Genomic DNA, 134,233 nt, shown 5'->3' on the forward strand with positions numbered 1-134,233 from the left:
CTTCTTAGGACATATGAGAAGCTTCAATGTAAAGGAGAAACCATATCGGTTCAGCGGTTAGCGAGAACCTTCGTAACAAACAGACAAACACACATAGAGTTATCATACAGTTATACAGCCTGTTATCTTTACAGATAATGCTTTGTTTATTTTAATGTTATATTTTAACTCACAGTATGAGATAAACCTTATATACATTACCTTGACAAATTATCAGCATGCTTTATGTGTATTTTATACACAAGAATATAAGACAAGGAGAAAGGTAGGGTAACAATTATGTATAAATTTAAAAAAAAGATCATAAAAAGATAATATGTAAAGTGTGGACATTTTAATAGCGCGGCCACTCTGTAATTAAGTCTTTCTTTTTGTCAATTTTCTTTAGGAATAGCAGCAGTATAGCAAATATTTTGTTCGTCTGTTAAGATATCGCTGCGTACTGAACCGATTTTTCTATATTTTAGGATAGCTTGGCGTTAGTTCTATAATGGTTTAGGCTATTTTACATTCTATTCTCCCCTTCGACTACAGAATCGTTAGATGCTACTGGCAAAACCCCTGGTAAGTTAAATATAGGATTATTAAAATACTTAAATTTGTCATTTAATTCAAAAAGATAATTAGCAACATCAAAAGAACTTAGACAGAACTTTTTTGTTTTCAAAGTATTTTTGTTGGTATTTATGTAGCCCAATCCTTAGTTAAGACACAACCTAAGACTGCACAATGTTAACATTTTTAAGGCTTAGGGCAAAACAATTTAACCGCCTTTTGATAATGTTTTCTTTACATGACCATATTTTCTTCTTTTTGATACCATCTCCACAAAGAGGCTAGCTTGTAATTTCATTACTTCTTTTGTTTGCAGCGCAGCTACTCTTTAACTTAATGTAAGTACATTGAAGTCAAATCTTAACTGAAGTAAAGCGTCTCTAGTTTCCATATTAACTATCGAATCTTAGAATTCACAAAACAAAAGATATAGGGTTTTTAAAAATTAAGGTTGCATACACGGACATCTCTTATTGGTCAGTTCGTTCATCTAGTAGAAGGAGAGGTAATGGAGTAAAGGGGTTAGATGGGGGGAGGGAATGATCGTTATTTTAGTCCGCTACAAGTTTAACTTTATTAGAGTACATGATAATCTGGTGTGAGATCAAGGTAATAATAAATCCATTCGAATACCCATTATATTTTTAATTGGATGCGATTTTCATAATTTAGTTTTTCTTTAATTAAGCTTGTTTTTAACATTACTGCACCACTTTTGTACAAAATCGAACTTGTATTATATTATGTTACATTAGTCATGAAAATGCTAATGTTTTTTTTCTTTTTAAGATTTAAGAATATAAATATGGGTTAAAATATCATCTTTAAAAGAGATGTTTAAAATATTTTATGAAACGTTTATTTTTTTATATAAAAATATATTACAATCATTTATAGGTAATGATAATTTATATAAAATGTCAGAACTGAATAAACAGAATATAAATGTATAAGTCTGAACAAAATTGTAATTAAATTTTTGCAAAACTACTTAATTACAGGATACTGATTAAGGACTTGATTACAGAGATGCTTCGCTTATGATATTGTACCTTGTTGTAATAGGAATCAGTGTTCCAAAAATCAGATGAATAGTATAATTATTCAAATTAAAAATTTGTTGTTACGCTTCCAAAACTGTACCTAATTGTTATAGAAATCATCATACAAAGTTTACAATCGATAGGACAATTCTAACATGTTTTAATTAAAAAAAAGAACAATCTGTTACGGACGTACAAACGGACCGATTCTATTTAAAGAAAAACTTCGCTTGAAAAAACAACAACAAATTATTGAAATATTATCCTTTTTTATTTTTACCATATACTGAGTTACGTTCGTTATTCAATTTATCATTTTTACAAAAAAAAACTAAAATTATGTGTTTTATAATTCATATAATATGTATTAAAATATAGTGTTTATTTCATTTATTATGCACGGCAAATATAAAAGAACAAGAACACTCATGTCCATATCTATAGAATCGGTAACAAATTTACAAGAAAGGTAGAGAGGGAGAGAGAGAGAGGTAGAGAAAGAGAGAGAGAAAAGATAGATAGATAGATAGATAGATAGATAGATAGATAGATAGATAGATAGATAGAGAGAGAGAGAGAGTGAGAGAGAGAGAAAGAGAGAGAAAGAGAGAGAAAGAGAGAGAGAAAAAAAGATAGATATATGTATATATATAGAGAGAGAGAAAAAAGATAGATATATGTATATATATAGAGAGAGAGAAAAAAGAGAGATAGTAAAGATAGAAAGAGGGAGAAAATAAGAGAGAAAGAGAGAAAGAGAGATTCTGAGAGAGAGTGCGAGAGATTGCGAGAGGGAAAGAGGGAGAAAGAGATAGACAGAGAGAGAGATATGATATAATTTCACACAGACAATTTAAAATATTAGGAAATATTTTTTTTTTAAGCGGTAGCTGCGTTAAATGAAAGGACAAAGGAAAATCTCTAGTTATATAGCATCTGCGCTACTATGTAAAAAGCACAGAGAAAACACACCGCATAACAAACCATAAAGCATACATACATACATTTCCAGAGTTTAAGAGATAATAAGAATGGCATTTAATCCGAATTAAGTATTATCTTAAATATTAACTTTGAAACAATTATTAAAAAAATATTCTTTTCTACTTTGTCTGATGTTTGATATGATTTCTAAGAATATGAAGAATGTCTTGGCATTCATGCATGCGCAAAAAAAATGCACCTTAAAGACTTCTAGATAAATGTAGCAAAATTAAAGAGATAAGTAGCATATCTGCCCTTACCTCTGTGGGGGATATTTAATGTTACGCATTTTTTTCACTGCACATGATTTTCTCTTTATCCTTAGACATTTCCCATTTCTCACTCTATAAAATTATGTTTTAAAGGTAGAAATTATACCAATATTTTGGAGGAAAAAACCTATAAAATTCATCCCAACCTGTAATTTTGGATAATATCTCAATTTCTAGCGGACAACCCGGGAGAAAGAAAAAAAACTAGGATGATTATTTCCAAAACTTAGGGTAGTGTGTTAAAATTAGAAAATTTAACATTTAAAAAAAAAGCTTAGACGTCCTTGCCTCTATGATATAAAGATTACCGCCCAAAAAAAAAAAAAAAAAAATCCCCAAAATCTTTAATTTGAATTTGCATCTTCCCCCCCCCCCCAAAAAAAAAAAAAAGCTTGGACGTCCTTGGTTATGGCCTCATATATATCATTCTCATGTTGCAATTATCTATTAACAGGGTCCAAATGAATACAACATTTTTTAAACTTTATTTTAAATTTTAATTTTTTTAAAAGTAAATAATAAATTTTGTGATGGTTTCGTTCTTTTTACAGATTCGATTTTCTTAGGAGGGTGGTGGTATTGTCTCCCAAAATAGTTATAAACCCTCCCTGTACCTATCAGAAGTTATATTGTAAAGGAGAACCATATCGGCTCTGCGGTTAGCGAGATCCTTTGCTATACACAGACACACATACAGAGGCAAACAACCTGGTACTTGTATATAAGGATACATTTTTTTGTATACGTAATTAAAGCTTCATACATTGTGTTAATTATAGAGTAGCCACCCTACTCTAAAAGAGGAAAAAAGCAAAAAGGTGTTTAAGCACATTTTTATTTAAGCCTAGAGAAGGGTAATGAAATGGGATGGTATCAAAGATCAGGGAGAGGTAGTTATTAGTTTGTTTGTTTGTTACTTTCTTTAGGGTTAGGTTAGGTAATGTTTGGTTCTATGTTTCCCCACAGTGTTAGGGCTCCCCTTTTGGTTAGATAAGGGAGGGGAAATTTCATTGCTCAATAGGCACTTTAAGGCAAAGTACAATTTATTTTAATCCTAAAATAAACTTGATTCAGTCTTATACAAATGTAATTATAATCATATAAATTAAAGACTCCTTATTATTAATAGTTAATTAAATAGTTAATTTAATACTAACTATTATCTATAATACAAAGTAGCTTGATGTCTGTCCGTCTGTCCGTCTGTCTGTCCCTTAAGATCTTGGTAACCGCTGAACCGATTGGATTCTACTCTTCAGGGTATATACCTATTGGTCCTGTGGTGGTTTTAAGCTATTTTCTTGGGGGTGGGACACCCCCAACCCCCCCAAAAACAAAAGAAATCCCCCCCATTTTTTTTTTTTTTTCTTTTTTTTTTTTGTAGAAGAATTCTTTTGTAGAAATATTCTTTTGTAGAAGAATTCTTTTGTAGAAGATTTCTTTTGTAGAAAATTTCTTTTGTAGAAGATTTCTTTAGTTCTTCTTGTTTTTTTTTTATTTTTTTTGTTGTCATCTCTTGGGGCAAAGCCCCTAGAGGCTAGGGGCGAAGCCGCTAGTTTAATATATTTTTCATATTAATATACAGAAAAAAATAAAGTTGCAACAACGCAGGAGAAGCATAGTAACGAATGTACAGACATGACAGAGCTATAGAGTGGCTGCACTTCAAATAATTAGAACATCTTAGGGTAAAATAAATTAATGATTCACATCCCCAATCCCTGGGTTCTTTGGGAAGATATTGGTCTTTTGTAAAATGAAAATTAAAGGGTTGATGTGAAACAATGCCTCGAGGTTTTGCTTAAAATAACATTATAATCAAGGAAGTGGATGTGTATAAAATAGTAGAAATAATAAAACTGAAGATTATGCTTCTTTTTTCTCCAGAATCATTCTTGTAGCATAGCCACACTGTAATTTAGAGTTTCCGTCTGCCTCCTGTATGTCAACCAGTTAAAAACGTGATTACTCGGCTGCTATTCAAAATGAGCATCTGAAACTTTTTGTGAATATTCCTATTATAAATTTTTCTAAGAAAGGTTATTTTTTTTCTAGGGGCGATTTCTTTTTTGGAGGGTGAAGAGAAGAACATTCTCTTAAAATAATAAAATATTCCCTAGGCCTGTAAAGGAAAAAGCTTAATATACAAACCATAAAAGCAGAATAGAGGCAGGATAAAAATATATTCCCTTTTTCTTGTTAAAATTATTTGATTAAATATCAAAATAATTATATGTATATATTATTTATGTTTAATTAAAAATATTGATTTTTATCTTACGGAGTTATATTAATATTCTATTATTTATTCTACTTTTAAATAATACATAAATTGAAAGATTTTTCAAAATTTTGTGGAAGATTTTTAAACTGGTCAAATGTCTTTCTTTTTCTCTCACTTTTAACTCCTTTCTTTCTTTCTCTCTTTCTCTTTCTCCCCTTGTAAAAGTATAAAGTTCCATCTTAATGATGAGTATCAATAATAGATTATCGGCCAGGCAAACCAAAACTGTCCCCCCCTTTCAAAATAGTGTTGGTTTTGTACAGCAAAATAATTTATTAGAGTTTAGCACTTCTTTATATTTCAGTTATCTTTGAAAAAGCTATAAAAAAATAACAATTGAAATAGAGAATACGTTTAAACTGAAAGCTATAGTTTGTATAGTTTGTATTTCACAAAATTATTTAAGTGTCAAAATATTTACTTAAAAAAATATGCCTGTATTGAATTTGCCGTATTATTCCCAAAATATTCTCCGATACAGTTCTTCTCATAGACGAAGGAAAGTCTTCGAGAGGCAAAATCTTGTTTTATTGGATTTCTGGCACATATGTCTAAATGAATAAGTAAAATTCATATTTTTGTTTGTGAGTTAACCTCTTTTATGACAAATGTTTTGTATAGAGATATAAATATAAGTTTCTTTCTTGAATAGAAAAACTTACCTGTTGTAATGGTTTTAAACTAATACAAACCTTTTATCTTCCTTATTGGCTTTTAAGTTACCAAATATTGCATTTTGCTTGTTGCAATTCTGCCAGTCACCAACTTAACTCCCTGTACAACTAACTATCTCCTCTCTATAGTTCCTTTCCTATGCACTGTAAAAAAAGATTCTACAAAATATAATACCTAACTCACTTCCCTTTACTGAAATAAGATAAAGTTTAGTAAAACAAACCGTAAAATCTTTTATATCTATTTAAAAATCTACTAAATCTAATTTATATTAGAAGGACATAAACGAATAAAACTTGAAAAAATCAGGTTATCATCTATATTTATTTAATTGACAGTATTATTATTTAATATAATTAGATACTTTTTAGAGTGCATTTGAAGTTCATCAATATTTGATTATCTCGTGAATTGAGTATCCGATATCAGGTTAAATGATACTGATACCCCGGGTCCCTTCCATCGTGTCAGCTACTGGCCTTTTATTCCCCCCCTCCCCGTCCCATTAGTTATTACAGTTTAGACCATTTGGCTTTAAGAGACATTGATTCATTTCCTAAACATTAATAATAAGGAGACCATAGAAACCAATCATATTATTGTATCTGTTTAAATTAAACATTTGATAAAAATTAAATTTTATTGTTCTTATTTTGATCATCTGTATATGGTATATCAAATTACGTTTGTTTTAATGAAATCATTTTTGAAAATCTTGGAGATATAGAAAAAAGAAAAAAAGGAAGGATACATATAAATAAAGAGAGAGAGAGAGAAAGAGAGAGAGAAAGAGTGAGAAAAAGAAAAGAAAGAAAGAAAAAGAGAAAACCTAATATAAAGATGTATTACAGGTTAAAGAAAGAATAGACAAACATATAAGAAAACCTTGTTACTAAAATTCTTAAATTATCAAACATATTTTAGATTGTCTGTATGTGTTGGCTACTAGTCTTATCTCTCTTTAAAGAGAGGGGAAGGAGGGAATTTTGCATCTATTTATCTCATGACAATATAACCAAAACAAAATAATATACTTAATAGGATGCTCCAAATATTTATATAAAAAATTTACATCCACATATCTCATAAAAAATGACCAAAACTAAATAATCTTCTTAAAAGGGTTCTCCAAAAATTTTTATTGGCATTTAACTTTAGTCAAACAGAATAGATATGCATTACTAAGGAAACATTTACAATATAGTTTATATGGAGACTATTTTATAAAGTACTAGCGGCTTCGCCCCTAGCCTCTAGGGGCTTTGCCCCAAGAGGTGATAAAAAATTAAGGCGAAATTCGTTAAAGGACCAAGGAAATCTTAAGCAAAAAAAGAAAAAAAAGAAAAATGGGGGGAGGGGATTTTTTTGTTTTTGGGGGGTTGGGGGTGTCCCACCCCCCAAGAAAATAGCTTAAAACCACCACAGGACCAATAGGTATATACCCTGAAGAGTAGAATCCGATCGGTTCAGTGGTTACCGAGATCTTAAGGGACAGACAGACGGACAGACAGACATCGTTCTACTTTGTATTATAGATATCTTGTATAGCAGTCAAGATGTCATTCCAACAGATAAACTGAAGGTAATTGAGTCATGGGATAAGGCACCTATTAAAAAATTGCTCCTCCTGTTATATTCAATCAGTTGGTTTGTTTTGTTGGACACCCTATTATATGACATTACTAAACCAGGAATGGTATTCACAATTAGAAGTATAGATACGACCATTACCTGATTAACAAAAGGGAAATAACTTGGTGGGAGTTTTTAAACATTTTCCTCATAACATGCATGTTTACAACTAAATGTTAAAAGTTTTAGAAGAAAAGCATTTTATACCTCTTCCTTTTCCTTAGATTAAAAGATTTCCTTAGTTAAAGGTCTATAATTTCTGTAATTATTACTAATAATAATATAATATACTACCTGGATTTTTTCAAACATGCATGTTCTTGGATTTAAAAAACCTGATTTGAGGGAGGTATATAAGAATGATGCTTGGCAATTATGTTTACTTAAACATATCTTTGTAAAATTAGGTATGTTCTTAAGGGACTACTTACACCCCCCTCCCCCTCCCCAAGTATCTTATATTTTATACTTACAAAAGAACCTCAAGTTGGAGATAGGAGTCTTAATTACAACACAGTTCCAAAAGTTTTATGAACCAGTTTTCTTATTCCTTGGCTGAAAAAATTTGGGTACTTGAATTTTCATTGGTTAGTTTCAAATTAGCAGTGTTCAAATTTGTCAACCAATAATTTAAATCTCAAAATGTAATAAGATTTTCTATCTAAATAGAGGTTATTGGGGAGTGGGGATTTAAATGTCCACTAACGCAATAAAAGATTCTGGGGATTGGATACTATAGAGTTTATCATGCAATTATCATATAAACTAAATTGATTTTATGTACATACATTTATCCTTTATTTTTTTAGGTCAAATTGATAACCCTGATATGTAAATTTAACATTACAGCTGGTTTAACCAATTTTAAACTAGATTATGATGTGATTAGCCTTCCACTTTTTTTTGTTAATTTAATGGCAAAAAGATTATAAGGCTGTTAAATATCCTAAATCATCCACTGACCTATATAAAGCTTTTTTTAAAAAAAGAACTAAATATGTTCAGTTATTGACGAGATCTTAACAGACAACAAATCTTTACTACTCATATTACAACATGATTGGTAAACTATCTTTTTTGTGTGTTAAACAAACTTCATTGTTCACTTAATTATTCAATTTAGCATTAAAAAGTTGAATGGTTTAAAAAGCGTATTTTCCAATGTTGCAACCTATCATTGAACAAAAATACATTAAAGTGAATCTAATCCAAATTCAAAGAATTTATTCAGACTCTTTTTTTTTCATGACAATATCCATGTAGTTTAGAAAAAGATACTTTTTTTAACCACTCAAATGTAGGGGTATAATTTCATAACTTTAATCGCTCTAAAAAAAGTGCTTTAGGTTGGATAAAACGGTGGATATAATACAGGATTAAAAGAAGCTTACCTGAAGCTATTAACTCTATATCGTACCAGCCATTTCAGAGATATCTTGCTGCAGACACAAACCCTTACCGTCAAATAGAAGCTTCATTGAAAAGTGGGAAAACTTTTGGTCTTTTTAAGATTAAAGTAAATATGTTTTTTTTTTCATTTTTATTCAGTAAAGAGTACAAGAATGCAACCCAATGAAAAAGGTTAGACAAAAGTGTTTAATACAAAATCATTATTAAATTTAAACGCATTCCTTGTTTAGGTTACATTATTAAGTACTCTTAAGCTTCTGCAAGTTAGCCGCCGAATCTTGATACATGTTACCAAGATATAGAATAAAACAATTAGCCGGTAGCCAACTGCCATTTAGAACTATATTTGCAGCTGCAGTCTTCTCAAAGCAGTATTCATTTTACCGGCCAGGGATCCTTTTCCGTTAATCCGCAGCTGTCAGTCGGCTATCTTAAAGTATATTAAGAAATTATGCGAAATTATTCTGCAACTTGAATAGAGTTACTTTTTATTTGCTTGCAAATAAATGCATTCCTATTCTAACTGAAAAAGAATTTTCAGGTTTTCAATTGAGCCAGGACTTTGAAAGAATTTAATTCATATAAGGGATCTAATTATTAGATATATTGTGGAAAGATTCAGTAACTATACACAAGCGAACTTTTGTTTAGGTTAAATAAAGGTTAAATCTTTAAGGGAGGGGGGGGGGGTGGAAGAGATCTTAATGAATAAGAAAATATAAAATGGACGGTGTACATTCCCAATGATGATGAACATTATCCCTTCTGTAGTTTGAATTATCTATTAAATTAGGTTTGGACAGTTTTAAAATTGAACCAACCAAAGAAAATTCAAGAAAAGTACCCAAAGTTTTTAAGCCAATGAATAAGAATAAGCCAAAGGGTATCTGTGATAGCTATTGTTTCCTATCTTACAGGGTTCGTGTTCAAGAAATAGGTTTTAATCAAAGCAATCTTTTTTTTTGTTTAAATTAACAATAGTTCTTTATATATACCAACTAATATGTATATATTGGAGTATATATAATATCCCTAAGAAATAGTTTAAATGCTTTGATGCCTTTAAATGCTTTACTCTATCTTTCTTTCCTTCTCTCTTTCTTTCTCCCTCTTACTCTCTCTTTCTCTCTTTCTCTCTCTCTTCTCTCTCTCTCTCTCTCTCTCTCTCTCTCTCTCTCTCTCTCTCTCTCTCTCTCTCTCTCTCTCTCTCTCTCTCTTTCTTTCTCTCTCGTTGTAAAAATATTTCTTACCATTTATGTAATCATCAATAAAGGGTATCTAATTTTAAAAGGTTAACTAAATCCCAGGGACTGTAAGGTATAAGCCAAAGGGTTGTTAAATTGATGTAAAATTACTAAAATGAAACGTATTTATAAAGGATATAGACTGACTTAATCAAAACACTAAGATATACTTTATTAGTGCAAAACAATTTGTCATTAAGGTGTCAATATCAATTTTAGGTTCCAGGTATGATTCTTCAGGTCTCCAGCAAACTTTGAATGGCTCATGTGATATGAATTTTATAATTACATACTTCAAATGTCTACATGACTTATGAAAATCCATAGTCCCCAACGCCCAAATTTATGTCAACATTTATCATTTTTAATCTTTTCTTATTTAAAAAGATACATAACATAAACTCAAGTATTGAGAATATGAAGTGCTAAGTATATATATTGTTTTCAGTTAAAAAGTTTATTTTTATAGGTGAAGGAAAAGTTTGGCGTGCAATCAATTCCGTAAAATTTTTAGATTATACTAAGTTTCTGAGTACGACTAAATTTTGGTGCTTAAATCATTTAAGCAAAATAACAGAGGGAGAGGGCGTTGAATAACCGTATGTTACCACCCCTTGGACCCTGTTCCGACTTTCAATTGGGTTTTTGAATATCAGCAAATATCGTCGGAAATATACAAACACTGGATTCATTAAGTTATCTGGATTATACAGCTATTGCTATACTTATACATTTATTCTTAATTCACTTTGGAATACCAAAACTACAAAGACCCCTTTAAAAAAAAAAAAATATATATTTTCATTTCTGCACCTTCAGTGTGCTCCAAAAGTTTAGGGTCTAATTCTATGGAATTTTAACATATTTTTTGCTGATTTTAAGACAACTGTTACAATGATAACACACCAAAAAAAGATCCTTATCCAATAAAATTTCCAATAATAACTGAACACTTTGATCAAGTTTTTACTCAACTATACTTTAACACTAAACAGGAAATATTTCAGGGAGCTACTACATTTTCTTATCAACATTTTTTCTAATAGAGCAGTTTTATTACTTTTTTAAAATACAAGTGACTTCATACTTAGACTCTAAGGCTTGGTCACAGAGGTTTTAGGATGGACGGGCCCTAAATATAGAATAGCCTTGCTCTCAGAGAATTCATCGAGTGTTATACAAGTATACAATATACAAAAAGTAATTTCTTAAGTTTTCAATATTAGTATATTTGCATCGGCATATTTATAAGTTCAACATAATTTTACTAATATATATAAAGAGAAATATAAATAACAATATTGATATATAATAGATAGTTTAGATAAGATAAGATAAGATTTATTTTCCTCAAAGGTACAACATATTTTATTAGATATATATTATAAATTATGTTACTATGCTTGATTTGTTTGATTCATCTGGTTTGTTGTGTTTGGTGCAGGTTAGATAATAATATACATAATAACAATTATTAAGTACCTAGCATGGAATTGGCCGAACTTCATCTCCACCTAGTTACCAGGCCAGTTTAAATTGAATGGAGACAATATTTTACAATAAAAATTCCATGCAACATTGTACCAGATAGTTGGCATAACCCTTTAAGGGTTGTGGAGCCACTGGTGTACTTTGACGCTTGCCAAGCCGATACAATGTTATATGTGCAAATAAATAATAATCTTAACAATGAAACAATATCTTGCTGTGTATTTCAGACATCCTCCTACTATCAGTTGCAACTTCTCCAAGCGTGAATTCGGAACAATTAAGGAACCAAAACCTCCATAAGGAGTCGCTATTCCCGTTGAGATCCCTTTTCAGCTCCAAATAGACAGTTTCCTTTATATCAAATTATTTTCATTATAGAGTGGAGTTTTGTCCGGGTTTTAAGGACATCTCCACACCAATAATTACAGGATAACGGCAAATTTCGCGATAACACTTGGTCCAATCCAAAAAATCCAAAAAAAAACCAAAGAAAAGTCCAAAAAAGGACAAGAATACCCTAATAATAATCATATCGTGTACTTAAGTGAACAAGGTGTAATGGTTGGTTTCGATTCCTACGGAATCTGATTTTTATTTTTGAGAATGGATATAAAAAATCCTAAGAATAGGTCATATGCGATTCCTACGGAATCTGATTTTGGTATTTTGATAATGGGAGTGTGTCCCTAAATATGTATGGTTCGATTCCTCCGGAATCTGATTTTTGTGTTTTGAGAACTGGTCACAGCATGGCTGTGAATGGGGCAACAAAATGGGAGAGGAAGAGGGGGGGGGGGAGGGGGTTTTAAGGGAAGGCGAAAACGTATCATTAATCCATTGATTCCACCCCTTTTTGAAGGTAAAAGGGTGAAAGTGGGTCATGTTAAAAAAGACTGTGGCGTGCTATTGCGCGCGTAATTTGGTTATAGCTTTGCTTTAGTGAGGTTTAAATCTTACTATTGTTTAGACACGAAATGTTCGGAGAGGAAGAATACCAACAAATGTGGCAGCCGCTACGCAATAGATTGACAATAACATATGAACGACTTCTCAATATAGTTAATGGTGACAATGTCAGTGACGAAGTACGTCGTGAGGTAGCCCGTCTTCTATACCAACAGGGTTATTTAGAAACCGAGTTGGCCCTCACACTATACAACCCAAACAAGGACATGGAGTTTCATGAAGCTAAATTGGGTGAAATTGCTGAGCGGATAACTGCTCAAGAGGGGGCCTGTCTCCAGCTATAGTTCCAGAAGTTGGCCATTTCCGGTTTGAACCAGTTACGGTCAAGTTCTCTACGACTTTATATACAAGATATCCGCAAAAATATCCGCAAAAACACCCGCGGAAATGTCCACATGATGTTCACAAAAATCAACAAAAATCAACAATGAATCAACAGAAAAAAACTGCAAAAAGTTACTGATATGGCTATTGAAATATAAAATTGTTTTTGAAGAATAATACAGTTTAGTTTTATCCAAAAAAGTAAAAGTATTAAAATATCATAAATTATCATAAATTCATTGATTTGTTTAATAAATCCTAGATATCTTGCTATGAACTTTTATTTTTTATGAAGGATGTATAGAGTAATAGGATGTCTGTTAATATTTCGCTATGGATTAATTTTCATTAGCATAAAAAAAAGTGAAGTGAGAAACTGGTTAAAATAAGGGAGATGGGTCAGGGAATTCAACAGGTTAGGGGGAGGAGGGGGGGAAAAAACTAGAAGGGGAGTGGTGGGTGGTTTGTGCGCGGCCGTGACTTCCAGCTAGACAGACGGAGCGGCGCCTATCGTTTGGTATATACTGGGGGGGAGAAAAATAGGGGGAGGGGGGAAGAGTGGTTTTCCGGTAAAGCACGGCAGAATAAAGCAAAAGAATAAAGCAAAAGAGGGGGCGGGGGGGAGACAATTGGTTGTAAAGCATAGGGGGAATACGCGGGAAATCGGAAGTAGGGAAAGTTATTTATTAATTAATAAGTTAAATTAAGATTGAATAATGTATGGTATTAAGACACAAGGGGGGTATAAATATGGGGGTGGGTAGGGTCAAAGTTCAATTGTCTCAGAAATGTCAGATCAAGAAGAGGAAGTTGGACAAGGCCAAGGTGCTTTACCGGATGGGGCGCCGGAAGTTCCGGAGGAGGCTGGAGGAGAAGAAGATGTTCCCCTCCAAGACCAGGTGCAGGAGCTCATCGCCATGTTGAACTCAAGCGATGAAATCGATGATCCTGCACCCGTGCACGGCGTCCAGCAGCTGCTGAACCTCGCGGCAGTGCCTGATCTACTCCCATTTCCGGGGGTAGACAGGCGCTGTCTGGACCTCTGGTTTATGGTCAAGAGGAGGTTAATGGGCGTCGTGTACGAGGGCGACAGACTTATGTGGAGGAGATTCCGCCAAGATGCCATCGATGAGGAGATCCTCCGCATGATGTACTCCAACTATGGGTTAGTCGTGAGGCTAATTTCAGTAATGCCCACGTACGCCCGCTCCTTCCAGGCCAACATGGATTCCATCGCCACCATGGACCGCTTGGTCACCGTCCAGCAGGACCTTGTGGAGGAGCTCCTCCAACAGGAACCCGACGACGTCGATGACTCCAGCGACTACGACGAGTAGATGGCTATGCCCACTACATGAGCTTAACCAGTCCAGTCAGCGATAGTCATATATTAAACAAAATTTTCGATATCTAAATTTGAATAAATAAATATATTTTTGGTCAAAATTATGAAAAAACTTTGTTATTTTTTTATTAGATAAAATAGAGGTAGAGGTTGCGCGATTCGTTAGTTGCTTGATAAAAAATATATAATATAATAGAAGAAGTCAAAGTCAAAATATAAAATGTAAAATGAATAAAGTGGATAAGAAACAAACTATGCTAAAGCTACTCTATACATAGGTATGTATGTCGGTTCCTACGGAACCTACTCGTTGAGATTTGAGGTTAAAGAAATGCTGTTTTATTATTTTTTTGGTATAGAAATTAAGTGCTTACAAAAAGTCGAGGGCTAAAGATACGAATAGAAACTTAGTTAGAACAAAAAATTGTTAAATAGAGGAAGAGAAAAAATAAAGTATTTGCTTTTTTTTTAAGAAAGTAAGTAATAAGTAAGTAAAATATCTTTCTTGAGAATAATTTTATTATCAATCAGTTTAATTTCAAAAATAAAATATTTGCTTTTTTAAAATATTTGCTTTTTTAAAACTCAATCTTGTTTAGGTAATAAGTAAAACATTTTTTCTTAAAAATATTTTTATTATCAATTAGTTTAATTTCAAGTGGAAGGTTGTTGAATATAGTTGGGAAAGAGTTAAGAGGGGCGTGCAGGAGAAAGTTTCTATTGGTGCCCGGTTCGTAAGCAAAGTTGTTCCTGTTCCTAGTGCCATACGTATGTCTGTCTTGAACAAAATTCCAGGTGTTTTCGAAAATTTTGGGAAAATTGCCTAATTTATAGGCGTGCATAAATTTACAAACATTGAATTCAATTAACAGGTTAAATGGAAGTATGCCATTAGATTTAAAGAATTCAGCTGTGTGAGCTCTGCTAGGTAAATTTTCGATTATTCTAATGGCTTGCTTCTGCAACTTAATGATTGGTGCTAACAGATACATAGGACAGGCAGTGAACAGGAGACAACAATATTCGATATTCGACTTAATATAAGAAGAATAGAGTAGCTTTAAGTGTTTCTTGTCCAACAAATGACGCATTACTTTCATACTATAAATTATTTTAGAGACTTTGCTATAGACTTTTTCAAGATGATAAGAAAACTTCATTTTCTCGTCCAATTGAATTCCCAAGTGTTTGATACTACCCTCATTGGTACCGCTCACAAGATCCAACTTAGTGATTTTTGACTCATCATTTTCGTTATGATTATTCATGTTTACATAGACTTCAAAGTTGGTCTTAGCGGCGAGCTCAGCGGGGGTGAGTATCTCACGGGGGGAGGAAAAGACCATACATTTGGTCTTGCGGGGGTGAATAAGAAGTTTATTGGCATTGTACCATTGGGTCAGTCTGGGGACAAGCTCCTTTGCAAGGTTGATCAATTGTATAATATTCTGCTTTTCAATGAAGCCCACTGCGTCATCAGCAAAGAGATTGATTAGGATCTCTTCACTGCATGAAACAAGGTCATTGATAAAAATCAAAAAAAGAATTGGTCCCAGGACTGACCCCTGAAGTACGCCAATGATAATGAATTCAATTGTGGAGGAGAAAAGGCCCTTAAAATATACACGCTGTTTCCTATTTGCATAATAACTACGGAACCAATCAAGTGCAACCCCCCTTATCCCTGAATTCTCCAGTTTGCTAAAAAGGATGTCCCTATTTATCATGTCGAAACACTTCCTTATGTCCAAAAATATGGCCATACAGGAAGTGTCTCGACTGAGTGCTTGGGTGATCAATGTGCTTAAGTTCAATACATTGTGAAAGGTTGAGATTCCTTTCATGAAGCCAAACTGGCGGTTGCTAAAAAAAGACCGATCTTCCAAGAACTTAACCAGCGTTTCACAGACATATTTTTCAATGGGCTTGGAAAAGTTGTCAATGAGTGAAATTCCTCGATGATTATCTGCCTCGCTGAGTGAACCTGATTTGTGAAGGACAACTATTTTGGAAGTTTTCATTTTTTCAGGAAAAGTGCCATTTTGAAGTGATAAATTATAAACATGTGTTAAGGGAGTGGCAATGGTATCAGCACAGCGAGACAGAACATACATCGAGACATCATTTATGTCTGTGGAACGCTTAGGTTTAATACTACGAATGATATTAATAACCTTGAAGGGGTACAATGGCTCAAAGAAGAGGGAATCTTGACATGGGGGTGGTAAATATTCAAAGAAATTTTTGGGGGTGGAAGGAATTTCAGGCCTTAGGGAAGACCCAATCTGACTAAAATAACGATTAAATTCATTAGCTATTTCTTGGTCATTTTCAATTTTGTTTGGGCCTACTTGAAGGTATGTGCACTCAGGGGAAGATTTACTAAACCCAATGACTTCCTTTAGGGTTTTCCAGAGTTTTTTCCCATCCCCGTTTGCATCTCTTATTTGTTGTCTGTAATATTCAATCTTTGCTCTTCTCACTTGCCTATTGTAATTATTCCTATAGACATTGTAAATACTTTCATTTTCAATTGTTTTGTCTTTTAAAAAGTTGCTGTACAAAATATCTCTATGCAATCTACAACGCAATAAAAAGTCTGACATGAAAGGCTGCTGAGGCTGGGTACGTTTGTTTTTTCGTTTTTTTCTAACTGGACACTTTTCATTATAAAGTCTCAAAAAGGTTGAAATAAAGTTATCATAAGCAATGTTTGTGTTGTCTTGGTTTAAAACGTGATTCCAGTTAGTGTGGTAGAGTGCATAGTTTAAGGCATCAAAGTTTTCATCATTCAATTCTCTTTTTTCAAAGAAATCTGGAGGTTTGGGTTTATTTACTCTGTCTATTCGGAATGAATTAATAATTGGCAAGTGATCGGAGATTTTTGAAGTTAAGACAAAGGAAGACATTAGGTTTTGAATAAAGTTACCTACCCCGAATAAATCAAGAAGGGTTGCAGTGGTTCTAGTTACTCTAGTAGCTCTGGTAACGGTATTTATGATACCGTTAAAGGAAAAAGACTCAATAATTCTCATGGAGTTGCTATTTATATTATTTATTTTGAAAAGATCAAAATTGAAATCTCCTACAATGAAGTATGGTATGCTTAAAGCTGCTATTCTATCAATCAGGTCCAAAAAAAGTTCAAAAAATTCTTCTATTTCAGCACTACTCTGATTGGGTGGCCGATAACAGTTTAGTAAGCAAAACTTTAGTCCATTGTGGGAAATTTTTAAGCAAATAGATTCAAGAATATTTTCTTTAAATGAAAATTTATCAAATAGTTTATCTACTTTATAATATTTGCTTACTAGAATACCCACCCCTCCCCCCCTACTTTTTGTGCGGAGTTTAACATGCCAATCGTAATTATTAATTCCATAGCAATCCATATTTACATCCTTATTCAGCCATAATTCTTGAAAACACAGAACATTTAAGTGGATATCATGTTGTCTAAAGAAGTCTACAGTGGAGACAATATCATTGTATTTAGAATGTAATGACTGACAATTAATACTAAAAATATTGAGAAGGTTTTCATTGAATGTTTTCAGTTTCTGTACGATACCTTGTTCACTTGAAAAAACGCAATTTATTCCGAATTCGTTCTCAAAATCGTTAAAGTAGTCGCCGTAAATCGGATTCATAAGATTTAGACCAATGTTATCGTTTAAGTTACCGTAATCCTGGTTAATCTGATCATTAGGGAGGTTTGTCATAGCAGAGCTGGTCCAGGAGCACCGCAGGAGGAATCGTCTTAACATCAAGTATGGACATCTGAAACACAGTAGATATTAGTGGACAAATAAAAATAGGTAATATACAATATATTATCGTTAAAGCGAAAAAAATTACCATATTTACTATGGTTATTCCGATAGCGTTTAGTTTATGTGTGTGTTGGGGGTGGCAACACATTTCAAGCTAGTTTAGTTCCCCCTACTCATTTTCATACAAGTTCCAAGTATTTTATATGCTAATCAGCAGAAAAATAAGAAAAATAGATTGAAATTAATATGCTATGTTGGCGTTCTAACAAGTTGGGTAATATTTAATATTAATATTATAATAATATAGAGTTTACGTGGATATAAACATTAAGTTTTTCGAAATAAATCACTTTGTAAATGAATTTAAAAATGATGATAATAATTTTGTTAAGTACCTTTTTTTCCGACGTATAAGATACTTAACCTCATGATGTGATTACCGCCTTTGTAGCTTTGCTTTGCTTAGCTTTGTTGGCGGTGTCTCTAGCTTTGGCCCTCGTGGCCACAGGATCAGAAGGTGCTGAGTCAACGACAGGGGCAACAGGTACAGAAGGTGCTGAGTCAACGACAGGGGCAACAGGTACGGAAGGTGCTGAGTCAACGACAGGTGTAGATGCGGCAGATGCGGCAGACGTGGCGGCAAGTGCGGCGGTGTGTGTGGCGGTAGGTACGGCAATAGATGCCGCAGGTACGGCGACAGACACGGCGGCAAGTGCGGCAGACGTGGCGGCAGATGCGGCGGCGGTCACGGCGGCAGGTGCGGCGGTGAGCGCGGCGGCAGGTGCGGCAGTGAAATCAGCTGTAGCGGCGGCTGCGGATGCGACGGCGGCAGGTACTGACTGTGTGGGCTGTGCGGCTGGTGCAACGGCTGTATGTGCGGCGGTTGCGACGGTTGCGGCAGAGTCTATGGGAGGGAACACAGCTAGGTCCCCAAGAGCTGGGGCAGGGGCAGACGTTAAATTATGTTGAATCGTGCTGGAAGGGTGGGCTGTGATCGTACTAAACTGTCTTGGGAAGTCATCCTCTGTTAAGTCAGCCTGATTAGAGAAGAATGTTTTCCTTTCCTCAGGCGCTAGCTTGTTGAAACAAAGGATAGGCGGTGCCTCTGACAGAAAAAAATCCTCGCTTCCAGGTATGGGTTGGGCCATTTCCTTCAGGTCTTTGCCAAACGGGTTAAGGCAGCGTATCCAGCGGCTGCCGTTCTTGAGCTGAAATTGGACATGTTGGCCAGCGACTTTGGCCCTCGAAATCTGGTTTGTGGCATACACAAAGGTCATGGTCTTCCTGTTGAGGTCGGACATATCTTGCTTCGCCTGGACTAACCTATTGGGGAAGAACGGGACCGGTGACGCGTTGTTCCTGGGATTGAACCTCTTGATCTCGGCGTTGTAACGGTCAAGCACAGCCTTCTTATTGTTCATCCACGCGTCGAGGTAGGATCTAGACATAAAACGAAAAATAAAAACGGGGATCTGGCCCTTTGTATATGGGAGCATATGGGCACGCTCGACGATATCACAAAAATGTGAGGGAATATATTCTAATTCTCCACGTTTAAGAGCGGCTTCAAGGGTGGGCCTTATAATGTTTCTAAATATGATAAACTCTGTAATATTTTCACGGCTCCACGGCTGCTGAAAATTCACTATTCTACAACTCCAATCGCGGCACCTTTGCTCTCTTATCGAGTTTTGTAGAAGTTGAAATTTGACGAAATTTTCTCTCGACGATTCAATAGAGTTTAAATAGTCTTTTTGTTGTGTAATCGTGGTCCTAATCGCTTTTTGTTCACTTGCAACAGATTTAGCATCTACGAAATTTTCTATACCTTCGATAGATTGAATTTTAACATTTAAATCTGAGACTCTCAATTTAATATCGTTTATTTCGGTTTTATGACTGGCAAAAGTACTATGAATAAGCTCATCCCTTACCTTAGCTATATTCGCATCGTATTCTTTAAACTTAACATCCAAAGCAGCGTCCAAATTTGTTTTAAACTTTGACCAATATTCTGGGTTGTCACACGTACTACAGGCCATGATGAAGTGAAGATGGCGGAACCGAGGGTGCTGAGTGAGTGTGGGTCAGCTGACCAATGGTGGGACGCGAAAAAATGTTAGCCAATGGGAGAGCTTATTTGTCGGGAGTACTTTGCGCCGGTAAAAATGTTGCCAGACCGATAAATTATCATAAAATTATCAAAAAAAAATTTGAGAGTGTTTTCACCAAAAATTGTTCATTAAGTTAAAGCGATTAGGTTACACATAAGTTAAAAAAAAACTTTTAATTCATTAATGTTTTATTTTCACTTTTTTTGTGTTAACAATTGACCGATACGTTAACACATACACATTGCCAGGCCTAAATACGAGGTGCCCTCTGGCTACAGTGTCTTCCCTTTCCTCCAACTGCGGAGTGACCACGGGCAGTGGGGAGAGGGGAACTAGTTGAGAGAGAGGGGGAAGGTAGAACTGAGCTTAACACATGGGGTAGGGCGGGGGAGAGCTTGCTAAATGCGTGTGCTCAGCCCGACTCTCTGACCTTCTGAGAAAAATGGTGTTATGACCGTTTGACCGCTCCCTGACCGACTTTATGACCGATTTTTGTCCGGCTTTTACTACAGACATATATCATGAATATCATGGCTTCTATTACAGCTAGAGACCTATAATTTTTTTTGGTAAATCCTTGAGCAACAATAAACAGATAAATTATTAATTGGCGCCGCCAACCGCCGTTTTACCGCCGTAACCGCCGAAAATGGCGGTTTCCGTTATTTGCCGTTTTTCGGCGATGATCAGAAAAAGTAATTTTTTTGTTATGAAAATTAAAAGTTCGTCCTAAAATTTGGTCATCCTAGCTGCAAAATTGGCCGCTCTACAGCTGTTTTAATATTTAGCGGCTGGCTGCTAAAAAGCGGCTAAGGAGCGGTCTGGCTGCTATGACTAGAAAAAGTAATTTTCTCTAAAAATACACATGAACCACCAGAAAAAAATTTTACGTCTTTATCTGTAACAGGAGCCGAGATAGAGGGGGGGGTCAATATGACCCCCCCCCCCCGATCTATTAAGGTGGGAATAGGGGCCCGATCTGTAAGGGTTAATAGATTGACTGAACTATCTTTATCCTTCTATTTCTATTCAAATTAAACCTGAAAGGGTCGATGACAAATTAATGCCACGCTGTATCACGGGATGGGGGCGTGATTGAAATATGTAGTATACTCCTTTGATTAAACTCAATTTACGGGTTTTTATATAATTGCAACGTAGTTATAAGACTTTTGGTAGCAATAAATTGAGACGTTGGGTATCCCTCTAACTGAACCGATTTTTGATTAGTCAACGGTCTAAATTTGTCTCGGCCAGGATATGATTAAAAGCCTAAATCGGCCAAGGAATAGCCGAGTACAATATTTTTAAACTTAAAAAATTAAAAATAAAGAGCTAAATGATTTATTGTGTCTTTCTCTTTTTATCGACAGACGCACTTGGATATATTATTTTCATAATTAATTATATGTATTTCCCATGTTAACGTCACCTTATGTGTAAATTTGGTGAGCCACAGTATTGAGTAGCGTTGTTAAGTTAGGATGGAAGAATTTTGTAATGAAAGTAAAAGTGGGGTAGAGGATAAGGGATGGGGTAAAACGGGTTATCATAATGTTTTATTTTCTTGACTTTAAGTTAAACTCTATCCCTGAAAGAAAGATTTTGAAGGGGGGGGGGGGTTAAATCTTTCTTTGGATAATTTTGCTAGAAAGTTCTCATCAACCTGTTCTTTTTCCTGGTGTTCTCACAATTAAACCAATCATTTTCTATGAATGTTTGCAAATCAGGCGTGAGGATTCTTGCAACAAAAAGGTAACAGTAATTTGTATTTTTATTTAATTTGGTTCAAAATGATATTTTTAGCTTAATTTAGGAAATGGCGATTTCTTGGACAACTGGGAACAATGTCAAATGAATGTCTATGTTAGCGATGTTACATCAGATTTATACTATGTTCAATATTATAAAAACAATGTAAAAATTCCCTTCATGGAATTTGTCATCCTTGATACAAAAAAGATTTACTACATTGTAATTGCTTTTTAAAAGCAAAGCTTTTCTATAATTAGGGTTGGTCCGTCCGTAACGTAGCAACTCTATAATCGTTACCAAAAAGTCCGTACGTCCATTTAAAACAAGCTGATATTTTTACTTTATTGACAACAAATTTTGTATGTTAAAATTATCCTATTCATCTGATTTTTTTAATACTGATTCCTATTACAACAAGGTTCAATGTTATAAGCGAAGCATCTCTATAATTAAGTCTTAAAAACATCAGTATGTCCTTAAACAGTATTGCGTATTTAATGGTGTATTTGATAAAATTTACTTTAATTTTATATAGACATAATATTAAGTTTATTCAGTTCTGACATTCTACAAGTGTTCATGTTCGTTTTTTCTTCCATTTCAGAGCTTCGCTTTTATGGAAGTTTTCATCCTTGGTTTATATTGATTAATTTTAAGTATTTTTTTCTCGTTGAAAAAATTTGATGAAAAAAATAAACACCGCTTATCCATCTTTTCTTTCCAAAGTGACCCCAAAAAAGATTTAATTTTTGAGGAGGGCGGGGAAGGGGGGAGGGAGGTAAAATCTTTCTTTTGATAAATTGACCGCCCTAGCTTCATAGCACAATTACTAACAGGTAAGAAATTATGAACGAGCTATTTTAAGTTGTGCTTTCAAGAAAGCTTTCACTGTTTCTTTGGGTTGTTTTTTATTAATAATCCTTTCCTCTTATTATGAAACATTTAAAAGCTAGGGTCTCAGCTAGAAATAATGTCTGTTTATCTGTCCCTTCGTCTAAAGTAAAAAAAAAGATATCAGCAACTATTGGACCGATAGTGTCATGGACGGAAGAACGGACATAATCTATAATACAAAGTTGTCTGATGTATGTCCGCCCATCCGTCCGTCTGACAATCTTTTCTACTCTTAATGTACCTATTTTTTTAAAATTAAATATTGGGGCAAAGCCCCTAGAGTCTAGGGGCAAATCTGCTAGTGAATTATAAAGTAGATAAATATTTTTTTTATAAAATTTCACATTTTTATCTCTAATAACAGCTGAGTAAATCACATTTCATACACGTCTCTCTTAAAATATCCCATGGACTAAAAAATACATGGTATTATATAGTAGATTCACTTTAGATTAGAAAAATCTTCACAAAGAATTTCAGCTGTCTATCTTCAAAAACATCTAAGAAAATTAAACATCTCCTAAAATATCAAAACTAACGTAAGTGATATGGATTTGCGTACGAAAAGACGGACAACGTAAGTTGCAGAGTAGCTACAAAATAAAATCTCTCAAAATTAGCCCTAAATTGTCAACAAATGAGTATCGTTGTCCTTGGTTTAAATAAATCATTTCAAATAATTATCTTTAGAAATTTTCCTAGAATTTTGAATAAAATTGGACTTAAGGCTAAACCTGAGACCTAATTATAAACCATAGTCTATTTTTATTAGTAGCGAAGCTACTCTATAATTCACAATGTCCGTTCGTCCGTCCGTTTGTCCATCCGTCCGTCTGTCCGTCCGTCCTTCCGTCCGTCCGTAATTAATGAATTAGGGAAAACGTGATTTTCTCGGCTCCTATAAAAGATAGAGAGCTGAAATTTTTTGACAACATTCCCATCATTAAGGAGCACAATTAACTATAAAACATCAATGGCGGTCGGACTTTAGCAGGTTTTAGGCTATTTTTATATTTTCCAAATTTTCCCCATATCTTTGGTGTTTATGGTTCGATTGTCAAAATTTTGCATACAGATTTTGCATAGCTAGTCAATTGTACTCAGGTATATGCAATGGACAATAAATTTAATATAGAATTCGTGGATATTGTGACAAAGGTTTTTTGTCGTCAATTTAGGTTGCTAATAATGTCATCAGATATTGTTCAATACGTTTCTCCATGGTCAGTCAGGGAAAGAGGTAAAGTCATGTGGAGGGAGGGGGGGGGGGGGAGACACTGTTGTTAAAACCAACCAATCAAGTTTTTAGAAATGTACCAAATTTTTTTTATCAACGAATAAGAGACCGTGTATTTTTTTAAAATTTTTAAAAGTCGAATGTTTTATCCCTCCTAATCGCGCAGCAGATAAAAGTACGTCCCTATCTCGAGTAGAAGCACAGCTATTCTATATTATGAATTTCTCAGTATGCTAGTTATTCCCTTCACAAGATGTACTGAATTTTAGTTTCCGAAAGTGTACCTAGCAACCGCGTCTTATCTCAATATTTACCACAAGCTAAAAAAGCTTAAAACTTCCATAAAAAATCAAAATTTAAGAATTAAAATTTTGAATGTATAATGTATAAATCGTTTATACAATATATCGTTTTTTCCATTGACCGGAGTAGCTGAAAATAGCGTTTGCAATAATTGGGTTATCTGTTGTACACATTTGGAAATTATTGAAGAAATAGGCAATCCATTTTCCGCACATCCTTCACAAGTTGTCTCTTTCATTTCAGCAGTACATATTTGTTAACAACTGAGAATAGTTATTTCTCGTATCGTATTATAAACGGCTTTCCGCGGATATAGAAAGTACAATTATGAGATTAAAACTAGTTATTTTAGCCCCGAGGTGCCAAAGGCACCGGCTAAAAAAACTGGTTTTAATCTTATGATTGTACATTTCTATATTCGTAGAAAGCTGGATATAATACGATGCTAGACATAGTTTTTTCGTATGCATGAGAACCGGTTCCTATCCACCGGATTCGAATGAATACGAGAAAATCACTTATTTCCTGTGTATAAAATTTATGTATTTCCAAAGCACTATAGTTGGATTGACGGACAAAGGAATTTATAGAGTATATTTGCATTGAACGGCAAAATCTTAACCAAAATATTCAGCCTTTTATCTTAAATAGCAAACGACAGAAAAAAAACATATTTCACCTATTGAAATTTGTTCATGAAAATCTTTCTATGAAATATAAAACATCTATCTTTAATAGTCGCTGAGAACAATGATATTTCTCCAACTAAATGTCCATCTTAACAGACATACAGACGGATAAAGTAAGTTGTTTAGAAGTACTGAGGGGCTAAGACACCCAAGATGGAGATAAAGAGGTGTTTAAACCCCCTACCCATACGAGTATGGAAGTTCTGTGATTATTTTTTCAATTTCTTTCATTCTTTCCGATTACTTATCGCTACTTCACATTTTAAGTAATTAACTGAGAATAAGAACACACACCTACAACATATTTATATAAAAAAAACTCTGCTTTAAAAACTCTAGGATTGTCAAAAGAAAGCTAAAGATATAAAAGATAAAGGGTTGTATTTTCTTTTATTGTTTTATGGCTGACTTTCATTGTTTTTATGCAACAATTTCTACAAAATATAAACAAGGATGACAGCATCCATAAAAGCGAAGCTCTGAAATCAAACAGTAGGACAAAGAACATGAACACTAAGATATATAAGTTTTCCGGAATTTTAAAGTTAGAGGGATATTTGAAATCTGCATCAAATTTTCAGGATTTTTTATAAAATTCGTTTTTTCTATAATTCTTAATCTAAAAGCGGAAATGCAATTTAAGTTAATTAATTTTGGCATCTGTGATTGGTGGATTTAAAAAATCTGCGCTCTGATTGGATGGCGTACATCATTCAACCAATTATAGCGCAGGTAGTTTAAAATCCACCTATCCTATTGGTCAAAATTAATTAACTTAAAATGCATTTCCGCTTTTAGATAAAGAATTATACAAAAAACGAATTTTATAAAAAAAATCCTTAAAATTTGATGCAGATTTCAAATCTCCCCCTAACATTAAAATTCCGGAAAACTTATATATCTTAATGAACACTTTGCCTAATACAGTACCTATTCTGTATAAGGACTTACCTACATTTTTGACCTTGATTATAGAGATGCTTCGTTTAAAATATTGTACTATGTATGATCCAAAAATCAGATGAATAGGATAATTACAAAAAGATGTTGTCAAAAAGTTAAAAATCAGCATGTTGTATATTTTTACTTTCTAGTTTATTATAGAGTTGCTACGCTGTCTAACCTTGAAAAAGTTTAAAATCGATTGGACAATTCTAGCATGCCTAACTTAACGAAAAGAGCTGAACGTTAAGCACGAACGGACCTGTACGAAGCTTCACTGTAAAGCAGAACTATATCGGCCAAGCAGTTAGTGAGATCTAAAACTTTCTAGACAAATGAATTAAAATCTTATTTAAGCTTATATATATTTTGATTAAAAAAAGATTCTTAAGAGAAATAAGCAAAATCACTTTATAACTTACATTGAAATAATATATACTAGCGGCTTCGTCCCTAGCCTCTAGGGGCTTTGCCCCAAGAGGTGATAAAAAAATTAAGGCGAAATTCGTTAAAGGACCAAGGAAATCTTCTACAAAACATAAAGGACCAAGGAAATCTTCAGCAAAAAAAAAAAATGGGGGGAGGGATTTTTTTGTTTTGGGGGGGGGGGTTAGGGGTCCCACCCACCAAGAAAATAGCTTAAAACCACCACAGGACCAATATAAGGTATATACCCTGAAGAGTAGAATCCGATCGGTTCAGTGGTTACCAAGATCTAAAGCTTCAGACGGACGGACGGACAGACAGACATCAAACTACTTTGTATTATAGATATATAAAGATTTATTAGATTTCTAGGCTTCGCTAATTGTACAAAATTGCCATCGATGTTTTATATGCCTTTATAAAATTTTCTATACAATTTTTATGTCAAAATAAAAAGAACAGTGAAGTTAAGCATAGAAACTTTTTATGCATTATTTATCGTTATTTTATTGTCATTATATAATTATCATTCTAAATAAATTATTATAATGCTTGGGGCTTCTATAGGGATAGGTATCATTATTGTGAAAAATAAATGAAAATTTTTGTTAATAATTATTTTTGAAGAAGAGCTTAGTAAATGTCAAAAGTAAAACACACAACCTTTTCCATTTGTCCTGAATCATTTGTTTTTCATAATAAATGTCCATGCCTTTGAAATTTTATGCTTGAAGCTTTAACTTGAACAACTTTTCAATAGTCTAGACTAGTCGTGTTTTTCGTACTTTTTTCAGCTAACTTTCCTGGATTTTTTTCTATAAAAATGAGTTATCTTTTATTACCCCCATGCTAAATGCTGAGCAAATAAAATGTGTGAGAAAATCATATGTTAGTAATAATTCTTTTCGGTGAAATGCAAATATGAAAAAAAAATTCCGAAACAAATATGTTGCCAACTTCACATAAGATATTTTTAATATTTTAGTAAAGGAAGTAATGAAGAATAAATGTAATCAATAAAAGCAAGGACATCCAAGCTTTTCATCTTGAGAGGGGGGGGGGGTAGTGGGTAAGATGGTCTAAATTTTTATGCCCTGTGGGTACAATTCATATGGGGGAAGGGGGAATACCCAAAAAGTTTTGGTGGGGGAAAAACACATTTTTAGTGTGAAATGTAAAAAGTTTACCTGATTAAAAATTTTTTTTTGAGGCCCTAGAGTTGTTAGTTGTAACTTGGTATAAAATATGTATTTGGGTGTGGTAAATGCCCCCACTTTATTGGACTGAACAGTAAACTTGTCAATTCAGAGACTAGACTCTTGGTCCTTTGCCTGATACCTGTGGTACAGTTCATAGCAGATATCCAACCCTTTGATTGAACAATCCTGCTCTGGAGATCCTTAAATGCATAGAAATGAATTAAATTTTAATTTGGACTTGAGGGGACTTTAAACTGCTACCTAGGGTGGAAAGTTAAAATTGTATTTTTGTAAGTGACAATGTTCTCACAACTATGTGTTATTTCCCACCTTATAGAGAGACTCACTACATACAGATATTAGCCCTTTACACAATAAAACAACATTATCTAAAAAGACTGTATGTCATTTTATACACTTAATCATCCTGTTACTTTTCTATACCCTTCTTATGTTTCAGCCAATACTAAATCTTCAGCTTCAAACAAGAAACACAACCATGCAAAGCAAGTCAATCAACTTATATTGTACAAAACTTAAACAAAACAATAATAAATTGTAAAAATATGTATATTCTTTTGTATATTTTCTTATATAAATCATAACATTTTTGTATAAAAACATGTATTTTATGTATAAAATTTGGTTTTTGTTATATGAAATGAACACTCATAGAGGCAAGGAGAACCATTTGAAAATAATATACAGGCAGTCAGTGACGCACCTTTATTATGTGATGATAAAACTGTATAATGTAGTTGAAGCAGCACAATAAAAACTCTTTTTTTTTCATGTATGACCCAGAAATGGGACGTACGACTTAGTCACGTTTTACAAAATTTATAAGTTGAACAATATACTTTTTCTTGAAATGAATTCAAATGTTGATAACCCATATAATTAAGGCCCAGCATAAGGGTTGTTTACTCTTCTTTTCCTCCTTTTAGTTCTTTATTTAAATAATTTATGAATGCAACCAAAACATATAACATTATTATGAAATCCCAGAAACTTTTCAAGCACACCCAAAAATTTTGAAACCTTTCTGAATTCAAACAAAAATGGTGGTGTTTTAAGTCAACAAGAGAGTATTAGATAAAAACAGAGGTGTTAGATACATTTACTGAACACCAAATCATGAAAGGATTTATTTAGACAGAAATACAGTTTTGGGATAAATGGGATATATAAACTAATATTAATGTCAGAGATTTTTTAGATGGAACACACAATAACATTTGTTTTTGCATAGGGTTGGGGTGGATTACACTAAATGTCCCTTGTATTTGCATGCCACTGAAAGGGACTTTAAACTCCTAAGCCATATCTGCAAGAAGGTATATTTTAAAATTTCTGTAGTTGGGGGTAAATTTTTCATGGTAGCCCTGCAGGTTTATGCTCCAGTGGTAAATGGGTTTTATAGGGTAGGTTAGGTTATATTAGGTACAGGGAAGCTCTGCAGGGTTAGGGCACCACAGGCATAGGACTTGCAATGTTCCAGAATCCTCAGTGGTTATAAAAATAGAGAATAAAATGTTGGCTAGTCTCTAATATTTTAAATAAAATAAATTACCCCTCCCTCTACATGATCATAAAAGAATCCAAAATATTCAGGTTCTTCCATGTCATGTCTTTGGGATGTCTACATCTATCTAAATTATTATATAGGCTAGGTGGGGGAGGAATTTCTAGCTAGGGAGATAACTTTACTTATCAACTGGAAGAGCCTTACCCTGGGGGGCCTAAACCTGTCATGCCTTAAACCCTTAAAGGATTTTTTTTGATTTTTTTTGGGGAGGTATTTTATTTTAAGATTAGAGGGGGGGTGGGTTACTTTGAATTCGCAAATGGAATAGTACCAAAAACCATGAAAAGAAAGCTTAAAAAATTTAACTATTTAACATCTAAATAAAAATTATACTACTATTACAAAAATGTTATTATACAAACAGCTTCCAAGAAAGCGAGGGTTGGCAACATGTATAATAAAATTCCTTACCCTTTTTTCCTCTCCAAACCTCATCCCCACACAAAATTCTTCAACAAGTTGCCGAATGAAAAAAAAAATTTAAAATGTATATTTTCATTTTATCAAAAAAATATTTTTTATATATTATGATAGCCAAAAGAAAGAGTATTTCGTCAGTATAAAATTAAAATTTAAAGTTTTTTTTAGCGATGTAAGTTGGTTCAAAGTTGGCAACCTGTGCCCAGCCTCCCTCGTGCAAATGTGGTGACTGTTTTAACTTTACCGGCACAAGGCATTCCGTTTAATTATTAATTAGTCCATCATCTACTAATATATTATACTTGATTAATTGTGACTTGCTTCAATATCGGTTTCATTTAGTTTTTAAAACCAATTTAATTATGTTTTAAGTTTAATATAAATGTAAATATTCGATTATTTTCATTGAAATTGTTGGTTATGTAATCGAGAGATAGGAGGGGCAGTTTTCCGGTATTTTTCAGTTTTAAATTGAAATTATGATCTAATGATTTAAATTAATTGTTGTAGTTTAATTTATGCTGTTGAATGTTTATACTGTAGTTATTTATTGTTTAAAGTAAAGCTTCTCTGTTAAATGGTTTGTCTGTCGGCCTTTTTAATGAAAAAGTTTCCATCTCCTATTTAACTCTAGAAATGATAGCCCCTAGATGTTAGGGACGCATCCGCTAGTATCCTATTTTGTATTATAGCTTTCTTCTTGTGTTGTCGATCCACCGAACCGATTGGATTTTCATATAGGAAAATTTTAGGCTATTTTGAAATTTGTTTTAAACTTTAGCTTAGCTGCATAGGTATTTTGTCAGTTTTGTTTATTTATAATATTAGAAGTACTAGAGGTTATTTTAAAAAATTAGATTAAGTACTACTGGTGCTGCTAGTAGTTTTTATGTGAACTAACTTGCCTAGCTATAAACAAAAATAATGGGGATGTTTTTGTTTTTGGGGGGTTGGGGTCCCAGTCTTCAAGAAAATAGCTTAAAACCACCACAGGACCAATAGGTATATACCCTGAAGTGTAGAATCCGAACGGTTCAGTGGTTACTGAGATCTTAAGGGTCGGACGGACAGAGACAGACATCAAGCTTTTTTATTTTGTATATCAAGAACGATTTTTTTAAAAGATTGCTCTGTCCAAAGTATTATTTACTCTCTAATCAATTTTGGTGCTTCACTACTTATGAATGTTGTCACCATTGTAATTTTCTGTTTGATATATGCTTAAAGGGCAAGATCGATGTTTAATGAATAATTGAGTTTACATTAAGATAAATTCTACATGAGAAAGCCCTATCATGTTCTATCTATTTTATCTTGTGTTGCAATCAACGGGTTTGGTATTTCTAAATTGAATTCTCTTAATTGTATTTTACTACTAAAGACAAATGACTCTAATTCTTCTACCAAAATTATCTATTTTGGTTTTAAAAATCTTTTTTTTGTACTTTTATTCATTTACTTAAATACTGCTTGTTGCTTTGCCCTTTGCCTGGAGATTTTTTGCTGAACCACTTTGTTAAGAAAATACTGTTTTTCAGACTAAATGGGGAAGAAAAAAGATCTTGAGGAAGGCGAAAAGAGTCAAATTAATAAACTATTTTCACAGGGACTCAATACTTTGGAAATTTCCAAAAGATTGGGTAGAGATCACCGCACAATTCAACGATATATTAAAGAGGGGATAGTAAAGCGGAAAGTTTGCACAAAGCCAGGTTCATTAAAGGTTTCATCTCGTGATTTGAACAAAATCAAGCTTGTGTTGGCAAGGAGCCCACATCTTACCAGTGCCGAAGTATTTGAAGAGGCTGGAGTAGAAAATATACCTAAAACAACGAGAAATCGTATTATAAAAAGGCTGGGTACTGTCAAATCTCGCCCTCTGACCCCTGATCCATTGTTTATCCCAGAAAATTAAACCATTGCATTGTGTACTGTACGTACTAAAACAGACCCTAAAATTGCATACTTTGTTTTCTTAATCGATTTAACTTGTATAATTTCAGACTCTAAAATGACCACCCGTGTGTACTTTGATCTCACCGCCGATGGAGCCCCTCTTGGCAGGTATTGTCCTTAAACTTTTTGGGGATTCTGATGGTGAATCGTGAAAACCTGCGTCTTTAACACTACAATACTCCAACTATCAAATCTGTGGATAAAATGCAATATTTTATGATTTAATTGTCAAATCAATTTGTCAATTTTAATACCTAGTCAATGAATAAAGATTTTACTAAATGTATTATGCGAAGTATCTCAATATTCTTGAAGAAAGTGTCCTTAAGAAATGTTTAGAATCTTTAACATTGGCTCTGATTAATGTTTTTGATTTTTTCTCTTTTAAACCTTTTGCTATTTATTGAGTTTCTTTGATTATGCAACATTGAAACTTGTTTAAAATTGAAAAATTGGAGTTCCATTTTTTATGGATATTTTTTATAAATTGAAATTTGGTTTTGTGTGTACTTGCTCTTACCAATAGATAATGCTCATTACTTGGAAACAAAGATAACCACATTCATTAAAGCAGATCATGCAAAGTTTAAAATCTATAGGATAATTGAATTCCTATATAAAGTTATCAAAGTTGATGTAAAAAGCTAACCGTTACATGCTTTAATTGGGCGTACAAGCATTCTGGTAACTATTAGTCACTACGCTTTCTAATTCGTTATTGTTTAAGTAATCACAATGCCTAGTTTGAAATCGATAGGACAATTATAACAAGTCTAAATTAACGAATAGAGCTTACCGCTACGGACGGACCGATCGACCCTAATTATAGAAAAGCTTTGATTAAAAAAAGATTGGATAAATATTTTAATACCATGTTCTAATTAGAGTGACTATGGAGTTGAGGCCTGACGTCGTGCCGAAGACGGCCGAAAACTTCCGTGCTTTGTGCACCGGCGAGAAGGGATTCGGCTACAAGGGATCCACCTTCCACAGGGTTATCCCCGGTTTCATGTGCCAGGTATGTAGATCCGCAGGGTTTGGATTCATTGTATTTTGCAGGCTGCATTTGATGACACTTAATTTAGGTTAGGGTTGGATAGGTTTGCTCAGGCCAGGTATGTGGTCCTATAGGGTATAACCTAGAATTGTTAAACCTTCCCTTTTGGGTATTAATTTGAATTTAGTTTATCATTTTTATCTATCTAAACTAGTGATGAGAATCCGGATCCGGAATCCGAATCCGGAATCCGGCCAATTTTCGGCCAATTTATGAATCCGAATCCGTATCCGGAATCCGTTTTTTATAGCGGATTCCGGATTCTAAATTGGTAGGCTAAAATTACTGTCTTGAGTTTTTTCTTACAACTCCTTCATTTTGAAGGCAAAGATCACCCCCCCCCCCCCAACACACCACCCTCCCCCCACCCCCACCCCATTTCTTCCCACAAAAACCACGAAGTTGAAATGTTTTATTTATGCTGGAAGTCAACACTTTAAACAAATCAAGGCTTCAACCAAGTAACATAGTGATAAATTAACGAAAAAAGCTATCACTCTGCGACGGACGGCCTTTTGAAATACTGCTAGAATCCGGAATCCGAATCCGAAATCCACCAAAAATAAGAATCCGGAATCCGCAAGAATCCGTCACTTTTTTTTGACGGATTCCTTCAGAATCCGGAATCCGAATCCGGCCCAAAAATTCGACGGATTCCCATTCCTAATCTAAACTACCACGTCATTTGGTTACTTAATATTCAAGTCTGCGTGTTGTATTTCATCCCTTTTCATGTAGTAATTTTAATTTAGGGTGGTGACTTCACCAACCACAACGGAACTGGTGGCAAGTCCATCTATGGCAATAAGTTCGAGGACGAGAACTTTAGCTTGAAGCACACCGGTGCAGGTAAACAGATTCTTAAGTTTGTTAGGTAACCTCGTCGCCCTATCTTTATTAATATTCAAATCGTTGTTTCAAGCTTAACAAATTTTCCTCTTCGAAATAGGCTTAATATTAACCAATAGTAAGCCGCTTTTCTAATAATTAAAGACTGATTATTTTAAGTGCTTTAAGAGATCCTATATTATTGGACAGACAAGCAAACATACTTCTATCTGAGAATATTATCCATCTATTGAATTTATTTCACACACCAAGTGACCAAAAGTTTATTACAAGTATATACAATGTTCAAGCATTTATATCCTGCTCTATTGATTGTCTTAAAGTAAAACACCTGTCATAATCAACTAGGAAACTAGAAAGTTTGATACGGCTCTGTTTTATTCTTTCATACAACATGTTATGAATTCAGGTTATGTACTTCAGTGGATATTAGATTCTCGCATACCCCGATAAAATGTTTCTCCCAACTGGCTAATATAACTATGCACATCCCCCCCGCTTATGGCTTAAACGCATCACTTCCCCCCGACCAAGGAAGAACGTATTGACCAATATCTGAGGATCAGCAACCTGAATTGACGACAAAATTCCCCTTTTACAATATCTACGTATTCTTCATACATTTGTCAACTTTATATCTCCTCCCTCTACATTAAAACTGAAGTCAAAACAACCACTGATAGTTATTAATTATAGGTATCCTGTCCATGGCCAACGCTGGACCCAACACCAACGGTTCCCAGTTCTTTATCTGCACAGCCAAGACCAGCTGGTTGGACGGCAAGCACGTTGTCTTCGGACAGGTCGTTGAGGGCATGGATATTATTAAGAAGGTATGTTCTAGCTTTAGAATTGGTATTTACAAGGCGACAAGATCTGACTAAAGATAGTTTTATCTTACGTAGCATAGCTTTATAAAAGGGTTGTGAACTTTAGGTAGGTATTGTACTTAATTAACATAAGTTCATAACTTTCATTTCGATATTTGCCTACAAACCCTTAGCTTTAAAAAGAATGGGGACTTTTCAGGCTGGGAGTTGCAATTTGCTGTGACTTAAACTTTAATTTAAAAAAATATAATAATTCTGTCTTATTCGTTGGATTAAAAACTTTGGGCACTGTTATTGATTTGTGAAGAGTTCCTAAAAAGTAGTGTCCTTTTCTACCATGATTTTAATTTAACAGAAGGGTCAATTAAATTTACAAAAATTATCGTCAAATGTCATTTTCTTTAAGACATCTGGACATAAACTATAAGCTCAATTTTCAATTAAAATTGTTATTTTTTTAGACTGAATCCTATGGATCCCAGAGCGGCAAGACCAGCAAGAAGATTGTTGTCGCCGATTGCGGACAGTGCTAAGCATTTATCTATAGAGCAGCTTCGCTCCCAAACTTAATAATTTCAGCCTCTTATCTATCCACCTTTTAGACGATTTATCAAAGCTTATGTAATAACATTTATTAATAATAACTCAATCCCCCGTTATGATTTGTAATAAAAATGGATAATTTTTCATAAAGGGTTTTAATTTTCATAATAATTTAGGTTATGTTAGCCTTTTAGATAGAAAAGTACTTGATAAAAACATCTTTATTTATAAATTATCACCCCAGTAATTAACCCTTTATGGAAGATTTCCTATTTTTAAGCTTTCTGAAATGTTCTGAAAAGTTTGATGTGCTTAAAATGATATAAAATATATTAAATGGCATTTACTCCTTTTCTTTTAAACTTTAAATATATAATTATCTTTTTATATTTGTTGTACTGTTTAAGCATTGTTACTCTATAATTTTACTTTGTCAGACTGTTTAGTTTTTACGAGAGTTTTCATGGGAGCTATTTCTTTGTTTTACTTCTTTATTTTTTTCTTTTCATTCTTTAAATTACTTGCTTGGAGGTAGGGGACATTAATTTTAAGTTTTTCTGGTGCCCGAAGTTTTAAAAATATATATACGAAATAACTGAATAATTTTATATATTTTGATTGGTCAGTTAAACCTTTTCATGTAAATTTTTAATCCTTAAAATGGATTATGTAATAAATGGAAATAATAAACATTACCATCATTGTCTTATCCCCTGTGGTGGGGGGGAACAATACTTTAGGTATAAAGCTAAGACTACTGTTTTTGGTTTTGCAAAGATTGCACTTTATGTTGTAATGTTTGGGTAGACATATCATACAATTAAAATCTGATCTGTTGTGATAATAAATTGTTCATTATTTTACAGATTATTTTCTCGACAAAGACGACATTTTGTTTCGTCAATGAAATTCCCCTTAGATTCTATACCCCCTTTCCCTAATATCAATCTCCCTATTTACATTCAAGGGAGGTAGGTAGAGGTACGCATTATGGGAACAAAGGAGAGAGGGGAATATTTGAATTTCAAAATGGCGGGCCCAAGCTTGGTTGACAAGGGTTGCCGAAAATTTTATCAATTCCTTTTTATCTAAAGCTATAAATTAGTAATAATTTCTGTGTTAATTCCCCTGAATTTATGTATATATGCTAAAGGATAAAAAATTAAATTTGAATTTATAATAATTTGGCAACCATAATTTCTACTATAAACAAAGCGCCCCTATACGGGCGTATCTTCAACTAGAATTAAATGTCCCAGTCGGACCAATCACAGCCAAGGTAGAAAAAATCCGCCAATAGTATTCAACCTAAACAAACAGCTGACCAATGAGCGCTCACCACCAGAAAATGCGCCAATAAAATTAAAGTTTTCCTTTAGTTGAGTAGCGTCTCTTTTGAAGGTGAAGTCGAGTTGGTGCAAAATTTTGCAGTTTTTTGCGTGAATTTCTGGTTATTTTTGACAGGTAGGTGAAATTGTGACATTTTTGCTTATTTTTTACCATATTTAGTAAGTTAAAGTCATTAACTACTTGCTTTAAAGCTTATTAATCTCGAAAATTTACTATTTTAGTTTGAATTTTGCCGGTTAATGACCCGTTTACTTTTAATTATTTATATGATAAACCAATTAAAAAGGACATGAAAAACATCTTTGTTTTATTTTGTAATGTGATATTCCAATTATTTTCATTATTATTAAATTAATAATTAGTTGCCAAAATAAAGCAGAATTTCCAATAGCGATTTTGTCCGGCCCTAAAATAGCCTTAAACCAGCGCGCTAAAAATTTCTGTAAAGCTTCTTATAACGCTAAATTAACGTAGGTTAATTGTTACAGAGATCTATTTGCTGATAATTTAGATTATTTTTCTATTGAATTTTAAAGTGGTTAGCATCGTATTGTAGACAATTTTACGTGGTGGATGTTATAAAATGATACTATAGGACCTAAATTTGCCCCGAGAATATTGAAGATCTGAGCCAACACAATAGGGATACACGATAATTCAGAATGGCTTACAACCGGTTAATAATCAGATTCGAAGCACGCGCGTCTTACTTAAATTATTAGTTTAAGAAATATTTAAATAAATGTCTATCACCGAACCTTAGATTATATTAATGAATATGAAATTCATAATTTCTTTTTTAAGATGTTGTCAATTCTTAATGATTTTTTTTCTCATAATTTCTTGTACCTCGTGTTTTTTTTATTTCACTTTTTTCAAATTTTTTTCTTTCGCAAGAAAAGTTTGCTTTCTCCTATATTTTTGGTAGAAACTAATTGTACTTTTTAATTATATGTCTTTCGTTTACGGAAATATATGCTGTTATTGATGTCAAAAAAGTAACACATTATTGAAAAGGCCGTTCAATTTCGGCTTTTAATCCGGTCCTCTTCGATTCGTTTGGAAAAGAAACTTTTAAGTATTCTATTTAAGAAATCAAATGCAAAAAATATTAATTTGAAAGCATTTAGCTTGCCAGGTCAAATTAAAAGGATTTAAGCCTATTATTTTTCATGTACGTATCCGTGGATAATTGTATTACATAATAAGAGCCCAATATAGAGAATTATTTGTTAATCTTTTTATCCTAACATTCTAGAAAACATTTAAAGATATCAAAACAATTTTCCGGTTATTAGTTAAATATTTAAAGAAATCGATTAAGTGTTATTATTCTTAAAATAACACATCTGTTTACTACAAATATAATCAATTTGTGGTTATGATTCATCAAAATATAACCAGCCCTTTAATTTTTTTCAATGTTTTATATTGACAGTAGCTGTTTTGCTTATTATAGCTGCATTTTTTACTGTATAAATGATGTATCGTATAGACTTCAGGCACCACGTATAGTGTAATCAAACTATAATTGCTTTCTCTAAACCACCGCAAAAAAATCATTTGATTTGTATATTTTGTAGGTTTTTTGGCCCTTTAATGTGATCAATATCGTGCACTAAAAGTTTGTAGCTTTTCTTGTAATAAACTTAATATTTTTTTTAACAATATAACCTACACGTATATTTTCATAAACTTATTCTCTCTTGACAACTGTTAAAAGCAGCGCATTTTTACACTCTGAAACATAAATTGTCAAAGAAACAACCATCAACTTTGGTGTATAAAACAATACTGTTTTATATTACTGTTATTGGTTTTATCATACTTTGAAATTTTGAATAAATTATTAGTTCCTAGTATTGGACATCTTTTTTTACCATGTAATTTGGTTGTGAACTTGTGTGTATTCATGTGTGTTAAAAAACAACCTGCCTTTTTGTCACCGTGTGGGTGTGCGTTTTTGCGTCTGCGCGTACGAGAAAAATCTACCAACGCCCTTTGCGCGCACCGTGCATATCTTCCTTTTTTGCACAAAGAATAGATTCTTTAGAATAGACAGACAACTAAACGGAATATTAATAGGATGGAAAGCATAAACGTCCATGGGTGGTTATTTACCCTCCTCATTATAACCCACTCAAAGTTTTAAAAAATATATGGGACTACACCCCTTAAAACCTTTGAAACTCTCAATTTACAACGCTAAAAATAAAAATCTTGGACCTGATCGAACTTCTTCTAGTTATAAACCTACTAATTTAATTTGAAATGATCACCCTTACCTTTAGAGTTAACTCTTTGACCCGTACATTTAGGACTTGCAGACAAAGGCCGTCAAATTAAAGTGTGTGTTGTGTAAAAGATATCTTTTCTGTTTTTCAATTGTTTACGCAGAATTTTGCATGTTAAAATGCATCCCATCTTGTTATATTTTATTCGCAACTATTTGGCGAACTTTCAACAAAAATTTTGACCTAAAATTAAATTTCTGAAATTTTAAACATGCTTTCAATATTGTTGGGGTTTGTTACAAAAGAATGACAGTATGGAAACAGTCCAAAAAAGTACTCTACTGTGATATTTAATTTACCTTTTTTTCGCGCATTTATTTCCACCCCTTTTCTCATATTTTAAATTAGGCGAATAAGTATTCATACTAATTAAGCTTAACTTACCAATTAAAGAAATCTAGCAAAGATTTAAGCTTATGCATTTACATACGCATATATACCAAATCGTTTGAGCTGCTTATTATTTTTAAAAACATTTTTACTTGGTACTTTATTGTTTTGGTGACTATGAAACATTGAAGTTAGTTGTGTATTTTTTAATTTTCTGTACTCTATAAATTGTCTGATGATTTTTTATACAGTTCTCCATTAGCTAATTTTTAAGGACTTAATTCAATAAACATTTTGCTGTTGTGAATAATATCAATAGCATTAAGATTTTTTATTGTTTATATTTTTGTACCTACCAATAAAAATGTATTTTATAACTTTTTTATAACATAAATATTTTACGCATTAGAAGCACAGCTACTCTTTAACCAAAGAATATAAGTCTTTGTGGGTAGATTACTAAAATAAGTCATAGCTTAGCATTAGTTACAATAGACGCACATTTGTTTATGTATGTATTTCATGCACGCTTCGCAACTTATGAACGAAATTCTCCTTGTTTATGATTTTCTAACATGATTTATTTAAAGGGGACTAGAAAGTTTTATCAAACATTAACTTAAATCATGCAACATTAGGGGGTGCATTCTTAATGATAATAATTTCAGGGATATTTATTTGCATCTAACTTTTCTGCCTGTCAAAATAACATATTCAAATGGACTGATTGTTGTTTTAAATAAGGTTTAGCAGTAAAGATTTAAAAAAATTATATTTTTAAAAGCATATGTTTTATATCTATTAATCCTAGGAATATTTTTAGGCAAAATATTATTTTTTCTTCAGTTGCATTATCTATCCCTTTTCCATTTAAAATTATTCCCCCTACAAATTTTGTCGCGTACTTAAAAAATTTTAGGGTTGATAACGTGGCTTTCGTTTGCAAGAGACATGGACAAAGTTATTTAAAATCCGCCAATGAACAAGATAAAATACTTGTAAGCTTATCATTTTTTCTGCTTTTGGCGAAATTTTGAAAACTAACTAACTTTTAAAATGTTAATTTTAATCTATCAAATATGTCATTTAGAAAATAAGTTACAATCCTTTGACTTTCCCAATATTTGACAAAAATAGCGTGCATGCACTTCCGCATATGTACAATGTATCACAAAATCAAATTACCAGATAAGAAAATTTTTACACTAGCACAATTTGTTCATTTTCATTTGCTTTACTCTAATTAATCATTAAAAATTACTTATATGCTAATGTGACTTTGTTTTGCGTCTATGAAAGATTAACAATAAGATAATATGGGGAAGTGTAGGTAACCTAACTGAAATATATGTGGTTAAATAAACACTTTCGAGGGATTATAAAGATTATTTGAACATTTGTTTAGAGCATTTTTAGAATTGTTTTACTTCATTCAAACTAGGATGACAACATCCAAAAAAAATTAAGAGGAAAAAATTTTATAAGATAAAATTTATCCAATGACAATTTTTATTTTTTGCTGATAAAATAACTGCATAAAAAAGTTTAATATTTATTTTGCCTGAGAAATCACTAATGCCTAATAAGGAAAGAGCTTTTCATTGTCTAATGACGCCGCATAGACCTTAATTTTTAAAAGCTTTGCTGTATAAAAGGTGGGGGTCGAAAGAGATTTAAAATGTAAAGCAGCAAGGGGTCAACATTTGAGAAAAATTAGTGCATTACTTTTCTAAAGAATTTTTGCTTTTGAATTCCACCGTTTTGGCTTGCTAGTCTAAGTCAAGAAATAGAGTGTAGTAAGGGGTGTAGAAAGGGTTCAACACCCCCCATTGAATTGAAATAGGGGCTTGTCTACCTTATTTACCCTATAAGTTTTTACCCCTTTCCCCGGTGAATTGTTGGTTATTTTACAAATGCTTAAATCTGTATTTGCCATTTTAGAGCTTTACAATTTTCATGATAAATAAATTATAATAAAATGAAATATTCAAAATTTGTTTGTTTGATTAGCCATAGTTTCTTAGGGTTTGGACCTAAGGCTCCTGGAGTATGTTGAGACACTTTTGTTTTGCCACCAGGGCCAGCTTAAGCTCCACGTTCAAGTATGACTTGACACGCTGTCTCATGAGAGCTCCTCGTTATTACCTCACCCTCGCCGGTTTTGAGTATGGCAGGTGTCCCAGATTAAGTCACCGTAATGAATGACACTCTCCTCAGAGGAGCCTGGGATTAAGGGAAGTGATGGTATTATACACTTGATTATTAGGCATTAAGATATATAAGTTTTCCGGAATTTTAATGTTAGGGGGAGATTTGAAATCTGCATCAAATTTTAAGGATTTTTTTTTTATAAAATTCGTTTTTTGTATAATTCTTTATCTAAAAGCGGAAATGCATTTTAAGTTAATTAATTTTGACCAATAGGATAGGTGGATTTTAAACTACCTGCGCTCTAATTGGTTGAATGATGTACGCCATCTAATCAGAGTGCAGATTTTTTAAATCCACCAATCACAGATGCCAAAATTAATTAACTTAAATTGCATTTCCGCTTTTAGATAAAGAATTATAGAAAAAACGAATTTTATAAAAAATCCTCAACATTTGATGCAGATCTCAAATCTCCCCCTAACTTTAAAATTCCGGAAAACTTATATATCTTATTAGGCATCCAAACTACCTAACAATCTCCCTTCCAATGCAACTTGGGGAGGTTGCATGAATACACATTAGAGAATTCGAGACAACATGTTGTGATAGCAACATGCATGGGTTTGAACTCGAATTCTCATCACCGTAACTCAGTGCGGTACCATAGAGCTACGGCGCCCCCTATTCAAAATTTATAGGTAGTTATAAAAAATCCTGGAATCTTTTGTAAAAATCATCTAAAATACCTTATTTGTTTGAGGATTTTCCAACTACATACATGTGCTTTGTTGATTTCTAAGAATATAGAATAACGATATTAGAACATCATAATTTTAGGCTATCATTGCCAGAAATTTTGATGTTATTTTAGTATGTAAAAGAAGCTAAAGAAACAATGTCTTGCTTCATACCTATGCGAGAATTGTAGATAAATGGGCCTTTTGTTTTTAATTACCCACTTATTCTGTCTTTAAAAACTTGCTCTTTATCATTAAACATCTAATTTACTGTATTTTCTTTTTTAACATAATTTTTATTTACATTTTTACCTAGTCATATATTAAAAATTTTAATCCTTTTAGTAAAAACGTAATTTAATCTCTTAAATATCTTGCAATTTTAGTTAATAAAAGTAAAAATGTTAAATATGTATTAAATAAAAAAATATGAATCTCGCTATATATAGAAACATTATATTTCAAAATATTTAGAGATAAAATTTTCAAATATTTTCCTATAAAATATTTACATAGATGTTGGCATACATTGGGCTTATAATCTTGGTTTTTTTTCTAAAGATTATTAGGAGTTTAGCTACTATATTTTATCATAATTTCTTTACTGTAGTAAAGTAATACATGCCTTTCTAAACCTATGCTGTTTTATATTTTACTGTTATTTCCTCTTTAAAATAGACTTGATTTATGATCTTAAAGAAAATAAATATTATGATAATGATTTAATAGAAATTTAAGATATATTAATGATATATAAAAGCCAATAATTTGATAATAATGAATTGCGATTTTGGTACGTCAAATATTTAGACACCTTTCATTTATGGATTTATTTAAAGGAGATTTAATGTAGCGAGGTTATTCTAAAAATTGTATTAATTCTTTTAAAATTGATATAAATTCCCAATGATAGACAAAATTACATTACCCCCTTTGTAGATTAAAACTATTGGTTTAAATATTTGGACACTTACATTTTGAAACTAGCAAATCATAATTTAATAAAAAAGTACCCTAAGTTTGTAAGCCAACGAATGAGATTATGTTGTATTAAACTTTAGGTTACGGGTACCAGTGTAATTTACATTCGAATATCCCCTCCCTCCCTAACTTTTAATGACTGATGTTTGTAAACCCAAGAGTTGAGCTTATCAGGTGAAAATTAGGATAATTAAGGACGATTCCAAGAAAGATTAGGTATTGGAGAATAACATCTAAGTCGCAGGCTATGTTAAAGTAAAACTTACCCGTCATACTACTATTTGAAACAACTATAGAATTGACCCTTCAAGATAATTGGGATGCGAGAAATTCTTGCCCCATAGCGCTCATTCATAGGATTAGGACTATTCAGCAATTTTTTTTGTTTTTGTGAATTTATTTAGTTTTTAGGCCACTTTCTTTAAGAAATGAAACATAAATTTTTGAAGGGCTTTAGAACATCTATTCTATTCAAACAGACGAAAGTACCGTCCAACTACAAATGTTTAGTATCGTCGCTACTAAAAAATCACTTTATAGATATTGCAAGAACGCTTTATTCATAGTCTTGCTCATAGCATTTGGGTGTCAAGTAAATATTTAATTGGGTGGTTTCTAAAATTTACAGTTTAAGTAAACATAACATTAACAACAGACCAGGGCTCGGCATCCGTGCGTCAGCCACCTGTAATACTCAACGAGATCAACATTTTACATTTGAAAAAAAAACAACTGAAAATATAACCTGACTGGAATATGGCAACCCCACTTTTCAGGAAATGTTTCAAAACATTCAAACGGGTTTTAATTTGAGGCTCAATCACGGCTGCCGAGCCCTACAACAAACTAACAGTAATGTAAATGAATCAACTTTCTTCATATATGACTTTGACTTTGTTGATTGGCGTATTTTGAAAATCCTAAAGCATTTTTTTCCATGGTAAAAGTTAGTTGTCTTTTTTGATGTTGCTTAATTTTGAAAACACTTTACTTTATTTCAAGAATGATATGATGAAACAAATGTACACACAATTTGAAGCAGAACGGGAACTAAATTTCATGCCTAATTTTCTTAATTTTCTCAGCTCTAATTACAAATCTGCTAAGGAAATATAATTTTTCTCGTACAAAGCAACAAAAGCCTAAGAAGTATTTTTTCTGGTTAAGATATTTGAAGCAGTGTTTTTTAAACTGTTTTTATTTGTAGAATATGATATTCTAGCAGCTTCACACACAGAGGCCTCTAGGGACACTCTTAGTGCCTAAAAATCAAAATGTATTTTATAGAATTATCCCTTTAAAATTAAAGAATTGTGTGTATATTCTTGCTTCAAAATTAAGTTAATTATTCTATTTTAAATGAGATAGGATTGAAAATTGATTTTAAATTCAGGACTTGAAGGCACGAAATGATAATTTGTAGCATTCATTAAATTCCTTTCACAACAAGTTTGGAAATGGTTTCTAAAACGAATTAATGTTAGGTGTTACAGTTTAATCTTGACATACTATTGTGGTCTATTTTTGCTGTGTCTATAGTTTTTTCTTACTTTTTCAATTACTTTCAAAGTTGTTTAATTACTTTAATTGGTGTCGCATAATTATTTAATTAAATGTACTAAAAGTGAAATAACAGAGAAAGGTTAAATCTAATTTCAAAAAGAAGGTCAAGTGAATTATAGAGTAGTTTTTCATTGGCCAAAACCAATTTCATTAATGGAGTAACGGTTGGACAAACTGAAGGAAAATTGACACACGGACAAACGGACACTGTATATGCTATAAAGTTGATGTGCTTAAAAAAACATGTCAATATTGTGGGAGTAACCACAACAAAAAAGTTAAAGAAAGAAATGTTTGAGTAAGAACATAAAAAGGAAATTGATTTAAACCCTATAAACGGAGGAAGATCTCTCAATTCAAAGAAGGTGTATTAACTTTTATTTTTATAGCTAGCCGGTGCTTTTAGTAAGTAGCAGATGTAAAATTTTTCATAGAATTCAGATATGCAATCGGTTTTTTTTGTAGACCTCTTATTTTTTAAGTAATAAACCTTCTTTAAAAAAATAACTAACAAGTACGATATATCCATAAACAGACAGACTTACAAACGGACAGACTTCTATAAAAGAATATCAGCGATACTAAAATTATCTAAAAATGCTCTTTTTACAAATGATCTTAATGTCAAAGAAAACGAAAAATTTATAAACTTTTCCTATTACGATTTAAAAATAAGTTCCTTTAATTAAAGGTTCATAAGTTTTTTTGAAATAAGTCAACAAATTTGAGAATTTTAAAAAGTCTAAACAAATCTTTTACTTTAATATTTGGCTGCCATATTCTACAATTAAATTTTTGACTGTCTATCCTTATCTTTTTTTAAACACAACGAGAAACAGACAAAAAGAAAAGAGATAAAAGTTATTTTCACTGAGGAAATGTAGAAAATGAAAAGCTTATTTATTACATATTCAAGCAAGCGTACTTTTTTACATAGTTGTGTGTTGTATAACTTGCAGGGACGAGGAGGGAAGGGACATTGGACTCTAAATTATATTGGCACCCAAAGAATATAAAAATTATATCTCATTCGTTGGCATAAAAACTTTTGCACAAACCTTTATTGTCCATACTTTTCCACCAATGACTTAAATCTACAGAAGGAGTAGTTTTGATATCTTATTTGGGGATTTACATTAATTTATAGACCATGCCTTATACCTAAAAATTCCTAGTAACTTGTCATAATAAGGAGCCTAATGATTATATTTCACATGTCAGCTTCTTATTACCTACCTACCTAAAAGAAATGTATTTTTCTGTATATTTGGGTCTCTGTTAAAAGGCGTATTTACTATTATACTAGTACCCAAAGTTTTAAAACTCTGTTACCTTATTCGTTGTCCATAAAACTGTATCTATTGAATTTTGAATGATTACTTCAAAACTAGTGGTGCCTAAACTTTTCAACTAACAGTTTTGACATACAGGAAGATTTTTTGTTTATTATCATTGGAGCTGTATTTTAATTTATCGTTAATTGTCTTTTCCCTTAAGATCACTGCCTATAATAATTTCTAATGCATAAGTTTAAATGAAAACTTATGTTTTAGTTTTATATTACTTAAAAGCTATAAGTTACAAGATACATATTTTCACAAGTTTAGCTAATATCTTTCCAATATTTACTTTCCTCATTTATGGGTTCGCCTTCATTTCCGCTATATGTATCAGATTATGAAAATCTATAAACCGCAAATTGTTGTTGGGCACAAACTGTTTTTTTTCATTACAACATCTAATTTTGGATATTGTGTATTTATCCGGATATTAAACACTTAATTGAAATAATTAACGCGGATGTAATGAAACACCCATGGATAACATTTATAAAGTCAATATTATTCTTACAACGTTAGGTTAGGTAAGAGAAAATTTCATTTATCTAAAGAAATACAAGACTTAGATATTATATAAAGTAAAAAGCATTTTTAAGTGCCCGAAACCTTACTTTTCATATTTACAAGACAAAATATTTTGTGGTTAATCCTAAAGTCCATGAGTCACATTTGTATGACAGCAGGCAGCAGGCTTGGTTAGACTTAAAATCTATAGTGATTCTATAATTTCAAATAACTCTAGAAATTATATTTGAAAATCTAAACAGGTGTGACAATGACAAGCTTATGAAAGCTATTTTGGAAGATTCCCCCCCCCCCCTCCCCCCATAAATACGAAATAGGGATAAGCTTCCAGAAAATTGAATTTAGAAAATTATAATACTTTAAAGTAAGGGTCGAATGGAAATTTTTGTAAAGTGTGAAAAAACAACCTACATAAGTGATAAAACGATACATATATTAGAAATAGAAATCTAGTTTTTTAAGCAGCCTATGGTGACTAATAAAAATGACGTCATATAACTATAATTGACTAATGGTAAAATGTATACTGGCCTATCATTAGTCACTTCAATTGTATGACGTAAATGTTTTTATTTGGCACTATAAGCTGCTTCTATTTTTAATGATATCAAATAATACGAGTAGAATCTTTTTGAGAGAAAACTGAAAAGTCCCTTGTTTAATTTTAAGTTACTTTTCGTGTCTTTTGAAGTGTCCAAAAATATACAAAGTTTTGGACATGTGTGTGTATTTTTAAAGTTCTTTTAAAAATACACCTTTAAACTAAATGCCTCTTTTTCTTAACTTCTTCCTATCTCATATTGCCTTAAAATATTCAAAAATTGTTCAATTTGTTTGTAATTTTAGTTTTTAAACAAGGATAACTATGTCCAAAAATAGTGTAGCATAAACTATTTAATAAAACATTTTGAAAAAGAACAGTAAACTATAATGCATAATCAGTAAATGTTTACAGCACTTTAATTTTAAGAAAATTAAATTCTCTGCTACAAGCACCATTTTGGTCAAACGGAAGTACGTTCATGTCTTTATCATAGAAAAGTTACGTTAAGATAATAAGCCCTTAAAACCTCAGAGCTCTATTGAATTGTCATTTAAAGCCCTACGGCAAATAAATGCTTATATTTACTCTATAAGAGGATTTATTGTGGATTAGTAAGAAAATTAAACATATGTATTTATATACAATCTACATATGTTTAAATTGGTAAATTGAAATATAATCCACTTAAGTGTAAACAAAGCAAAATTATTTCAAATAAAAGTATAAATCCTGTAAAACTTGTATTTTGTTGACATTCAATATTAATGGTTTATGTCGACTATAAGTAGGGATCTTAAGGGATAAGCCAATGGACGATAAAATGCTGAACATCCCATATAATGAAAAACACAAATTCTCCTTTTTTATATCAAATTTTTTTGTTGAAAAGTTTGGACATTACTACTTTGGACAAACCAATCATAATTCAATTTAAATAGTAAAAGTTTTTATTCCAAGAAATAAGACTGATAACCTATTTATAAAACTTTGGGTACCACCGTAATTAAAATTCCAATCCCCCTCCCTTTCTTTTCATACCTATTGAAAGAATAAGAACACAAAAATATATAGAAAAATGTTGCATAAAAATGTACATAAATTTAGTGCCTGCCTAAAAACACAGTAGGAAGTGATTTAAATCTATAGCTTTGACCATAGAAACAAAGACATTCATGTCCATCAATAGCGTAGCATTCATATTAATTTAGAAAATAAAACAGTATTGAAGTTTAGCAAGAATGACAACATCTATAAATAGCAAAGCACAAAAGAATCGTCAACTGATAAATTAAGTTGTAGATAAGAGGGATATCCTCGCCAAAAAAACAGTATATCTTCCTTAACAGCCAAGAAAATCACCCCCACCCCCTAATAGCATAACGGACTAACAGACATTCAGTAGTTCTGCTAAAAAAGGAAATTCAAAAGCGTTGGGGATGGCTTAGTTTAGCTAGGATATCTAGTAATAATGACAGCGTTTGATGTTTGGATTTAACACCTAACATAAATAATATATACTTGAAGTTTTAGCTACCTTAATTATAGAGCAGCTACTCTGAGCTGCTAAAAACAACAAAAACCAAGCTTTCTTTCAAATATTTTAAAATCAAGTTAAAAGAAAAAGTTTCTCGCCATAGGGCAACAAATCAAAATTTTTGGTCTTAGGATTGTTTGCTTGTGAATAATAACAATTGAATTTCAGTCTCCTCGTGCATGGAAGCGTTGTGTTATGCTTAACATATTTAATGATTTTAGAAACGTACCATTTTTAAAAAGATGCTTCATGGATAAGTTCGTTGAAAACAGATAGGGAGGGAACATTGGAGTACAAATTATAACAGTCCCCAAAGTTTTTATAAACACTTTGTTTGATTCGTTGGTTACTTTATATAAAAATATTCAAACTAGCACTGTTAAAAGTTTTTAAAATTAATATTTAGTCTAGGTACATAATCTGTCATCATTGGGGATGCACATTCATTTATCGTCCATTGTCTTATCCCTTAAGATCCCAGAGATTTAAAATTTTTACAAAATGCCCAAATCGAATAGTTTCCCTTTCTGTAAAGATAAAAAGAAGCTAAATCATTTTATAGTGTGCGTGTTTATATTCTAATATGATGAATTAAAGGTTGGGTCTCAAAGTCAATACAGTTACAGTTTTATGACAGCGAATAGATAGGCTAGCAAAAGTAGAAAATGATAATCCGCTGGATTACAACCGGCTCTGGGCAATACTTAAAAATCATGTATTGCATCGTATTATAGACAATTTTTGCGAATAATAAAATAAAGATCATGATATAAATACCAGTTTTGTTAGGCTGAGCCTTTGGCTCCTCGGGGTAAACAAAACGGGATTTTATCTCATTATAATTCATTTTACTATTTGCGGAAAGATGTCTATAAAACTATATGATATATACTATAACTAAATTATCTGGAAATCAAAATATGATTAATAATAGACTTTGGTAGTTAGAAAAAGATAAATAAAATTTACCATAAGCATCCAAAAAATAGTACCTTGGCATAAAAATGTCTGAATTTTATGAAAGCATGCTTGATTAGTTTAAACTATTTCACTAAAAATTTTAATCTACGGAAGTGTTAATTTTGTGAATTAAATTGTGTTGTATAATTGTCTTATCCCTTAAGATCCCTGGCTATCAATCAACATTTTTTTTCTACAAAAAGAAAATCAATAATGCCATTAAACTACAGGGGGAAAAAGTGACAGGTCATTTTTGAAAGCAAAATATTGCATGTAGTACATGTCAAAAAAGGATGACAACACAACATCCATAAGAATCTAAGCACTCACAAAAAACATGGAATTGACAAACGGACATAGTGAGTTATAGAGGATTTGTCTTTTGGCTCATGACCGACAGACAGACGGACGAAACATGTGTAAACTAGATGCACAAATGTTATGCGTTACGGACATGAAGACAAAAGGAGCTTCGCTTCTAAAAAAATTAATACATAAAAAAAGTATTTTAAAATATAACCTAAAAGTTTGTTTAAAGAGTTCAGTACTAAATAGAGTATTAGAATAGATAATCTAAATAGGTAGTTTTGGGATAAAGCTTTTAGAGAGGGTAGGGCAGCAAAACATTCTAACATTTGAAGAAAAATTAGGGATCTTGCAGGATAAGACAATGGACGATAAATTAATGTCGCTAGTTTGGAACCAACCAATTACAACTCAATAAATGTACCCACATTTTTTGAGCTAACAAATAAGATAACGTGGTTATAAAACTTTGAGTACCTGTATGATTTTAAGGCTAATGTCTCCTCCCTAATAGAGATTACTACTCTAATCTAAAGCTCTTTTTAAGCCATACTAGCTAGCCATGTCTAAATAATCAATAGCCCACATAAAATCATTTAATATCCACCTACGTGAAAACACAAATATAGATAAAACACCCATTACATGCCAAAAATTCTAACATTTCACATAAATCAAAGAAATATCAAATAAAAGGACTTAAAATTGGTCAAATTTATACAAAATTAGATAACAATTCTCACGATCAGACCTTTATTTTACGATTTCAAGTTATTTTAGATTTAAATTGCTTTTGTAATTTTATCTAAGTGAGAAATACAGAGTTTAGGCTAGTTTTCATTCGCCTAGTCTCATTAATGAAAAAAAGGTTATTTCTTAGAAATTACTCTTTTTGGTATATAACCTCCTTCCCCGTCCCTTCAATTTTTGTAAAAATATTTTCTTTTTTTTATGCCCTATTTGTGGTTTGGCCATACAAATGTAACTTTCCCCTATTTCATGTTTAATTTTAGCAATAATCTTTCAAACACAAATTCTAAGATTAAATCTGACCCTAATGCGGGCAGAAATTTGTTTGCTTAAATATAATTGGCAGAATTATTTGTTTTACACTTTACCTAATCCTAATTTAAAGTAGCTGAAGTACAACATTCTGCCTTTCTGTTAAATAAGTTCTCGTAAACAACTGGAAATTTTTGTTTTTGGAAGGAAAAATACTACTCCCCAAAATGTTTTTTTAGGTCTAACCCTTCTCCCCCCCCCCTTGTCTATCTCGTGTGGAGAAGCCCTAAGAGGTTAAGGGTAGAATACCAACATATTTTGATTTTCTGGGAATCTTTGGATTTTTTGTATTGTTTAATGCTTTTTTGGAATATTTATCCTCCCCTAAATGTTTCTAGCTTTTAGGATATCAGTTACCGCAATCACGAAACGTTATCCCCACCCCAAATGTGGGATTGGGGTGCATATGTATGTATGTACGTACATATGTTGCGTTTTAGCGTAGCTACTTTATAATACACCCATTTTTAGGGATATTAAGGGATAAGACAATCTATAATACAAATTAGCTTGATATCTGTCTGTCCGTCTGTCCCTTAAGATCTCGGCTACTGAACCGATCGGGTTCTACTCTTCAGGGAATATACCCACTGGTCCTGTGGTTGTTTTAGGATCCAAATTTTTTTTTTTGATTATGCAGATGATGAAGATGATGATCCACCACATGTACTACAAATTACCTCTTGGGGCAAAACCCCTAGAGGCTAGGGGCGAAGTCGCTAGTGGACAATAAATAGATACAAATCCACAATGAGGATAAATAAATTAACCAATCCAAATTTATTAATAGTAACCAATGTTTTTGAGTCAACGAATAAGATAACGTGGTTATAAAACTTTGGGTACCAGTGTATTTAACAGTCCAATGGAAAAATGTTCTTCTTTAATTATAGTCTGGATCTATCACCTAATAGTAATCATGTATAATAGTATACTATTCTTTTTCGGTCTATTTTGTTTGGAAATATACATTTTTATTCTGCTTATTCAGTTGAAATGTTCGTTAGTCCAACAATTTCAGACATTCGCTTTATGGATGTTAACATTCTTGTAAGTATATGAATAGCCACTTTGCTGTTTGATTACAAAGTCTGATAACTTCAGGAAACTTCAGTTTCTAGAAGTTATAAAAGCAACAAAACAAACTTAAATAGCGCAGTAATGAAATAGTAATTTGGAATTAAGTAAAAATTTGTGTTATTTTTAGGTATGCTTCATAAAGGTCCTGGGATGGTTTCAGGCTATTTCATTTTAGGATTATCTGAAGCTATTTTCTGTATCTTCTATACCAGTTTGAATACATATCTCTAGACGCTAAGGTCGCAGCAACTTGTATTTATAAAGTAGTAAGGTCTTGAAATGGTTTTAGGCTCTTTTTTTTAGGTTTATGTCTTGGGATGGTTTTAACTTTTCTGCCCTTCCCTAACCATTCGAATACAAAGACCTTAGAGGCTAGGGGCACAGCTGCTAGTGATGTCATAATAATAAAGCATGTCTGTAATATTTCGTCCATAATCACTTAAATTCCATATGAGAGATATGAGATATGGAATTTAATATACCCTGCATTGGCCTATCCTTGTTTCTATATTGCAACAAACTTTTAGTCAACTCATCAAATATTTAGCCAATACAGATGCTAGCCACGGATGTAAAGGGATAAGAAATCCCCCATGATGATAAACAAAATTACCCCTTCTGTACATAACGATTAGTGGTTGAAACGTTTGAACACTCAACTTAATGAAACAGCCAATCACAATTCAATAGAAGTCCCAAAAGTTGTTAAGCCGACAAATAAGAAAACGTTATTATAAATCCTTGGGGACTAGAATAATAAACAGCCCATGTCCCCGCCCTCTGTGGATGCTAGTGGTTTAATAGGGGTTCCTATAATAAGTCAGTAACAATGATATCACAGTTTTTTTAAAATGTTATAACAGGCGAAATCATAGTGTCATACCATATCATGCAAAACTAACATAATCGCCTTTAGAAAGCTTTAACAATCTCAGTTTAACCTGATTAAAAATTTAACTGTTTTTCATGAAATTGCAATTTGCGAATTCATATTTTATCATACTTTCAAAATATGATACTTTTATGTTTCAATATTATGTAAACTTAACGAAAAAAAGCACATAATGTTACGCAAAATCTAGGTAGAGGTTTTTGTATATTGTTAATGTTTTAATTTATGTGGCATAATAAAAAGATAAAAACAACAACAAAAAAAGCCGAATTGTTAATTTATTTTTGAATGATAAGACTTAATTAATTATGATAGCGTTTGTATAATAAGGAATGTTTCATTTAAGAAAAGTTGTAACTTTTTTGTTTCTTGATTTTTTATAAGAAAATCATATGATTAATATTATTTCATTTTTTGCAGGTATGTTTCATTAAACTACAGATTAACAGATAAAGTGAGAGGTAGAGTTATAAATTGGCTGATCTACCAAGGTATCTTTGTGAGACTAAAGGTTTTCTTTAATTTGCTACTTTTGTCATAAAAATTTGATGGAACTCAAAATAATGCTAGGGGGCTGTATTAAGCACACCCTAAAATTTTGATACCTCCCTCAAACCAAATCTTTTTCACATCCCTATACTCTACACTTCTGGATAGAATGGCAGTGAATTTAATCTACAATTAGATCCTCCTTAAAGTTTACACAACAGGGGAAAGATTAGTTTTTTAAGCTATTGATTATCCCTGTTACCCTAGATGGTTGCAATCAATTAAGTTAATGATTATATACAGGGTGCGCCACATAAAACCGGACTTTTTTAAAACGGTCATAGCGTCAAAACTACTTGACCAATCAGGATGTTTGACCCCACTATAAAAAGCTTAGGTAATGACCTTTTAGCACAAAAAAAATTTTGGACAAAGATGGGCTCGTACTCCGAGCTGACCGCGCTTATGTTCAACAAGGCAGATTCGAAATGCGCTGGTGATGTAATCTGGATTCTCGACTAGGGCCCACTAAATCGGACCTCAGCCCATCTGTAGATGAGGTAGAGTTATGCAACTTGCTGGGGATACTCTTAGATACATGAGTAAGACACTAGAAAAGACCAGAGCACTCTATCTAAAATGGCTTGGCTGTAGTACTCCGGCAAAGTGAAACATGGCAGATTTAGAGACGTCAAAAACGTCAAAAATCGTGTAAAATCGTGAAAATTTCTCGGTTCTCGACGTTAGAGACCCCTATGGAACTTAAAAACTCATTTTAGACTATGGGTTGCGCTGACAACCCTAGCTGAATCTTCATGCCATTTCCAAAAAGGTATAGCACGTCGTTCTAGCTCAACTGTGATCCAAATAAAGGCCTCCGTGTCAAAGGGTAGCTTGAAAGTTGGGTTAATTTGGATCCTGCGGTTACTCACAATCCTAAGGAAATGTGGCCTCCCAGCAGCCAGATCTTAATTCAATGGACTTTTGGGCCTGGAGCTACTTTGAAGCAGGTACCAATAGACGTGCTCATACTACAAAGACCTCCCTCATTGCCACTATCAAGGAGAACTTCGCCAGCTTGGACAGGTACATTTTGACCTGGGACTGCCGGCGGTTGAGGAGGCGGGTAGAGGCGGTGATTGATGCTGGCGGCGATTTTATTCAATGATCTAATAGTCATATACCTAGTTTGCTTCCCAGTTTTTAAAATTTAATTAAATCTTTAAAATTGACGATTTTATGTTAATTTGTTTACAATTTAGAAAAAGTCCGGTTTTATGTGGCGCACCCTGTATTTGTCACCATTTCCACACCAGATTTTAGTGCCTTAGGTCTTTCTGAGGGAGAGAGGGATGGTTTTTAAATACACTGTCAAATTTTAGTTCTTTTTTATATCAACATATTAAAGTACGTCTCCTTTATGACATTATAAAAACAATTTATGTCTTATACCTATTTGATTTTTTTAATTCAGAAATGGTAGTTTTTTATTATGTTAAAAATACTGTATTGCTTTCATCTAAGAATAAGAATAGTTTGAAGCAATTGTGGCATTTAGAGGCAATAAAGTTTTCCTAAAATGTAATATCCTTTTCTGTTTTTAAATATAAAGTATTAGCTTTTTGTTCTTGCACAATTCTTCTTGCCCTACCCTTTTTTCATTCCATCTGTTGAATTGCTGTGCACGCCACTGGTTAAGTTTATGTACAGTTTTCATATTTGAAATTGTCAACCCTTTACCCCTCCCCAAACTATAGAAAAATTCAAATTGTGGCTGTTCCTATCTTATGAAAATCAAATCAACCTATAAACAATTTAGATTAGATTAAACCTTGTTAAGCAAATAAAGTCATTAAGTGTTAAATTATCCTAAATTAACTTTTAAATGCTCTAATAGTTTTACTCAGACCAATGGGTATATTATTACTTGGATCTTACACCAGACTTTTATGTTCTCAAGTAAAGTGAAACACGTAGCGGGCTAAAATAACGATTCCCCCTTCAACCCTAATTACCCCTCCCCTCCTACTGGTTGAACGAACTGACTTATAAATAAGTCCCATGTTAGAAAGCTAAATTGACGACTATTTTTTCCCCTGTCATAATATCCATGTATATTCTACATTCATTCTCGTGTCAATTTAACAAGAATTTATAAAGGCAAATTTGAGTTTAAATTCTACTGTCAGTAAAATATGCATTTTATGTATAGATACTACGCTCAAAAAATTGATAATTTAATTATCAGAAACTGAAAGAGACCATTTTCTATGAATTTTGCTAATTAACACTTGGGGCAATACATTTTTGGCAAGGTATCTCAAACAACGGACATGAAATATATTTCGAAAGAAAATTGAAATCAAATCTAATGTAAGAAAATACATCTTTATGATGATTTTGATGAATGACATATAGTAGCTGTGGCGGAACTTGATTAAGATAGCGGCTGTCGAGCCTTGATTTTTTGTGCATTTTTTATTGTTTATATTCAACATTGCCATTCTTTTGGTTTCACATTGTCTCAATTTTTTTGGACACTAGAGCGTTTATTTCCAGGAAATCTTTATGCTTAAAAGATTTTTAAAAATTCATTAATAAATGTTTTAAGTATAGATTTAAAACCGAGACAACTACATGGTTCCAGTGATTGGGGCCTTTTTTGTCTGTTATCAAATTGCTTTCTGCTCTTTTGTGGCTGTGATAATATTTCTGACGCTATTAGTTGATATTCAAATACCCAATTGAAAGACGGTACAGGGTCCCCACCCCGTGGACATACAGTTCACTTATTTAGCCCTCTATTCTTTTACTTTTATATATTAAAAGTTCTCCCCCTTTAGACGCTAATATATTTAGGACAAAAAGTTAATACCTAGGTATGTATTTATTTATTACTTCGTACTAAAGACGATTTACAAATGTACATATAGCTGTGTTACTTCTAGATGTTATCATCCTTGTTTAGACATTTTTTACACCTAGTTTAAATCATCCTCCCACGTTTTTCAACACAGTTGTAAATTATTTTTTAAGAATTCCGCTTTCCATACCTATTTGGGAATGACAACTAGAACTAATTTGAAGGGAAAATAGCTCTACTTGCAAGAAAGTATGTAAAAATCCCCCCCTCAGTAAAAAATCTATTAGTTCAATTATTGGTTAATTTAATTTGTAATTTAGGAGGGAGGGGGCTAAAAATAATTTTTGAAATCGTAAAGTTTTCCATGCCCGTAAATTTTTCAGATTTGTCCGTAAAACTGTCACGTCATGTGCGTTTAATTGAAAGATTATGAAAAAAATTGCATGAAAATCACATTAGACAAGCTCATCTTTTACAAAACAAGGATGGCAGCAACCACACTTCACAAATGAGACCGATTTATATATTTACTTTATGCAACTTTAAAACTTTAAAAAACCCGCAATTTATTTACCTTCTGTAAAGTTAAAACTAATATGAAACTGCTTAAATAAAAAATTTTGCCGTTTAGGCGAAAGGACAGACAGACGGACACTAGATACATAAAAGCTTCGCTTTCAAATTAGATGATTTTGCAAAACTCAAGATTTATCAGGGAATGAGGGGATATTGGACTGTTAATTACACTTTTACCCAAAATTTAATTACATTATCTCATTCGTGTACGTTTATTGATTTTGACTAGAAGTGCCTTATCTTTTCAAACAATAATTTTCATGCACAGAAGGCATAATTTTGTTTATCATCATTGGTGATGAACGTCATTTTATCGTTCATTGTCTTATCCCTTAGGTTCCCTGGGGATTGCAAACGGAAATCCTGAAAAACTAAATACATAGGAAATGTTTAATTGAAAAGGGTTACCAAAAGGTTATAAGAAAACGCGGTAAAAAGTTGAAATATTTAAAATTATATCAATAGAGGGGGCACGAGCTATATCTAACACATCCTACAGGATTAAAGCACTGCACTGTCCTAATTTTGTATTGGGTCTTGCAAATCAGCTGATAGCTTGGGAAATAAAACAATGGATATAGAATATAAGTGGATATTATGACAGATGCTAACATAGTCAGTTCGTTCATCAAGTAAGAGGGTAGAAGATTTTAAAATTGTTGCTACTTTTGGAACTCATCGTCTTTGCTTTAATATATTATCATGAAGATAATAAAAATGTCTAAATTAAAACTAAAAATGCTATGCCATCTAATATTTAATCTAAGAACAAGTATGTAGATAAATGTTAGGGCCAAAAAAGTTTCGCCGCGAGTGACAAAATTTCACAAATCTTGCATTTTCTTTTTGACCATTACAATTTAACTAGAAGGGAGAGGAAAATTGCGGTGAAATTAATTTGCACCCCCTTCTATCTATCTCTGATAAAAATACAATCTACTAAAAGCATTTTAAACTGGGAGGTAATCAAATTTACCGTCAATGGTCCATTCCATGTATCCATGCAATTTACAGGTTTTAGATTATAGCATTCCTTAAAGATAGAAATATTTTTCTAAATAGTTAACATTAGAAGAAATATGATTTATTTTGCCTTAGCTTTTCCACCAGTTAAATTGATTGAAATTTGGGACAGAATATTTTATTTAATAGCATGCAATAATTTCGATATGCCTTAATAGACTAGAATTTGCTTTTTATTATATTTTAGTATTTACATTATGACGACTTCAGTCTGTAGAATGTTTTTCTTTACTTGAATACAGTTTTTTTAAGGGTTCTATATCTATATAGAATATTTTCTTATTTGTAATTTAATTTGTTTTTACTGTAATGTAACAATATTTTGATTTTTTCTAAATAAAAGGGAAGTGCGATAATTGTATGTTTTACCTAAAACGTTTCCTTTCAAATATTATAATGGATTTTTAATATAAAACATTAAAGATCTTTAAAAAATGAAAAAATTATAGAAAATCTTTGTTAATATACACATATTAAAATTTTGAATCTATACATGATCTATTAAAAATGGCGGGTTTTTCAAAATGTAATGCATTGTTTTAATATTTAGCATTGTCATGAGTTTTCAGGTTTTGACGTGGTACACGAACCTTAGTCTTGATAAAATAACAGCACTTTAGGATCCTGTTCAAAGCCTAAATCATGCTGTTATGATAGGGTTCTCGTCAATTTTAAACCCCAAATAACAGGCCGAAAATAGGTATTAGTCAGTCAGTTGTGTATAGAAATTTTGTAGGGTGGAGAGGGGGTAAAAAGTTGGGTAGGTGGGCAGGGGATTAGTTCAGTAAAAATTGGAATAGGGGTAATAGTTAAATTGTATTTAAAAATATGAACTGTCATACTTGTATTTTGTTATTATACCGTATTTACCATGTCAAATTTTAGTCAGCCATAACCCCTTGTATTTGATGCTTATTAATTGACCTTAGTAATGGCTATCGAATAAGAGTATTTCGATTTTAAATAAATAATGGCAATTCATATTTTAGGTTTTTTTTGGGCACAATTTGTCAATAAATTGACGAATTTCTCTACTCAAATATGTAAACTTAATGATTCCCCGGCTAATTAGGCACGATATAGTAGCTCTACTTTTTGTGAATGTTCGTTTGGTCGTTTAATTTGCTAAGCTTCACCTTTTTGTTTGATGTCATCCTTGTTTCTCGAATAATAAAGCAAATCTGTGAAAATCTTTCAGGTTTTTATTGAATTTTTTTTATCCATTTATCCATCCTTAAATCCTTGGAGAGTAGAGTATATTTAGACGCAGGGGGTAATAAAATCATCATACACATAGAAAAAAGTGGGGAGGGGGTGTAATAATAGGGCAGGTATAAAATTGGCTTGTCAATGGGAGGAGTTATTCCACCTGTGTGTGAGGGATGGGGACGAGAAATCCCCCACCCCCTTCAAGCAACCCCCCACTAAGTTAGAGTTAGAAATAAAGCCATTTAGGGGAAGGTTAACATTAGGGCGCCGGTCTTAATGTTATTGTTATAGGGGGTGGGTATAGGGGGTGGTGGGGGGTGGTTATAAGTCGCCGGTAGCTTAATGCATATACATATACTTCGTATATTAATATTGTTATTAAACCTGACTCAACCTAACCTAATATTTATTAAATAAGGGTTAATTTAGTTATCAAATGGTTACGCTAAGGGTTAAGTGCTCTTAAAGCATTCATTTTCTTTCAAACCGGTGATTTTGTAACTATAAGCCAGTGATATTGTTACAAATTATAGTAGCTTCGCTATTTTATAGACTTTGATAAATAATATATTTGTTAGAAGAAACTACAAAACACAGAATCAAAACATATAAAGATAACTGTCTTTTAATTGTATAAATAATTAGGTAATACTTTTATTTTTATGTTAAAACCTTTTCAATTTTTTAAATATGTATATATGAAAATATAGGTAACAATTTTCATTTAGAATAGCATAAAAGTATCAAATAAGATATACTTCTAGTTTTAGTCAAAGCTTACTGATTATTAAACTAACTAAATTATTAACTAAATTACATTATTGTCAAAATTCTTATTATTTTCAATTGCGGTTTACAAAATTTCTTACATATACATACCACTAAATTATGCTTATTTTAGTGAAACAAATTATAATCTACATGAAACTTTCTTTTGAAAAACAGAGGGAAGTCAATTTTTCTCAATCATATTTAAGTTGTTTCCCAATAAATAAGTTTTTCTAGTGAAATAATATTTTTTAGTACATTACTTATTAACACATTTATTTCTGTTTCTGACATATATCCAGTTTTTGTGTTGAAAATAAAATAGTTTTCTATTAAATAGATTAAATACTGGGTATTGTTTGGATTCCAAAGAATCAAGGACCATCATGCCAATACGTAGCGCACCAATGATTAGCTAACAACATTTTTACCTACATACAAACCCCAATTATAGGCTAGCTTTGCTACTGTAAAAAGGACATACTATTGTCATAAACACAGTTATTTGATGTCATAAACACATGGTACATTACAAAATTATTGTTGTGTAGATTAATTTAACTATAAGCATTAATAGTTATAAGTTATTACAACTTGGTTAAAATACTTATAATAATGTAAAAATATTTAGGTGTATTTTTATCATCAAAACTGTTAATTTGACAGCTAATTGAATTTCGTGGGTGTGAAAATGACAATAAAACTGTGTTTATGACAGTAGTAAAGGTGTAATTTTGACAGTGGATAAAAAAATATTGCCAAAAACACAGCTAAATCGAAATTGACAAAAACACACCCACTTTTTGCTAGTGGTAAAAGTGGCAGCACCCCATGTAAGGTAGCCCTACAAATAGTGAAATTAATGACATAAAATTAAAATTGATAGGTTTAAATAACCCAAAGGTATTTTGCTCCCCATAAGACTAGAAAAATTGTTGACATTTTTAAATTTCACCCCCCACCTGAGTTTTTGTTAATAAACTTTAAGGTCCAATTTATCTAAAATGGGTAAACATTTTTTTATGATTAACAATTTAGTCAAATTTAAGGCACATAAATGTAATGCAAAAAAGATATTAGATCAATTGACATTTAACAGACACGGATGTACTGACAAGTCATAGTTATACAGTAGCCTTGCTACCTTTCTAAAAAAGTGGTAGTCTCAAAGTTCAGTAACCAATGACTTTTTGCACCCAGGCCTATAATTTTTACAGACATTTGTTGTTATCCTCCCTTTAATTTGCCAGAAATGCCCATATATGAGCACAAAATCTTCAGGCATTTTGCAATTATTTGATTCTTGTTGAAATATTTGAGTTACAGGGGAAGGATAATGGCTATTGAATTAATGTTTTTGGATGGGGGACATTTTTCTATTTTCTTATCTCATAAAGATGTATGTATACTAATGTTGTTGATCAAATTATGACAGGGTTTACATGGGGATTCCCATAAAAATTTGCATTGTTATTATTTAAATTTGTATGTACAATCACTGTATGTATACAAAATGTATGCATTATTTTCCGCAAATGTGTGCAACATTATTAAAATACCAGAACCGCAAAGATTATGTCCTATAATAAAAAGTAATAAAGTTTTTGTTTGACCAAAGCTAAAATGGCTGGTCCGCATGGTCAGTACATTTCAGGGAAGTTCTAAAATTGGAATGTATTTTGGTTACTTTCATCACCATCGCCGCACTCTCCTAGAGCCTAGTATAGGGGAGACGCAATTAGTATATATTGCTTTACATACCCTTTAGTTTGTTATGAATTGTACATATGCAAATATAAAAGAATATGTATATTCAATATTGGCAAGTGATTACACACTCTTAAGACTCATGCTAAGAATTTTGACACTTTGAAGCACACTTATTTTGAATATTATTAAAATTTATGCATGTACTTACAATATTTACTTTGTAGGTTACTCAATATTTTAATATTTAACAAGTTTCACAAATTTTTACCTACTAACAATAATCACGTAAATTAGAGTTTTTCTTGGTTCTTGGTTGTAAGCATAAAAAGTAAAAAATCATTAAAACGAATTCAATCAACTCGAAATTCTTTCAGACCTTGAAAGGTTACACTTAAGTCTCTTAATAAGAAGATAGTAAAAGTGGCTGACTCAGATTATGACGTCAAAAAAAATTAACCAATGAGAGGCCACTATAAATTTTACCATTGGTCAATTACAGTGTATACTGGCCTCTCATTGGTTAAATTTTTTGACGTCATAATCGAGTCAGCCACTTTTATTAGCTTCCTTAATAATAACTCTTTTTGAGAAAGAAAACTAAAATTTCCCAAAATTTGTTCATAGTGAATGTATAAAAGCTGTGTGGTCCTAATTAGAGTTTTCATTATTGAAAAAAATAATTTCAATTTCAAGATTTAATTTCTTGCTAAATGCTAACACAGGTTCATGGGAAAAATCGTATTTAATATTTTGTTAATTCTGCTCTTTCTATACAAAATCAACTTAAATAAAAAATTTAATAATGATAACAAGGACAAAATAAGCGATGTGTAAACGTTCTAATCTACTGTGTATAGTTTAGACTATGTGGATTGTGTGTGGGTGGATTGCGGATTCTAGCAATATTTTTAAACTTTTATTAAATAAAAAAAAAAATTCAAATTTTGCTACAAAAATGATAGAAATTAACAATGCGAATCCGCAATTTTAATTCCGGCTTCGGATTCTGGGTCCAAATATTGTCCAATAATTAGGCGGATTTCGGATTCGGATTGCCAACCCTGGTTTAGACTTTACAATTTCATAACTCACTCTGAAGAATTGACGTTGGGACATACTTAAATATCCTAGTTATAGAGTGGCTGCTATTTGAAATACCAAATAAATTTTATTTATTTTACTAAACATTAGAATTATTGAGTTCTATTGTAACAATAATAATAGGTGTACTTTAGGGTGGGTCGATTTTGGACATTTTTTTTCTGAGGCCAAAGCGGGGATCTGCACTCAATTTATATAGATATAATACACCTCTGGATGATTTAAAATTTATCCTAAGTCTTAAAACCGCTGACGACCAGACATTCAATTGTAAAGCTATTTGTAAATGGGAGTCAAAAATTTATTGCTTCATGGTGCTCCCTGGAAAGGCCTTGAGGAGCTGAGTCAGGAACTTTTGTCCGTTTCAAAAAATCTCGTTCCTAGCCTGAGAAAATCTAAAAAACCTCTACAAATTGGACAATTCTCAATAAACCTTAAAAAAATTTGTTTTTTTTTAGTAATTTCTAAGGCTAGGAAAGAGATATTTTGAAACGGACAAAAGTTCCTGATTCAGCTTCTCAAGGCCTTTCCAGGGAGCACCGTGAAGGCTTAGTTCTGATTCAAAATTTTTTTTGAATGTCGTCTTTGCATACTAATAAGTAACGAATTATATTTTTAAGTGGTCGTGTTCTAAAACTCAATTTTTTAAAATTCTTTTTCGGTCAGAAATGTTTTTAAGGTTATATTTATCTGTTGCATATCCCCGCTTTGTCTAATTCCGATATGAACCCGCCCTAGTGTACTTATACATCCACATGTTGATTACATTGGGCTGTTTATAAAACTAGTTCCCGAAGTTTTTCTTACTTCTTGACTTACAACAATGGGGACTATTGTTGAATTTTAATTGATTGGTCCATTAGATTGAGCGTCCAGCCACTAATTGTAATCTACAGTAGGGGCGGGGGGTAATTATGTGTATCATTATTGGTGATGTACATCATTTTATCGGTCAATGTCCTATCCCTTTAGATCCCTGACAAACTGTCTCTTTTTGGGGAAACCGTGTGAGGATGTAAAAAAATGCGGTAGTGATTGCACATCTAAATTGTATGGTCATCCTGTTCTTAAGAAAAATTAAATTACCAAAATCTTCAAAATCTCAATCCATCTTTCCTATTAAATAGGGAGGAGGTGTGTACTGAAAAGACTTAACCTTTAAGTCCATTTACCCTATTGTGTTAAGCTTACACTGATTATTTTACTTACAAAAATGTTTCATTACAACTCTTACTAAGATCTTGTAGCAGCGTATCTACTCTATAAAAAAAACATGTTTATACATTTTACATTTAAAACACAAATATTATAAGATGGTACCTAAACTTTTAACCAGGGTGCCGGAGCCGTATAATTTTGATGCGGCCCCGGCTCCAGCTCCGCGGAGCCGTATTTGGAATTACGGCTCCGGCTCCTACCTTAAAATTAATATATCAATTTTTTTTCATTATTGAATTTGATAAAATAAAATAAATAATATAAAATATTTTGCTTTTATTTGATTAAAGCTATATAAAAGTAGGATGTGTGTCTATTTGTTAAGTAACAATAGTTTTTCAGTTTATTATATGGAAATAGACCGTTGCCAAATTATAATATTACTAATCATTTTTAGCTAGTCCGGAGCCGGAGCCGTTTTTACCTAAAAATAAGGCTCCGGATCCGGCTCCGGCTCCACCAAAAATGTTGCTGCTCCCGGTTCCGGCTCCGGAACACTGCTTTTAACGATTTATTGATATTATCTGCCAAAATTTTACTAATACTATCTTTTTATTTTAGTGTTGAATCAATATGCCGAGACGTTCTACCCGTTCCCGCTCTAGGGCCCGCACCGCCCCCGCCAAGGAGGCCCCAAAGTCCCCAGAGACCCCCAAAGTTTCAAAAAAGAAGGTAGGTTTATTTTAACTTTTGACTGGTATAGGTAGCTTTTTTCAATGCCCTAGGAAAATGGGAATAGATGTCACCGCTTTTTGCACACCAATTCTATTTAGAGGTAAAGGGAAGGGGGAAAGAAAAGAGATGCAGTATAGGGTATTTCCTGACGTGACGTCAATAGAATAGGTAGACCAAAACAGTGACATCTTTCCTCATTTTGCTAGGGCACTAAAGACAGATACCTGGTAGAGGACATTGAATAGTAGTTTGTCCCCCTAAATAGTTATAAACCTTTCCTGAACCTATGAGAAGCGTTACCATAGAGAAGAATCATATTGGTTTAGCGAGATCCTTCGGCACAGACACATAGACGGACATACATCCTGTTATTTATATGATTTATCTTTGATATTTATGAGCAAAAGCTTAACCAAAATTGTATTAACAACGCAACCTGAAAAAAACCTTATATTATTATTATTTAGGCCGCAACTGAAGAGTTTGACATGCAGTTTAGCGAGGGAGCCGCAGTCATGGCTAAATGGCCAGGATCTTCTCTTTTCTTCAAGGTAACATTGTACAGATAATCAGTTTTTTGTTATTTGTATTGTCCAAAGGACCTCTAAAACAAAGGTCTAGTAAAAGTATTTATGTGACGTATTTAAAATTTTGGTAAATCTCAGCCAATTTTTATCGGATTTCAAGGTGTTTTTTTTTGGCTGAGTAATGGGGGGGATTTTTTTTCTTTTTTGATTTTTTGTTTGTGTCAATTTTCGTTGTATGTCAATTATTTTGTTGAAATAATTTCTAGACGTTCTATTGGGTTTGTTTATCTCTAGACGATAGGACTTTATTTTTTTTACATATTTTATTTAGAGGGAAAACTTTTCCATGAAAACTGATATTGTTGAATTAACGTTATTTTTCTTTTTAGGCTACAGTAAGATATGTTAGAGATGATGATAACGAATATGACGTCGAGTATGAGAACGGAACCGTTTACACAATTAAGGTAATCTAAAATTCAGCTTTGTCAAACCTTTTCGAAGATTATTATTTGTTATGCCCTAACTTTTTCTTACCTACCTAATATTATTTTCAAAATGTTTCATACGTAAATGAGAGATAAATTTTCCGAAAATTTTTTGTTTAGTTTTTGAAAGACTGAATTCACACATTTGATTGGGACGATGATTAATTTTCTTGCTGTGTAATCCACCCGCTCACCTTATTTTCGCAAGAGGTCTATAACCTTAATGATTCTTAAACTTAGTGTAGCTTTTCTGATAACAAAATAAATAATCTTATTTTATTATAGGCCAAGGACGTGTATAGCCAAGACAGCAGTGTCCTGAAAAAATCCACACAAAGAGCCAGATCCAGGTAATTATTGGGGGAAAGAAAGGTTTGTTGATTAAGGTTATTGGAATTCTGTGTTATTTTTAAAATGTTATCAGCTTTTATTGAAACTAATCTTGTTCCCCTTTCTAATATGAATGCATTCGTCTTTACATTACCTATGGAAAGACATTTCCAGTATGGCGTCGAAACCGATTTATATCCTATGGACTAGAACCGGTTCTTAGCCATACTGAAAACCATGTATAGCATCTAATTACAGACAATTTTTCACGAATTATTAAAATAAAAATCATAAAATTAATACCAGTTTTGTTAGGCCCGAGGGTTTTAACCTTTCAATTTGTGTTTAGGTCACGTGGAAGAAGCCCCGGCAGGGCTAAGGCCGCCGTCAAGACAAAGGCAGAGGAGCCCGCCAAGAAGGCGGAAGATGCTACAGATGCTCCCGCCAAAAAGGCAGAGAAACCCGCCCCCAAGGCAGTTGAAAAACCAAAATTGAAGGTATACTATTACTGCATTACATATAACTGTGTTCTTAGTTATAAATACCTAAATAAATAATATGTTTCTCTTAGTCCTTTTAGAACATGGACTGCGCAATAAAAACATTTTGGAAAAGTATATGGTGTGAATTCAATTCCGCAATAATATTCACAGGAATGGCGACATTGGACTGTATATTATTCTGGTCCATTAAGATTTCAATAAGTATAAGACACAAAAATAATAAATAAGAGAGATTGGTTAAAATTTTATGTGGCATTTTGTAATGATCTGAAATTGTTATGAATCTGCGGCAATGAATGCACACCTGATTAGCAATTACAGCACATACATTAATTAATAGGTTACCATCAACACTTTATATAAACATCTTTATTACGTTTGTAGTCTAAACATACAGAGATGGGATAATGGACGAGAAATTAATCTCCTCTACTAGAAATGGTCTTATTCCTCTGCAAGCAGAGAGAAATATAAATTAGACTGGTACCAAAAGTTATATAAATAGCTCAGTCTATTGTCCAAACTTTTCACAAATACATAAGGGATACTATTGTGTATCATCATTGTCTTATCTCTTAAGGTCCTTAAAGGAATCATTTGTTATTGTAAAAAGTATTTTTTTACGTAAATTTATGTATTGCATAAACCTAATAAGTAACCTTAATAAGTAAGAAATTCTCTTATACAGTACAAATGAAGTTCTCAAGGTTTTAAGCTGGAAAAGCCTCACAACTTGGTTCAAGTTTTCATACCTAGCCGTTTCAGAGATCTTTTTTTTTGTAGGTTGAGACCCCCACCCGCATGTCTGCTCGTATTGCCGCCAAAGTGACCGATGCATACAGTGACGATGAATCTGAAAAGGTAATTTTTAACGGCCGAAAATCAGTTTAAAAAATCAAAAAAATCTGAATTTCATAAAAGGGGTAGTTTCACGAAATGCATTATAACTTAATTTAGTGAACCGCATATTTTATCCTGGTTAAATGGTTAAGCTACATTTATATGGCATATATTTGAAAGAATTTCAATTTTCTACCACGTAGTTTCTAAAATATCAAGACTTGAAAATCGTCTTTTTAAATTCAATATATCACAATTTTTAAGTCTTGATATTTTGAAAACTACGTGGTAGAAAATTGAATTTATTTCAAATATATGCTATATAGATGTAGTTTAACCCATTAACTAGGAAGAAATATGCGGTTCACTAAATTAAGTTCAAATGCATTTCGTGAAACTACCCCTTTGATTTATTCTTCAATAAGGAATTAATGTCCCTTTTCAATTGACGTATCCTAAATGCCTTTACTGTGTTAGATTTAATTCTTTAGTACATGTGACACTCACCATAAACAAGAATTGGGTAATACTGTAGGTATTAATGATGTTAGGAACTTGGAAGAGGGGTTGATGTTAGTGCGTTGATCTGATACAAAAAATTCATTAATTACCATTTGTTGTAGAATTTAGAACTTGTGGATATTGTTGTCGTCAATTTAGGTTGCTAACAATGTATCCACATATTTTATATTAATTGTTGTATCTTATTCTCATACTCAAGTTAACACAAAAATAACAGATAAAATTTTAGGTAAAGCTGGCCCCTAACCCTGAATTACCTGACGCTCGTGGCCGCAAGAAGGGCTGGAACCTGGAGTGGGTGTACGCCATCCTGTTCATGGTTATCCCCCCAGCATTGCTGGTCACCTTGCACACACTCTGCAACAAAGGTATAGTTTCCCTATAAGCAAGTTTGTCTTTTATTCAAATAAGATATCCCTCACCGTTCAATGTATACAATTTTCAAATAATAAGACATTGAACTAATATTATATATAAAGTAAATGCAAAGCAAGAATAAGGTATAACCAATAAGCTATTGGGAGAGGTCGTCAATTCTACTATGTCACGTGTTGCCCCCCAACGACAGCTGAAAATACGTAAAGGTTTTGTGATATTGTGAATTGTTGTTGGTATAAGCTGGTTGCAAAGCCTGAAATTTTAGTGATTTCTTAATATCTTAATGAACAAATTATCTCAGGGTGCAAGCTGGAGATGCCCGTATTCTCCAAGAACGTGTCAACCTACTGGGACCCCACCTCGTTCCTGTTGACCCTCGGATTCTGCACTGCCGTCGATGTCCTTAGTTTCCTGCCCGTTGGCAAGGTTGTGAACGGCCGTCGCATGAACGGTATCGTCAGCCTGGTTCTCATGATGGCCGCTGTACCTGCCCTTATCCACTTTAAGGTAACATTTTTTCCAGTGTGACTTCTAATCCGTTTGATATCCGCTGGATTAGAACCAGTTCTCAGCCACACTAAAAAATCATTTATATCACCGTAATACTGACAATTTTCCATGAATATTTAAACAAAAAATCACAAAACTAATACCAATTTTGTTAACCCGGGCATATCATTGAAAATCCACCATTAAATGCTAGAAATTAAAATTTACGTTTTATTGTTGCGCTAATTGTCTTTTAAAAATATTTTTGTCAATTAAAAATAACAGGATCTTAAAATATTTGGAACAAAGTTAATTAGATTTTTATAAAAAAAATCTTTTTTACCACATTTATTAATGGTAAGAGGTCAGGTAAAAAGTCTAATGATTTGATTAGACTTGTCAATTTTAAATTTTTTATTTTGCTGGAAACGCACACATACATTCGATTACTTTAGTAGATACTGTACAGGATTTAAATCTTAAAATTTTGTCTATCCTTATTTTTTATACGTTTCTCAAGATCTTATTAAAAAGTTGCTATTGTTATTAGAGAGAGGGATAAATCAATGGGAAATAAGATATTCTTCGATTTTAAAAACTGTTAGGTACCTAAATGCTGTTTTTTCATAGTTCATTATGTAGCTCTAATACGGAATATAATTACTTGACATAGTGGTTTATTATTACTTGGATCCAACGTCAGATTATCACAAACTCTAAAAAAGTTTATCTTTTAGCTGGCTAAAATAACGATCCCCCATCCACCCCCTTTACCCCATCCCCTTCCTTCCTACTGAATGAACAAACGAACTGACCATTAAGGGATGTCCATGTTAGTAACATAAATTGACCAATAGGATAGGTGGATTAGAAACTACCTGCTCTCTAATTGGGTGAAGGATGTACGACATTTAAGCTTCTCCAATCAGAGCGCAGATAGTTTTCAATCCACCAATCACAGATGTCAAAATTAATTAACTTAAATTGTATTTCCGCTTTTAGATAAACAATTATACAAAAAACGAATTTTATAAAAAAAATCCTTAAAATTTGATGCAGATTTCAAATCTCCCCCTAACATTAAAATTCCTTCCAACTTATATATCTAAATACACGTATATTCTATATCCATCTAATGGTCTAAGAAAGACTGTTTACAATGTAAATTTTTTTTTACAAATGGGGAGAATAATAATGTATCCCTCTATCCGCGAATCCTTAAATCCCTGCCATATTTGTGAGATAGAACAATAGATTCTAAATACTCTACCAGATAAAAAAAAAAGACAATTAAAACTCGATTGAAAATTATTTTATTATTTTTTTTTTGCCTCACTTGTTAAAATCTCAATATTTTTGTTTTATAAACAAGTACGAAAACTTCTAACAGTGGAGTTAAGATTGTAAGTATTATTTCAAAGGAGTAATTTTAATATTTAAAGCAGTATTTTTATTATTGTTATTCGCCCGACATAGTGACTAGATTGTCTAATTTCAGGTTCCCATCAGTATTGTGAATGAGAAGTACTTCACCCTGATGACCTCCTCTATCCTGATGACCGCCTTGGGCTCCGTATTTACCTACATTGTTGCCAAGTAAGTTGTTGCGCCATTTTTTGTTGTGTTTGTCCTTGTTTTTAGTTTTTTTTATGGAGCGAAGCTACCTACTCTACCGTCCTTCTGTATGTAATGATACTCTTAAAAAAAATACTAACAAAAGATTAAGTCAAAATTTATTGAAATAAATTAATAAACAATTTTCTCTCTCTTTCTATCTCTTCCTTTTTTCTTTCTATCTTTCTCTTACTATCTTGCAGAACTGAAGCAAAAAAAATAATACTTTTTTTTAAATCCTCTAAAAACTATAATGTACAAATGTTTAGATGGAAGGGTAAGCACAACCTGAACCCGAAGGGTAACACTGGCAACCCCCTGGTGGACATGTTCAACGGTGTTGAGATGAACCCCACCCACATGAAGATGGACTGGAAGCTGAACACCCTGAGGTGCAGCATGCTCATGTTGGCCATGCTGAACGTGCTCATGGTTGCCGACAATATTGTTGCCTCTGGTGGCAAGGTTGCTCCTCAACTGATCCTTGCCGCTGCCTTCCAGGTAGGATTTTTAACGGTTAGCTTTAGTGTCTAGAATGAGACGTGATAAAATTGTCTTATTCAATTTAAACTGGAGTGTTAAGGGAAAGAAATTTTTTTTTAATGTTCTGACATCTTGATAATTCTTGATGCCCTATGTACAGTTTTTATCCAGGGATTGCAACCCGAATCCGCATCTGAATCTTTTCCAGATTATTCTGGAATCCGCATCTGTTTCGGAAAAATCCGCCAAATTTATAAAAATTCGCTAGGTATAGACATCATAAACACAGGGAAGTGATTATTTTAAGATCAACAAATAAGATATTTACACGATACAAATTCACGTTGACTAACTTGCTTTTGTCCAGATAAAACCTTTATTAAATATCTGACATTTATTTAAGATCATGTTCGCCGCTGACGCTCTGTTCTTCGAGGAATACTTCAGCCTGTCCCACGACGCTATGAACACCGGATTCGGGTGGTCCCTCATCTCCTCCTACTCAACCTTCCCCTTCCTGCCCACCCTGGTGACCCGCTACCTGTTGACCGCCACCACTCCCATGGCCTGGTACTATCTGGTCGCTATTGGCCTCTTGAACGCTGCTGGTTATATCATCTATAGGTAACCTACCTTACTATCAAGGACGTCCAAGTTTTTTTTTCGAAGGGGGTAAAATATGGGGCTTCAAAGGTTATCTTACTTTTTTTTATAAATGGAGGGGGAAAATTGAGTGGTTTTAAAGGTTTAGGTGGGTAAACAAACACCCCTTACAACCCCACCTTTGGAAATCTATCCTTGGTTATATTTTATACTATTCCATTGGCAGCATGCTAAAATGTTTAATGTTCGTTTTTCCTTGTTCTATGCGTGTAATGTGTATGCATGTAACTTACGTAGGTATTAAAGTTTGCATTGAAGGTTTTACCTCATGAATTTTTATAAGCGTTTCCCCTTGGATTTAAAAAATATTAACAAAATGCACGAATATTGAATTAAAGGGTGAGCAAAAAAAATGCGTACCTTTTTAAAATTGAAATTGCGCGGCTTGTGTTAATAGTAGGAAAATACTACGCATACCGTTAGAACCGCTAAGAAGTCTATTTTTAGGAAATATGAAAACGATTCCTAGTTTAGGAGCTACGTGTTAAAATGTACCAACTGACTTAAAACTTGACTTGCGAGTAAATTTTGGGACATTTTACCATCTGGCTCCTAGATTATTTGTAGCACAGGAACCGTGCTTATATTTCCAAATAATACAGTTCATACCGGTTCTAACGATATGCGTAACATTTTTCTACTATTAACACATGCCGCGCAATTTGAAATTAAAAAATGTAGGCATCTCTTTTTGCAAAATATCTTCTCTAATTTTTAGTTATATTTTAAAATTTACTCGCAAGTCAAGTTTTACATCAGTTGGGACATTTTAACATGTAGCTCCTAAACTATGCGTAGCACAGGAATCGTTCTTATATTTCCAAAAAAATAGACTTCTTAGCGGTTATAACGGTATGCGTAGTATTTTTCTACTATTAACACAAGCCGCGCAATTTGAATTTTAAAAAGGTACGCATTTTTTTTGCTCACCCTTTAGGTACAAAATAATATATTGAAAATTTACTTCAAAATGGTATTTGATTAAGATAGAGTAAAGTTAGGTTTTGGGACAATGTAATTGTACAATAAATGTATGTACACCCCTATTATAATAAACAAAAATACCCCTTTTTGTAGAATAAAATTATTTATGGAACGGATTGGACACTGCTTATTTTGTACCAAATAATCAAAATAGTCCTTGTTAGGTCTAGTTAAATAAAAGATATTGATCCAATTTGACTTTTCTTCTAAAATTGCATTTATTTCAGATCTAGCGAGACACAGAGGTGCGAATTCGCCAAGAACCCCTCCAACCCTGCTCTTGCCCACCTGGAGACTCTCGTCGGCGGCGGTAACAGAAAGCTGGTCGTGTCCGGCTGGGCCGGTCTGGTCCGTCATCCCAACTACCTGGGAGAAATCCTCATCTCCTGGTCCTGGGTTATGCCTGCAGGTATTGTCATATAATATTAAGCGCAGCTATTTAAAAGAAGTTTGTCTGTTAAGAAGAAAAAAGTTTTCCAGGGGTGTATATTCTGCACATGATTCCTTATTTTCCCCGGCTGAAAATATTTCATTTAGGTCTTTCTTTCTGTAATCACGGATCTTGCTAACCGCTGAACCGACATGGTTTTCCTTTACAGTGTAGATTTTCATATTTACTGGGAAGGTTCATAATTAATTGGTCGCATGTTAAAATTCTTTATTCTTGTATTTCTCTACTGTGATTATACCTAAATGCTTCAGCTTTTAAGGAAACTAATCTTATTTATTATATATTCAGCTTGCAGCCTTGGCTTGAGCGCCTTGGTGCCGTACTACCTGCCCACCGTCACCACCATCCTTCTCTTGGTCAGGGCACACCAGATCAACCTTAAGAACAAGAGGTAAGAGTTCACCACGACCTTTTAAAACTGAGGGTATTCTTTCGTCATTCAAATGATACGACTTTTAATAAGAAGTCACAGTGACATATTGATGGATATAGTTTAGGTATATACATGGATATTATGGGAAGGGGAAAATGTCAATTTAGGTTACTCACATGGACATAATTTTAGTCAGTTAGTTCATCCAGTAGGAGATGATGGGGTGGGTGGGAGGAACGTTGTTTTAACCAGCTTCAAGTTTCACTAGCTACAAGTTTCACTGGTGTAAGATCCAAGGAATTAATAAATCCATTGGAATATCGAAAGAACGATTTGATAAAGACACCATTGACTATAAGCACAATCCTAAATAAAATTTACATAAGACTGCTAAATTTTTTACGTAGTGTAATATAAATATTTGACTACAAGCCTTCCTTGGGCTATATAACAGAGAATTTGCCAAATTTTTTACGATATATTTTATTTTTTAGGAAATACGGTGCCGCTTGGACCACCTACACCGAGAAAGTGAAGTATAACATTGTCCCCTATGTCTACTAGAAACCTAAATCTACTACTCCCAACAACAAAATCAACAGTCCAAGACCCAACAACAACAAAATAGTTACAAAATTATGGCTTAGTTTCATAAAAACTTGTTTTTTTCTCTTCTCGCGAACAAGTCTTTTTAATCGCGATTATTTTTAGTATTTTCACATATTCCTGAAAAAAAAGTACCTAGACAAAAATTAACTGTTGATTAAACTTTAAAAACATTACATGTACCTGTTAATATCTGAAATAACATTTAAATTTATAGGTATACCTATCCTTAAAACGGTAGATATACTTTATTTTTATGTGATTTCACTAAATGTAACTGAATATGGTTTAAGAAAGGTTCTATCTATCTATCTATAGCCTAAAAAAACATAAAGTATATTTTAGTATTTAAATTAAGGAGAAATGTTCATTAAAATTTGACAAATATTTTTACTGTTTGTCGATTTATTTTTGACATAATATTACTAATTTATTTGTATTTATATCAAGCAATTAAATGACTGAAATTTAGTAAATTTAAACTGCCATTTTTTTTTAAAAAATCTCTTTTTTCTTCCTATTACAAAATCAAAACTTCCAATTATTTTTATAACAATTAATTTAAACGCCATAAACTTGTTTTTCAAAAATTAGAATTTAAGGTTTTTAGTTTAAGACCAAGTCGCTTTCCTTTTTAAATTTAATAAAAATTTCCATAGCATAAAAAATGTATTTACATCTATTGAATTTTTATTTTTTTTAAAACTTTTTCTCTCGAAATAAGCTCAATTCTAAAAGTACAAAGTTTTTAAACTTATCTTCAAGCCTTTATTACTCTTAATTGGACATGGAAATATTCTAGAAAAACTGCTGTTTGTTTGAAGAATATTTTCTACGTTCCAAAAAGTCTTTTTGTGTGTGTTAGTTTAAAAATCATTGTTACGCGAATGTGAACGAATTATTGATATGTTTTTTCATCATATTTACATGTTATTGAGACCTTTTTTTTCATCAAAAATATTGTATCATAATTCGTTAAGATTGAATGACCTTTTTTTCATCTCTTTTTTTTGTATGTATGGTATTTTATACAATTTTTTTTGTGGTTATTATTAAGTTATTTTTTTTGTAAATATAAACTTGTAAATTATTATATGAATTATTATTGTAGTGTTTATGAATAAACCACCGGTATTTAGTTTGGATTTATTCTAGAGTAGCTTCGCTCCGGCTGTATGATTAACTTTGTCTGTCCGTCAAAAACGAGCAAGAATAAAATTAACATCATGGCTGAAAAATATTTCTGGGACTTTCCCTCAAAGTTTCTATCGAGCACTGACCCCACCACCCTTTTTTTAAAAATAAATTGAAAAGAAGGGGGGAGGGTGGTTTTTTTCCTATGCGGTGGTGTCATAACCCACCAGGGCTACCCAGTACCCTATGTTATTAAACTTGACCTTACATGAAATAGAAGCAAAAGTTACCAAAGGGAGAATTTCAAAAAATAATTGAATTGTCATGTACACTGATTATATCTCTTCCTTTATGAGCGAGGCTTCACTGTAATTGTAAGTCCGTGACAGAATTGGAGAAATTTGATTTCTAAGATGCTATTCAAGATAAACGGCTAAATTTTCAAGAGGAAACTTAGATTTACTTGGCTCTCATGAGAGATAGATAGCTAATATTTTTTGTACAAATATTGTTAACCATGCACTTACTCTTTTATATATATTTTGTCGGTCTGTATGTAATGCTTTCAGAATCGTAATATTTCTAGGCCATCAACAAAAGATAGATGGTTAAAATTTGGTGTGAAAATTAGGCTAACTAACCAATGATATACTCGAAAACTTCCTTATGTACATCCGTCAGTTAAATGCGTTGGTAAATCATGAAATTATTTCTAAGCTTCGCTTTAATGGATGTTGTCATACTACTGCTTGCAGGGTTTTGGCAATGAACGATAAACCAAAATACATTCCCAGTCATAATCAACAAAATAACCCATTCTGTATGTTAAAATAATTTTTTGAAAATTTGGGACGTTACTAGTTTGGCCCAAACCAACCAAAATTTATTAGTAGTTTATGAGCCAAAAAATAAAATAACGTGGTTACAAAACTCTGGGAACCAGAACTGGAATTGTATCAAATGCTATGTTCAAGTCTAAAGTACAGAAATTTAAGATATTTTTGTTCAAATCGTTTTAACTTTTGTTTCTAACCAACGTGTGTAAAAAATCATAAAATGTTATTTATGCAAACAAAATGTACATAAAGTGATTGAAGAAATTTTAATATATTTTCATTTCGAATAAATATAACAAAAGAATATAAGAAGCTTAACCTAAAGAGAAAACTAGGAAATTTTTTTAAAAAAAGACGTCAATAAGAGATTTTTTTTATCTAGTACACGATTTTAATTTTATTTTATTAATATATTTACTGGACGCGTGGGTGTCTGACTCTGCACTCTCATGTAAAATTGTGAAGGCCTTTTCATACCCACAAAACTAAAATCGTTAGGTGTATCACATAATTTTAATTTTACCGCTCGATGAAAAAAATAACAGTGAACTGTTATTGATTAATAAAAGAAGATACTCTCTAACTCTCTAGCTTGTATAGTACACAGACCAGAAACGGCTGGAGACTTTGGAAACAGCTGTCCTTTTGTATAATTTAGGATTACACATTTATAGGGGGATGCTAGATAATTAAGAAGAACGTAGCTTGTCTGTCAGGACCTCAGTACTACACTTGTTCTAGTAACTGACTAATAAGCAACCAAGACGCGAAAAGAAGCTATTTTTTTTTACAAAAATGAATATTTCATAAACAGAATAATTAATGTCCTAAGAACAAGATCCACAATTAGCGGGGCACAAAATAAAATCATGGGTGGACAAACGGATAAAATAAGTTGTAGAGCAAATATTGTTTTGTCATGAAAAGGAAAAGAAACTTTTGAAAATAAGTATTTTGTCTTTTAAGACTGAATGACAAAAAGCCGGTAAAAAAACAATAGACTTTAGAAATCTTTAGTTTTATATAAATAGCAGCCGAAAAAATTTCCGCATAGCATTACGGATTGACTGCCGTAAGGACAGCCACAATGAATTATAAAGTAGCTACGCTAGAGTTGTCTGATTCTGAGCATTTTAATAACTACTGAACCGAGCGAGTTCTATGTCTTAGGGATCTTTGCATAGGTTCCGGGATGGTTTTAGGCTATTATTCAAATACAGAGCCTCTACGAGTCTACATGCTAGGAGCACAGCCACTAGTAGATAAAGTCTGTAAGTTTTTATGTTCAAGATTACAAGTATTTGGCCATACTTCTATCAAAAAGGCTTTCAAAACAGACCTTTTTCGACCCAAGGTACTGAAACAGTTTATTTGTAAGCCCAAGTAATCAGTTTTGGAAAATCTTTCTATTTCATGGGAAACTAATGAAAATACTAAAAAATATGCAAAATTGGTTGTAAGTTTTTATATGTACGGGAACCATGAAATCAATAGAAAAATCTCTTTTTAAAACTTCTCTCATTTTAAAGTTTGATTCTGTTCAATAAACTTATTTTAAAGAAAATTGAAATTTCTATATGAATTTTTTTACCATATGCAAAAACTTTTTATTTATCTTTTTAAGCCAATTATTATCTCTCACGAGTATTTAACTACATCCAGAAAACTGGAGGTTGGCAGCTGTCCTCTAAAGTGATAGAGGTCGAATTTCTTATTTTATTAATTTTCTTTCTTTGAAATACCATTAATATCAACCTAAAATTATTTTATATAGTACTCAATGCACAAATCCATTTAAAATATGTTTGTTAAATTCGAATAAAACTTAAAAAATTAAAGAAAAGTTTCAAAAGGAGATTTTTCTATTGATTTTTTGGTTCCCGTACATATAAAAACTTACACCTGCATATTTTTTAGTATATTTATTAGTTTTCCATGAAATAGAAATATTTTTCAAAACTGATTACTTGGGCTTACAAATAAACTGTTTCAGTATCTTGGGTCCAAAAACGTCTGTGTTGAAAGCATTTTCGACAGAGTTATGGCCAAATACTTGTAATCTTATGATCGAACATATAAAAACTTACAGACTTTATATAATCTATCTCAACCTGATTAACCCCTACAAAATAATAATTGAATTATAATTTCCTAGAAAAGATGAAAGAAAGATAATTATTAATTGATCATAATCTATTAATTTCTATTGATGTCTATCTGTACTGTATTATACTTATATAAAAGGATGTGTGTATGTACCTTAAGATCTCTCTAACTACTTAACTAATGGTTCTCCTTTATATTGTTTTTCTCATAAGTTCTGGGATGGTTTATAACTATCTTTCGGCCGGTAGGGTACCACAATTACCCCAAAAGAAATCAACTCTGGAAATAAATGACCCCTAACCCAGGAAAATTATCTTTTACAAACTTTGTATACGTGTAATTATTAATGAAATTTTATTATATTTATTTCAAAATAGACTTAATTATGTATATATTTTTAAATATTAGAAATTAGAAATATTATTTTTTTATGGAATAAATAACAAAATATTTTTTATATTATTATAATACATTATGTAATATTTATACAAATTAAATAAATTGTGAAAATGATTTTTAATAAAGTAAAACTTTCAAGGACTAAAAGGATTCTAGGCCGGATTATCAAGCAACTCAACAAAAAAATTACTTGTACTTAGTCCGAGAATAGTTTTAAATTGATGCATGCTTTTTTAATGTAAAAAAATTAGCTAGATATTTCTAGTTGTCCAGTTCCTTCAAGTGCTTACAAGTTTTACTTTATTATCAGGATATGCTAGAATTTCCCACAATATCCATTTATTCTATATCCATTATCCCGTTTTATTGTCTAAGCAGTCGCCTCTTCATTTGTTTCTTTGAAGAACTCTTCCATCTCGTTGGTAGCCTGTGCATCACACAGAATAAATAGTTATAGAATTAATATTAGGTAGCAATAAATACATATATTACAACAGTGTATTAGAATAGTCGACAGGTATTAACATAATATGTTTACTTTGCACTTGTATTTCTTTCTAATGATGTACTGAAAATATAAACGGAATTTTTGGGTATAGTCCCTTTCGTGGCAATGCCCCTTAAGGGGCGATTCGTTGTATATTCATAATGGCTTTTGATAGGTTATTTTAGGTTAAGTTAGGTTATATTGGATTAGGTGATTGCCCTGCAGGGTTAGGCAATTGGCCTCGCAGAATTAGAGACCCCTGCAGGAGCTAGAAATAGGAGAAAAGCTATTGTGAAAATACGAAGAATCAAAAGAGACTATATCCAAAATTTTAAATAGAATGATCTACAGGTATAAATAGAAAATTTTGAGAGTTATGTATTTTACATCAAAACTTTAATTACATATAGAAAAATCAGTGAAAGAATAAAATTTTGTTTCTTCAACTTGTACGTACACTAGTCTCTATGCACCTGCCATCTAGGGGCGTTGAATATATTCGAAGTGAAAGGTAGAGGACAGAAAAATAGACTAAAACCCACCCAATACTTTTTTTTAGAAAAAATTGCCTAAGCAATCGCTTAAGCATGAGAATCTTCCATAAAATGGAGAAATCAATTTGTTCGGTGTTCAGAAAAAGTTTGACGATATTTTATGTTTATTCTGTGCCTGCTCAAAGTTTTCAGCTCTCATCTTGGCTTTAGCAAGTATCTCTCTCAGCTCACTACTCTTTCCCTAAAGTAAATTAAATTAGAATTGAAATTACCTAATTATTATCCTTTGTTTTCCTACCTTATGTACAAACCTATATAATTTTTTTCTATGATTTGCTACCTGGGTGTAATGGCTCTTATTTCTAAAAGTGTAATTTGACTTTCAATTTAAAGACCTTCCATAATACCTGTCTGAAATTCTATGAGTTTTTAAAAAATGTTTTCTTACCTACTGTAGAACTCTAAATATTACTTTTCTATGATTTGCTACCTAGGTGTAATGACTCTTATTCCTTAAAAGGGTAATCTGGCTATCCAGTTAGAAGTGCCATAGTACCTCTTTGAACATCTATGAGTTTTTTGTTATGTTTTTCTACCTGATGAAGAAATCAATTTAATGTTTTTTAATGATTAGCTACCTGGGTGTAATGGCTCTTATTCCTTGAAAGGGTAATCTGGCTATCCAGACGTAGACCCTCTTCACCAAAGAATTTCATTAAATCATTCCTGAACAGAATAGACAAAATTTTAACCAATGCCAAGCCAAGCAATAATCATTCGTACTATGTAAATAATTTCCATAAACTTCAATTGGTGTGAGTTGAGAGGGAGGGGGAGGGGGGGGGGGGGGAATCAACCCTTTTAAGTTGCATATATGTATTCAGTAAGGTTTCGTAAATGACAATATAATTTATAGAATAGCTGTGGTATTTATGAGGTTATAGGTAAGAAAGGCACTTGAATATTGGCCTCCATTCTTAGAGGCAAAATAAAGGTTGAATTAAATGCTTCCAGACATAGAAGTTGAAGGGGGAGGGGGGTTAAAGGTATGTTTTTTTCAAACTTTGAAACTCCTCTCTTTCAACTCTTCAAATAAAAAAAAATACATTAGATAAACCCCTGAAACATATAAAAACCTCGTTTTACCCCCCTTAAAAAGCTTGGACGTCCATGCTCAAGATTAAAGAAATTTCAACTAGCATGTTGTCATTATCTTATGTGGTTATTACTGATATTTCATAGATTTGTATTATAAGAGCTGTTTTGTCTGTTATACTTAGGCTAACTTTTTGACCAACATTAAGCATTAATGTTCTATTACAAGTTATTACAGGATGTACGAATATTTAGTGCTTGTTTTATATCCTTTCTATAAATATGTGTACTTTGAATTTTCACTACATCTTAGTAGAATTGTAATTTTATAGATAAAAAAGTATGTAATTATTTAGTTCGTAGATTCTCTAAAACAAATCACATTAAACTTTTGACACTTTGCAATTACATTTAAAATGTGCTTTAATTAGTATTTGATGATATAAATATTTTTCCAGTATGGCTTCGAAACCGAATGATATCCTCTGGATTATAACCAGTTCTCAGCCATACTGAAAAATCATGAATAGCATTTTTCACGAATAATGAAATAAAAATCATAAGATTATTGCCAAACTTGTCATCCCGTGCCTTTGGCTCATCGGGAATAACAAACTGGTTTTCATTTTAATATCCGCAGAAAGCTGTCTGTAATACGATGCGATCCATGACTATTCCATATTTCAAATTACTTTTTTTTATAAATAATAGTTTGATATGAAGAAAACATAAACCATAGTACCTAGTATTTTTTAAAATCACAAAGTACGTAAAAAACATTTTTATTGTTGAATTTTTTTTTAAATATTTATCACGTACTGGTACTTTTAAAAACTTTTTTAGAATATACGTAAAAAAAATGAATTTAAATAAAAAAGGAAATAAATACTATTGATCTTATTCCTCTAAACATAAATTTCTTAAAACCTAAATACAATAATCTTCGTAGTTGAAAATGAGATATGCATTATTTGATTTTTTTTCAATCATTTCAAAATGTACTTTGTAGGTATAAATGACTAAGACAGCCATACAGACATATTATCACAGTTATAGAATAGATATGCTACTACTTAAAACTTTAGAGTTGAAAAGGTATTTTTTGTTTTGTTTAAGGGGTTAAGTGACACCCACTTACACCCCCTACTTATAAGCTACTGTTTAAATTACTCTGTATCATAAAATAACTTTTAAAAATCTATTCTTTATAAACATTTTTATTTGTCATTCTTGTATTTCAATAAAAACTCTAGAATTCGTTTGGTAATGTACTTGAACACGAACAATATTCTCCATTAGTTGCGCATCATTAACATGCTTAAAACATAACAGTAAACTGAAATGCAGTAATAATACAGAATATAGTCAAAAAGTATTGAAACGATAACCAAAGTTGATATTCTAGAGCACCTTTGAAGCAAGTGTTTTTTTTAAAAGTTTTGTTCCAAAAGAGGCTGTAATGCATAGAATGAATTGCGTAGGAGCTGTATAATTTTGCGCAAAAATTATTCTTAACATTAGCTGAGGCAAGGACTTCTAAGTTTGTTTTTTTTTGAGGGGGGGGGCAAAAAGTTAAAAATCAAAACGGCACCTCCGTTTCATATATAGGGGGGGGGGGAGGGTAATCTGTATATCATATAGGCAAGGACGTCCAAGCTTTTTCATATGGGTGGAAGGGGATGGGGTTGTAATAACGCACGGACAAAGCTTTATTATCGGGTAGCGTCCTTACTCAAAGGAACTCGCTTACCAGCTAATATCATTTTTTACGAGAAATATTTATATTAAAAAAAATATTGACGTTGTGATAAAATGAAACCTAGTACAAGAGTTTATGTAAAATCCGGAAGGGCTCCATTAAATTCTTATTTTTTTTTTGGGGGGGGGACTAACTAACCCCCCCCCCCTGCTACCTCTGAACACCAAGAAGATATCAAAACAACGTAAATTACGTACATAGTTGCGTATTGAATCTTCACAAAAAATCAGCCGTCTATCTTTAATAAAAGCTGAGAAAGTCATATTTCCCCTATAGCGTTACGGACAAATTGAATGACTGACAGACGGACATAATGAAATAGTGAACACTTTCTAACCAATACTATACCAATCGAACGCTGTTCTCCCATTGGCCTATTTAATAGAGTGGGTATCTAGACTTTCTATCTCTATTGCACTTACTTTCTAAGAGTGAGTATTTGTTTCCCATCATAACCTTCCAGAGAATTTCTTATGTTCGCATCGAAATCCTTCAGCTTCAACCAATTGCGCACTTCACTAAATAAGCAGAATAATGACCTCTTGATTGCACGACTTTTATCTGAATACCGTTAGCACTAGATTGTAATCTAGAACTATATCATAAAAACTAGCGGCTACGCCCCTAGAGGCCTCTAGTTGCACTTTAATGTTTTTATTTTTTTTATTTCAAATATAATATATTTTTAAATATCTATTTTGCGTTCAAGTCTCTACGCCAAAATTGTTTTTCTCGATTTTTTTCTGATTTCTCTTGGGATGGTTGTGGTACCCTCCCCCAAAATAGTTATAAACCTTCACGGGACCTATAAGAAGCTACCCTGTTAAGGGGAACCCAATCGGGGCAGCGGTTACTGAGATCCATCAGTACAAACACACAGACACACGGACAAACAGACAGACATCCTGTTACTTTATTATAAGGATTATGTTAAAGTAAAATAGTGTCTCTCTGTCTGTCTGTATCTTAAGATCTCGCTAATCGCAGGACCGATATGGTTCTCCTTTACGGTGAAACTTCGTAGGCTCAGGGTAGGTTCATAACTATTTTGGGGAAAAGTATTTTCACCAAATTAAGAGGTTAGCCCCCCCCCCCCCCAAATAATTTAGGGGTGCCTTTTGAGAATGGTCGCTACTCAATATCTAAGGTTTGTATATGAACGAGATAAATAATAAAAGATCACACCCCCCCTTCATCCAACCCAACCCAACCCATCAAAATTGTTTAGGAATATGATGACACATATCTAACCTCATTAACTTTCTTTCTCAGAAAGCTTTGCTGCTATTGGACATAATCACCCGTGTTTAAATAATATGGTATACCTCACAGTAGACCTTGAATCAATAAACACATCTGGTGTCTTGTGGATATCAAAATTCTTTTCCTGTATTCAAAATACTTTTCTTGCCTTTGTGAATCCTCTTTTTCAAAGACCCAATACAACAGCGGGACATGGTGCCCGCGCTGTGAGCAGAGTTACATATAACTCTTTCCCCCTCTATTCTATTCCTTTAAACTAATCTTTTAATACCCATGGATAAGACAATGGGCGAATAATTGATTTTCATCCCTAATTAAGATATAAAAAATACCACTTTCACGTAATACAATTATTCTTTAAAAGTTTGATTCTAAAGTAGTAGATTAAAAACTTTTTTTCCAATAACTTTAATCTATAGAAGGAGTAATGTTGTTTATTATCATTTTGGATTTACATCAATTTAGCATCCTGTATTTTTTGCACATTTTAAACCATGACAGTTCAAAAATGATAATATTTAAACTAATATTAGAAAATTACATTTAAAATACTAAATTCAACCATTGGAATTAAAGTTTTATAATAAATTATTTAAAAAATTACAGTATATACTTTATAGATTGCATAAAGCTGGAAGGTAAATACGGAGAAACGGACGGACAAAATGTGAGAAAGAGCAGAGGCACAATGTTCAGGAGAATCAACACAAGAAATTCCAGACTCTCAAGAAATATAGAAATTCCATTTAGAAATTTCATTGCCTAATCATAAGTTACAATCGATATATTATGACTTGGATAATGCACCAGGTTTCATGTATTATAATAAAGTGATGCCCACAGCTAGTTAAATAACAAAATCACATATCCACCCCTTTTACCAGATTCCCATCACCTCCTAAATACTAAATGAGGTCCATATTAGCAACCTAATTTGACAGCAAATTTTCCACTGCCAATATATCCACGTATGTATACTTTATCGATTAGTTACAGAGAAGCTTAACTTTTAATTAACAATGACGAAATGAAAAAAAAACTTACATAAACTTATCTTTTTGAGATATCTTATAAGAAATATTTCTATTATAGATCTTTTGTATGTACTTTTTATTAATGAGTTTCATAATATGTATTATTTATGAAAACAAGGATAACAACTTCCACGAATGTAAAAATAAGGAAAGCAATAAAACGAAAGGATAAAGTCTGCATAACAGACAGACTGACGGACCAAGTGTGTAGATGCTCAAAAATAAAGAAAATCTTTATCCGAAAAATTAGCTGTCTATTTCGAATATCATCCATCATCAAACTTTTTCGATTTAAAACAAATAGCCGTCAGAGCATTGTCGACAGACTGACGGTCAAACTAAATTATGAACTGGACGCTCATTGGTATAAAGAATCTTTAAAAATATATTCAGCCGTCTATCTTGAATAGCGGCCGAGAAATTCACGTTCCCCCCTAACGGTTTCTTACTGATAAACGGTCAGACGGACGAAAATAGAGTAGCTTCGCTAAACTAAAAAAATATTAATTCCTATCTAGGTCATCTTTTAGAGGAAAATAAACCAATATATTTACATGAATATTAAAAAGCAAGAAAATATTCCTTCGCATTTTTGAGTGTTAGGACCATTTGTAGTTCATCTTGCATGGAGCGATTTGATCGCAAACTATCCATTCCGTTCACTAAAAAAATAATGATGGCGGTTTCCCTTAAAGTGTATTGTTGAGCACAGAAACCCCCCTCACCATTTCTTTTGAAATAAATCAAATATACTGTGGGTATTTTTTTTCTTTCTGCCAAAATTCTGCGGGTGCCCTAACCCATCGGGGCGTATATCTGCAGTGCCATTACCCAGCACGGCTAACCTGTTCCCAATAATACCTAACTTTAACTGGCCTGAAGTAAAACATAACACTAAAAACTGCTCCTACTGTTATTTTCTATTGATTTTAACATAAAAGGTAGGAGGGGGTCGAGGGTACTTTACTCGACTTGCATTTTGTGGGAAACTGCCAAAGATAAATCAATTAAAAGAGTGGTAAAAAAGGTTTAAAAAACTTACTCATTTTAGGTTTGAATTTCTTGGGCATAATCAGGGGCGTTGTTGGGATGCTTGGCGGCTCACTAATGGGCACTGGTGGGGGCACAGGCGGGGGCAGGCTTGGGGTGGGCGAGTCCTCCCTTGGGGGCTGTGGCACAGGGGAATATCTTCTGGGTGGGGGTAGAGGCTTGGGTTTAAATATGGTAGGGGAAATGGGCACCTCTTTAGCCTGATCTGCCATTTGCCTGAAAAAAAGTTAATATTCATAGAGGAAAAAAATATAAATTGGAACAAGGACAATTATGTCTAAAAGTAGCAAAGAAAATTTTAAAAATTGTTACGAAAAGGAAGATAAAAAAGGAAAAAAGGAAAAAATGGAAGAGGATACAATAGTCCAAACATTAAAACATACATTATGTATATTTGGCTCCTCAAAACCCGTTTAACACATATTCACCTAGATGCTGGTGCTTTGAGGGTATCCAACGTGATTTTTGTTTGTTTTTCATTTCAAGTTTATGTTGATTAGTTGATTGAAGGATTAGTAAAATCGAGAAAGACTAAACTACATAACTTTTGTGTCACTTTTGAGGAAGACGATTCCTGTGACGTCATATACATTTCGGAAAAGAAAAAGGGAAAGGGGGAAGAAAATCTCTTCAAAAGAGATGGGAGAAAAGGGAATCGTCTTTCTCAAAAGTGACACAAAAGTTATGTAGTTTAGTCTTTCTCCTAAAATCGGACAACTGACAGACAAACATACAGAAGGACAGACAAAAAGAACTTAGCATTAAAAAATGGATTGTTTCCTCATATATTCCAATATGGCTTCGAAACTGATTAATAGCCGCTGTATTAGAACCGGTTCTCTACCATACTGAAAAATCATGTATAGCATTTTATTACAGACAATATTTCACGAATATCAAAATAAAAATAACATATCTAGTTTAAATCCTATAATTTTTCATTTTAATATCTGTGGAAAGCTGTCTGTAATATGATGCGATAAATAACTATTATTGCCTGGCTTTTTCAATCTGTTCATTTTGCCAAACACTGGTAGCCTTGACCAAGGTGGTGAGGATACTACAGGGCAGAAATCCAGTCTAAACACACATACAAAACAAATCAGAGGTGAATTCTTAAAAAAAACTTTTTTGGCTCATTGCTCACTAAAATAGCGAGGCAAAATCATCCCATCTAAATTTTTAGCGAGCCTCGCTGATTTTAGTGAGTTAAAAGTTTTTAAAGAATCCACCTCAGTACAATAAATGTATTAAGTATATGTATATGTATAACCCAGACAACTACCTGGATCAAGAGTTGGGGACCTTTTTCGTCTGTTAGCAAATTGCTTTCTGCTCTATTGTAGCGGCTTGGCTGTGTTAATAATACAAAATTATTGGCTTATATTTAAAGACCTAGTTGAAAGTAGAAACAGGGTCCGCTAGTTGGTGACATACAGCTAGTATTTAACCCCTTTCCCTCTATTGTTTTACTTTAATATTAGTACATAGCCAGGGGTAGCTATTCTAACCAACAATTCTACAAAAAATCACAAAACCTTATTAAGTATCTGGTGGTATATTTTGTTTTTGGCATGTAAGTGAAGAGGGGTGGGAAAGAAGGGGAGGAAAAGGGAAGTTGGTTGTGGGGAAATTTTCCTTTAGAGTTGTTTGTCAGAATATCATTCCCTTGTCCCTGGTACATAGCAAGTGTCTTAAGGGATAGCGTGATGGGCGATAAATAAATGGACAGCTCCAATGATGATAAGCACAATTCCCCTATCTATAGAGTACAATCATTGGTTGTAAATGAAATTTTTTACTAACCAATCAAATTTAATAAAAGATTTTAATGAAATTTAAAAAAGTTTCTAATCAAATTAAAGAAGTCTTTTTTTATAAAATACTTTGGGTACCCGTGTAATTTACAGTCCAATATCCCCTCCCTCCCCCGGCAACTAGGCAAAATATTGACAATTGATAGTTATACAGCAAAATTTGATTCTAACTTTATTGTAACATACACCATCTATTCTTACCTCATCATGGATAGTTCTACACCTCCACCATTGTTTGTTTGTCTCCAAGGCCTCCAAATATTCTCCTTTCTGCACCTCCAACTCTTTCCTAAATGTTAAAGGGAAAGGGATGATTATAATAAAAATGACAGGAAAAAATCACGCAGCCTAAAAAGATAAAATATTCATATTTTGCTTTCGATTATGATGCTTTTACAAACAGTGACGTGTGATTCAGCAGGATTTGTGAATCCCTAATGGATAAAAGGCGTGAAAAGGGGGGAATACAGGCAATCAAAATTTTAATTTAAATGGGGGCATTGAAAACCTCATACCCCACACCAATGTTTAAAAAGATATTAATATTTATAATCTATATTTAAATTCTCAAGTATAACTTAAAGTTTCCGCTTATCATTGGGTTCTAATTTTGGCACAACCAGCATCATAACTAATGACATTCAAAAGGATACCTATTGGTGCTTTGTCAGATATGCTATAAAAAAAGCAAAAAAGTTTAAATTTCTTAATCCTAAATAGATACTCGTTAGGACTTCCAGACAAAGTTCATGAAAAGTGATATAATAATGTTATTTTTTAAATTGTATTATTGCTTATAGTTGCATTTTCAATAAAGATAATATTATTCTAATGTATGCTTTAAATTTTAATCAATTAAATTTTTTCCTAGAAAAGATATTTTTATAATTGTCTGTAAATTAACTCAGCATTTTGAGAAAGTAAGGAAAATGCATAATAAGCTTTATGGAAATTTATATTTTGTAATACCTTTTTTTCAATAAAAAAAAACATTTAACAAAACTCTTTTAAGAAATACTAATACAAAAGAACATTTGTCTGTTTCTGATGTATTTCTTTTTCTTTTCTCATGAGAATAAAGAAAATATTTTTCTTCTTTTAACAATATGAATATATACTTTTTGCTTGAGCTCATCAATTCATATAAGTTGTACAATTATGAAACCAATTAACATCCAGCAGATTAGAACAGGTTCTCTGCTACAATAAAAAATCATGTATAGCATCGAATTGTAGATAATTTTCCACAAATATTAAAATAATAATCATAAAATCAATACCAGTTTTGCTAACCCAGGCCATATGAAAAACTGCCCAATAAAAAACTATTATCGCATTGTATGATAGACATATTTTTATCGATAGTAAAATGTGAGATTGTTATAAACCAACAAGAACTTAAAAATTTAATCTTATTCATGGCATAATATGTTTTATTTCCAATATGGCTCTTGAACTGTTCGTTTTAACTGGATGAAAATTGGTTGTTAGCAGTGTTTGAATCTCATATTTTGTTTTGTTTAAGGATATGTCGCTTTCTTGTTGACCTGGGTCCAACAAAACAGGAATTTATCTAATAATTTTTATTTTTCAACCTTTTAATTACTGTCCAATATCCCAAAAACTTCCATCCAAAGTCATAATTAAGTAGGTGTAAGGAAATGTGTGTTAAAAATTTTATGTAGATAATGAATAGTCCAACTATACTTGATAAACTATGATAAATCTAGTCTTGTCAAGCTTTGAGACTCAAAATGTTTATATTCTGTTTTTATGAGGGAAAAAGATTTAAGTATAAAGTGTACAGCTTGTTTTTCTTCTAAAATAATGTAAACATTATACCTTCATACAAAATTTTCCATAATAAAGGCTTACTTTAAAGTATTTTTTTTGTGTATTAATTTTATGTATACGACTTTTAAAAGCGAAGCTTTTCTAGAATTATGGCTGTCCGTCCGAATATAACGATTGGCTTTTTTTGTTAATTTAGGCATGTTATAATTGTCCTTTCAATTTCAACCTTTGCATGATAATTCCTGTAACAGTTAGGTACGATTTAGAAAGCAAAGCAACTCTACAAACGTTGACAGAAAGCATGCTAACGCTTACCTTTTTTATCGACAACTTTTTATGATATAATTATCCTATTCAGGCTTCCGTATTTACGCAATGTTGCAACGACATTATTTCAATTTTGGTTTATACTCTTAAATTGATATTCTGCTGATTAAGTTTTGACACTCTTTAAATGTCAATGTTAGTTTGTTCTGATTTTAGAGCTTCACTTTTATGTATGTTGTCATCCCACTTTAAAAAAAAATATTATCAAAAAAGTGTTTTATGAAGTAGAGATTAAACACTTATAAGCTGACATAAATGTCTAATTGAATGTACAAGAGGTACTTAAAACTTAATCAGGAAATTATAGGATTAAAAAGTGTAAAATGGATAAAATTAATATTATTATAAGTACTTCTTTTTAAGATTTTTCTTTAAAGTACTATTGCTTTATATAATGAAAATAAATAACGTTTATTTTCTCGGCTTCTAATAAAGACAGAAAATTGAAATTTTTAATGAAGATTCCTATGACATATGCTCATCTAATCTATACATTGTTTTGTTCATCTTTCTCTTAGTTGGGGTGCTAGATCGATTCCAAGATTTTTACGTTTTTGTAAATTTCCTTTTCAAATGAAATCGGATTCTACATATTTTTACGAAGTTTCATTAAGATTTGTATATTCATTGGGGTGCTTGTTCGATTCCTGGATTTTTAAGTTTTCATGATTTTTTCGAAGCCTTTTCAAGATAGACGGCTGAAATTTTCAGGGATTGAATAAGTTTGCACTCTACATATTTCCATAAAGTTTTATTAAGATATGCTTTTGGTTTGGGTGCTTCATCGATTCCTATTTTTTCAAGTTTTCGAGATCCCTGATAAAACCTTAACACAAGACATGTGTTAGTAATTTCCATCACAAAATACCTCTAGATTTTGGTTTAAGAAGACTGTCAAAATTTTTGGATGAGCTTCGACAACCCTCATTTAAAACCCTGTGCATGCTACTGGTAATGCCTATTTCTGAATGAAATCCTACCTGGATCTTGGAAGCCAAGGATACAAAGCCATGACCACTGTGGCATTTGCTTCAAGTAGTTCATCACGGAAGGCATCGTTAGCTTCTGTCTCATAATCTAAAATTAATATGAATTGTCTTCAGGTATTTCATCAATTTAGCGCTTTGGGAACTTTGTTGATTATGTAGGGGGTGGACATTGTACACCCTCTAACAAGACAAAAAAAATACACCCTCAGGCAAAACCCTATAAATAAATTTTTCCTCTAGATACTAAGATAATGAGGGGGGGGGGGGGGAGTACGTTGCAGGGGTTCTGAAATAGGCTTCAGTGAAAGCACCAAAAGAAAATAGTAAAAATTAGTTAATAACCACAAAGAACTTTGAAATTCCTTTGAACATTTCTTTTTAATAAATAATTACTTACGTTCATTTCAAGAGGCGTATAAAAGGGGGGGGGGGGGGTGTATCCATCCCCTTGGTAAAATTAAGGGGGGTACACTAACATTTTTAATACTAAATATTTAATAAAAATTTAAAACAAAATTTACCCCTGCCAACAGATTTCAGGGGGAGTAATTACCCCCCCCCCCCCAAGCAAATTTTACCCCCGGGGAAAAATTTTTTTTTTTTTTTTTTGGGGGGGGGGTTAAATTTTTTTTGCCATTTTACCCCCCTAAAAACGAATTACCCCCCCCCCCCTTAAAATTTTTACCCCCCCCCCAAAAAAAAAGCTTGGACGCCCCTGTGAACTAAGCATTTCACCCTAACTCAAATTTTCAGATTAAAGAGCGCCTACATAGAAAATGAATAAATAATAGTTATTATATATTATAATTATAATTGTTTGACGTTGTTATTTACTAAGTATATTTGTGATAACTTTTATTTAATGAAATCTTCCAATTTTTAACATGTACAAAACGGCCTGCTTAATTGCTTCAAGATCCATGTCAGATCTATATAGGAAATAAATGTCTATAAACGAGCTCAAGTTTTCCAAGGAATATTTGTTTAAAACTCATAGTGCTCCAATAATCCATAATAAACTCTCATTGCCCAGGACGATAAGACCCATTATTTTACTTTATTAAAAATAAATTCCTTTTTTTAATTTCATGTTGCCATTTACCTTATATCAATATATTTAATTTCTAATCATAAAAAAGAAAATTTAAATTTATAATATAATAAATTTAAGAAAACTCTGTTTTAAAAGAATTCGATTGTGGCGACACTTTGTGTGTTCAAATATTAAACTAAAATTGTAATCATCATCATTAACCCTTTGGTGATGGTAATGTAAAGAAAAAAATATAATTTAAAAAATCTTTTTAAAATTATTTAGATTATTAAATATTTACTTTCTTTTAGATAGTAATGCCGGGTGAGGAAAATAGATTTATTGAGAAATAGATATGCATATAGAAAACTAGCCAATAGGGAGATAATTATATCGAGCCAACTCTAGTATATTATAACAACGTCAAACAATACAAATGTCCAAAGACAAGCCAGTATACATTGTAATTGACCAATGGTAAAATGTATAATGGCCTACCATTGATCATTTGTAATGTATGACGTCATTTTTTATTAGGCACTATCCACTGCTTCACAAAACAGGTATTGATTTTATAATTTTTCCGTATTGCTTGGAGCCGGTTCTAATCCAACGGATATCAATCGGTTTTGAAGCAAATAATTTCTTGGGCATTTTAAAAATTGTCGTCTCTGCGAATCATCTTCTAGTTTATGTTTTGACTAGCGGCTTCGCCCCTTAAGTACCTATGGTGCTGCCACCACTAATTTCAAATTGATTTAAAAAAAAACTTGAGGAGGATTTATTTTTTGGGGTTGGAGGTGTCCCCCCCCCCCCAAGAAAATAGCCTAAAACCACCACAGGACAAGTTTCAAAAAAGTGTATTTGTTGAATTTTATCTTTTTCTACAAAAATTTAACCATACTCTCATTTTATATTGGTTGCAAACAGATTTTCAGCTTTCTCTTTTGAAGTTTGAATAAATCAAACTTTTTAGTATATTCTATACCTATATGAGCAACTACTTTTTCTGTTTTTTACCTTATGAATTATTTCGACAGATTTTTTATAAAACAGCTTGCTTTATTGCATCAAGATCCATGACAGATCTATATAGGAAATAAATGTCTATAAATGAGCTCGAGTCTTCCAATAGTAGAGTGTTTAATACTCATAGTGCTCCAATAATCCATAATAAACTCTCATTGACCAGAACGATAAGACCCATTATTTTAATCTATGAAGAATAAATTATTTTTTTTTATTTCATGTTGTTATTTGAATTATACTAGAGTATTAAATTTTTATTCATAAAATAGAAAATTTAAATTTTTAAAATAGAAAATCAGAGAAACTTATTTTTAAAATAATTTGATACTAGCGACGCGTCTGTAATGTGATCAGATATTGAACTAAAAATTAACATTTAACTAAACATTTTAACCCTATCAGGACGATAATTTGAAACAAAAAATACTAGGATCCTAAAATATTTTAAAGAAAGAGAGAAAAAATTATAAATATGGTTTTAAATAAAAATAATGAAATTTAAAAAAGACGGAAGGAAAGGGAAGTGAGAGAGAGGGACATTTAATCTTTAAAAAGTGATGAAAAAACGAAACTAAAGTTATAGTAATCTTTATTTGTAGTAACTTTTTTGTAGTTGGGTTGATATTCAGGTATTAGACAATGGAAGAAAAAGATTAATATTCAGGGATAGGACAATGGAAGAAAAAGATTAATATTCAGAGATAGTCCAATGAAAGAAAAAGATTAATATTCAATCTAGCCAATAGCGAGATAATTTAAGAACGCCGCCTCTAGTATATACATAAGTGTGAGTTACTGAATGTTTGAAGATTTATCCTTCAATCTCTACTTGTAGCGAAGCTACTTTGTAATTGGGTATGTCAGTCCACCATCCATGTAAAGCAACTTAAAAGTATTTTTTTTCAGTAATCCTATTATATAAAGTAGTAAGCGTTTTTTGTCTGTCCCGAAGGATCTCGCTAATCGCTAAACAGATATTGTTCTCCTTTACAGTGAAGCTTCTTAGAGGTCCTGGGAAGGTTTTAAACTATTTTTGGAGAGTGTGTTTTCATCCCCCTTACCCCCAAATTTTTTTTTTTTAAAACTCTTTTGAAACCCCAATTTAAAATGGGATGAGGTCGACTTTTCCCCCTTCTACCAGTGTCTCTAGAGACCTCTAGGGGCGAATCCGCTAGTTTTATTATATAAGGAACTAAATAAGGGTTTTAGTCTTAATAAATAGTCTTTGAATTATTGCGCTGATTGAGTTCTCCATTTAAGGAAAGCTTCGCAAAGGTCCTTGGATGGTTTTAGCAATTTTAAAAAAAATCAAGAGTTGGTAGGGTTTTAGGCTATCTTTTTGCCCCTTCCTTCCCTAATGTGTAAGGAACACCTATAGGGCCATAATTTCATAAATATACTTCTATGGCGATAATATGTCAGCGATAACCACTTTTATTCAATAGCATATAGTCGATATAAACTAATAAAACGCAGTTTTTTTTGCATTATGATTCCTGTAGTAGTTAGGTACAATTTAGAAAGTGTAGCAACTCTATAATCAATACCAGAATATCCGTACGTCCATTTTAAACATGTCGATTTTTTGAAAACTGATTCCTATTACAACAAGGTAGAACACAGTAATAGTGTCTGACTGATTATGACGTAACAAAAAAAAATTAGCCAATGAGAGGCCGTTATTGACCAATGGTAAAATTTATAGTGGCCTCTCATTGGCTAATTTTTTTTGTTACGTCATAATCAGTCAGACACTATTATTGTGTTCAATAAGGTACAATGTTATAAGCGAAGCATCTCTATAAACAAGTCCCAAAAATGGAAGTATGTCCATTAACAGTATGATCTATTTATGGAGTTTTGCAACAAATTTACTTACAATATTGTATGCATTAATATTCTTCTAATTCAGTTCTGACAATCTACAAGTGTTAATGTTCGTTTGTCCTTCCAATTCAAAGCATCGTTTTTATGGATGTTGTCATCCTTGTTTAGGCTACATTCTTTATTTAAAATATTTCACTTTTATTAAAAATTGAAATATTTGTTGACAATTATGTTAGGATTTTAATGGAAATTTTCATCCTTGTTCGTCTTACTCAGATTAAATTTCAACCTGAATATTCAGTTTCAAACAAATTCTTTTCCCAGATCTTATAAAATGTTAAGGAAAAACTTTTTGCTTATTGTGCACAACATTTCTTTCTGGTCTTTAAACCTGCTTTTACGTGCTTTTTGCATGAATTAATATGGAATAAACATGGATTTATATTGACAGGGGAAAATTTGTTGCTAATTTATCCTGCTGACATGAACCTCATTTATTGGTCATTTTGTTCATCAACTATTAGGGAGACGAGGGTTATTTTAGCCAGTTGCGAGTATCACTTTGTTAGAGTTCATCTGGTCCAACATCCAAGTAATAATATCTATCCGATAATCCATTCAAATGCTGCTTCAACTAAAAACTTTAGTTATGATAGGCTAGCCAGATTTTTTCAAATATGCTAGGAAAACCTGCGTGCCTAAAAGGATTTCCTAAGCCTTAAATAGATATAAAATGGCTTATTTACCTTGACACCACTCTTGGCCGTATTAGGGGGGTTGTCAAGGGGAGTGTAGAGAGGTGTAAGTTGGGTGTATACACCCTTATACTGCGCGCATCTGGGAATATATACATAGAAACATACCTGGCATAGGTGCGTCTACAACTGGGCCAACATCATTTCCATTTCCGTTGTACGAGTCTGTTCTTGGTGGGACAGGTGACATCTGAAAAAGTTGTTCTTGTTAGGCCCAAATAAAATTGGCAGTTTCCCGTGCCTATAAGTATTTAAATATTCTATAATATAAAGTAGTAAGATTTTTTTTGTCTGAAGCTTAAGATTTAATAATACCGAATTAGTTGTACTTTTAAGAGAGAAAAAATATTTATCTTGTTGTGGTTCCTGACCTTCTTAGGCGTCCCCTAGATGCTAGGGGTTAAGCAACTAGTTATATCACTTCAACAGAAAATATGTGAACCAAAAAAAGATCAGCTAGATTTAATATTTCATTTGTACTCTATGAAAATATATCAATATATTTTGTACTTTAAAGGACGTAATTTTTAAGGAACAGACTAAAATGATTTTTAAAGAAGGAATGTTTTAAATGTTAACTATTACAAGATCAGTTCTAGCATTGAATAAAAACTTACAATATCTTTCATTATTTAGAGCGGATACCTTCAGAAGCACTTAGGTACATTTTTTTAGTTTTCGAAAGAAAAAGAAAAAAAAATTGGGGGAGGGTGGTAGTTTCCTCCCCCAAAATAGTCAGAAACGTCCGAGGACCTATGAGAAGCTACATTATAAAGAGAACCATATCGGGTCAGCAGTTAGTGATATCCTTCGGTACAGACAGAAAGACAGACACCGATAAAGATGAACAATTTACCAACATTTAAAGAACGATTTAAAATTAATTTTTAATAGTTTTAGTCACTACAATGCAATGTAAGAAACCAGATATAAAGTTACTACATACTGAAAGAGACAACAAGACAGACGTTAAGACGACCTTTTTAAAAGCTTACATTTATTCTAAAGATTTACATTCAAGATACAGACCGACAAACCAACCAACAGATAAGTCTTTTTTAATGAATTTCTCACAAAAAGATTATCTTTTTATATATTCTTAAAATGTAGATCATTTTATTTAAATGTTCTTAAAAATCTTACATTAGAAAAAATAAGTTCCAAGACACATAATAAACATTTCCATTGAAATCAATTCTTAACTTCGTAAACAATTATACTAAATCTTATAAATTAAATTTCCAAATATTTTTTTTCTATTAAAATAACAAGGAAGACAATATATAAGTAGCGAAGCTATTGAATTAAAACTAAGAACTTTGCAGCTATGAAAAATGTATTAAAGAGCATTACCGATAGACCAACGGACAATATGGGTTTTAGAGTAAACATCCATTGGTTAACCAAATTTCAGCAAAAAAATAAGCCTTTTATCTTACATAGCAAAAGTAAAAACATAATTCCACTATAGGCATTTGATGATCACTAGAGCATTACAGACTACCAGACCAAGTTAAATATAAAGTAGATACCGCTATCAAAAAATTCGTAACCCGAAAAAATCAGCTGTCTATCTAGAAGAGCAGCTGAAATGATATTTTTTTTCTCCAATTTATAATCAAAAAGATATAGAGTAGATGCTAATGAAAAAAATCAGCTGTATACCCTGAATAGCAGCAGAGAAATTCAGTTTTCCCAAGAACGTTTCTAACAGACGAACATTTGAAATCATATAGTCGCTTCGCTACTAAAAACATTTAATAAGAACGAATTCGTGAACGGTGTAGAAGCTAACCTTTCTCTGAATCTCTGAAGTGGCCGCATAAATGGGGGAGAGGGGGCGTTCAGGGGGAGGTGCAGTCACCACGGGATACTCTTCATCTATGTATCCTGAAATTTTTCAATAAATTTTTAAAAATCTATACATTGGTTTTCTGAACAATATTTAAAGAAATATTCATAAAGGTTTTTATTTTTATTTTTAGGGACAAAGCTTTATAGTTAATGACCACTTTCTGCCCCGCAAAATTATTTGAGTTTAATTACACTTTTGCTGTTATCATGAACAGGCAGATTTGAGTGATCAAAACAATGTAATAATACAATGTTTTTACACGTTTTAAATAAAATATAACAAGAACATCAATGTCCAAATTTAGGAAGCATACCTGGTGACCATCCATCAGAGAAAACAGGTTTGTAAGGTAGATAATCACCAACATATTCAGCCCTGAATTAATAAAGTTCACAAATAAAACTGTTTTGTAACAATGGATATAAAATAAGTGGATATTGCGAGTAATTCTTTCTCCCACCTGTATTTTATTTTATTATGTATTTGAGGGATTGTTTAAACAGTTTCCACAGATAAGAAAATGAAAAAAAATAGTATTAATTCTCAGCAAGGCAGCAACAGTTTTTATTTACATAGTCGTGAAAATTCTTTAAAACTGTACACAAACTTTATTTTGAAAAAAAAATAATTTGATTTTAAGCCATTCTGGAAAAACATCTTTGAAGTAGATTTTTCTTGTATAGGTAAAAATTAGTTTTTTTTTATTCCGTATGAAACTTAGAAACTGTTAAAATGAAAGTTGAAATAAATATATTTATTACAAGGATGACAACATCCATAAGTAGCGAAGCTCAAAAATTATGGATGGATATCCGTAAAAAAATTAACTTTATTGCAGTTTCGTACGATTTATAACGTGAAAATCTAGGAATCGATCTAGCACCTCAGGAAATTAACAAATCTTAATGAAACTTTGTGGGGATAAGTAAATTGTGAACTTATTTAATCCATAAAAATATAAGCCTATTATCTCAGATAGAGTAAAGAAAATTATGAAAACCTAAAAATCTAGGAATCGAACTAGCAACCCAACCAATGAGCAAAATCTCGATAAAACTTAATAAAAGTATGCGGAATATGAAAGTATTCAATCCCAGAAAATTTCAGCCGTCTATGGTGAATGGGAGTTGAGATAATCATGAAAACTTTAAACTATAGGAATCGATCTAGCACCCCAACCAATTGACGAATCTTAATGCAACTTGGTGAAAATTTGAAGACTGTTAACATAATTAATCCCTGAAAATTTCAGCTCACAAAAATCACGTTTACCCCTTTCTGTCTCAGACGGACATTTCGAATTATAGAGTAGCTTCGCTACTAATAATAATGTACATGAAACAAAAATATTATAGTGAAACTTTTTCGTATACAAAGTTTTAAATTAGCTAATACAACTTTGTCCGATATTCTTATATACATTCAAATACTTTAGAAACAAATTTAAATAATTACGTTTCCGCTGTCTATAAAACTAAACTAGATTTCCTTAACTGGCGAACAGATTCAAATTTTAGGTTTGTTTATCATCATTGTGAATGCACATTAATTTATAGTTCAATTGTCTTTTCCCTTTTGTTCCCTTGTTTGAAGCGGTGAAAAACAAGGATGCAATCAACAAAAAGCGAAGCTTAAACATTCGAGAATCAAAGACTTTCATAGCTTCTTCACGTATGGATTGTATCAACCTTGTTTTTAATATTTTACAAGGAAAAGAGAAAATAATGAAATAAGTTTTGTCCAAACTAATGATGAAAAGAAAAAGTTTTAATTAGAAATGTATATGAGATGGACAATTATATACATTATAAAAAAGTACTCTTTTTTTTTTATCTTATTCAAGACTTGTTGGTACATACTTCTTAGCGGTTTTTGAAAACATGGAAAGGGGGGGGGGTGTTATTGTTTTACATAAGGTTAGGTTGGGTTATATTGAAGCCCCGCTAGTATAAGCCCCGTAGATTGGTTCGTTTTAGCCACAAATTATACATTCCGACATATTGTCCCTTATTTGAACATTAATATCTTAAGAACGGTTTATTTTACCTGGATGTTTGCCATAAAGGCCCACAAGAGTCCCAGATATCTCGCTCTTTTGATGTCAAGGCATGGCCCAAAAACTGGATGGCACTAAAAAGATGTTTATTTAATCAGAAGAGTTCTTTTTGCATGGAGTTTTGCAAAACAAATTACAATAAAGATTATTTCTACATGCCAAAATTTATTAGCTGAACCCATAGTACGTTACATACAGAAGGCCAAATAGAGACGCTGAACTAAAGAGTAGCCTCGATTACATTGAAAACTAATTAAAAATGCAAAAAATATTTGCATTAAATTCTGTATATTTTATTAATTTAATTCAAGTCTTTACTGCTAACTTCAAGGGAACGATCATTATTGCAAAATTGAAGTTCGAAGAAAATAATTATGGGCAAATTAGGTTAATGACATAATACATAAATATATTTTATTATATTTTAATTTGTATTTCTAACAGTGCAAATTTGAATTAGTATGGCAAGTCCAACTTCCTGTGTGTCAATTCGTCAAACAAGAGCTTATACCAACAACGAAAAAATATCACGAAACCTACGTTATACGTAATTTTCCGCAGCGCATAGTAGAATTGACGACCTTTTTATCTGCCCCCAAATTTGATGCCTGTCTGTATGATTGTCTGTAAAGCATTACATCTAATATGTACTTTTTTTTACTTACTTAGCAGTAAGCAAAGGGGTGACAACATTGCACTGGATAGCATCACCAAACATGTGTAATCCTTAAAAAAAAATTGAAACTTCAACATATTGGTTAATTTTCTATCTTAAATGAGACTTGGCTCCGGGAGTAATTATAAGAAGTTCAGTAGAAATTACATCAAATATAAAAATATTAATAGACAACCAAAAGACCTTGTCCTAAAACTTATAAGTTGGAATTCTATATCGAATATTATAATTTAGTTTTTAAATAAAGAAAAAGAAAATTTTGGAGGTATCATTTTTTTAATGGCGATTTCTTTTGAGTGGGTGGTGGTACCCTTTCACAAAAATGGCATCAACCTTCCAAGGATCTATGAGAAGAAGCATTGTAAAGGAGAACCATATCAGTTCATCAGTTGACAACATTCTTCGGTACAAACAGACGTTGGGGGATATAGTGTCTCAAAAATCAGCCATGTGACGACATAAAAATTAGGAAGATGAGTTGAGAAGTGGAAAAAAGCCTCTAAAAAAGAGATGGATAATCCCTTACTTCTTTGACGTCACATGGCTGATTTCTTGAGGCACGTTGTCTCAAAAAAACAGACAGTCAGACTCATAGACATCCTGTTACTTTAATATTAGGATTTTGCTATCTGCAGCATACCTTCTTGAATAAGAAACTGGAGGTCCGGCATCAAATATCTCAAAACATCTGTGGCATTTGGTTCTCTGATATGCGGATTTAACTTGACCTAAAACAAGAATAAAAATGTTAGATAGTGGTTGCAGTTTTTGGAAATTATCATATTATAAAAAGCAACTAGCGGCTTCGCGTTTAGCCTCTTTGGGCTTTGTCTCAAGAGGTAATTAAAAGACTATTGATTTTTTTTATCATTGTTTAATGAATTAAAATAGAAATCTTAAAACCATATCAAATGCAATTATGGGTTCCAGGACAAACGCAGGAGTCCAAAACTTCGGAGTGGACAAACGCAGGAGTGTTAAAATATTAATTTTATTAAGTATTTATATACAGATTAGGTTAGGTTAAGATATGAATGAACAAATAACCCTATAAGATGGTCTAAAATAGGTTAGGTTAGGTTAAGTGTCCACTCTGACGTTTGTCCACTCCGACGTTTGTCGTAGGACCGCAATTATTACTCGTAATGTAATGATAATAAAATAAATAATATCTATTTTTCCCTTAGACCCAGAATTGGATCTTTAAATGCGTAGCCGTTGCCGCGGCAACGGCTACAACTTTAAAGATCCAGCTCAGTACTTTTTAAATCAATGATTATATGGAAAAAAAACTTTAATTTTATGTCAAATAATTATATTTGTTCAAAATCATTCACAAGAAAAGCAATCAATATCACATCAATATTTATTTATGCGCATTTAATTAAAAAGGAAAAATAATAATTAATATTTAAATTTCTCTCTAAAATGTACCTTTCATATAAAATTCAGATTTTGATTAAACTTTATAAACAAGGGCAATTATGTACATAAACAAAAACATTTTTAGATTCAGATAAAAAGTTGGCTGATACAATAGAATCATAATCAAAACAGATTGATAGGTATTGTCAATTAATGATAGTGTAAAATATAACCAGTGACTGTGTCCCTAGCATCGAGGGGCCCTATTTAAATGGTTAAGAAGTGGCAGAAAAATAGCCTGAAACCATCCAATGCCTTCAATCTAAAATTGAAAAAGCTCATACCATCATATGACCAAAGCTTTCCTAATAAGGAACACTCATTCAATTATTTAAATCTTTAGCTTCAGACATAAGAAAACTTTACTTCTTCACATAATAGGATATATCCTCTAGATACCAAATTAACATTTACAATTTTTTTAAATTTAAAAAATCGGCCAATAAACAAAGAAGTTTGAGAACATATCAAAATAACGGACTTAAGCTAAATATGGAATAGCTGCGCCAATCTAAAAATCTTACCAAAAGATTGAATGTTAGTTTAACTTTCTGGAAAGTTGTCATCAATTCTGAAACAAAATAATATTTTATTAACAGTGACTAAAAACTTTGGGCTGGGATAAAGAGAAAGTACAAGGGATTATAAATTAATCTTCCAACAAATGATGATGAAAAATTTCACAGCTTTCTCTTAAAGTGCCATTAGAGCAATATACCCAATTATCTTCGATAAAAATTGAAAATAGGTAATTGGTAGTTTTGTCCAATTCCCAACACCTGTGAGAGGGCCTAATCCTTAGGGGCCTATAACTGTGGTGCCCTAACCCTGCGGAGCTGCCTATTACCCAATATTACCTAACCGATTATATTTTCCTCTTCCCACCTATGGCTTCTCAATTTCAAGCAACCAAAAGAAGGAACTAGTTAATTTTTTAAATAGTTCTTCATATTGTTGTAATCTAATTTGCTTTTTATTTCTTATCTAATTCTCAGACTTATGTCAAATTATGATGTCAATAAAACCCAACAAATCTTCAATTTAGAAATGAGGATAATAATATAAAATTGCAGAATTTTATAACAAAAAGCTACTCAATTAGTTACAGCTTCTATTCTCTGATAATATAAATATTAATACCTGTAGCTCTATAGCTGGTAATTCCTCTACTACCAGGTATATTTAGCTTACTATGGAGATAATATAAATATTAATACCTGTAGCTCTATAGCTGGTAATTCCTCTACTACCAGGTATATTTAGCTTACTATGGAGATAATATAAATATTAATACCTGTAGCTCTATAGCTGGTAATTCCTCTACTACCAGGTATATTTAGCTTACTATGGAGATAATATAAATATTAATACCTGTAGCTCTATAGCTGGTAATTCCTCTACTACCAGGTATATTTAGCTTACTATGGAGATAATATAAATATTAATACCTGTAGCTCTATAGCTGGTAATTCCTCTACTACCAGGTATATTTAGCTTACTATGGAGATAATATAAATATTAATACCTGTAGCTCTATAGCTGGTAATTCCTCTACTACCAGGTATATTTAGCTTACTATCCTGGAGGCCCCTATAAGTAAAATTAATAATGCATAATGAATATTTGTAATAAACATTGATGTAGATTTACCCCCACTAGCAAAATCATTAATAAAACACATTACAGATCTCAAATTTATGCTAAGATTTTCTGTATAAGGTAGATTGTGAAATTCGATCCTTTGTTAATTTCGATGACATTAAATTTTGATGATAATGCTGAAAATATTCTCCATAATTTGCGCAGATTTGGTTTTTCATTTTACGGAAGCATTGTATAGGTCCTGGATAATTTTAGGTTTTACTTATTTATTACTTATTTACTTTTCCCACTAATGATTTGAACACTGCGAAAGCCTAACTATAAGTATATACGCTAACAATAATTACGTAATTCACCTAAACCTAAAAATTGCAAGAATGAAGCTTGACCAAAAATATTTAAAATAAAAATTTTAAAATATCTTTTATCAGGGCTCGGTGGCCGCCCATTCCCAGATATGCTGAAGATGCGGTTTTGCTACAGCTTCAAATTGTTTATTTTCAGGTAGCTGATTTTACAATTTTCTAGGTTCCGGGCAATACATAAGTCTAGTTCACAAAAGACCTATAGAAATTAAGGATTAACTTTTATATATCAACCTTAGAAAAATTGGTCGATCTTAAAAAGTATTTTGAACTGGGCTTTAGGCAATTTTCCGCAACAAATTTTAAAATTATCTGAATATGTTGCGGAAGAAATGCGAATTGGCGAATTTTTTACTTACTGGTGGCTTCAACTTCAGGTTAGCTGCGGCTAGCTAACATATTTATAAGCGGCTGGCTATATCTGTTTTTTTTTCTATTATGAAATATTGATAATATCTGTTCATATTTTAATATTTTTTTTGCATAGTTTTTTTTCTCTCAAATTTTCTATTCTAGTTAAGGTGTGTAGGGAATTAAAGTTTAGCTGTCCTGGGAATAAGTGGGAAGTGTTGGTATGTGTGTATAAAGCCATGAAAAACAAGGATGACAACAAACACAACCATAATGTTTATTGAGTAGATTTCATTTATATATATCTAAACAATCTTATTATGTAATGCAATAAGGATTTTTTGTTTGTTTGTAGATTTTTATTAACTAATAAACCGACTAAGTTTTATAATACAGGGAAGCTTCACATATGTCTCTGGATGGCTTTATTCTATTTTATTTTTTGATGTAGGTTTTGCCAATGGTTTTAGGCCATTTTAATGAAATTGCTAGTTGGCATTAATTCCCGAAATAATCAATATACTTTTTTCAGAGTTTCACAACAAAGAAAAGAACAACATCATCACTTGAAAAGACAAATAAATAAGATAAATATAAAAACATTATTTTCAAATTCATTATATATTTCTGGAACTAAAATTTATCATGTCGTGTTTACGTTTATATAAGCAATGTACTTTAATTAAAAGACTTAGCAGTCGCATTTTAAATTGGCTGTCTTTAGCGGCTAAAATTGTTTTACAAATAGGTACAGTTTGAAGAATAAATGTATAATCATAGATGTAAAATCCAGGCAAGTAACTAGCCCTAGGGTGGAGACCCTTTTCGCCTGCCAGCAAATTACTTTCTGTTGGATTGTTATGACTCAGCTGTGTTTATATTTTCAACACTATTAGCTGATTTCAAAGATCCAATACAAAATTGGGACAGGGTCCCTGCCCTGTGGGCAGAGTTATATATGTCCGCTAAGATCGTTTAGACGGCTTGACTAATCTTTTCACAATTTTCAGGAAAGTTTTTCATTTGTCCATGAAGGTTTAGGCGAAGCCATATAAAAAACTAATGTAGCTGTAGTAAAGGAAATGGCTATCAAAAAGCGTTTAAACTTGAATTTGCAATTCATTTTTGTTTTGTTTTTGGATAGTAATAATAAAGGGGGCGGATGGTTTCGGCTGATTATAAAAGACAATATACAGTTGCCGAGCCCTGGACGAGCTTTAGCTTTGAAGTGGACTTAAAATTTATTTTGGTATATTTTATCTAGTGTTTAGGTTCTATTGTTTATGAAATTGAACAGTATAATATTGTAAATATTTTACAGTATAGAAAATATTTATTTTCTACGTAATCTAAAAAGGATGACTTATTAGTATATAATACAAGGCACAGTGCGTATGAAGGTGCTTTGACTTTTGTGTCAGAACCTAAATTGGGACATAGTGTTTTCATTACCCTAGGTTAGGTTACTTCAATTCACTTTTCAATAAAATCTAAAATGCAGCCGTTTTTTAGAAAATTAGATTTGAAAATTTCAAGTTCAATTTTCATCCACTAAGAGTTACCGCACAATCATGACGGAAATTCAGCCTTAAGTAAATATATATGGAGAGATTTCATGACAGACTTTATAAAAGCAGTTGTTCAAAAATTTAAATAAATAATCTTTGCTTTTCTTGTCATGATTATGCACTCCTAGTGGATGAAAATTGAACTTGAAATTTGCAAATCTAATTTTCTCAAAAACGGCTGCATTTTAGATTTTATTGAAAAGTGAAATGAAGTTACCTAACCTAGGGTAATGAAATGCACTATGTCCCAATTTAGGTTCTGACACAAGAGTCAAAGTACCTTCATACGCACTGTGAAGGGCTTCCATAGTCTGAGGGGAGTAATCTACTTTAATTTTAAGATTTAAGGGGTTGACACTCTCCTACCCCTCCCTCCTCTTTGGACGTCTATGATTGTATACAATCTCAGTAACATTACAGGACAGTACGGAAAGTTATCCTTATAAATAAGTAATAGGATGTTTGTGTGTGTGTGTTTATTATGAAAGATCTCGCAAATTTCTAAATCTATATGGTGAAGCTTCTTATAGCGATGTTTGGCGACATCTATTTTAATTTTTTTTTGTATTTTGAAAATTAAATGTGGAGGGTCGAAATCCCCCCCCCCCCCCCCCAACTTCCCTCAAGTACCCCTAGATACCTAACTAAGTTAAATCATTAATAAATAATAATTATTAAATAAATCACTAAACCCCTAGCCCCCCTTATTGTCTATTAATTAAAAAAACTTTAGGGTAGGGAAGGGTGGTTCGTGAAAACCATATCATCTTCTAACATAATTGAGAATTAACAGACATACAGACAGACTTCTCATAGTTATATAGTAGCTAAGCTACTAAAAATAGAAAGGTCATGTTTTAAGATAATGTAGAATTTATTGGTTGAAATATGATTTATCACCGCGAGAAAAAGAATATAAAAACCAATTAACCTTATATCTATAATACAAAGTAGTACCTTGTCTGTCCGTTATCTATCTGTCTGTTTTTAAAAGCAAAGCTTTCCCATAATTAGGGTTTGTACGTACGTAACGAATAGTTCTTTTCGTTATTTTAGGCATGTTATAATTGTCCTGTCGATTCTAAACTTTGCATGATGATTCCTGTAGTAGTTAGGTACGATTTAGAAACCGTTACCAGAATGTCCGTACGTCCATTTTAAACATGTTGATTTTTAACTTTTTTAACAACAATTTTTTATGTGATATAATCATCCGATTGATCTGATTTTTGGAGTACTGATTCCTATCACAATAAGGTACAATTTCATAAGTGAAGCAACTTTATAATCAAATCCTAAAAATGTCAATATATCCTTAAACAGTATTCTGTATTTAAGAAGTATTGCAACAGATTAACGTATAATTTTGTCAAAACTTATATATTTATATTTTGTATATTATTCAGTTCTGATACTTTACAAGAGTTAATGTTCGTCTGTCATACCGTTTCAGAGCTTCGCTTTTATGAATGTTGTCATACTTTTTTTTTATTTTGTGAATTGTTTGATTGAGTTGTCTTTTTATAGAATCTTCACAATGACTCCATACATCCTGGGATGGTTATGGGCTCTTCAGTTTTTATTTTTTTTCTGCTTATCCTACCTGTTTTAAATTAGTATCTCCTAGAACTCTTGGACAATCGTACTTCTTATTGTCTTATGCAATATGATCCAACAAACTATTATGTATTTCTTGTATCATGGTTCAGAACTGTTTTTATCTGGTGGAACTATATTGTATTCGGAGCCAAGATCAATTATTCTAGGAGTTATTATATTTAGAGGGTGGGTTACCTTTCACAAAATAAACATGAACCTTCTCAGTTCCTATGCAAAGCTTAGCCGTAAAGAAGAACCTTATCAGTTCACCGACTAGCAAGATACTTTGATACAGAGAGACTGACACATAGATACACTATAATAGGTATCAGGCCCTCCCCTTATATTTCTACATAAAGTTTTAAAATTTGCTTACCTGCAAAACGACATAATATCTTCAGAGCAGTAGTTGAGAAGTATCTTATTCTTTTCTACAGGGTCATCACTAGTCACATAACAAAACAATTTACTTTAGGAGCATGAACCATTTAGTACATAAGTAGCTCAGCAATAACAAGATTAATAATAAATTAATACTTTTTATAATCTGTAGCGTCTACGCCCCTAGAGTCCTCCACATCGACCCCTTCCCAAGTTTTCATTTTTAAAATAAAAAGAAATTTTTTTTGAGTGGTCATTTTTAAGAGTTGATTCTCCTCGAAAGACGGTGGTACCCTCCCCAAGAATAAAAATAAACTTTCCCTGGACCTATGAGATGCTACATTGTTAAGCAGAACCATATGGGTCCATATCGGTTAGCAAGAACCTTTGGTACAGACAAACACATAGACATCCTATTAGTTTTATATTTGCTTACTTTTGCAGATAAAAGTTTGGTATTTTATGATTTTAAAATCCAACAATAACTAAAATTTTAGGTCATACAGACAAACATTCACTAAATATGTGGTAGCTGCTATATCTTAGTAGTTGGCTCAAAACTTTGGATACTCTTAGTGAATTTTGATTGGTTAGTTCTAAACTAGAAGTGTCCAAACAATAATTGAGATCTACAGATGTATAATTTTGTTTATCATCATTGAGGATGATTATTGATTTACTGTCCATTGTCCTATCCCTTACTATCCTTAAAAAGTTACCAAAGTGCATTTATCTTAATATTGTTCTAACTTTATTTATGAGAAGAAAATGACAAGAATCATTCATTTTATCATGAAACAATGGAAAATAATATTGATATATATATGTATATCCCCAATGATGTTAGATAAAGTTACCCTATCAAACACTACTTGTTTCAAACAACCAGTTTTAAATTTACCCAAATTTTTAAGAAAACAAATTAGAGACCTTGTTTTTAAAACGTTGGGTATCAGTATGATTTACAGTCAAATATCTCCTCCCTCATTTTTTTATACTTCACTATTCTAAACTAAATCTAAAGAAGCTTTATATGCATGTACATGTATTGAAGTAACCAAGAAGTGGGACAGGAGTACAAGGACTCCAAGGGGGGGGGGGGGGTAAAAGAAATTTACCCCTGCCAACAGATTTTAGGAGGGGTAATAACAACTATGCAACCTTTTTAATCTCTTTGATTATGACTTATTTTGAGTTGAACTCCTAAGTATTTCATCATTTAGTGAGATCTTTACGACAGACAGACAAACATCCTATTTTTTTAAAGGTTGAATACTAAAATAATTGTTCCTGTGTTCGTAAATAAAACTTGGTTTGTTCATCATAAGACTCTCAGCTCTAAAAAAATTTAAAACAAGGATGACAACATCCATAAGTAGCGAAGCACAAAGTATCATTTATGGGAATACGGTATGGAGATTATAAGTGTTTATTAAAATCAAGCATCACGAAACCTTTTATAACATCAGGAATATCATCATGATTTATATATAATATATATATTTATGTTTATTTTTTGTAGCATTACGAAGAGACCAACAGAAAAAGAAAATTAGATACTTGATACTTTTAGTATAATGAATCTTTAAAAAATCAGCCGTCCATCTTGACTAACAGCTGAGAAAATCACATAAACCCCATAGATTTACGGACGGACATACAAAACAAATTATAAAGCAGCATTACTTAAACTGTTTTCAACCTATTTTTGAAAGGGGGGTCGAAAATATACTTGGGCACCTGTAGAATCAGACTGCAGATCCTAAATTTGAATTAAGCCCCCGACTAATTGGGGAATTTAAAAATTAATTTTTACTGTTGATTAGAAAATTTTTTAGAGACCAAAAAGGTCTTTTAGTTTGGGGTAAACTTGTTGCTTACAGAACAATTTTATATAATTCACTTTATATTAATACAATAAAAAAACATTACTCTGAGGGATCTTTAAATCATTTTAGTGGTGAGCCAGATCGGGGTGAGCTAGATCGGGGTGAGCCGAACAGATTTGGCTAACCACTAAAACGATTTAAAGATCCAGCTCAGTTCAATGCAAATATTTTTTTTTCTAAACCAATTATTTGCATTGAAAAATTTAACATAATACACAAAAATTCTGTACAGTTGGTTGCAAGCTTCCAGTCAAATGCGCTTATTTGGTCAAACTGATCTTAATTGCAACCAAACGTATACTATGAATTTGACCTAATAAGCGCATTTGACTGGAAGCTTGAACCCAACTTTACTGAGTAACGAGTAAAAATTACCTTCTTTGTTCTAATATTAATGTAATTGGTAACATTTAGTTGTAATTTTAGAAGAAAAAAAAATTATTAGATTTATGTATAGAAATAGGTCAGAATTTATAAATATTTGTACTCTACAAATATCTTTAAATTTGTACAGTACAATATAGACAGAGACACTTTCCTTATTAAGGATAAATAATAACAAATTAAAAAAAAACCACTTTACCACAATGAATAACAATTTTGGCATTTCTAACTTTTGGTACTTATATATGAGACAAAGTAGAACGATGTCTGTCCGTTTCTCTGTCGCTGAATTGCCGAGGTTGTGATTCTAGTGAATATATCTATTTATGCAGAAAAGGAGGGGGGGGGGGGGTGGAGAAATCAAATCAACACCAAGATGCCAGAAGCGACAACAATAATATCAATTACTTGGATGTTGCACCAGATTTTCATGTACTCTAATAATTTGTTACTCACAGCTGACTAATATAACCTCACCTACCCCTCATTCCCTCTCCTCGTTTTGGATAAACAAACTGGTCAAGAAATGATGTCCATGTTAGGAGCCTAAATTGTCGAAAATTTTTCCCCTGTCATAATATCCACGTATATTCTACATTTTTTTGTAAGCAATCACAAGAATTAAAAATTTTGTTGGGAAGGGAGAGGGTTATATGGACTATTAGGGGTTTTTCCCTACCTTACTGGAGAACTGTCATAAAAATGTATTTGACATCTTATCATTAACTTTTAAAGATTTTAGAGAATTTCTTTACTCGTAATGATTCTAAATAAGAGGCGTGCACAGGGTAATGCTAGCACATCCAAAAATTATTACAACCCCCTTAAACCAAAATAAAGAAAGGTGTAATATGGACATTAAGTGTTTTTTAGATGATTGTGAGCTTTAGGGTGTACTAATACATTCAGTGGGGTGTAAACCAGAATTTTTAATTGCTGAAGAAATATTTTCGTCTATAGTTGGTTTTGTGATATAGCCTCTTAAGGGGTGTTTATTTTATATAGCCCCTTCTTAAGCTTGGTTTTGGTATGCTTTGTTAAAATTCAAAACAATAGTGCTGTTTTCATATGTATTTAGCACGTTCTAAATATCTGGACATATTTTTAGAAAATTTATTAAATCTTTGACAGGATTTAGGCATTGGACAATAAAAAATATTTATTATTTATAGTACATTATGTGAAGTTCTGCAATAAAAAACTTAAAATGTTTTGGGGGAAAGAAAGGATGTAAATTAACATGATAAGTTAAATAAATTAGATTGTCAACTTCCTCCCTGAAATTTTCATGAAAGTACAAATCCTTTAATTAATATTTACTTTCAGAAAAATAAATAAAAAATTATATTCAATTTTAAACAATTATGTCTATAAGTTGTTCATTTTTGGATGACGCGGGTTCATATCGGAATTAGACAAAGAGGGGATATGCAACAGATAAAATTAACCTTAAAAACATTTCTGACCGAAAAAGAATTTTAAAAAATTGAGTTTTAGAACGCGACCACTAAAAAATATATTTCATTACTTATTAATATGCAAAGTCGACATTTAATTTTTTTTGAATTAGTACTATGGCTTCATGGTGCTCCCTGGAAAGGCATTGAGGAGCTGAATCAGGAACTTTTGTCCGTTTCAAAATATCTCGTTCCTAGCCTTAGAAATCATTAAAAAACCACAATTTTTTAAGGTTTATTGAGAATTGTCTAATTTGTAGAAGTTTTTTAGATTTTCTCAGGCTAGGAACGAGATTTTTTGAAACGGTCAAAAGTTCCTGATTCTACTCCTCAATGCCTTTCCTGGGAGCACCATGAAGCCATAGTTCTGATTCAAAAATAATTTGACTCCCATTTACAAATAGCTATACAATTGAATGTCTGGTCGTCAGCGGTTTTAAGACTTGGGATAAATTTTAAATCATCCAGAGGTGTATTATACTCATACAAATCATTTGCAGATCCCCGCTTTGGCCTCAGAAAAAAAATGCCCAAAATCGACCCACCCTATTGACTATACATCTTTTGTATTCAAGTCATAATAGAGGGACAAACATACGTAAAATTGTAATTACAGAGTAGCTTTGATCTAGAATTTGTTTTACCTTACTATATCTTTCTTGTCAATTGGTTTTGCGTCCAAATCAGAATTCACAGACAGACTAGAGGACGTGTTTCTTCGGTGCACTAAAAAGTTATAGAAAATGTTACGAAGAATCACTGAACTGATATGGTTCTCCTTCAAAGTAAATATTCTTATAGATTCAGAAAAACGAATGTTTATAACTAATTGTTGAAGGGTACCCTCACTCTTCCATGAGAAATCGCCACTTGAAAAAATAACCTCTAGGAATTTATTTTATACTTTGCGGTTTAAAACTAAAATTGAAAAGAGAGAGTTGATAACCCCCCCCCCCCCACCCCACACTTCCTCAAAGTGTCCCTAAAGCTTCCCTGAAAACTACAACCCTTTCATATCAGTTTTTCAATATATCTGTAACTACAGACAAACGAATCCTTACTACTTTAAATTTTAGCATATGTTTTCATCCTTGATTGGTTGATATATTAAGAAACCCTATTTATAGAATAGCTATTCTGTTATTAAGCGTCCTGATTATGCATTTTCCCCCCAGTCATTTAAGGTATAGATGATCGATGGGGATTATGATTGTTCCACTTGCGACTAAAGGGGCATTACCAACCTTTTTTTTCTTCTAAACTTTCCATCTAATAATATGAGTTAATGAAAAAACTTTCTAATCGTTGCAAAAAATTTACAATAAGTATACAAAAAAAAATCAAACTTTCCTAAAATACGTTTAATCTTATAATAAAAGGCGAAGTTAATAGTTTAGTAAAGAAAACCATATTAACATTTTAGCTGCAATTATAAAGAGCTACTTTTTAAGACTTTACTTTAGGACAATACTACTTTTTGTGAGTGAGTTAAGTAGTAGTCCCGTACTAATGGACGGGAGTAAAAAATTAAGTTATAGAAAAGCTTCGCTTTGCTAGAAAATTATTACGTAGTTTTGCGATGATATATAAAAAAATCGATATATTATTACTTGGATGTTGCACCAGAGTTTCATGTACTCAATAAAGTGATACTCACAGCTGGCTAAAATGATGATAACCCCCATCAACCCCATTTACCCCATTCCCTCTTCTCCTACTGGATGAACAATTAACCAATAAAGGTCACATTAGATGACTTAATTGACAACAAATTTTCCCCTTTCCATGAGTTCTATATCAAATGTAAACAGAAGTCTGTAAAATGCATTTAAACTTCTTATCTTATTTTATTTTGTCATTTTATCTGCTAATATTTAATGAAGGATTTTGATTACATCATTTAAATCTAAATTTACTTTAAAAACAAAAGAATATATGAGGACAAAATTTTCAAAAAGTTGCTAGAAATATTATTTTTTTTGTTTGGAAATTTTATGTCTAAAATCAGGGTTCGGAAGCCGCGCGTAAGCAGCGTGTAAGCCTCAGTGAAATCTTCATTTTATCACTATAAAATTCAGCTGGATGTATAAAACTGCTCTTTAGAAGACAATCCTTCTTTCTGAAATTTCTTTTTCTGCTCACAAGCAGGTTTAAAACTGAGTCTTTTGCGTGGCTGAGGCGCGGCTTCCGAACCCTGTCAAAATGGCGAAAACGGTTAACTTCAGGAAAAAATAGAAGAATAAAACGTAGGTAATTCACCAAAAAGTATTTGAAAAATAAACGTAATGAATCATGAATAATTTTGTAAATTTAATAGTAAGATGTATATAACTAGCAGGACCTTGTAAACGGCTTAATTAATTGATTTTGTTGATACAAGTCAAAAATAAATATTTTTAAAAAAAATTTCATTTATTACGAAAGAAGTTGTATCAACTTTTTTGCTTTTTATTTAAGATAGCTAGCCGGTTTTTTCAGTAAGTAGTAGATGTAAATTTTTTTATAGAATTCAGATATGCAATCGGTTTTTTTGTAGACCTCTTATTTTTTAAGTAATTTAAGTTTTTAAAAAAAATAATTGAGTCGGTTTTAAGGTACTTAAACGCAACAAAATAAAAGAAGAAAATGGCCAGTATGAACAAAAATAGTAAGATCTTTAATTTGACACCTTACTTTTAAAATTCTGTTGAGTAATTATTGAAAAAATCTATTTTTTTAACCTCGGTGTAATAAAAACTTTAGACCTAAATATTTTCTCAAACAGACATAAAAAACATGGGTTCATATATACCTTTAGAATCAGAAAAATATTACGAATCTGTTCTAAGCAAAATTGAAAAAGTTTTATAAAACTATAATAAAAAAATAAGTTTATTTTAAAAATCATAATTTTCGGCTTTAAAGGGTTAGCTTGAACCAAACCTGAACAAAACCTAAACAAAAGACAATGCAATGTAGCAGATATTTTTGAAACACAAGAAACAATAATGTATTTTTAACTGCATTGTTTTGAAGTTTATAAACAGACTGATGTATATTTGTTCATAATTTTTCATTCTTTACATGTTCTTTAATATCACTATATTTATTGTAGTATCTATTGTATATATTGTATGAACGTTCTCCTTTTTTTCTGGCAATTCTATAGGTTAATTTTATAGGTTAGGTTTCCCGATTCGTCAATTTTTGCGATTTGTGATTGGCTAGTTTAGTAGTTACAATTCTTAAAATAAACTTTTTATTTTTTCTTTTTTTTATTACAATTTTTTTAAACTTTTTCAATTTTGCTTAGAATGAATTCATATTATTTTTCTCATTCTAATGGTATATATGAACCCATATTTTTAATTCTGTATGAGAAAATATTTAGGTTTAATGTTTTGATTAAACCGAGGTTAAAAAAATAGATTTTTTCAACAATTACTCAACAGAATTTTAAAAGTAAGGTGTCAAAATAAAGATCTTACTATTTTTGTTCATACTGGCTATTTTCTTCTTTTATTTTGTTGCGTTTTAGTACCTTAAAACCGACTTAATTATTTTTTTAAAAAACTTAAATTACTTAAAAAATAAGAGGTCTACAAAAAAACCGATTGCATATCTGAATTCTATGAAAAATTTTACATCTACTACTTACTGAAAGAACCGGCTAGCTATCTTAAATAAAAAGCAAAAAAGTTGATACACCTTCTTTAAAAGAAATTGTGCAAATCTAATTTAATTCTAATTTCAAAAGACAAGAATTAAACTTAAAATAATTACGTGAATAAAATCAATGTTGTTGTTCTACAAATTTTAACGTTAATGAACATCAAGAATTTTTTGAAAAATAATGAAAATAAAAATAATTATTATATATAAAAGAACATTAAAATGTCATTACAAGTAATATTGGTTTAAATGTTGGTTAAGATCTCAAGCCAAGAAAACAGCCAAGGTATAATGGTAATCTAACACCTAACAAACAACCCATTCATTAGTTACATGATGCTTATCTGGAAGCCATAAGTCTGTTCGGAAGTACTTTGCACCTGTTTATGAGCTAAGGTATTGAACATTAAGGTTCTCCTTTTTACATAGTTTTAAACATATTATTTCCCTATAGATCTTTAGGGATAGGACAATGGATAAATTGATGCAAATATCTAATGATAATAAGCAAAATTATCCCTTCTGTAAATTAAAATTATTGGTTGTAATGTTAGGACACTGCTAGATATGAACCAACCAATCAAAATTAATTAGTGCATAAAATTTTTAAACCAATGTTTAAGATACTTAACTTAATTTAAAAACTTCAGAGCAATTTACAGTCCAATGTCCCCTCCCTTTCTGAATTTGCCCAACAATTTATGTTCTTACCTGAAGCATAAATCATGGAGGCAGAAGTTGAGGAAATTCTTGATCCTGGTCGAGTGTCTGGCTCCTAAATTAAATGTACTGTCATCCATTATATTCATCTACTATTGGCCACGCCCCTAGAGCACACCACTCCACAGTCTAGTAAGTCTTACCGTGGGTATTTCTTTTCCAGGGGTGATTTTCTTGGGAGGGTGGTGCTTCCCGCCACCAAAACAGTATAAATCTTAACACGATCTATAAGAAGTTACATTGCAAAGGTAAACCATATCGATTCAGCAGTTAGCGCGATCATTCAGTACAAACAGGATAGACCCACAGATCCTGTTGCTTTTTTATTGGCATAACTTTAATAGAAAGAAGAACAATGTCTGTCTAAAGCAGCTTAAGATCTCGGTAAAAGCAGAACCGGTTAGGCTGTTCTTTCCAGGGACTGAACCCCCTGGCCCTCCGGCATCTCGGGGCTAAAAAACTGGTTTTAATCTAATAATTTTATATACGCGGAAAGCTGTTTATATTACGTCAATTTTGGAAAACTATGCCAGTTCTCTAATTGTATTCTTTCTACCTATTTCTGAAAATTTGAATAATTTAATATAAATGCAATTTAAGTACAACAGATACACAAATTAGAAAAATCTGTATCTTATATATTTATAATCTTTTATAAGCAAGGATAACAATATCTATAAAAGCGAAGCTCTAAAATAAGAAGGAAGAACAAACAAACAATAGACGCACAGGCTTCTTGGAGCAATTATAGAGTTGCTACGCTTTCTAGATCGTACCTTACTGTTATAGGAATTATCAGGCAAAGTTTTAAACCGATAAGACAATTAAAACATGTTTAAATTGGCTAAGAGTTATGAAATTTTGGAATAACTACGATTTATCAAATCAAAGGCTTTACCAAGGTCATTAATTTTGTATAAACTAAATACAAATTATTCCTTAAAAAGGAAACAGCTAAACTGGATTTTATTGGTCATTCAATAATCAGTATATTATGTTTTTACTTTAAGTACTTTAAGTTTATGTACTTAAATAATATTATGAAAAAATATATATTTGACCTATTTCACAATTACTATGGAAATTTTGTATTTATTTTTTAACGTTCTATTTAACAAATAAATATCTGGATGGAACCTTGAAGATTAAATCAAAGAAAAGTTAAATTGACAGTTTTATTACTTTTATTAGGAATGTGATAGAAAAATAAAAACTTAAAAAGTAATCTTATCCGATGCTAAAGTAGTGTTTGTCTGCATGTCCAATAATATCATAGAAATGGGTAAACTGAGTAACTGAACCATACCCTCTTCCTCTAATAGGTATGGTAATCAATCATAATTTTCTCGTATATCCTTTTTCTTCCTTTTTTCTCTCTTCGCAATCCTTTCTTTCTAATATTTAGCATATCATTTCATACACCTTTGCTTTGCTGGACGTAAAAATCCTTGTTTACGATTATAACCTTAATTATAGTTAGTTTTCCTTATAATATGGATAACTTCATGGCATAAGTATGCCGTAAGTGGGTGTAAAAAAAATCCTGAACTTTAAAATTCGAGAAAACAGCTTTTCCCATTTAAATGAGCCAATGACGTCGATCGCTTTACATAATACCTATACATGAAAAAATCTTTTTATTATCTTTAGTTATACGCGAAATTTAAAATCTTAAAACTTATTAAAACTATAATTACGGACGTGGTATCCCGTACCTGATACTGGGAAACAGAATCCAGGTTATCCGCCGCACTCAGAAGCTCCTCCACTAATTGATGGGGGTCGCAAGATATGCACTAAAAATATAATAAAAGTTGTGAATAATACAAAATTGAATGATGTCTATCTGTCTGTCTGTCTGTTTATCCTAAAAGTTCTCGCTAACCGATGGACCAAATGAGCTTTGCTTTTCCAGTAAATATACCTACTGGCAAATTTCCTTAACCCTTACAGATCGGGGGGGGGGGGGGGCTCAAAGAGCCCCCCCCTCTAGTTTTTTCAATCTCATTTTTTTTGTAGGTAAGATGGAGAGCTGTAACTTCATGACTTTTAAAGTTTAGTAATTATACGTCGGCAAGAGTTGATTTTATTAGGATATCTGGTCTGTGTCGGTCGTGGTGTCCGGTCAAAGTCGGTTGGGTAGCAAAAAAAATTTGAAAAAATTCTAAATAAATCTTAATTTCTACATTATGACTTTTGTGTATCAGGTAGAAACCTAAATTTTTTTTGGTGAATACTTAGATATCAATGACCATCTGAGAAAAGTGGTGTTATGACCGTTTGACCGCTCCCTGACCGACTTTATGACCGATTTTTGTCCGGCTTTTACTACAGATATATATCATGAATATTGTGGCTTCTATTACAGCTAGAGACCTAAAATTTTTTTTGGTAAATCCTTGAGCAATAATAAACAGATAAAAATATTAATTTGCGCCGCCAACCGCCGTTTTACCGCCGTAACCGCCGAAAATAGCGGTTTCCGTTATTTGCCGTTTTTCGGCGATGATCAGAAAAAGTAATTTTTTTGTTATGAAAAATAAAAGTTCGTCCTAAAATTTGGTCATCCTAGCTGCAAAATTGGCCGCTCTACAGCTGTTTTAACATTTAGCGGCTGGCCGCTAAAAAGCGGCTAAGGAGCGGTCTGACTGCAATGACTAGAAAAAGTAATTTTCTCTAAAAATACACATGAACCACCAGAAAAAATTTTTACGTCTTTATCTGTACCAGGAGCCGAGATAGAGGGGGGGGGGGCTCTTTAAGCCCCCCCCCCCCCCCCCCCCCCCCCCGATCTATTAAGGTGGGAATTGGGGCCCGATCTGTAAGGGTTAATAAAATACACCCCCCCCCTACCTTAAAAAAATAATTATTGGATTAGAAATCTTAGAGATGCTTGATATTGGTCCAAGGCAAATTTATCTCACAATATTTAAATTAGTAAGTTTTTTTTTGTCTGTAGCTTAAGATATCCATAACAACTGAACTGTCTTCGGAAAGATTCCCTTAACTCCTTGATTGGTTTAGGCCTATTTTATATTTTGATTATAGTCTTGTTATGGTTTTAGGCTATTTTTCTGCGTATGCTTCCCATTCGAATTGCGATCCCCTAGATGCTAAGGGCGCATCCACTAGTCATTTACATAATTTAACATTTTTGTTTCTTTTTCTAATATACATTTGTACTAATGAAGTGTCTCTATACGTATAATTATACAATATACATGTCATATTAACAGAACGTAAGCATATATTTTCTACTTAATATCTTTTTATCAGGGAAAGGGATAATGATTCAGTGAAAAATACGTGTCAATAATAGTATTTAGTCTTAATAGCATCAGGGATCTTAAGGGATAAGACGATAAATTTATATGCATCATAAATGGCTCAAAAATTCTATTCCAAACTTTTTGACCAGGTCAAATTGACCTATAATATTAATCTACAAAATATGGTTATTTTTGTTTATCATTAAAGTGGATTCATTTAAATTTGTCATAAATTGTCGTATCCCTTGAGATCCCTGTTTTTTTTACATTGGCACATTATGACAATATTTTTCTTTTCCTAGAAAATGTATATTCATCAGGGAGGTAAAGGGATAAGACAATAAACGAAAAATGTATGTACATCACGAATGATGATTAACAAAATTATACCCTTTTTTAGATTCATATAATTGTTCGGAGTATAAAATTTTCTGTTTTATCGAACTTGTAGCTTTCATACATGTTACATATAATTTTGTAACTCTTATATAAAAGTAATGGGATATTTGTCGTTACTCTAGGATCACGCAAACTGCTGGTCCGATATGGTTTTCCTCTACAACAAGGCTTCTCATGGGTGTTGGAAAGGTTTATAACGATTTTGGTGGAGGACAAGAACAACCTCCAAAGGGAAATAATTCCAAGAAACAATTACACCCCGTAAAGAATTCTTGTTTTTAAAAATGAATGTGGTAGAGTCATCATGCTACCACCACCCCCAACCTCAAGTCCCCCTACAGTCCTTTAGGGGCGTAAATGCTAGTAAAAATAGTTCTTTATTTTTTTGCCTGTTTTTATTAAACTATTGTAATATATCTAATCATTAGGAATAATGTCTTACCATTGAATATATTAATATTTTTAATAGGGTATTATAAATCACTACGGATAAAATACTTAGCAAGGATTATAATATCCATTAAGAGAAGCACCAAAACTAAAAGGAAGGACAAACAATTACAAGGTGTCACTAAAAAATGCATTTTTTTCAGTTTTGGGAATCAACCAGAAGGAGCATTAAAAAAATTAATTCTAGGTCTATATCAACTAAAAAAATATTTCTTCTATACATATTCAAAAACTGTACAGAGGTGAAATTTTAAAAAACCTTTTTTGCTCACTGCCTCACTAAGGTAGTGAGGCAAAATTATCCCCTCTAAATTTTTAGCGACCCTCACTAATTTTAGTGAGGCAAAAGTTTTTTAAAAATCCAAAACAAGACAAACAACGAATATAGTAAGTAAAAAAAGGGGAAATAAAAGTAAACATATAAAATAAACATCAAAGAATTTAAGAGATAGGACATTGGACGATGAACTAATGTACATCACCATTGAACGCTATTTTTAACCAACTAATCAAGACAAAATTACCCAAAGTTCAATTATAATTAAAAGTTCAATGTACCCTTAAAAGGTAGCTTTGCTCAAAAGAATTGACATATTTACAGATTCAGATTCTTATAACTTACAGACAGACAGACAAACAAACAGACAGACAGATATAAATAAAGATTAAGGAAATCAGAGCTTTTAGAAACAAATTCGTGTCAAAAAGTGCTTAGGACAAAAAACGTGAATATTGTAAGAAAATGTTATTAATACGAAGAAGAAGAATATTTTTGTCAACATGTCCAAAAAGAATTTTTCTCTGAGTGATAAAGTGACATATTTTTAGGTTTGAATACATAATACTTTTTAGAGGCGCAGCTTTACTATAGCTAGGGTTTCTCTGTACGTCCATTTGATGGCATTCCAAAGAATTTTAGGTAAAGTTCGGTAGCTTACTTGGTTATTATTGCATTTCCAAAGTCCAAACAGTTTATATAAAATATTCTTACTTATTTTGGATATAATTGTACTGATTTTGCTTATATGCTCCCGAGAAATGTATTTCTTCATTTAGGGCAAGAACAATACTTTTTATGATGTGCGTTAGTATGTACGACAGAGCTCCCAGGAAATATGTTTTTGTATCTAGGAATTTCATCCATAAAGAATCCCGACCATTAATTTTAATGTATAAGTATTGTTATATACTCAAAACAACTACCTGCCCAAAGTGACAAAGAACCTTTAAGTCTGCAAGAAAATTGATTTTTGTTCTTTTGTAGTGACTCGGCTGTGTTTCTATGTACTTCTAACGCTATTAGATGATGGGAGAGCTCACGTAAATTCTTTTATGCAATATGAGATGTGAGTTTTCTGTGCACGGTTGGCACTTTTAAGCAAAACATCAAGTCATTTATTATATCTTCATGCTCAAATAAAATTACCTGTAACGCTACATAAATGCCTCTCTTTGCTTTGCCTCTATCCACTCGAAACACAACAACTTTAGAAAGGTTGGACTTAGCTTCAGCCTAAATTAAATTAAAAATGATAACTTTGAGTAGTGCAGATACTTTATAAATATGGTATGGTCGTTTGTCCGTGCTTATTATGGAATTGCAATGTACTCTTAATTACTTTTATTTGTGATCATAAACTCAATATAAAATATCTTTCGATGTGATCAATTCCTAAAATCAAATATCCATATTCTTTTAATTTTTTTTAGTTATATAAGAAATATTTAACTTCTAGTTAGGTCAAAGAGGACAATTATGCTAATAAGCAAGAATTTTCTTTTAATTTCAGTAAATGTTTATATTTTTTTCTAGGCACGGTACCTCAATCCTCCCCAAATAAATTGTACAGGAAAATGAAAATTGTGGGTCACTTACCCCCCCCCCCCCAATTTAATTCAAATGCTCTAAAATAGGGCATTTTAGTAAAAGGAAGATTTATGTTTTTTTTTGTTTAAACTGGTTTAAGGTTCGAAAAACCACATTCATTGAGTGGACGCGCTATCAAAAAAAAATTTACGTCAAGATATGTCAAATATTTTATGCATTTTTGATCAAGAAATTTCCAATATTTTATAACAATTTTGTAAAATATAATAAAAAATAATCTAATTTGAATAAAGGAAATAGATTATTTGTGAAAATAATATCGGTAATACGATGCTATACATTATTTTCAGTATGGCTGAAAACCGGTCGTAATCCAGCGGATATTAATCAGTTTCTAAATATCAAAATATAACATTTTAACTTTCATAATGTCTTAAGTTTAGTAGAAAAATGTAAAGTTTACCTATAAAGCGGAATTTTTCTCATTTTTTAAAGTGTAAAAAGTCATTACCAAATCCCTTAAAGACGTTACCTTTTTAACAAACGCAGTTGGATCCTGTATTGACTGAATTTTAAACTTCACTATCAAATCCTGAATAAGATATATAAAGTTAATCCTCAAAAACATATAGTCTGTGCTTTTAAGAGAGGCTTTGATTCTAGCAATCTTTAGAAAGCAATTTTAAAATTTTTTATGTTAGTGTGGAACTAACCATCTTAAAATATGAATTATTTAGATCTAAGTTCTGCAAGTGATTCATAGACAAACTTTTCGGTACATCTTAATAGAAAATACAAAACATTGTCAGTTTTAAAAATCTAATTTCCTGTTCGACCTCTTATTAAAAAACCTAAGAATATGGTTGTTATATAATTGAAACCTGGATGGAGATTGTTTTTCGAAAAAAACAAACCGTTAGCAAAACTTCATTAAAGACCAACGCCTAATCCTATAGAGGCCTCAAGAGGCTCTTGAGTTAGGGCAATGAAAGTAAAAAGATGTTTTTAAGTGAAACTTTTTTGGGGTAGGGATTTTTTCAAGGGGCGATTAAGATTTGCGGGTACCCACCCAGAAAATGGTTTTAAACATTCCTTGAACCTTAGAAACTAAAATGTAAAAATAGACCAGCAGTTAGCGAGATCTTAAACTACACAAACATATAAACGTACTGTAAGAATTATTGACGACATCCCTACCCCTCTCCTTGGTGTAAAGGAAATTAAATGTGTTTATCTGTACCTGGTTTATTCTTGAAAATACAAGATCAGAACCTTTGATCCTCAACAATGCTTTGGACACAAAATAATTCTAAAATGAAAAAAAATTAGATTTTAGTGCTTTCCCTAAAAGTGACTAGCGAGCACAGAAAACCTATTTTTTTAGAAATTAAATATGTTTAGAAAGTATAAACCTAAATAATTTTTACTAAAATTCTCCTTTAAATTAAATTATTCTATAAAAACACGATAATGAATAAAAACCTTACACATAAATGTTTAATTTAGTTATGGCTTCCTAAGTCTTTTAATTTGGTAAAAAACTTAAACTATTATCATATTTTTAGCTTATTTATATTTATTATTTATACCTTATTAGGTCCTTTGCTGATGAGTTTCCTAAGAACACATTGATGATCAGTAACCTCCCCATCATCCCACTTTCCAAGGATAGATATTTCTTTGTCGGTATCTATCATTTTCACCTGAAAATCCAAACATAAAGATCAACAAATTAAAGTTGATCAAATAATCATCAAATGTATGGTGAAATTCTATTTTATAAAGTAGTGAAGTCCGTTTTTCTGTTTAGATCTTGAAATAATTTTTTATGTGATATAATCATCTGATTGATCTGATTTTTGGTGTACATATTCCTATTACAATAAGGTACAATGTTATAAGCGAAGCATCTCTATAATCAAGTCCTAATAATGTCAGTATGTCCTTAAACAGTATTCTGTATTTAAGAAGTTTTGCAACAAATTTACGTATAAATTTGTCAAAACTTATATATTTATATTTTGTATTTTCAGTTCTGACACTCTACAGGAGTTAATGTTCGTCTGTCATACCGTTTCAGAGCTTCGCTTTTATGGATGTTGTCATCCTTGTTAATTATTGAGTTGCTAAACGTATAATTATTTTTACAACAGTCATTTTTATTAAAGATCAAAAACGCTTCAATCAATCATTTATCCCTATGAAAATCTATTCGAATGGACAGATAAACCCTAAATACAAAACAGCTTTGCTTTTGAAAACTATAAAATGTACTAAGCAGAGGGGTTCAGAAGGGTTGTGTGTCCACTTCACTGTCAAAATTAAGGGAGGTGTATCCAACCCTCCTAGTTCTGCATCTTCCAAGAAGGTTAAGAAAAAGTCGATAAGATGTTAATTTCAATTTGTACCTTAAAGATATTCAAACTCATACTTAAAAGTTTAATTACAAATAATTAAACTTTTCTATGAGATGTTAAGATATAATCCGCTCCTAAGGAAAACTATTTTTAAATAATTTGAATTGAATAAAAGATTAGGAATTTAAAATATTAAGTGTAGACGTCCGTAAATTTCAAAATATTTCTGCATCAGATCAAAAATACTTTTAAATTGAATTTTAAACAAATAACGTAAAAGTACAAATTCTTGAAGTACCTTAAAATTGCATAAATGTAGCAAAACTGAGGGATCTAAAGCCAATAGATTGATGTACATCCCTAATGATGATACACAAAATTATCCCTTCTTTAGATTGAATTGTTTAAACAATCAACTAAATGCACCAACCATTCAAAATACACTAATATCCCCAAAGTTCTTAAGCCTACGAATAAGAAAACGTTGTTATAAAACTTTGGGGACTAGTGTTTTAAACAGCCCTTTGTCCTCTCTCTCTGTGCAAAACTTAAATGTTTAATTCAAATTAAGAATTTTTGTTAATTAAGCCCTCATCTTTTGTTATACAATTGTTTGAGAATTTAAACAAGGAAGACAACATCCATAAGTAGCGAAGCCAAAAAAAACATGGATTGGACAAACGGACAAAGAAAGTTATATAGCAAATGTTCAGCAATCAGTTGTCACAAGAAAACAGAGTGTCTGTGTTTTTTTTTATTTTATAATCTCTAGAGACATGTACATTGTACAAAATAAAGTTTTTCTATTTTTCGTCTTTTTTGCTCTCCAGAGATTTTTGCTCAACCAAAAATAATTCATTCTTCATTTTTATTTTCTTATTTGTTAACAATTGTCTAATTCTATAATACCTTAAAAGTTTAACATTAAAGTTTTACATTAAAACTAGAAAAAAATATACATATGTATTAACAATTGTTTACTTATCCTTATAAGCCTGAAAGTACTTAAAAAAGCTGTTAATGAATTTAGTAAAGTTCTAACGCGTAAATGGTAATATTAGACATGAAAATACATAAAATTTAAAATTGAATTAGTTTTTAAAAATTAGTAATACGCTGTGTTTTACAAATGGAAATAGAATATGTGTATATTTTGTGGCAGTATTGGTTGCTGATATATGGTCCTCATATATTGGTCAATACGTTCCTTAATTGTCGGGGGATGAGATGTAAATCATCATATAAAAAAAGCAGCTGCAGGATGTCTGTTTGTACCGAAGGATATCAGTGTCGACTCCCCCTCCTCACATAGAGGCCTCAAGGGGCATAGCCTTGTCGTAATTAACAATCCTTATAATAAAGTAACAGGATGTTTGTCTGTTTTTCTGTACCGAAGGATCTCGCTAACTGCTGAACCGATCAAGTTCTCCTTATCAGGGTAGCTTCTCATAGGTAACGGGAAGGTTTATAAATATTTTGGGGAAGGGTACCACCACCCTCCCAAGAGAAATCACAAAATAATCGAATTTCTTTTTTACGTAGAGACTTAAACGCAACTTGAAAACATTTAAAGAGCCACTAGAGGCCTCTACGGGCGTAGCTGCTAGTAGCAAATACATTAGGCTGGAGTTTTATGTTGAAGGTAAAGCAAAAAGAAAGAAAAATAATAGCGGTTCACATTATTTTATAGATTAAGCGAAAAGAGTAGCATACCAGGGAGGGAGAGGACATTGGACTGTTTAATACACTTGTCCCCATAGTTATAATAACGTTTTCTTATTCGTTGACTTAACAACTTTTACTGAATTTGAATTGGTTGGTTCATTAAGTTGAGTATCCAAACTTTTCAACCAATAATCTATAGAATTGGTAATTTTATAGATCATCATTGGTTATGTACATCAAATTATCGGCCATTGTCTTATCCCTTAACATCCCTCATAGCATACCGACAAATATACCTTTGCATATGGTAAAGTCTAGAAATTAGTTACTTTTTTTATGCCAAAGTTTAGTGGTGGGATGCAGGTGGTAAAAAACCAGCAAAAATTGTGAAAACTTTTTGCAAACAGGCTGAAACTTTTGTTGTATGCAAAACTTATTTCGGACAATTTGAGACTGAGGCACCGTTAATTTTCATCAAAATACATAGCAAGCAGAGAAACCCCACTTCCCGATTAATTTTGAAATAAATTGAAAATTAAACAAAAGTTTGAGGGAAAATGCCGAAGCTACAGCTCAGCTACCAACAAATTGCAGCAGAATCCCTATATTTTAGGACAATCAAAATGTTATTGTAACTGAAGAGTATCATTACGAAACACAGTGTATTACCTATAACTTTTTGTTATTCATTCTATGTTAAATCATATATATGTATATATATATATATATATATATGATGTGATAGACGAGACGCTATCATTTCAAATTTTTGTAAATCCGCAGCTGACGCTGAGCTGATCTAGCCCACCGAGAGGTACACTTGAACATGAAAATCTGGTGCAACATCCAAGTAATAATAAATCTATTGATGTATATGTTGAAGAATTAATTTTGTGCTTATGAAACTTGCAGAATTCAAACTCTTTTTCTGCTGTATCAGCAAAAACGCAAACCATTCAGGGCTAAAGTAACAGGATGTTTGTTTTTGTGTTTGTACTAAAAGATCTCTTTATCCGCTTAAATAGTATAGGTTTTCTTTTAAGTGAATCTTCTTATATGTAGGTCACGATGAGTTTTTTCTCTCTCTATTTTGGTAAAGGGTACCTTCAAATTCCCAAGAAAAATATCGTCCCTCCATTTGAAAAAAGAACCCCCCTCCATTTCTTACTTGTTCTCCTTAAAATTAAAATGATCTAAAATTCCTGATTTTAAGTTAAAGACAGACAAATATACATAAAAACAATTATCTTGGCTAATTTACGTAACTCTTTTATAAAGTTTTAATGGTGAAATTTCTGAATGCAAAAAATCAAATTAAAAAGTTAAGAAAATTTATGTGAAATTGCTTTATTCATTTTAAAAGTTTTAATTGTAAATCTTTTTTTTTACAAATTTTTATGACGTTGCATAAAATGACAAAGACCAAATTGTGTAAAAAATGATCCATGTGACGTCATAAAAATGAGCGAGATGAGAGGAGAAGTGGGAAAGAAAACCCATGAAACAGAGATGGATAATCCCTCATTTTTATGACGTCACATTTTTGACACAATTTGGTCTTTGTCCATAAAATAAATGGCATGGCATTCAAAGCAGAAACGTGCGTAATTTATAAAGGCGAAGAAAAACAGATTTTTATAACCTTTATTATTTATTTAATAGATCCTGCTCCCTATTATGTAAATTAGACCAATACGAACATTTTGGTTCGAAAGAGCAGCTTTTTTTTTTGCAGCTTTGACCAAAGTTTTAATAACGTCATATTTATACATTATAAAATATTTGAAATAAACACACAATATTGACAAAAATAAACCTTTTGTTAAAAAAAGCACAAATATAATTTAAAATAAATATTTTGTTTCTATTATTAAGTTAAGAGATTTTATATAATTTCTTTTTTTATATGTTTATAAAATAAACTTATATAAATATTATTTGATCAAAACAAAATGTATAAAAACTGAAAATGAATGCATATACAGAATGTATAATTCTATAATATAATATAAGATGGCCCTCTTTATCATTTTGACTATTACATGTATTGTAAATGGAAGGGACCTACAGTCGGACGGATTTTTTGACAATGACTAAAGAGTTGCTTCCAATTCTAAATTGTACCTAATATATTCAGGAATCATCAATGATTTCCATGAAAAAATTTAAATCAATATACTTAAATTTTCGAAATTAGCTATCCGTTATGGACGTACAGATCGACACGAAATGAAGAAAAGCTTCTCGTTAATCAATAATCACTATATAAAATTCACCAAAATTTTAACAAAATGACCTTCACTTAATAATTTATTAAATCAATGTGTTTTTGACGAGGCATAATAAAAAATAGCCAACAAATTAATATCCTTATCTTTCCAGCCATTAAGGCATAATTAAATAAATATACAATAATGATATTTCAGTTTGGATTCGAAACCGATTAATATCTGTTGGATTAGAACCGGTTCCTAGCCTTATTAAAAGATCATGTATTGCATAGATTATGTATGTTTTCATAAATTTTCTATGAATATTAAAATTAAAAATCAAAAAATTAATCATTTTAATAAAAAACCTTATATTCTGCCTAAATGATAACATTGCTTTTTGAAGATTATAAGCGGAAAATGCGTAATTAAATCAGAATAGTTATTTATTGCGTAGTATTATAAACAGTCATGATATAAAAACCAGTTTTGTTAAACCTGACAGCCGTAGGCCCTTGCTATCAAAACTAGCATTATCTTTATGATTATTATTCTAATATGTGTGGGAAATTGTCTGTAATACGATGCTAAACAAGATTTTTCAGTATGGCTGAGAACCGGATCTAATCCAGTGGATATTAATCGGTTTTGAAGTCATACCGGAAAAAATCCCGAATTTTAAAACATTTTTCTTTCCCTATTTTCCTGATATTATCTTCCAAAAGTTATTAAAACGTCATGAGATAACAGGCTCTTTAGATCCTTGTAATTTAAAAGTTTTTAATCATTTAAATTTTGTCTTTAATTTTAAGAATTAGGCTTGGAATGTCAGTCTGTCCATCTTATAGCTATGTTTACAGAAAAAAAAACGTAATTTATTCAGCCGCAATATAAGATAGACGGCTAAATTAATTTCTCTAATACTCTCTATGCCAATGACTCGAGTATCTACTATTTATATAACATACTTGGTTTATCAGTCTGTCGGTAAAGTTTTGGCAGTCATTTCATAAAATGTCTGCTCTAAATTCTAAATCAAAGATAAACTGCTGAAATTTTGTGTAAGAATTCGCATTAATGCTGAGCTTTGTGAAGAATTTAACATTAAAAAAATATCATTCTTTCATAATAACATAAGTTGTTATTTTACTGTCAAATAAAGAAATTAAATATAAATTTAAAAACCGGAGTCATGCTTTCATTCGCATTCTTTAATGAATTGTGTTTTAATTATCTTAAGCTAGCAATTGAGTAGAATTTAACAAGAATAATTATGTCCAAAGATTATAAATAGGGATAAAGAATGAAACAAGGATGACAACATCCATAAGTAGCGAAGCACAAAATCTATAATAGAATAGACAAAGAGACAAAGTAATTTATAGAGCTGATTAACTGTTTCCATAACAAAGAAAAGAAAGATATGCAAATAAATATGCAAAAACTTAAAATCATGAAACTTTGAAAAAATAAGGTTTATATCTGAAAGTTTTAAAAAGATTTTTCATACCTAAGTATGGGGTATAAAGTCAGTAATATTGGCAAGTTTCAGTAGTGTATTTTTTGTAGGAGCCGAGAAAATCTGTTGCAAAAAGTAAAAGCGGTCAAAGAGCTGTTTAAAAGCAGTCCGACCGCTATTGATGTTTCACACTTAATTATGCTCCATATTGATAGGAATGTTGACAAGAAGTTTCAGCCTTATATCCTTTACAGGAGCCGAGCAAATCAGTTTTGAAAAATAAAAGCGGCTAAAAAGCTGCTTAAAAGCAGTCTGACCGCTATTGATGTTTTAAACTTAATAATGCTTCATATCAATAAGATTGTTGACAAGAAGTTTCAGCATTCTCTCTATTACAGGTGCCGACCAAATCAGTTTTGAAAAATAAAAGCGGCCAAAAAGCTGCTTAAAAGCAGTCCAACCGCTATTGATGTTTTATACATAATTATGCTTCATATTGATGGAAATGTTGACAAGAAGTTTCAGCCTTCTCTCATTTAAAGGAGCCAAGAAAATTAGTTTTGAAAATTAAAAGCGGCTAAAAAGCTGCTTAAAAACAGTCCGACCGCTAACGATGTTTTATACTTAATTATGCTCCATAATGATAGCCTTCTATCTTTTGTAGGAGCTGAGAAAATCACGTTTCCCCCAAAACGTTTCAGACAGACATACAGACGGACATTTCAAATTATAGAGTAGCTTCGCTACTAAAAATTTATAAAAAATTATTGTAGAACACGGTGAATTGATCTTTAAGTCGCTTAAGAGATCTTAGCGGACAAACACATTTTATTTGCAGTTTTGTTTTATTTAATTGGGCGATATATTAAGGTTAAGAATTAATAAAAGTAAGAAATAGAATTAAAGCCAAAATTTTGTTGGATGGATATATTTCACTTTAATGGGAGAGTTTTCATCTAATATAATAATTCAATTTTCAGTATGGCTTCGAAACCAATTAATATCCGCCGGATTAGAACCGGTTCTCAGCCATTATGAAAAAAAATCATGTATAGCATCGTATTACAGAAAAATTTCCACTAATAAAACATAAAAATCTCAATATTATTAAAACTTGTCTTTCTCCCTGGCAGAGATAAGAAAAATGATGTGCATAATTATTACTAAAAATTATATCATAAATGATCTTTATTGTAAAGACGACTTTAACAAAACATTTGCTTCTCTGTAATAGATGTATAACCTTGGATATGCTGTCAGGCCCAAAAATCTCAGGACGTCCAAGTTAAGGGGGAACACATTTATCTCTGTGCAATAGATTTATAACCTTGGAAGTGCTGCCAGACCCAATAATTCCAGGACTTCCAAGGGGGAACACATTTATCTCTGTGCAATAGATTTATAACCTTGGAAGTGCTGCCAGACCCAATAATTCCAGGACGTCCAATGGGATGGGGAGGGGGATATAATAATAAAAATAAAAAGCTTTGTCTTTGCAATAATCCGTCCAACTTGAAAAGGAACTTATAGCAGACGAACTTTTTTTTATGTTTATTTTCTTATTCTTATTCATTTTAATGATACAGGCGAAGTTTTGTGTGCTAATAACCCTGCAGAATCTCAAAATTAGAGTAAAACACTAGAGGGAGAAAGGGTTAAATAACTGTATCTCCACATCGCAACCACCTTGTGCAACCTTTCTATTGGGTCATTGAAAATCAACCAATGGTGTAGCTTATATTAACACAGCCAAGTAGCAGAAAGTAATTTAGAAGCAGAAGAAAAAGATCATTGAAAATGGAAGGGAGGTAGTTGTCTGTATATACATCTATACTATAGATCTGTTGTCTCAAATATCTTACTTAACTTCACCTATTAGAAGTATTACATTTACTTTTCATATGAAAATTTTAGTCAAGGGATAGAAATAAGGGGGGAGGGGGGGATCTATGGGTGGTCCATTAGTGGTTTTGTGGACAATGGTGAAAGTTAAATGTACAAAATGTTAGAGGATTAAAAGAGCAATTTTGTATGTTAATAAAACCCGGAAAATTAAAATATCACAACAAAAGGGAGCAGAGATTTTATACAGCTTCAGTAAAATTATAATTATTAAAGTTTTATTTCTGCTTTTTCCAACATGATGTATGTAGACTTTCCTCTTATTAACACTTAACAGTCGGGCCCCTTGCCTCACCTTAATCGGTCGGGGAAAGGGAAGGGGCATTCAACGCGCCCCCTCCCCCTATTATCTCAGTTCCTATTAGAGCTAGAGGGGTAAAAATTTTTGTGCAAGTCCGCTGTTTGATAATGAATTTCCGACTCTAAGTAAGTCAAAGTCAATTTTCGCTTTCTTCACCCTTATATTTAATAACCTTTAATACGTTATGGAGACATGTAAAAAAAGCTTAAGTTTAAAATTTGAAGTTTTTAAGTAAAAAACCTGTATTTCATATGAGGATGTACTACTAGAAGATATTTTAGTATTTTGGTAAGATAAAATTCTTTGTTTAAGTAAATAATATTTTTTTGCTCTTTACTTGGATGACCCTGCCAGGTTTGCTGGCATCCTATGCCCACCAGGATGGAGATATTAAAAAAAATTACAACTCTCAGTTATGTGTCATACACATACTTTAAAAGTCACGCAGTTTGGGCTCTTTATCTTTCACACACAGAAAATGAGATAGAAAAAACCTCCGACCGTTAAGGGTTAACACTGCACTGGGGAGGATGGGGGGTAATATAACCACTCAATGTCAAAATCTTTTCTAGTATGGCTTCAAACCGATTATTAACCGATGGATTAGAACCCCCAGCAATACTAAAAAAATAAGTATCATATCGTATTAAGCCAATTTTCTACGAATATCAAAATGAAAATCATAACAAAATCCTAAAACTTCTTATTTTAGTATCCACGGAAAGCTTTCTTTAATACGATTTGATAATTGACTATCATTGTATTTGTCTGGAAGTCCTTAACAAACATCCCACTATCCTTAGAAGAGAAATAGTCTCTTTCGTGCCAACGCCCCTTAAGGGGCGATTCGTCGTATTTCAAAATGATTTTTTATGTTATTTTAGGTTGGGTTAGGTGATTGCCCTGAAGGGTTAGGCAATTGGCCCCGCAGGGTTAGAGCCCTCCGCAGGGGCTAGAAATAGGAGAAAAGCTAATGTAAAAAATACGAAGAATCGCCCCTTAAGGTGCGTTGCCACGAAAGGGACTATACCTATATATCTTATTGATATACCTAATATCTATAAGATCAAATAATGCTTCATAGAAAAGACGGTAAACTTTCATTTCTTTCTGAAGTCTAAGGCTACGCTATTAGAAACATTTAGGAATAGAACATCTTCTAGAAAGGGGCAGTTTATGTATATTATCTTCTAGGCGTTGAGCTAACCCATTCCAAAATGGATAAAAACCTGCTAGGACCTAAACAGTTTATTTAGAACTAGCGGATACGCCCCTCTAGTGGCACTTTAAATGTTTGGTGTTTTAAAAAAATAATAAGATACCTTGCAATGTTGCGATGGAGTCTCTATCAAATTGCTACGATACTTTGCAATGTTACGTAGGAGTCTCTATTCGAGGAAAAAAAATTTCGATTTATTGTAATTTCTCTTGGGAGGGTGGTGGTACCCTCCCCCAAAATAGTTATAAACTTTCCCGGGACCTATGAGAAACTACCCTGTTAAGGAGAACCCGATTGGTTCAGCGGTTAGCGAGATCCTTCGGTACAAATACACAGACACACAAACATCCTGTTACTTCAGTAAATATAAGGATTAGCAATTATTTCGTCAATTTCTTATGACGAGATCTTTTTATAAGGACAGACAGGCATCTTAGATATTAAGATTTTTGGTTTAATAGTCTTTGAGAGAGACCATATAAGTATGAAATTGACTAATAATCCAACACATTTGACCTATAGAGTAGGATCGCTAGTAAAAATATCAATATACAATATTTAAAATTTTTTTTATTACAATAATAATTTACAATATATTATACAAAATATACATCAACAAACAAATTTAACATCAAATATACATATGATTTATATAATCTACAACATTAAGAGAATAAAATACTTCAAGAAATAAAATCTTAATTTTGTAGTAATTTTACTTTGAAGGAGCAGGGTGGGGGGGGGGGGGAGGCTGGATTAAAGTGTGAGATATGTATTAAATTCACCTGATTTGTAAATGTATGGGCGTTGAGCTGAAGCTTTACAAGGTGTCTCAAAAGATTAGCTGTGTGACGTCATGAAAATGTAGATTGAAAGGAGAAGTGGGAAAGGAAACCTCTAGAAAAGAGATGAAATTTAGAGGTATTTTTATGACGTCACACGGATGATTTTTGAGCTACCGTTGAACCATGACACGTAGCAGATCTTAGTGCGTATTAAGTTAATTTTTGTTGGAGAGGGGGATTGTAGGGGGTTAAAATCAAATCTATTTTCTAAGATTTGTTATGAATATTTACAAAATATATTAAAGATGCATGATTAAAATACAAAAAATATTTGTTTATTTGACATTCAAAGACAATAATTTCCAAAAGTAGTGCAACTAACTTTACATAAAATTACATAAACTGTATTACAACAATGGATAAATAGAATCTTCCATTGACGCCCAAGCTCTTTTTGAGTGGGGGTAAAATGTGCTTTTCAAATGTTTGAGGGGGATAATCTATTATAATTTTTAAAAATCTATGGGAGTAAAATGAAGAGTTTTTAAGTTTGAGGGAGGTAAGCAGTAACCTCCTCCTCTTAGACGTCTATGGGATGCAAATCAAGTGAACTATTTAATACCGTCAGACTGACGTACATTAATTATAGAGAAAACGTATTTCTTAATAAAAACACTTGTACATCAACATTAAAACTAAATCTTTAATTGTGCGTTCATAAAAAATATATTAGAAAAAGTTTATTATTTATATTTTTTTATCAATTTTGCGTCATAATTAAAAAAATAATTATAAGTTTTTATTTTGAAAAAAAAATGCTGTACTCTAAATTTGTACTGTTCTAGCTACTAAAGTCTGACAAAAATGCTATAAAAAATAGAAGTCTGATTTTTAGTGTAGAGTCCCGTTACAATGGCAGTCAATTGCTCCTTGACTGTTTTTTAAAGCATCTTCCAGTATGGCTTCGTAACCGATCAATATCTGCTGGATTAGAACTGGTTCTCAGCAAAAAAATCATGCATAGCATCGCATCAATGACAGTTATCCATGATTATTTAAATATAAATTACAAAATTAATTTCAGTTTTGTTAGAACGGGCTCTCAAACCTTCGGGACTAACAAAACTGGATTTACTCTTATAATTTTCATTTTAATACCAGCGGAAATTTGTCTATAATACGATGCGATTAATAACTATTCCAAATACTAATCTAACCAACTGAATCCTTTTTAACCTTCTTGGAAACTTCAACCTATTAATTTGTTAGATATATGGTTTTTTTTTAGATAATTTAATAAACTATTTACGAGATCATTGCGAATGGAACAAAACAAACCGACAGGCAAACAAATAGAACACTAAAACATAAGGTTACATATAAGCTTTGCTGCAAAACATAATTAAATCATAATAATAAGATTGAATATTTTAAACATTTGAGCATAAATATGATGAAAAATTGTGAAGATATAATGATACAACAATAAATTGATTTTAATATACATAATACTATATAAAAACTATATAAAACTATAGTGTATATTATAATGAAAAATGACGGGTAACTATCAATAATACAACAAAAACTGTACAATATTGAACAACTGAGAATTTTTTATGGTAAATATATCAACTAAACCTTTAAATTTCTTTAGATTATTATTTTTAAATAAAATTTGGAATTATTGAAGTTCTAATTGTAAATCGATTTTTTTGAAATTGTAATCGTTTTTAATTATTAATTTGCTAAAATTAATTGGATTTTTAAAAATTTATGTAACTATTCCTATTGGCTCTATTTGAATTTGCCGCTAGAATGAACCAATAACAGGTCTCTTTGTAAAAATA

General features: G+C 32.0%; 4 protein-coding genes across 6 annotated transcripts; 2 read left to right on the forward strand and 2 right to left on the reverse strand.

Annotated features, from left to right (window-relative positions):
* Nucleotides 1-18,278: 18,278 nt before the first annotated feature.
* LOC145325172 (uncharacterized) lies at nucleotides 18,279-20,064 on the reverse strand. The gene is made up of 2 exons (XM_080168037.1): nucleotides 19,933-20,064; nucleotides 18,279-19,438 (listed from the first exon to the last, which is right to left on the reverse strand). The coding sequence occupies exon 2, from the start codon at nucleotides 19,417-19,419 to the stop codon at nucleotides 18,424-18,426; it is 996 nt and encodes a 331-aa protein (XP_080024163.1). The 5' UTR covers nucleotides 19,420-19,438; nucleotides 19,933-20,064; the 3' UTR covers nucleotides 18,279-18,423.
* Nucleotides 20,065-22,437: 2,373 nt separating this feature from the next.
* On the forward strand, nucleotides 22,438-35,187 carry LOC145325173 (peptidyl-prolyl cis-trans isomerase-like). Its single transcript, XM_080168038.1, has 6 exons — nucleotides 22,438-22,441; nucleotides 31,567-31,629; nucleotides 32,407-32,539; nucleotides 33,331-33,427; nucleotides 34,124-34,260; nucleotides 34,719-35,187. The coding sequence occupies exons 2-6, from the start codon at nucleotides 31,577-31,579 to the stop codon at nucleotides 34,788-34,790; spliced, it is 492 nt and encodes a 163-aa protein (XP_080024164.1). The 5' UTR covers nucleotides 22,438-22,441; nucleotides 31,567-31,576; the 3' UTR covers nucleotides 34,791-35,187.
* Nucleotides 35,188-36,085: 898 nt separating this feature from the next.
* Nucleotides 36,086-74,470, forward strand: LOC145325174 (delta(14)-sterol reductase TM7SF2-like). 3 transcript variants are annotated; one of them, XM_080168039.1, is made up of 15 exons: nucleotides 36,086-36,264; nucleotides 63,968-64,078; nucleotides 64,549-64,632; nucleotides 64,998-65,075; nucleotides 65,382-65,446; nucleotides 65,776-65,923; nucleotides 66,713-66,790; nucleotides 67,521-67,659; nucleotides 67,971-68,176; nucleotides 69,657-69,754; nucleotides 70,042-70,273; nucleotides 70,659-70,879; nucleotides 72,130-72,311; nucleotides 72,642-72,744; nucleotides 73,221-74,470. In XM_080168039.1, exons 2-15 carry the CDS (start codon nucleotides 63,980-63,982, stop codon nucleotides 73,288-73,290), a joined length of 1,803 nt encoding a protein of 600 aa, XP_080024165.1. In that variant the 5' UTR covers nucleotides 36,086-36,264; nucleotides 63,968-63,979; the 3' UTR covers nucleotides 73,291-74,470. The 3 variants fall into 3 exon arrangements, with proteins under 3 accessions (XP_080024165.1, XP_080024168.1, XP_080024166.1); XM_080168042.1 differs by lacking the exon at nucleotides 36,086-36,264 and adding an exon at nucleotides 52,860-52,910; XM_080168040.1 differs by lacking the exon at nucleotides 36,086-36,264 and adding an exon at nucleotides 58,810-59,254.
* Nucleotides 74,471-77,749: 3,279 nt separating this feature from the next.
* On the reverse strand, nucleotides 77,750-122,191 carry LOC145325176 (epidermal growth factor receptor kinase substrate 8-like). The gene is made up of 27 exons (XM_080168043.1): nucleotides 122,075-122,191; nucleotides 121,726-121,794; nucleotides 121,018-121,077; nucleotides 120,084-120,170; nucleotides 116,255-116,335; nucleotides 114,531-114,594; nucleotides 110,813-110,894; nucleotides 107,729-107,776; nucleotides 106,434-106,502; nucleotides 102,098-102,162; nucleotides 101,097-101,143; nucleotides 99,788-99,875; nucleotides 99,137-99,197; nucleotides 98,462-98,545; nucleotides 96,729-96,790; nucleotides 96,356-96,450; nucleotides 94,669-94,750; nucleotides 89,908-90,004; nucleotides 87,008-87,095; nucleotides 85,987-86,069; nucleotides 84,982-85,205; nucleotides 84,519-84,601; nucleotides 82,968-83,026; nucleotides 82,065-82,160; nucleotides 79,427-79,514; nucleotides 78,964-79,029; nucleotides 77,750-78,234 (listed from the first exon to the last, which is right to left on the reverse strand). Exons 1-27 carry the CDS (start codon nucleotides 122,180-122,182, stop codon nucleotides 78,178-78,180), a joined length of 2,193 nt encoding a protein of 730 aa, XP_080024169.1. The 5' UTR covers nucleotides 122,183-122,191; the 3' UTR covers nucleotides 77,750-78,177.
* Nucleotides 122,192-134,233: the final 12,042 nt, after the last annotated feature.

Source organism: Acartia tonsa, chromosome 7, assembly GCF_053477335.1.
Source record: "Acartia tonsa isolate MP-2025a chromosome 7, ASM5347733v1, whole genome shotgun sequence".
Lineage (NCBI taxonomy): Eukaryota > Metazoa > Arthropoda > Copepoda > Calanoida > Acartiidae > Acartia > Acartia tonsa.

Coding starts and splice junctions, on each gene's coding strand:
- LOC145325176 (XM_080168043.1), bottom strand. CDS start 122,182: ATGATAGATACCGACAAAGAAATATCTATCCTTGGAAAGTGGGATGAT. Junction 107,777..110,812: donor GACAAGAAAGATATAGTAAG/GTAAAACAAATT, acceptor AAATTTTTTTAG/AGCTGAGAGTCTTATGATGA. Junction 86,070..87,007: donor GTAGAACTATCCATGATGAG/GTAAGAATAGAT, acceptor ATGTGTGTTTAG/ACTGGATTTCTGCCCTGTAG.
- LOC145325173 (XM_080168038.1), top strand. CDS start 31,577: ATGACCACCCGTGTGTACTTTGATCTCACCGCCGATGGAGCCCCTCTT. Junction 31,630..32,406: donor GATGGAGCCCCTCTTGGCAG/GTATTGTCCTTA, acceptor TGTTCTAATTAG/AGTGACTATGGAGTTGAGGC. Junction 33,428..34,123: donor CTTGAAGCACACCGGTGCAG/GTAAACAGATTC, acceptor TATTAATTATAG/GTATCCTGTCCATGGCCAAC.
- LOC145325172 (XM_080168037.1), bottom strand. CDS start 19,419: ATGAACAATAAGAAGGCTGTGCTTGACCGTTACAACGCCGAGATCAAG.
- LOC145325174 (XM_080168039.1), top strand. CDS start 63,980: ATGCCGAGACGTTCTACCCGTTCCCGCTCTAGGGCCCGCACCGCCCCC. Junction 67,660..67,970: donor GCACACACTCTGCAACAAAG/GTATAGTTTCCC, acceptor AAATTATCTCAG/GGTGCAAGCTGGAGATGCCC. Junction 68,177..69,656: donor CTGCCCTTATCCACTTTAAG/GTAACATTTTTT, acceptor GTCTAATTTCAG/GTTCCCATCAGTATTGTGAA.